The sequence below is a fragment of the Chelon labrosus genome, assembly GCF_963514085.1.
Source record: "Chelon labrosus genome assembly, chromosome: 13".
Taxonomy (NCBI): domain Eukaryota; kingdom Metazoa; phylum Chordata; class Actinopteri; order Mugiliformes; family Mugilidae; genus Chelon; species Chelon labrosus.
This window is the reverse complement of record NC_140346.1, coordinates 17,428,257-17,544,576: the sequence shown is the minus strand read 5'-3', so window position 1 is coordinate 17,544,576 and position 116,320 is coordinate 17,428,257. Positions and strand designations below refer to the sequence as shown.

At 43.9% G+C, this 116,320-nt stretch overlaps 3 protein-coding genes across 3 annotated transcripts; 2 read left to right on the top strand and 1 right to left on the bottom strand.

The window, feature by feature from the left end:
• The first annotated feature begins 16,033 nt into the window (after positions 1-16,033).
• rab4b (RAB4B, member RAS oncogene family) lies at positions 16,034-25,956 on the top strand. The gene is made up of 8 exons (XM_084558973.1): positions 16,034-16,252; positions 19,272-19,352; positions 20,117-20,231; positions 20,463-20,525; positions 22,256-22,410; positions 22,497-22,592; positions 23,364-23,536; positions 23,630-25,956. The coding sequence occupies exons 1-7, from the start codon at positions 16,237-16,239 to the stop codon at positions 23,477-23,479; spliced, it is 642 nt and encodes a 213-aa protein (XP_084415099.1). The 5' UTR covers positions 16,034-16,236; the 3' UTR covers positions 23,480-23,536; positions 23,630-25,956.
• Positions 25,957-26,592: 636 nt separating this feature from the next.
• ap2s1 (adaptor related protein complex 2 subunit sigma 1) lies at positions 26,593-32,127 on the bottom strand. The gene is made up of 5 exons (XM_084559149.1): positions 31,966-32,127; positions 31,237-31,386; positions 30,730-30,843; positions 28,594-28,653; positions 26,593-28,057 (listed from the first exon to the last, which is right to left on the bottom strand). The coding sequence occupies exons 1-5, from the start codon at positions 31,966-31,968 to the stop codon at positions 27,956-27,958; spliced, it is 429 nt and encodes a 142-aa protein (XP_084415275.1). The 5' UTR covers positions 31,969-32,127; the 3' UTR covers positions 26,593-27,955.
• A 3,835-nt stretch (positions 32,128-35,962) lies between these two features.
• On the top strand, positions 35,963-96,120 carry arhgap35a (Rho GTPase activating protein 35a). Its single transcript, XM_084558972.1, has 7 exons — positions 35,963-36,724; positions 74,081-77,930; positions 82,988-83,129; positions 87,646-87,723; positions 89,014-89,145; positions 90,623-90,728; positions 91,540-96,120. The coding sequence occupies exons 2-7, from the start codon at positions 74,196-74,198 to the stop codon at positions 92,021-92,023; spliced, it is 4,677 nt and encodes a 1,558-aa protein (XP_084415098.1). The 5' UTR covers positions 35,963-36,724; positions 74,081-74,195; the 3' UTR covers positions 92,024-96,120.
• Positions 96,121-116,320: the final 20,200 nt, after the last annotated feature.

The window sequence follows — 116,320 nt, the reverse complement described above, 5'->3', positions numbered from 1 at the left end:
TGCACACTAAACTGAGGAAACCAATTAATTACGGGGCTGGGTTTGTGCTCAGGAGTGTCGTGTTGAGGCAGGATGAAGGCCTTTCCCAAACTGTTGCCACAAAGCAAGACGCAGATTGTAGTCTTAATTATTGTTGCATGAGGAGAGAAGATACCAAATAGCTTTGACGGCATTGTGAATAATATGGAAAGTATTTATTGTACAGAATGGAATTTTTGGAAAGTGTTAAGAGGAGCAGGATCATTGCTCGTATGCTAAATATGAAGCTCCAAGAAGTTAACAGTCCTGACCAAGATACAGACTCTACTTCATCCTGTGTTTTTTCTGTGGACAATGCCTGGGGCATTAATGTGGAAGCAATATTTTAATGTGACTAGTGATGGAGCTAATTTCAGCGTTTTTTGGTCTGCCGGATCCTTATATTTCTTGATATGTCTGTATAATTTGTACGGAAAATGGTAAAAGTTACAAAAGCTATCAAATACATATCGTGGAAAAAAATAAAAACACTATTTCAATAAGGAGATATCATTTGGTCCCAGATGTACTGACGTAAATAGGGACAAGATACCCCAGAGTGTAGGTGTTGGTGAAGCTGATAGGCTGATGGAGACTTCAGTTGAAACGTCCAAGACCACCAGGACGAGGTAGAGATGGGGAGGAAGAAGAAGAAGCATGGGGGATGGAACTACATTGAAATTAAAGAAAGCTGAAGGTGAAATTTAGAAAGAAGTGATTTTGACAGCGTAGGAAAGCGGAGGTGAGACCGTGAACAGATCTTCCTTGGTTGAACTTTTGGCTAAACTTCATCACAACCAAGGTCAAATAAAGAGAATTACTGTTTGCACAAGTACCATATGTCAAAACTAATGTCCAGTATTCGACTTTTTCTTCTTTCCCACTGTGGTTGTGAGGATGAAATCTTAGCTGAGCATCTTTTTGTGAGGTGGAATTGTTTCGGGGGATATAAAGTCTTGGCATATTTACACTAGCCGTTGTCATACAAGAGAGTATAACACAACTGTGGAAAGTATTGGAAACACAATATCTCTCTGCTGTCAAAATCCCCCTTGTTTTTCCAAGAAAATCCCCATCGTGCCGATTACCTTAAACAACCCCCACTCCTCCCTTTAAATTAGTAAAGCCAGACATTCTTTATTCACCATGATCATGTCTGATAAAGAACTCTACAACGCACACTGACATGATTTTCCCACGTGTGACTTTGTCTCGAAGGAGCGGAAATAACATTGTTTTAGGATTTTACCCAGACATTAAAAAAAAAAAAATCAGACGGGTAATCCAAACATTGGTATTTATTTTTGAATGCAACTGACAAAAGCCTGAAAGGTTTCCTCCACACCTTATCTTTGCTTCTATTAATCAGCGGCTCGTGTCTTTTGCGGACACACATGTAAACGCACATACACACATTCCTGAGCTGATATGAATAGCAGCCATTGATGGGACTCCCTTTGAGGCCGTGAGTGTTGTGTTGAGCAGGTAAGTGGTGGCGAGTAAACCGATCCAGCCTTGGGCTCCGCTGCACCCCACCTCCTAACCTGACCACAGACACACTCACACAGCTATTGCCTCCCCCCCCATCGGCCTTCCATGTTTTCTCATGTCTCCCTGCTTCCTGGGCCCCAGCGCTACCTGCCGGCACATTCCTCCCCCGGCCTTGTCAAACCGTTTTGTGTTCACACTCTTTGTTGCTGTTTCCACTGCCACTCTTTCTTTATTACCTTGTTTGCCCGTTCCTCTTTTCCCCTGAGTTGTTCCCCTGTTATCTGTTACGCTCTGCCCACGGCTGACCTGCAGCGCTCCACCAAACACAACATGACACACGGTCAGAATAACAAGGTAGCGCCTGTATGCAGGCTTTGATCAAACAGGACGTGTGTAGTGCATCATCATGAAGTCAGCAGTACTTAAAATAGACGTGCCTATCTACTTCATTAACGCCATTTGTAAATAATGTTTAAAATTCATAATCTTATGTTATTAAAATGAGAAGAATGGCAGAATACTTTTTTTTTCAGCTTCAACAACTCTCATTAAAAAGACCAAAGCCAGTATATGAATTGATCTTAACAACTATTGTCCGTGTATGAAAGCCTTCCTCATGCGTCATGTGTATCCATGAGTCACCACATACACCTGCTGCTCTGTATACTCACTGACCATTAAAACATGTATTAATCCACAGCTAACAATGGTTTCTAGCGAATGCATTTTTCAATGGAATTTTCTTTTCGGTCTTTAATGCCTTCATTTGACCGCCCAGTTCACTCTGATTGGGGTAGAGTTTCAAGCCAGGAGCCATTACTGGAAGAGCAGGTATAGGGTGGGGATGTTAAATTAGTGTACGCAACAAAGTGCAGGATGAGTCATCTGGAATTTTTTAATTTTCGGTCCAGGAAATAACAAACTGAAATACAATTAAGAATACCTACAAAATAACTCCTTTTTGTAAATTTTGGGTCAGACACTGGCGTATGGACAGGACGTATCATATTAAAATGCATTTGACTTAATGGCTTAGTGTTTAATTGTTGGAATATATTTTTTTAGGGAACATAAATTGCAAAAATATCTGTAAATTAGAGTGAGAAAACAGTGATGTTCAGAAAAAGACTTGATCTAATTCACATGAAATGGTTGCTGTGTTTGTAATCTAAGATGCCGAGAGTACATGTTCACAACAACATTAACAACAGCAAAAAAATAGTAGTGAGAAATTAATGACAGTGGCTACAATAATGTATTTAGTAATACCAGCGAGGCTTTAGAGTCTGATGATGTGTCGGCACAATCTGGCAGCTTTATTGTTGAGGTCCCTGTCTGAGTGAATGCCCTAACATCATTATTTGGTAGGCGATAAAGGGAGATTTACAGCCCCGGGTCTGAATCAGTCACCCCATCAGTCATGCTCACTCCTCCACTAATGTTATCACTTCACCCTCTGGCACCAACCGTAATTGACTTCAATCTGAGTGTTTCTTCATCTCTCAGATACAGAGGGGCAAAATCACTCAAATCAGGTAAGACCTCGCCCTCGGGTGCTGTGGGGGAGATACAAGCTTCAGGACGAGCATTTTCCCACATGTTAGTGTTTAGTGTTTCTCTGTCTGTCCTCTGGTCATTTAGTGAAGCACTTAGAAACCCCCTGCACCCATTCACAAAGTTTAAAGCCCCTTTCACCCCTCCCTAGTGTTTTTTTCCCCATCCTCCGCTGAACTCAAACCCCTCCACCACCAGCAAATACATGTCTCTGATCGTCTTCCCCTTCCCTGACCCACTATAATGCTGTCCCCTGAAGACTTTGCCCCACACCCCTCAGCCGTCCCATCCACAGGGGGCCCTCTAAGAGGCTGACTGGGTGGTCCCCCCTCACACCCCAATCCAACCCCCCTCTACGGGGTCAGAAGTCAGAGGTGAACCCCAACAGTGTGTGGGAAACGTGTCGTGTGCTGTACTGAGGCAGGCAGGGAGGAGAGGAAGGAGTTCAGGCTGCCCCGTTTCCTCCCTGGACCTTACTAGAGCCGGCTAATGGGGCGCTGGGGTCAGTGAGACAGAGAAACACAGGCACGGTGCTGGTGTTGGTTACAGTTTTGATTTATTGGACCAATTTCTTCTCCAAACGTGAGTTTGTTTGGGTTGAGAGGGAGGCAGAGCAGACTGGCTTAGGCTGAGGGGATCAAGAGCGACGCCGTGCAGGATGACGGGGGGAGATTGCGTGTGTACTTGTCTCTATTCATGTGCTTATGTGCATAAATGTGTCTCATGTCTGTATATGTGTGTGGCAACCTAGATCCCTGCTGAGTGTACGTTAGCATGAAGCATTTATTAGGGACTGTCTAGCCAGTGCAGTGTCAAAGGAGCTTATAGTGATTTATATGAAGGGCTAGTAGAAGCTGGTTATTTCACAGGAAAATTGCTGTGTATTTTAGAAATGATGGCCTTCACTCTGTCCAGCAAAAGATGGCAAGCCTGGTGGGCAGGCAATACCTGCGCTGTGTGGGAAAATCTGTTCAAATTTAGAAGGACACACAGAGCTCCTTTTCTGGACTTAAAAGTGTTGCACGTGTTCACACACAGAACTGTGACATAACTGAAGAATGGTGCATATAAATACAGCAGAAGCAAACATGACAGTGTTCAGGCAGATGGTGTCCTGTCTGCTGTTTATTTATGCAGTGAGTTTTGAGTACTGAATGTTTGCATTTCTGTGTTAATCCAGAAAAGGGCCATTATATACAACTGCAACTGCACTGTACACAAGTTAACATTTAAACAAATTTTAAAATCTAAATTTTTTGTAAAACTATGAGCTGTGTATTGAGCTAACAAGAAGATACAGCAAAAACTGATGTTTGTCTTGTTTTTAGCATATAGACAACATGAGATCTTTACTGTCACAATCATGTTAGGCTGACAAACAAGCAGCAAACGCCAGGTTTTTGTCACCTTTTCACCCATAAAAACTTGATATGTTGCTGTTGTATATCCTGTAAATCAAAGCGCACTATTGTATCGGTAGAAGAGTGTACTTTCTGCCCCCGAGCAGACAGTGAAACATCAGAACGCTGTCTCTTGGCGCAGCTGCGTGTCTACACAGTCTCTCATAGGTTCCACTTACAAGTACACCTATAAACATGCTTATTATTGAGAAAACACATGACACTCTTGCGAAATCCATATGTGTTGATAGATTTGTGTTTTTTGTTTCCCACCCATTTATACAAAAGGAGCATTCATGTCAGTGAGGTTCCCCTCCTGTTTCCTCGGGTTTATTGAAAGTAGCATAGCCCCTGTGGGAAGCCATTCTTTTATGCATTGTGTTTAGAAGAATGCTGTGTAATGTGGTAACGTATCAGAAGATAGTTTGCAGTGTTTTGTGGATGATTGCATGTTTCTGTAAGCATGTACATTAAAATATATACACAACAAACTAAACTGTTTGACAGGTGTGTCAGAACTTTGCATCTAACTTCTTTGCCTCAATCAACCTGCATCACAACAAAGTTTAAATGTGAAAGCACCCTGACCCCTTTTGGCATGCGTGTGCTCTGGTGAAACAAATGTAATAGATTGGGTTTGCATGACACTCCCCGGGAAATAGCATTCACTTGGCTGTAGATATCACATTAAACATAAATGATCAGCACATATGTTAGCTGCTGCCATGTGATGTAATGATGACCCGTCACTGTTTATAACATCAAATCCAACAGCAGTAAACACAGAAACAAGAAAACACAATAGATCGCTTACATAATGACCCTAATGAAAGAATGATGTTAACATGTGAACAGTATCTAGAGAGGACCGTAATTAAGTTAAATTACTTTCAGTCATAACAACCAGCAAACAACAAGCTAGAGGAAGTAACTTAAGGGAGAATATTACTTACTTTCTTCCATGAAAATACATTATGATCAGTACCTGTCTCATGGTATGAAGCACATATCTGAACGGGAAGGAAACAGACCCATAGTCCAGTAATATAAAAAATGCTTCATAGCAAGTGGTTGATGTCAACTATACATTTTAATGAACGATTCTGTTCACCAGGTTGGTAGATGTCTGGATGCAAACTACAGCCTGTAATATAAGTTGTACGGTTTGTGTGCCCTCAATCCACCCCAAGCTCCTCCCGCCAACCGTGCTGCAGTTTATAAGTGTTGTGCTGCAATCATTCACAACAAAACAATGTCTTCTAAATGAATTACATTGGGTCTAAGCTTGTGACAAGGTGTTTTAGCTTTTTGAAATAACGATTAATTACCTTTTTTTCTAACCTTTCACAAAGCCGTGCACTTCTTTGCCTTTTGTCTTTAGTTCTCGTGACCAATTGTTCTGTTGAGTTGGACAACAATGAAACGTTTGGGGTGAATACAATCCTAGGAAACCCAGAGTAAACTTCCTGAATTTCTCCTCCTATTCTCTTTTGTCTCTATTTAAACTTGCAACAACAAACACTTCAAAATAGAAAGATGTTATGGGAGACTCTTGGCAGCTCTCCTCACTCACGTGCAGCGATGAACTTTAGCCAGTCAACGTGTATTTTTCCATTATAAACTCTTTTTTTTTACATTTGAAAAGCTGTCATTGTCATTTAATCACATTCGGACACAATCTGTTTCTGAGCTTTCCTTAGGAAGTAGTATAGATTTATATGATTTTGTGTGTGTGTGAGTGGAGGAGGGGATTCTGAGAGGGGAAGTGACATCATGGAAAGTGACTGCTGTGCAAACAGAGGTTGCAGCCCCCAGGTGGGCTCTATGATTAAGAGATTACAGAGGAAATGAAAGGGCTTCAAACGACCATACACACATACATACCCATGTGCACATGGAATAAATAACCCAAGCTTCAGTGTGTGTGGATGTCTAGAAAGCACTAGGAGATGTGTGTACGCGTGAGTCAGTACGTGTCTAGAAGGTAAAGGAAGTTAGGTCACAGGGGTTGCCTGTCCCGGCCGGCAGCCGCTTGCAGCTCTGAGTCAAGAACGGAGGGAGCTGATTCAGCATGGCGACAGGCAAACAAACCCCAAATAAGCCTCCTCCTACATCCATTCATCTACACATCAAGAAAAATGCTGACTCCACCTTACTTTGCTAAGACTTTAATTTCATTCTTCACCTGGGTGCTCCAGCCACGTTTGACATTTTCCACCTGAGCAACTTTGTTCCATTGTGCGAAGACAAATTAGCTTCGCATGCCGTGTACTCCTGCTGCTTGGTACGTCTGCGGCGATCAAAGAGAAGACCTTAGATGCTTTCCACCGCAATCACAACAGAACCTGGCTTGGCATTTAATCCGTAACACATTTACACAAGAGAGCAATTGTGTTTTCATTGAAAGCCTCTGCACAAGAGGCAAAGAGGCAAGCATCTTGTGAGGTGCCCTCCACATGGTGTCCATATGCTCTTATATTGTTTACTGTAAGGTAAATTCACACTTTTAAAAAGGCTCTCATCCCTTCAGCTGCCGGACACGGGAACGCGATCAGCAGCTCTGCACCGCCGAAGTCTCCTGCTGAGAAATCCCAGCAGAGGCTATTTGTTTCTGCCCAGAGGGGGGTGCTTGGGAAAGGGGAGTGGGTGCTCTGGTGGAAGGAGGGACCCAGCGGAGAAGCAGTTGTAGCCTGAAGGTCTTCTTTAGTCCCAAGAGATGAGCAAGTTAATTAGAAACTAAGCGTGTGAAACTCTGGGAGGAAAGTGGCTAAAAGTAGTAAAATCGTAGCAGGATTGAGTGGATTATATTGTGATGCATGTTTACACTTGCCTGTGTGGGATATTGTCGTCATGGTAACTAAAGAAGGGATTGGATAATTGCCGCTTTCCCAGGTGAGCTCAAAAGAGCTATCATCAAAACGTGTCACTTCTACAATAGATAATCCTTCTGCTCCATTGTGTCGTGCTCAGCCACCATTTAGGCCCCTGGAGGCCCACCACTCACAGCGGTGTGACAACCAAATCTAATCTCAGACCTCTTAAGGACCCACTGTTGGACCAAGGTTTAACTATATTAATTGAGAGTCCTTTTAAGGCACACATGTCAGCCCTGACCCTTCAAGGAAATGAGCCAAATTATTCTAGAGAATGGCGATGTAGGGGTGGAACAGTTTAGCCAAGTTTACCCATTTTTAATTAAGCCAAGGTGACAGGTCTGTGGCTAATGTTTGCAGTGGGGGACATGAGGCTGAGAGGAGTTGATGAAAAGGTGGTTTAAAGCAAACACGCAGAGGCACACTCCTACTGGAAACGAGAGCCAGTTTTGTTTGCGCATACCCCGTGATTTGAGGTGGAAAGTAATGACAAGTGGGAGGAAGCAGGGACAGAGCTGCAGCTGGACTTCTTCAAACTCACAAGGCAAACTTGTCATCACCGCCGCGCCACAATAAGATGTTTTTATCCTTGGCTGACGGCGGAATGCTGAAATATGCAATTATGCACATCGCTCTGTTTAGACCGTCCCAGAGTGAAATCTCAATCACGGCTGCTATAGCACATCAAAACTAACTAAACTAACTAAAATCAGCAGGGCGCACTGTTATGTAGATGATTCGAATTAAGGTGTTGAGTCAAAATAAATTCTCTTACAACTCTTACTCACTATTTGCAGACCAACGCATTTCACAGCTAGCTGGTGACCTTAATGGAGTATGCAGAATCTTAAACACGGTGGAGACCAAAAACAGAGCTAAAAAGAGATGAATGTTGAAAAACACATACAGCAGCATTAATGAATGCTCGCGTCTGCCAACAAATGTGTCATTTATCATTATAAATGTCGATCATATGTAACATTTGCACTGTGATGAGTAGATAGATAGATGGATAGTACGCTGTATGAGTGATGCATTGACTTTTGCACAGTTTATAGACCCACGCTTCATTGTATTCCAACATCTGTTCACTTGAAAGGTCGTTTGAGAAGTGACTGAGTGTCCTGCAATCTATCATACGCCAGCTACACACTGACACGGTACAAATTCCCCTGCATGAAAAGAAAAGAGCAGAATAAAGAGAGCGGCAGCGCGAGGCGGGGCTAGGATTGTGTTTGGAGCTTTTTGAGGGGATGTGGGATGAGAACACAATTAGAGGAGCTTAAAAGGGAGGGCGGTGCGGTGGGGGGAGAGGATGAGGGTGAGCCACACACTCACCTGCACAAGCGGTCCGACCAAAGCGCAGGTGTTGCACACCTGGGGCTTTGGGTGTCCCCACTGGCCATAGATTAACCCACCTACTGAGGTCAATGACCCTCTCTCCTGTTACAAGTAGGGAGGGAGATTTTGTGGGGTAGAATTAGGACACATTAGCAGGTTCATGCTTCTGATGGTAGCTCTTTTAAGCAGATACATTTATTACATTCAGAGCTACTGATGATTGGTTTTATTAAATCAAGTATTGAATCTATTTATTGTTTAATCCTTAAAATGAATGGAAATATTCACCGAAAGCCCCAAGTGGAGAAAGTCATGTCTTGGAATTGCATGCTTTATCTGAACATCAGCTTAAAATCCAATTGAAAGCAGCAAATCCTCACATTTAAAAAGCTGGAATAAGCATTTGATTTCGCTTGTCCAGCCCTTGTTTCGTTTCGCTGTTGAAACTTTTCTTTGCATGTCGGGAAAGATTTAATCATTTTGAACCGTTACAAAAATAGCAGGGTGTCTGTGTTCACCATATTATCTGTGACCTGGTTCAGAATTGAAATGAAAAACATTTCTGTGGCGAGCGGTTCCAGTCAGATTATTAGGCCCTCTTGAGAGGAGGATGTGCACAGACATCTCTTTGATTTGTGGACACATGGGTGTTGCGGTCAGTGATGTCATCCATCACGGCCCCTGACATCATCCTCCTTCGGGCGACTGCTTTCTCTCAATGACACATTGCTGCGGGGCAGGCCGAGGGCATGCACGAACTTGCAAGAGCGCACAAATGAATAACTGTGACTTATGGACAGGGGGGCTCCTGTGCACATGCACACTTTTTGGATTTTCTTAGCTATAACTTCAACTGACCTAGATTGCGTTGCCCCGTTGTTCCTGGGTTTTCCATCAACTTCTGTTTGGGTTTTGTTTTAGCAACACACCACACCATTTAGATGTATAATGATTTGAATTCACTTCATAATTATGCCTCCAGGCGGGGATTTGTGCAGACATCTGTATTTTCTTTATAAATATAACAGCCAACCATAGGAGAAAATGTAATGTAGTTTGTCTTTACATATCAAAGTGTGAGATTCAAATAATTATGGGATTATATGGAAAGGATAAATTCTCAAGCTTTTTGACAGGAAAATGAAAGATAGAGAGGTATATGTTTTTGCCCGAGGGAGCTATATGAGCCTCTACGCCTCTGTGAGAACATGAGAGATAACCTTTGAGATGGATGGTTGTGGCTAAGAAAGCAAGGCAGGAAAGGAAAGGGCGACATCAAACGCACAGAATAGGCAAGTGATAATTAGTCTGTAATGTCTTTGAGTTTGTTTTGCTCTACAAAGATACTAAAAACCTATTTTGGAGGGAAAGATCTAATGAGGCTTTGTGGGTAGCAGGGATTTCCTCCCTCCACTGTGCAAACTGAGACACAATGTAAAGGAGCCTTTTTCTTCCCAGCAAGCCTCTGCCTTTTGTCTACGTGCAGTCTGGCATGTTTCGAGAAAGGCTTGATGTTTTCTGGAGGGGTCGTTTCTGCTAAGTGCGTGTTGAGAGATGGTCTGACAATCACATCTGCACAACACCCCCAAATGAAGAAATATGAGTTCTTCTTATTTGGAGTGGAAAAGCAAGTGAGCACTGACAACCAGCCTCGGCAGCGAGGAGATGTGCCACCTCTGGCTGCCCTCGCACTTTCTTACCCCGGGGGATCTGAAAGACGATCTCCACAGCAGATATGTATGAATTCCACACGTTGCGGATGACATCATGCAGAGATTCCTTAACAAGTTACATCCAGCAGGCGTGCACACTTGCGATTGTGATTGATTAGTTTGATGGGGCCAAGACCAAGAACACATCGGGACATGTCGCTAATTGGAATATCATGTGGTAATGTCTTTCCCCAGCAACTTCTTGGCTTGCGATTCCGAGCTTTGACACGACCGACTGATGCAGCACGTGCAAACAACAATTTCACGTTGAAGAGAATGCATGTTTTGAACAACAAGAAACCTGTAGCTGTGCCATGCTGAGGAAAACAGTGGTGCATTGTCTCCTCTCAGGATGCACGCTCCATTCACTCTTCTTCATTGTTCCCCTTCCCTCCCCCAGAATGAAAAGAAGAATTGTATCTCAAGATCTTCTTCTACAATGCTCATTCTTTTACATTTGGGTCGTATTTTAATAAATGCAGCTTTTCTCCAGATATGGAGTGAAGTTTTTGGAAAAATACTACATCTTAAAAAGCTAAGAAAATGTTACAGGCTGCTACAAAGAATTGATTCATTTATTTTATTGTTTAGTTGATTAACCACTAACCAACACCCATTTCCTCCAATTGAACTGAATTGAATTGATACGCACGAAGAATCCATTTAAATCTTTTAGCTAATGATATATTAAACAAAAGCATCATTCAGTGTTGACCCTATTGGTGTTGTTAACTATATTCTGTCAGTAAGTACAAGCAAAGATAGTGTTGTATGTGATTTAACGTGCTGATGCAAATTGTAACTTGAAATGCAGCTATTTATCTGCAAAAGGTTATTTACGCCCACTAAGAACGTATTGTTAATGTACATCTACGCTGTCTTGTTTTATTGATCTATCTGTGCGGGGGGAGAAGAATTATTACAAGTGCAATGCAAAGCAGCATTGCCATAATATCCATTAGCATTAGATCTCAGTGGTGATTTTCAGGCACTAAATACTCACCAACAATCAGAAAAAACTCACTGTATTAGTCCAAATACTGATGCTGCTGTCTCACATGCAACTTATTGGGTCTGATTTGGCTGGGAAATCTCAAAATGACATTTAGGAAAATTGAGTTTTTTTAACCTTCCAGCCAAATGGAGAAATCTAAAAATGTGTCTTATATCCAAAAACCCACTATTTTCGTCTCCTAAAAACAAACAGGAGACCTTCCTGCCTGCTCCAAAACACCTGACCATAAACAACACTTGGCTCCCGACCTCTTCCTCCAGGCCGTGGTTGTGACTGTGTGAAAAGCGGAAGGAGGAAAGAATTAGTGGTGTCGAGGTGAAGAGAGCTAAGGTTGCACAGTGATGGGAGAAGATGTATGGAGGACGCCGCTGGGGTTTAGATAGTGATCTGCCACTGGAGAGGTCTGCAAGATTCTTTCCCACTAACACAACCGATCCTGTCCGTGTTCTTAACCCTCGACCTCCGCTGACCACATCTCCTCTGCAACTAGCCTCACTGCAAAGCAATACTGATTTGAACCTAACCCACTGATATAAATAGAGTGGACAAATTTTAGAAACAGTTCAAGAGGCCAACAACCTCAAAATGACTGAAATCAAATAAACGACTCTTTAAACGTTTTAATGTGAACTCAACTGACTTGGTGTATTTCAGAAATGTATCAATTCATGCATTTCTTACAGCAGCATGCTCTTAAATGATTTAATTTTTTGTTATATTTCTTAACTCTGATTTTTAAAAAATGTCGTAAATCCTTAGTTTGGTCAGCCCAACCCATGTGGAATAGATTTAGTGTAGTAAGTAAACTCTGAATGTACAGAGTTGATATTTGGCATCTTAAGCCGACAAGCTCAGGAGACATTTGATGATGATTGATTAGTAAAATGGCCAAGCACACAAACACCAGCCAGCATTCAGTTAGCCCAGGTAACGAAATCTGTGCTTGCAACCAACAACAACATTTTTCTTCTTTTTATTTTTCTTTTTAAAGACTGCTTTCAGCATAAAGTGCACATTTATGCCTGACAACACAATTATACCAAAAAGGTTGAAGCAATTATAATCAAACTGCTCACTGGCGATCAAAAGACTGAAAGGACCTTTGAAAACTTAAAAAGAACCCAACAGACGTGGGTTTTCTTAAACAAGCTTTCTCCTTTTATTTTTGAACCGGTTGGCCTCGGTACCTCTTCATGACCACCTACAGGCCACTTACAATAAGTGGATTGAAGACAGACTTAGAGGACAGATGCACATTTTTTTTTCTTTCAAATCCATCTTAATACATTACAGACATGTCCAAATGTGCATTAAAACAGATGATGGCTGCTGGAGTCCTTCCTCCTGTCTATGCAGGTCATGAAAACAGAGGCTTCGGTGTAAGTGATGGGGGCAAAATCCTCCTAAAACTTCCCCTTTCAATAGCTGGGCAAAGAGGTGGTGTAAATTGCAATACGATTAAACTACGGGGTGCATTTTTACACAGAAATAGGACGTTTTGTCCAGCATCCCATACACTGAAATAGTATTTTGAGGGTACATCTCCACAGTCATTATAGACAGGAGGAATCAAATCAATGCAGCAATCAAAAACTATTTCATAATGACTTTTGAGTCTTGTTTTAAACAGGGCTTCAATAATAAAACACCCATGGAGCAACTGTAAGTAAAAATGACTGTGTTTCGCTGCCAAGTGAAAACCAAAGGATCACTGGGTCGCCGGGCAGGTTGTGCTCCAATCTATTTTAGATCACCACGGCGCTCTGTCTGCTGTGGTCTTAAAGAAGTTTAGCATGTCATATTCACATGAAACAGACTTATTATAGGCTAAGTCTTTTTATAGACTTTTTGGGATTGAATTATTCATGAAAACATGCCGAAAACCACAATAATACAAAAATACGTGTATACAGTTGATTTTGTGGCTGTCTGTCAGCATTTAGATCATTTTTAATAGTGACTGTGGACTTACAGAGGTGTTTTATTGCCACATAATGCATGTTATCAGTATGTTATGTTACACCTCACTGTTGTCTTATTTTTAAGTTAAACCGAAAAGGCCGTAGTTTATTTGTAGCTGAATGTAGGGGAGCTACTACTTTACGGTACATCCCTTTTCATAATGGGACAATGATGAGACATGGAGTATGAATAAAGGAACTTGATATGTATGACATACCCGTCTGTTTTCTTTCATGTGTAACCCACAGGATGACTTCAAGATACGCTCTCTTTTTCTTCTCGCTCATTTCAAAGACTGCAGCTTGCTTTTGTTAATGAGTCGCTCCCCTCTCCTTGCTTACAGTAACCCAAATACCCTGGGGTTTCCACTCATGTGGCCACCTACTATTGGTATACTGACTTGAGGCAGCGCAGAGAAAAACATGGTGAAGTAGGAACTGATGCGGATGCCCTGGTGTGCAAACAAATAGTTGCACAAGTGCTACTGTGTAGTATAGGTATGCACATAAATACACCCCCTCAATCTGAATCAGAGCCGTACTGTTCGTTCTCTTCTCTAACACACATGGCCGCCTGTTGTGTCTTTAACTCTTGGCTTTCAGAGCTGTGATAGCGCTGCGGCCACAGTGCCTCTATGGGTGAAGTCCGTCAGTGAATACTTTCTGCCTTCGCAGAATTCCTGTGCATGTTTCAGCTCATTATTGCACTCACACCTTTCATCTGTTTACACCACCTTGTGCCTTAATAGCCCTGACTTCATAGCCGCCATGCCTTTGATTCTGTGCATAAAACAGCAGGTCGTCACGGACCCCTCTGTTTTACTGTATAGGCCGTGACTCATGATGTGACAAACACCTATATTTACAGTGATGCCAGCCAACCACAGAGCTCACCTGTCTCAAGAAGTGCTTCACTCAAATTGTCCTCTGGAAAATGACTCATTGTTTGCTGTAAACATTGTAAATGTTGTGTGGCTTATGAGGGGGTTCCCTAATGCGCTCATCAGAAAAACATTTATTTATTTATTTTTTGATCTTGGATTGAAACTGTTTTTCTGTCTTCCAGCTCCCCTCATGGTCCTCTTTGCTGTTAATCTATATTGTTAGTGACTGAAGAGTCCAAGGTCAAAACTGTCCAAACAACCCACACGCAGACACTGTTTGCCCTGCAGTCCAAACAAATACCTAATGACAAGACCTGCAACGGACAAGAGGACAAGAAAGAAAACAAGACAAACAGACACAACGAGCGCCACAAAGAAAAGCAGAGCACCTAACGGAAGCAAAACCCTCCCTCTTTGCTTTCAGCCTGCTGCACACCTTTGAGCCTTTCTTGTAGCCCACCTTAGGAAAACATCCGTGCCCCCACACGACGCTGAGCCTTGTGTTTCCTTCTGTCTTTAATCTTAGTGAAAAGAGCTTTTAACAAGGCCGGGGAGGATGAGTGGATCTGCCAAGGAAGAACAAAGGCAGGGAGGAACTTGGAGAGATAGTAGCAGAGTGGAAGGCTCTGTAATTTATCACCTGTTGCCCTTGGGCGGTCCTGCACTCCGCACCCTGGGCTCTTTGTGATGTTGTCTTTGTGTATGTATATGCTAAATATGGTAAGGTGATGAATGATCGAGCAAATAACAAGAAAACGGCTATTCTTCGCCCATCCAAAACCTCAAAAGTCATTGCTTTCGGCAATTATTTCCACTGGAATGCAGTGTTCTGCTCGCCAGAGACGCCACATTTATGCATAACTCCCTTTACCACAAGCAGCTTTTGACATGACATATTTATGTACAGGTTTCTGGCCAGGGTGCTGAGGTTAGCACATGCACGGTGTGTAATGAGTTTCCAGGCATCTGAGGTGATGGCACAACATCATAAAATTTGTAAGAGAACATAATTAATGAAATATGAAGACTAAATGTACTGGAGTTAACTTCATGTTAACACTAGTCATGTCATGCTGAAGTCTCATTACTGGCTGTGCCGTTGAACCAGGTTCCATCACATTTTGCTTCCTTTAGAAAACTCAACTTGTCTCTGTCTGCCATCTTGTGGCGTGCCAATGCTCTTACAGACATATAACCCAAAATACGTTTGAATCAGTAATGCCTAGTTTTAGACGATAGAATAATCAGTCAGGTCTAATTAATATATATTGATTCACCTTTTACTTTCTGGATTAAAAAGTGGGTTTGAGAGTATATAGGTCTAAGGCTAGTATATACAGTCAATGGTCTAAGGTAGTGAGAACGGTAATCGTCATTTAATGCTGCCTTTACGTTCTCTAAAAGAAAATTAGATTTTTTATACTCAAGGCTACTTGAAGCAAATTTAAGTGAAATAATAAAAAGATTAAAGAGAAGATGAAGTACAAACAGATTATTTTTTTTTTAATATCTTCAGTTTAATTTATAAATAAACAATAGCATATTTTTGACAAATAATTAAATTAAGATATGTATACAGGAACGAACTCTCTATCTGATCTTGAAATACAATTCGTGCACTTTCCAGGCTCTCAGTAGTCGAGTGTAACAAAAAAGAGATGCCATATTTAATTACATCTTGGTTATGAAATGAAATCATGATATATCTTCAGCGCATTTGTCGAATTCATTCATATATTCTCTTTCTAAACTCCAACATGGCGAGTGACACGCGAACGCAACGCTACAAGAGTGCGCATGACGTAGCACGCAGCTGCCGTATTTGGTTGCGTCGGAGCAAAGGCAGCTAGGAAGGGATCAAGGAAACCTCTAGCATCGTAGATAAACACCCCCGAGAGGTGTGAAACCCAGCGAGCGCACAGCTGTCACAACACCAAAAAGAACAGTAAAAAGGTCCCGTTGAGTCCTTCATACAGCGAGGGTCAACATGTCTGAGACATACGGTATGTTTCGCAGGCTGCAATTTCCTGCTTGCTAGCTGTTACATATACATGCTCTGTGGTCTGATGAGACAGACTTGAGTCTTTGCTAGGCAGCTAGCTACGCGATTAGCTCAAGTTTAGCGGCTAGCGGGCTAGCTCGCCACCTCATCCTGCCTGTGGGTTGATAATTAGCATTCACTGTTGACATTTCATTCAGACGAGCCGGCGTCGTTTGAGCGCGTCGTGTGTGTGTGTTGACCTGACACCTCCGTCCTGTGATGGCGGAGCACGGGGCTCGGCTAAGCGGCCAGTTACACCAGCAAACAGATGGCGAGACAAGTTGTACAAACTTTGTAAAAAAAAACGCAGCATGTCGATACACGATGGACGAGCTTGCAGACGCCGAGGTAACCCGAGCTTGTTGGAAATTCAAGCCGAGTGTGTGGACCCTGTGTGCTAAAATGTTGTTGCATTCAATCAGACTTTTAAGTGCCGTGTGCCTTCACTTGTGAGGAGGGTGAAGTCGGCCACAAGGCCCCTAGGAGGAAGTTGGATGTATGCGGTTGATCATGAGTCTGTTACCTGTAGAGCTGCAGCTGCTAACTGTGTCACCAGTTTACCACATCTGTTCCCCTCCCGAATCAAAGCAAACCCACTTCTGCTATTCAGACAATCGAGATCACAAGTCAGAGCTGACAGGGGAAGCATGCCTGCACCTGTCTGTGTGAGCACATCACACTTTGACCACCATGGCTCCACACAGAAATGAATTGCTGAACTCTGCATGAATTCATTACCAGCTGATAGTATCAGGGGCCACAGTGGGCCTGACACCAGAGACCCGATTGTTTTGAAAGCCATCATCCTCTCCTGTTGCACTCTCAGACACACACTCGCCATCTGTTTCTGCTTGTACCCCGTCTCCCTCATTGCTCGTATGAAACATAATCCAGGAGGGCATTACATATATATGTAAAAGTGCCCGCGCTAATGGCAGCTGTAATAGCCTTTTTATTGATTTCTGACCCGGTCTCTTCTGGACGCCGGTGAGACTTGGCAAAAAAAACATATATGTGAAATGGTCACAGATGTGGTTTATATGAAAACAGTTAGGCGTGTTGTGGTGGTTTTTAAATGTGTTGGGAGCAGAATAATGTTAAATTAGACTGAAAGCAGATATTGGTGATAGTGTTAACCTATTTCTTTAGTCCAAATTGCTCCTGACAATACATACAGGAGTGCAGTTTTACTGTATTTGTCTAAAATGTTTAATCAGTTGCTTGCTCTATAAAATTTTTTTTTTTTTTTTAAAAATGCTCATCATATCATACTCTATAACTCTCCAGTTTCCATATTTTCCTTCATACCTTGAGCTGCAGTTTCCCTGTCTCCACCGCAGATGGAGAAAGACAAACATCTCTTGTAACATCAAGTCCAAAAGCCCTGTCCTACTATCTAGTTGTCAGGAAATGGGAGGACACGTCAGATATAATACCTAGGTAGATCTGGTCCTGAGTGTGTTGTCACGGTGTAAGTGAAGGCCGATAACAGTGTTGTTCAGTTCCCTCGGGGGGTTATTTAATATTGATGTGTAAAGAATACAATAGCCTGAAAGCTGCTGCTGTTGAGAGGGCAGCGCTGCGTGCCACTTCCCCCATCGCTTTGACGTATTGACAGCTTGATTGTTGTACGCAGATATCCGATGGGAATATATATATGATGCCTGGCAAGACGCTGAAAAGCTGAGGCAGGCTTTTAAAACCAACAGAGCTATTAGCCTTTGATTCTGTCGGTCCTGCTGTCAAGATCACTGACGACGTGCGGCTGAGATGCGGCGCCGACGGCTGTTGCAGAGGAGCACCGTAGACACCTTCGCTTCGCCGTTGACGCTTTGTTGCTGTGAATTTGACCTCTAGCTTGTGTTGTCTGAGGAAACACCCGCTTCAACAAACAATGGTGCACCATAAACTGAGCCGGCCGCGCCGCGCTGTGCCGTGTGTGTGTGTGTGTTTGTGTGTGTCTCGGCCGATGAAGGTGGCTCCAAGAGCACTGGCATAATGAGTTTAAATGTCACACAGGAATAAAGATCACCGTCTCGTCATACCGTCTCTCTTTTTTCTAAACTACTGTTTCTGTTGACCTTGCGTGGAGCTGAATATTCACAGGATGTTCACCTGTATCAACAGCAATCGCTAATCATTGGCCCGGCCAGCACTTCTTGCCTACAGAGCCTGCGATTAATCTTAAACCGAAAGTGCGCACCGTCTCCAAATTCCAACTGAAGCTGGCTCTCTGGAGGAAGGATTTACTTTGCAGTCCTTGTTTGCTCTCGCCGTCTCAGCAGCATCGCTTCTAAATTTATTTGTCCTCTTACTGTCCCACTCGTTGTTTATTTCCCTTTAAGCAAACAGGTAAATGTCTTTTTCTAGAGAGACCCGTCATTGCCAGTTCAACACAGCTCACTGACATGTGCCCACGGTTTTCACATCCTCAGTTATTTGTTTCATATCTCGTGCATCTAGTCTATAAAACTGGAGCACGGCATATGTGTGTAAAGTCCCACGGCACAATCTGCTTTTCATAGCACACAAAAGGCTGTCTGTCCTGTGGATGGCCTCGCACGTCGGGGGCCCTGAGTCTCCCTGGATCATATGTGTGGGTTGGGTTGTGCTCTCCTGAGCGAAGGCCCGCTCTCCACAACAACATCTGCACATCCAGCTGACTGGTCATTCAATCCCTTTGCAAAGCTGCTATGTTTAATAGCTCTAAAGCTTCAGCTTTGCTCTGATGACATGTTTTATTAAGTGCTGGTGCGTCTTCAAGGCTTTAGACACACATTAAATTAGAGTTGTAAGTGGCACGTATAGCGTGCAAGGCTTTGTGATTAGGCGGCTAATTTGGGTTTGGTGGATACTGTGAAAGTAGTAGCTCAATGGGATTAGGAGGAAATCTGAGGATTGTCTCTGAGGATGGAAGTGAAGTAGATTCTCCTTTGATGTCGCCACGGCGTTGATCTGTACCTCCTCTCCTCTGCTTCTAGACTTCCTGTTCAAGTTCCTGGTGATTGGCAGCGCTGGGGCAGGGAAATCCTGCCTCCTCCACCAGTTCATTGAGAACAAGTGTAAGTCTGAGATTTGCAGAACTCCTAATTGTATAAATACACAGACAAATCCACATGTGCATGAAATTATTGCAGTTGATGTCATTTCTGTTTGCGCTGAAATGACCCATACGTTCCTCTTGAGAAAGTTATTCATTAACTGCTGTGTGTAATCAAACTACAATCATTGCGATGAATTATGTGCCTATCCAGATTCCTGACATTTACAGTAGGTAATTATTGAGCCAGATAAATGTAACGCAACACCGCGGTTCTCTGGCTCAGACTGCCCCGCACAAACATGACCTAAAAAGAAAATACATACTCCTTGGAAAATTGTGAAGTTTTGTCATTTATTATAGTTAGAAGTGACCCGTCTCTGTATTATACAGTCCAAGAAAACACCTTGGCTAACCTAGTCTTCAAAGACAGAGTTAAATCTACGTCACTGACTCTATCAGCAAAACAAAATCAGAGCCAGGATTTATTACAGGGCTGTAGAAGTACTGTAATTTAATGTGCACTTTATAGCACATTGTTTGACCATCAAGAATCACAACTGCGAAGACCTTGATAAGTAAGCTAGTAGGTAAATAAATTAGCCAGTAAGTTCAGAGGATGGTTCATAACTAAAACCTTTATAGAAGCAGCAGCACACCAACGTCTCCATTATGTGCATACCTTTCCTCATTTTGTAAAAAATAAAAGCCTAGTCTCATTACTCCAAGAGCTGTGCCGCCGTCAGCTTCCCCTGTTTCACTTTCCTCTCTCTGTTCCCGTTGCAGTCAAACAGGACTCCAACCACACCATTGGCGTGGAGTTTGGTTCCAGGGTGGTCAACGTCGGTGGAAAGACGGTCAAACTGCAGATCTGGGACACAGCTGGGCAGGAGCGTTTCCGGTACAAGATTTCCTACCATTAAGGGTTTGGCAGTCTTTCTAGAAATGCACGCAGCGTCAAACAGTTAACCACACTGGTGCATGGAGACGTCACAGTTTCATGTTAGCTACAAGTGATGTAAAGAGTACCTGACTGATATTAGTTAAAAGCAGTCTATCACCTTCTCCAGTCAAATTTTACTGATACTGTGAACGTTACATTCTAATCAAGATTTCTGCCTTCCCTCTGCAGTTCTGTGACACGCAGCTACTACAGAGGAGCAGCTGGAGCGCTCCTCGTCTATGATATCACCAGGTAAAACACTGAAACCGCGACAGTACATTTATGTAACAGACTGAACATTTACCCATAATTCAAGTCTATAATGTTTTTGTTTTCATTAAAAGGCTAAATAATCCTTAAAAACTGTCAGAAAATATGCCACGTCATAGTCAGAGGAAGCGGTGACATTGATATCTGGCTGCACTTGAAATTGATGTTTACTGATGCGTGCAGCCTAACTGTGAATGATATTCCATTTTACTTGCTTTATTTTTTTACCTCTATGCGGTCTGTGTTGCGTAACAGCCTATAGCTGTTATATAGCTTCCATACCACCTCTGAAAATTATGCAGTTTGATGACAAAACATGTAGATAATACGAGATATGAAGACCGGAACCCTCTCGCAGACCTGTGTTTCATAAGCTCTGGTCTGTGACAGAGGGGATGTGAAATTGAGAGTGAGTGAATGCCGAAATGGAGAGAGACAGGAATTTAATACAGTTTGTGTTTGTAAGAATGTATGGGCTTTTGTGGAGGAGGCGGAGTGCAGAGTGGCAGGAGCTGTAATATAGAGGCATCCTCTGGCAGGCGGCAGCACAGGTCCATCACGGAAAGTGTCACCGCAGGTAAAAACAAGGAGAGTGCAGAGAGAAAACTACAGGGGGGAGAAAATGTAAGAGAGTGAGTGGGTGATGGAGTCATTTATCAGTTTTTAAAGGTAAAAGGGTCGGCAGAAAGATGGACATTTAAGGTGGCTGAGGGAAGGTATACACTGATCAGCCACAACATTAAAACCACTGACGGGAGAAGTGAATAACATTGAGCATCTTGTGACAATGCAGTATTCCGCTGGGAAACTTTTGGATCTGGCATTTGTGTGGATGTTACTTAGACATGTAGCACCCACCTAGACCAGACCAGGCACCCCCACCCCATAGCAATGACACTCCTTGATGGCAGCAGCCTGACACAGACACACACGCAAAAACAGTTTAGGAACAACTCAAAAAAAAACATGCACAACAGCACAAGGTGTTGACCTGGCCTCCAAATTCACAAGATCCCAAACTGATCTGTGGGATGCACTGGAACAAGCCTAATCTACACAGCCCCCTCCGCTCAACCCATAGGACCCAAAGGCCCCCACTAACAGGATTCTGTTGCCAGACACTGTGATGAGTCAGAACTGTTTTGTAGGCACAAGGGAGACCTTCACAATATTGGAAAGGTAGTCATAATGTTATGCCTGATCCATGGGGGTTATGTGCAGCATGCTGCGCCCGAGTCCATCAGCGTCCACATGAGGAGTTACTTAGGTCATTCTGTGGCTGTTTGTAAAAGGCAGCTGTTTAACATCACCGCGCAGACCTACACCCTTCTGCTCAGCTCGCCGGGCTCATGTTACCACGGACACCACAGCCCCGTCTCCTTGGTAACCAGCGGCTTCAATGCAAAATAAGTTTTCCATGAAAGTTCTTTGACTCCTTTGTCAGTGTCCAGCAGACTGCTGCATATTCTAGCAAGACTATTGTTGTGCACTGAATAGTGAAGCTTGTACTCTCTGTTTCAGAAGGCATACTTGTTCTGAATAGTGTGTAATTAAATGTAAAGATATTATTTACCATAAAAAGTAGTGAGTACTCCAGACACTAGCTTTGGCTGAGCGTGCAATTCTCTTTGTGCTACTTTATCGGCGGGTCAATTGAGCTCAGCGTGTTAAAGTTAAGGGCGAACACTAAACTGTCCCGTCTTGTGTTACAGTCGAGAGACGTACAATGCTCTGACCAACTGGCTGACAGACGCACGGACACTGGCGAGCCCCAACATTGTTATAATCCTGTGCGGCAACAAGAAGGACCTGGACGCGGACAGGGAGGTGACCTTCCTGGAGGCCTCGCGCTTCGCTCAGGAGAACGGTGACCGACGTTAAATTGATAGCCGCTGCACATTTCGAGTCTGAATTCGTCTCTTAATGTTCCTCTCTTTCTAATCGCCTGCGCAGAGCTGATGTTTCTAGAGACGAGCGCCCTCACGGGTGAAAATGTCGAGGAGGGCTTCCTGAAATGCGCTCGCACCATCCTCAACAAGATAGAGTCAGGTACGCTTTGTTTTTGGTTTGTTAAAGAGGTGTGTCTGAGTCGGGTGTTTGAGTTAGAGCGTGCAGACGTTTGAATGTTTTTATAAGAGCTGTGCTGCTTGATTGCATAAAGATCTACAGGAGTGATCTAATGTCGTTAGAAAGCTTGAATGTAATTTAAAAATAGGTTTAGCAAGATAAGGTTTGAAGCCTTGAAGGCACTGGCACAGCTGTCTGCTAGTCCAGCCTAATCCAGCAAATACAACTTTAACAAATAGTAACTAGTAGATTAATGCAAATGTCTCCGCCTCCAGGATCTCGGCTTTGTCTGTTTTTTTTTTTTTTTCCAGACCTTCAGCTCTGGTTGAGTTTCAAACCAGGGCTCTAAAGTCTAAAAGTCATCTCTGAAGCAGCAGTGCAATGCGAGTGCAAATGTGTATCTGCTTAACTTTTGCCCTTTCAAAACTCAAGTTCCAAAAGTGTTTTAAAATCAAATGCACAGCAGTTTATCCTGTACAAGCTTTCAAACTCCTACAACAGGAGTGACAAATTAGACACTCCGATTTGACTTTCAAAACACTATGCAAACACGGAGCATGGCCACTTGGGTTAGAGGTGAAATATCTCAAACAAGTTCAACCGGATGATCTGGATGACTGAGAATTTTCACATACGCCGAGTTTCAACTTTTCCAAACATTTTGAATTATGTCACGATTATAAAGCCGTAAGGTCCTGCCTGTAATAGAGCTCATATGAACTCAGAGGTGACATTTCTCTCTTCTCTTTGAAGGCGAGTTGGACCCAGAGAGGATGGGTTCAGGTATCCAGTATGGAGATGCTTCCCTGAGGCAGCTGCGACAGCCGAGAGGCACCACAACGCAAAATAAGCAGCAGTGTAATTGCTAGGGGGCCCCGACCCTCACCTTAGCCCACAGGCCCACACAGACAGGGCGCCCCCTACAGGTCAGTACCAAACTCGAGCTGAAACTGAGACGCTGTTAAATAAATGACTTAATAATTAAATTGCTAACGTCCCCGTCTTTGCTTTCTTCTCAGCTCCAGGTGTTTTTTGGTGTGTGCGACCCTCCTCCCCGCACTCTCACACACCCTGGATCACCTCGATGAGTAGTCGTGGAGATCACTGCGACCCCTGACCTCCGGTAAGAGTCCACTTCTGAACCTGAGGGGTCCGTTTTGTCCCCGCATCTGGACAGAACAACCCCGCAGTGTGAACATTATGGGATCATGAAGAAGAGAAACCTACGTCTCAGTTACTTACCAGACAAGGAGAAGTCGGGGGGGGGGGGGGGTTTGTGTGGGCCGCCCCGCTGTTGTTTTATTTCTGAGCTTTGTTTTTATCATTCTGGTTTTAATGACCCCAAAAAAGGCTTTCTGCGTTTGCACATCATTGTTTGTAAATTATTATTCTCGTGATATTATTATTTTTAAATATATCTGCGCGCGTTTTTCACCCACCCTTGCCCAAAATTATTCATCGTTTGAGTTTGAGCCTTGATAAAGACACTCCTTGATCGTTTGGTCATAAATTCATCCTGTCTTTGATAGTGAAGTGGCAAACCGTCTTTAAGTGTGTCCTCTTATAAGAAATTTTGCATTGAACCTACTGTTATTGAGATTTATACCAGATGCAGTGCTAATCCTTCCAAAGTTATTGTCAAGTAGTACTTCTAATTTGATTTAAAAAGGAAAATCGCTAATCAGAGGATTTACTTTGGCCCATTTGTAAAGACCAGGACTTTTAATCACTCCTAAAGGTATTATATTGAGTCCTACATTGAGCATCGGCCTTAGTAAATATAAAGAGCCGCCATGTGTCCAAGCTGTCAAAGGGAATCACTCTACCACCACATAGGAAAGCCTGTGGGTCCCGATTAAAGCACAAAGAAGAGAAGTGTTTCTCTTTATTTCATCCAAAGGTCCTGTAGATTAAGCTTTATCAGATTTACACCATGTTTACGCCCATGTGTCTCTGGTCCTATTTACGGCGAAAGATTAGAAAAGAGTCATCAATCCCACACTGTTTTCAACTCCTCCTGCCTGGCTTGTTTTTTTGTTTTCCTCTGACCTCGTTTTTGAGTCACGCTGCCCTAGATGCACATACTGTACAAGGGACGTCACAGAAAACCACAGCTGGTTATGCCTCGGCGTTGTGTTTAGGAAACATTCGATCCTCCCACTCAGTTCCTTTTTGACATCCTTCCAGGTTGTAAGAGCATCTTTAGCAAAAGTCAGGATTGTCTTTGTTAGGCACCAAAAAAATAAAAATAAAAAACGTGCTCTGCTGTAATGCCGCAGAGTTTTTTCAGAGCCGAACCCAGATGTTTTAGAGCAGACCCTGTATTCCCCCCAGAGTGAAAGAGGGAATTTCCACTAAGACGTGGTTTCCTCTTTGCTCGTAACACTGACGGCATGTTTTGCGGTGCTCCGAGGAGGAAAAATTCGGCTTCCCGCCCTGCTGGTGAGTCGACGGCGCAGTTCGTGCCTGAATCACTGAGAGAGCAGGTCGCACCGACCCAGCTGAGGAGAGGAGATGAAAACGAACAGCCGGGCAAACTTATTTCCCAAAGTCGCCGTCATCAGACGTTAGCATATGTCCTCCCGAGACGAACCATATGTGTTTAAGCCTAACGAGCCAGCGCAGCGAAGGGAGAAAGATGGAAGAGCTGGTATAGGATCTCAAGAGACAGATGGTCAAAACATGCTGCTTTCATAAAATATTTGCATTGTGATAATTCGTCCTCCTTCTGCAAGTGCACTTTTACGTTAGACTTATTTTAATTGTTTTTTTTGTTTATATACGCTGTAACTATAGAATTGTACATTTTGTTTTACTTGAACTGTATACTGTAATAAAGATTTCAACTGTAGATGTTAATCATTTCTTACTAAATAACAACTGAGACGACTTAAGCTGACTTCCTTGTTTCTGCTGTGTCTTTGCACGGATGCAGCGGTGATGCGAAACTCCTGCTGACAGATTTGTTTGTTGCTCGCTGTAACAGGATGTTGACGTCGCCGTTCAGCGGCAGCTCTGATCACGCATATTTACAGGTCGCCATCTGGGCCCTGGTGAATCCCTTTCGCTTGCACCCATCTGTAAAGTATTTACTGTACAGTTCATTGATAAGCAATCATCAGAATAGCCATATGATCATCACTCTCACTTATTCAGTCGTGATGAGCGCAATCCAACTCAGTTGTTGCTTAGTAACCAATGTTATATACCCATCCTAAATACTACTGTACATCTCAAGTAACCCATCCTTGTAAATAAGATTTGTCTATTGTCTATTGAGGGTGAGTGTTGCTCATTGATTGTAATGATTATGCAATTCCCAGTAAACTGCTTGTTTTTCAGTTAATACCTTTGTCTCCTGGATGTTAATGTTCATATCATTAGGCCTCTGTAAAAAAGACTCAATTTGAGTCTGTTAAAGTGCATCATCTAATAGTAAATCTCACGCTGTCCTGCGAGAGGCATTTACGCAGCAGGTTTATAGCCAGCCGACGTATTGGACCTTGAAATTTAACAATGGAATCTAGCGTACGTCCGTGATTCATTTGCCTCGTCCGCCATCCTTCAGTCGGGTCATTTCTCCCAAAGGTAGTCGGGTTGAGGTTAGGATATCGGAGGACTCGTATGATGAAGAGTAAATGCCCTCCGTGTCCAATTGTCTGGATTTATGCTCTCGGGTCGATGGGGCAACAGCTAGAGTGGTTTAATGTAGCTGGAGTGGATATATTGACTGATTTATTGATCCTAGACAGGCTGTCAGAATGACCTCATAACCATGCTGAATAATTTACTGCGGGACAGCGGGTTGTCCTGCCACTAGATGGTGCTAAAACACTGGACAGAAAAAGCTTAGGGTCGTGTATTTTTCCTTTATAGCGTAATTCCCTTCATATCGTTTTATAATTACATGGTTATAAAGATTGAGAAATCAGTGGATAGTTAAATAAAAATTGGATTTTGACTGAGTGAAAGGCAGAAATGGTTGTATCATGTAATCTGTTTATTATTTACACAAAATGGGACTTTATGATGTAGGAAGTTGAACTGGAGACATCAATACACACATCTTCCATCAACAAACTCACATGTGGACCAGAAGGGGAGCGGTACATATTTCACCATTGGTTAATCATTTAAAAAAGAAAAAAATGAAATACAAAAGTTCAACGACATGTGAAACCACCTTTGTGACTGGATATTATTCAAATCAAAGAGCAGGACAATCTCAAACATTTAAATCCAGTAAAAGGGACATGAAATAGGTGTGTTTGTCAGACTTCATGAGCTTGTAACGAATGTGTTAATTTCACAATATTCAACACAGGATTCACTGTATGTACACACCATAGCATACAAAGCAAACGTCACATCACTGCTTTATGTTAAACACACTTTCCGCGTCCGGGTCTGGTTCCATCTGAGCTGTTTGAGTGTTTTAAGAGTGACCGACGAGCACCACTTGACGTAACGAGCCGCCTCAAATGATCTGGATGATTTTAGATGCAATGAAAATCATTACAGCTCCAGAAGAGCAAGCAAACGATCTAATGTAAACCACACTGTTTATCATCATCAGCCGTGAGGATGTCTGACACAGTACAGGTTGGCGTAGCACCACCGTCAAAATGGCACTCAATCTGAGTACTCTCCATTTAATTATGAACGGGTCAATTGTTCTAAAGGGCTTTTGACTTGTGGTTTGCTTGTACTGTGATCCGTAGATAAATCACAATGGTCCTGATGAATACCATAACTCCTCCAGGGCCGGTCTTTATGTGGATTTACAGAAATTCTCGCTGCACATGAATCACTGTCGGCGGCCTCTTTCTTCTGTGGTGCTCGTTAGTTAAATTAGTGCCATTAAATACATGTTTAGGTAAATGAGAGGAGGAGGAGGAGGAGGAGGGCAGGACAGAGCAGTGTCACACTGCATAGATATAATCACTAACAGGTTACTATATGAAATAACTTCTAATTTCTGCAGCCTCTGGCTTTGGGAAATAAAGATATAAAGTTGACCGTAGCTTAGTCAACGTATGAAATGTTAACATGTGGAATGTACTGTATAGCCTTTATACGAGATGACACCCTCAGCAGGAGGAGGGCTACAGACTATTGCAACATATATGATAAACAGGTTAGTTGAACTTGCGCGTAAACAACATTGTGTTATTTATCTTCTAAACCAGCCCCCACATCCTGAAGTTCTCCTAAAGTGGTGGCTCTGTAGAAGCAGGAAAACGATAGGGGGGGATTCTTTCCAGAGTGATGTTAAAAACAAGGAGGAGGTTGCGAGCCAGGGCGGCAGACAAAGTGGACAGGCTGGACAGATGGTTGCTCATTATCTACTCAAGCGACTGGAGCATGAGGAGCTGTTTGAGGACCTTGGTCTGACTGGTCTCCCTGATTTCTCCTGCCAGGAACATCTCATCCACCACCGTGTACACCTTGAAACACAGACGCACAGACGGTGAATCAGACGAGAGGCGGTCCAACAGTGTGATGAAAGGAAACCGAGAGGATTAGGACAATGCAGGACAAATAGCACTAGCCTGTAATCAGTGTTGCAAAACTCCCCTTCTTTGTTACTTAACTGTAAACATAACTGGTGGATGACTAAAAGCCTAAAAGCAAGCAGGATTTAACTTGACAGATGTGACAGGATAAATCAGTTTTCTTTCAGCACGCCTGAATAAAGCAGGTAACTGAGCTCAAGATATACTTTTGGTTTTTCCTCCAGTGTGTCAGTTTCTGGTTATGAGTTGTCAGACGTGAGCAAAAGGACTACCAGCAGATTCGTATTATGATAAGTATAACACCCACTAGAATTATTTAATTTATTTTCACTGAATAACTGTTCTAGCAGTGAATATTATACCAGTTGCCATGGCACGTTGATAACATTTTATCATCTGACTTTTGTCCTCCTTTGTTGAAGTTAATTATAAAATCACTTAAAAATAATCTCTTTATAAGTCCTTACCTTGTAGAAGTTGAACACAAGGTCCAGTTCACACACGTTGTGAAAATACTCATTCAGCACCTTTGAGGAAGAGTACAAAACGCGAGGGTTTAATTCGATCACATAGCAGACATGAAATAATTAAATAATCTACTTAAACAACACAAAGATACACGGCAATTATAAAGCTTTATGTGAGGAATTTGTGACAAAATGCGCAATGCACAGAATGACACCGTGGTAGCGAATGCATCCATTTAACAGCCATGTAATAAGATGATTTCTACTCCAAGGACATCTGTCAGAAATACGCCAGATTGAAGTTAATGCGATTCTGGTCACATCTTGTTTCCGCAAGGGACCGTTTTAAACACAGTGTCATTTACAAAGTACAGCACAGTATTACTGACCCTTTGTTAACAATTTGCTACCGTGAATGTTAAAACCAGACGCTGAGCAAATCCAACTGTGAGCTGATGAGCAGTTCAGCTCGGTTTATCCCAACGTGAGAGCTGGGACTGTAACAGCCATTTAAAAAAAACTAAAAAAAACAAACATCTGCTGTTTTGTGGACAATAACAAGCTTACAAGATAGAAATTAGGACGGTGAAGCACATTTTATAAATGCACTTACATGAATTCCTTCATAGTCAAACATTAGATGAAGTGACCTTCACTCCTGAGCGCCCTGGACCGAAAATGGTCTACTGTTTGTCTAAGCCTAAACCAAACACCAGATTGTACCTTAAGCTCGCTATTTCAGTTGCTACTATTTGATTTAAGAACTGAATATAATTGGCCACACTGCAGCTGTTTAATGTGTCCACATAAAATCCATCGTATGCTAATTAAGTCCCTGGTTAAATCAGCTAATACGATAACTTACTAACCACCCATATGCAATCATTTTAGTCTACAAGTCTACAGCATATTTTTTGTAACACTGTGCATTCAGCTACTTATTCCAAAATGTAGGTTATAATTCAAAGAGCAGCAAAGCACTTCAACATCTAATCAGATTATTAACTTCTTTAGAAAAAAACTTGTACAAGTGTGACTTTTTTTTATTCAAGGATGTATGTTGTTACTTTGTCAGAGACACAAACGACAACAGCGCGTACTACTGTGTCAGGCAATGACACACTGCCGTTATGCCAAGGACAAATTAAGACAAGAGAAAAGATCAATGCAGGTTGACGTGTCCCGGTGTTCCAGGTCACATTGCACCTCCTAAAGCGCTCGTTTTATTTTTTTTTGTTTTTTGTTTTTATCAAGAACACACCGTCACATGCACGTCTGTCGTTACCTCAGCAAACTGAGTCATAACTCTGTTCACACTTTTAAAAATGGATCAAAATATGAACCACAACCTCCATCACATATCATCCTGAGTTCGTTTGTTTCTTATGAATGTTTATTTCAGCAATAAAGCCTCAATAAAGTAATCATAACTAACTACTCACTTACTTGAGCCAGCTGTTTGGCTGCAGAAGCACCTAATGGGGCAACATGGACACTGGCAAGAGGTAAGTATGCTAACGCTACTACTGTGTAACAACTGTTATCATTATATGTTATACAAGTAGCAGGCTGTTGCTGGCCAATGCAGTGTTCCAGTATCTGCGCAGTCAGTCACTATCAAACCCTGTTTGTAATAAGCGATCAATTTATTTTATTGCTGAGGGCTTATTTCCAGCATCACTTGACCTTGCATGAGCTAACACTGACTCCTGTCACCACTGACACACCCAGGCCTGTAAAATAAGAGTGACGGCATGGGAAGCGTGTTTTGTCATTTATTCTGAAACAAGAATGTCATGCTAAATGTTTACACTGTCGCTCATTTGTTGTCCTCGCAAATAACAAAGTAATAATCCATATATTTTGCTCAGGACAGAACTTGACATTTATTACGGTGATTTAGATAACACTGCGGCATCACACGGTTAACGTGGATACTCCTTTATATGTCGCCCATAAACTTGAATAATTTTACTCGAGTCCTTGCTTCCCACGAGAATGCTGCTGGTTTGATATTTAGGCAAGACAGAGGGTAAATTCTGAAGAGACATTCCTGAAAACAGTCAGACCATGAGAACTAAATCATCATAGTTCACTTACTGCGTCTATATGTCATGTGTTGTGCGTTCTAATTACCTCTACAAAGTTGTGGATTCCCTCGAGGTATGCCAGGTTATTATCAGTCACGTCCACACAAATACAGAAGTACAGGCCAGCGTAACGCCGGTAGATGATCTTGAAGTTCCTGAACTGTGAGAACACAAATAAATCCCTTTTAACGACTAGTCTCACATATTATGACAACAGCAGAAGCATAAACAGGGCTGAAGCTCCCAGGCACACCCAGAACATTTCTAATAACTCTGAAGCAAAATACATAGTAAAGCTACTCAGTAGACAATGTTTTTTTTTTACTTCTTTGGGGTTATACTTTTTCCAAATTACTTTTGATTTTTATGTGCTCGTTGAAAATGCTTGTAATGTGTACAGTGAACTAGACATGACATTGATTTTAAACAGTGTGACTTCAATCATTATACAAAGTTTAAGTAGGGGCATGTCACAGAACCACATGTAAAAAAAAAAAAAAACGACAACCATATAAACCACGCATGCATACATATGATACCAATAATCCCATACCTCCACGAAGTTGGTGTGCTTGGCATCCCTGACAGTAACCACAGCATGCACTTCCTCGATCAACTTCTGCTTTTCATCATCGTCAAACTGCATATACCATTTGGCCAATCGTGTCTTCCCTGCTCGGTTCTGGATGAGGATAAAGCGGATCTTTGGGATACACAAAAAAATAAAAAGATTAGCGTTGCAGCAGCAATACTATAGTCTACAAAGACACATGTCCTTGATGTCTACATTCAAATAATTTCAGACAGACCAACATTTTGAGACACACAGGATTCACAGATTAACTACTTACTAGTATCTCTCATTACTTTAATGGCTACTCCTGTCTCCAGTTTATAATCTAACCACCAGTTCTTAATGTTAACCCATAGTAATTGTATATTGTAACTGTCTACAGTTATAACTAGATAAATACTAGTAGCATTAGCTTAGCTCACGTAAAAGAGCTTACGCTAAACCACACCCATTTATTTTCACGACATAATTGTGCAGGTTCTCGACAAAGTCAGAATTATTGTCATGCGAATTATTTCAGCTGAGATGTACTTAATATATGTGGGGAAAATATCGTGACTTCACATCTTTGGCCTAACAGCTAGCTAACGTTTGCTACTGACTGAATGAAGAGGTTATCTGGCTAACTCTCAAATGCTAGCCTACCGGAGGTAGTATGCTACTAGCATGAGAAGAAAACAGAACAATGTTAATTTGTGACATATTTACCATTTTCGTCTCCTAAATATGGACCTTAGATGCTCCAGAATAGCACGTTCCTGAGCAAATATACACTGACTTTACATTAATACATCGGTACTTTCTCGACCGCTCGTCCGCTATCTTCCCCAGGCTAACCGGAAGCGTAAAACTACGCCAAGTTACGTTGCATGATAGGGAATGTAGTTTTTGCTGCCATATTTCGAACCTATGGAATACGATACAGAACTACAATGACCAGCGTCTCACGGCAACGTCAGTTGTTAAGTCGCGCTTTGGGTCACATGAGAAGCCGTTAGTGTTATTTATTTATTTATTTATTATTATTTTTTTATTTTTTTGCAGGTTTTGGGGTCTTTTTCAGCTTGTCTTTCTTTTTTGTGTGTAGTTACAATGTTAACAAACATTTAAAAAAAAAAAAAAAAACGTGCCACTGAAAATGTCCACCAATTTAATAATAATATAGTCTCTATTTAAGTATTGTAAAAAAAAATCTAAAACTCAAGTATGTTTACCATACAAATAGATGCCATCTTGGTTTTTAAATAAACCACATCTTAATAATTTACTGTGTGTGGTTGTGTAATCTGTGTGTCACACAGATTATTTTAATATTTTTTGCAGAATGAAAAGGTGGCAATATATATTTAGATTACTTGTGGTTGTTTTCTGCAGAGTCAGGGCTCAGAGTTTGTTTACTGGTCTGGCAGGGCAGCCAGTTCACCGCAGAACATTGCCCAGACAGTTTGGACAGCTTGCCTCTGAGTGTTCTGGGCGTTTAGGGAGTCAGAGGGGGATGGGGGAACTGTGATTGTCAGGGATTGCACAACTGTGAGTGGAGGAATGTGCTTGCCCTTGGGACCCAGAAATATTTCAGCTGCAAATGCAGAGACGGTCGAGGTGGGTTAGAGAAAAAAAAATAAAAATAACATGAAAGGGAAAACCAAACAGTGAGTAAACATAAAGTGTGGAGTTTTTCTTGCTTTCAGATGTGTATTGATACTGGTCTGCAGCTACTGTGGTGATATACAGTATAAAGACTGAATAGCTTTGTGTGTCATAATTGAATAGCTAAAGAAACAACAGTTTTGTGATAGGGCCTGGGTCATGCTGAAAAAAAACAGAGGTAGAAGAAAGGGGCGTAAAACAGAAGCAGATTATTCAACCAAAACTTTGACCCTTGTTAATCTTGCTCCGTGTTATTGGGGTCATGCAAATATTGCTGAGAACACAGTGACTAATGTGATTGGACAGAAGCTTGTGGACTTATTCAAACGGAGGACACTGCACCTTGAACCCTGCTTGACTGTGTATTTAATGGTGGGTCACATTTCAAGCGGTCAAAGCACACAGTGCACTTAATACATTACAACTTTACATCTCACATAGGAGCAACAGAGCTGCTTTCTCTTTACAGATGATTATTTCTCAGGTTTCAGTTTCGCTATTCAACACCCCAGGAGTTTAAAGTCTACCAACATTTACAGTGACTGTAACTTAAAAGACAAGGTCCAGACACAATGTCTCTATTGTTTACAGGGTGCAGTGTTTCAGTCTTGAATGTCTCCTAAAATTGCCAAATTCCATTTCAAAACAATAAACCGAGTTTTACAGCCACATGAACTATTTGTTTTCATATCACACTGAGTTTAGATTACCAGATTGAAACTGCATGTTTTCGGAAGTTCAAGGAAGGACTGACAGGCAGCGAGAGAATTTCAAGAGAGGGTCCCACTGCAAGATACTAAACATCTGTTTGAGCTGTTAGGCTGTTGTCTTGTATATTTCACTCCAGATATTTCCACACGGTGGAAATAGCTTCACTTTCTTCCTCGGAAGCTTCAATTTATTCCTCATTCAGAGGCTGCAATAATCAGTACAATGAGGGTAAACCAATTCACAGTTACTCTTCTGATGGCTCCCTGAACAACAAATATAATTAAGACTAACCTTTGAGATGATTGATTTTCTTAGGAAAGGTATTAAATGTTTCCACTCTCTGCTGCTCAATAAGGTTTAAGGCAGGAGTCTTGGGGTGAATGCACAACAAATCCATTATACGTGATGCAGCCATGGAACATTAAAATCTGCTGGGGGGAAAACTAATGTCTGATTTTGTACAGGGAAATTGGGACCGGTTGTGGAAGGAAGTGGTGTGTGAGAGGGCAGGAGGGCAAAAGGACCAAAATAAAGTCCGTTAATTACAACCATGATAACATGCTCCTTTTTTTCCATTACACACATGGTGTTGAAGTAGAGCAAGCTGGAATAAATCAGATAAGAAATTATAAATAAACTGTGATCTATCATAAAGCCATATATGCCAATATCAGATTTAGAGAAAAGAAAAACTCACATCAAGCCTTACTTAGGCCACACTGAAAGGTTTAAAGTGTATTTTTGCTTAAAGTAGCCACATGTAATCATCCACAGTGAAACATGTAACACCATAATAAGAATACTCCATTAAAGAAGGGTTCATAATTTAACTCAATTAAAAGAAAAAGAAATGACTGCATAAGAAGCTAAATATACTTAAATATCAAGAGTTAGAGTACTATTTATAGAACGCAGGCCTTCTCAGAGTGTGATATTATTACTAAGGATTTAATGTTGTAGCTGGTCAAGGTGAAACTTTATACACTGTTAGGTAGTTTGATGCCTTGCAGAGCATCGTGATGAGAAAAAATGAAAATGCTGTCTTTATCTTTATCTACTCCATTAATAATGTTGTTGTATGAGTCACTCTTGACAATTGAGCGCATTCTTTGGTTTTAAGATAATACTTATCAACCACTGAAACCATAGAAAAATGCACTGTATTGCCAACACTATAAGCGTACACTCACGTGCCAGTTCATTAGGTACACTAGTGAAAACAAGTTCATTGTAATGCAGCTGTCCTACATTAAATGGTAAATGGCCTTGTTTTTATATAGCACTTTTTCTACCTATTGGTACTCAAAGCGCTTTACAGTCACAGACGCATCTACCCATTCGCTCACACAAACACACACACATTCACACACCAGTGCCACGCAACTGGGGGTTCAGTGTCTTGCTCAAGGACACTTCGGCATGTTGCCTATTCCCGGGATCGAACTGCCAACCCTCATGGTTCACGGACAATGGAGGGTTAATGGAGTATTCTTATTATGGTGTTACATGTCACAGCATCTTAGCTTCATGTAGATTTATAGTATTGAATTGTATTGTGTTGCACCTACACGTGTCTCTATTATTTTGACAACCCCGTAGAAGTCAGCGGGTTGGGCTAAATAACAGAAACATCTTTGTGTTTAATTCAGTCCAGTTTAACAGCATCCTCCAGAATTGCCAGTTGAATTGCCACCTTGCTTATGCGTGGCAACATAAAATGTCCATTATAACAGTCATGAAGGAGGATTTAGTGCAGGACTGCTATTGTATCAAGCACTCTCTTTCACCAGTATACCTACTGTTTTGGCGAGTGACTTTAAATCATATCTCATATTTCATATCAGATTTACAACACCAAGATGGGGCTAAATAACAATAAATAAATAAATAAAGTGAAACATTTCTATGTGAAATGTGATGAAAGTATAAAATAACAGAAATTCCCCCAGAAAAAGCAGCAGCACCGAAAATTGTAGTTCATTTCAATACGTTGTATTTCGTTGTTTTACCGGACAAAGGCAATAAAAACTTCTTTCTTGTTCTTATATATCTGTCATTGTTACGAATGCATTTAAAAAATCTCAGATATTATTTATTATTTATTTATATCTACGGGATATTTTAGTTACTTGTTTTGCTGATTAAAATTTTAATTATGTGCATTATTTTTTTTATTTTTATTTTTTTATTAATGTAGCTAGTCCCTATTTAATGTGTAGTGATGAACAGCGTATCACAGTGTGCGTTGTGTTGTAATTGTGTCCATGAACCGCTGGGCGAGACTCTCTCCCTCTCTCTCCCTCTCCCTCTCCCTCTCTCTCTCTCTCTCTCTGCTCTCAGTGAATAGGAGGGGAGATGATTCAGGAGAAGGTCCGCCATTATTGGGAAGCTGAAAAAAAATAGACTTATACTCAACGTCACACATTTATCCTGCAAGGGGCTCAACATCAGAAAGGAAAATACAGCGGTTCACTACGAGCTGCTGTCCGCCCGAAAAAAAAACAGCGCTTTTTGGTGAATGAAGGCAGAGCTCGCGGTCGCGTTTCCTACGGACTCTTTTTATTTTTTTTTATTTTTCTTGACACAACAAAGGAAATAATAATTGGTCAAAACAACGTGGTGGTGAACCAAGAAGGGAAAACACGCCGAAAACAGCTCTCTCTCCCCCCTCTCTCTCTCTCTCTCTCTCTCTCTCTATAACGCCTCCCCTCCTTTTCTCCTCACAAGACGTTTCCAGCCGCGGTGAAAAAAGAAAGAAAGAAAGAAAGGACTGAGGAGTTTGAGCAAGCGTTTTTCTTTCCCTCAACAGAATTTAGTTTTTTTTTTTTTTTCTCAAACAGAGAGAAAGAAACACATTCGCATCTCGTGTCTGGAAAAACTTCAGACTGCTGTAAAACGAGCACTTAACGCTGGAAGCTACGGACACAGAGGCTGTTTAGTTTAAAAAAAAAAAGAAAAGAAAAGAAGCGGAAAATAATCGATGTGAGTGTTTGTAGGGAGTGTTTTTTTTTTTCTTTCGTCTGGTTTTTTTTAAAGTCTTTCCCCGGCTGTGGGTCGCGCAGAGAGGAAGAAAGGAGTGGACAAGCTGGAGGGAGACAGGAATGATATGGTACGTAGACCACACTGCATATACTCTTCTATTATACTGCGTGGGGATGGACAATTTAGAAGAAAACACGTTTTAAAGGCGTTTACTTGTCCCTACATTGCAGCGGTGTGTTGCATTCAAGTGCTGCGAATAACAAGAAACTGGGAGTCAACCCCAGTCCCCCTGAGGGGTTTGAAACCCTTGCTAGTAGTAGTAGTAGTAGTAGTGATAATAATGTTTATTCTAATAATGCTGGATTGGTTTATAAAGAAAAAAAAAAAGCAGCAGTATTGAAGCAGGTTAACCCGTGTTCAATGTGTTTACACAGGAGAAAGGAGGTCATAAAAATGGGTCCTGTCCAAACCTTTAAATTGTTTGTACAACAACACCTGGAATGCATTGGTCTTGTCAGGCCTGGAGAAACTCCACGATATGCCTTGGATACAAGGAGAGAGAAAAAAAAATGGACTTTAAATAGGATATTTGGGTTTGACCGTTGATTATTTATTATCTGGTTTAAATTATTATACAAAAACGACATGCTAAGTTGTTAAGTGCTTTCATTTATGAATCACACAACCCCACAAACGCTGACCCTCACACAGCACACGCTCTTAAAGGAAAGACTTTACTTCCATGAGAAATTATAATCTTTCCAATGAGTCTGTTTGCAGATTGAGCTGCGTGTTGACACACTTAGGCAAATGCCGGGAGGTAACTCCTCTGATGAGTTCTGCGTTTCGTTGAACTGTACCTGTCACACAGACCGCTCCAGTTTTCCTCGACAGCGTTTTTATAAAGTGCACCTATGCTACACCGGTTTAGCATCTCAAGTGTGTTCATTCACCACGTCTCTCTCTGAATATTTCACGTCCTCAACTCTTATGCTTTGGTTGAGACACAGATGGGCAGAATGAGTTGACCTGTTAATGATAACAGTTAACATCGGCGTTAGTCTATTTTTGTGGCAGTGCTAGTCACCGGTGTGTCACTGTTTATAATCTGAGTGCCACTGCAAAGTGGTCATTGCCCTGGCAGCCACTCCCTTTTTGACGTAGTCCCTCCACCGGACTTCACCGCTTTCATCTCAGGAGTGATTCTTCTCGCATGCCTCTTGACACTGATCACGGACGGACGGTGAAAGATTCGAGAGCCCCGAGAGAACTGGGTGAATGCGTAGGTTTGTGTGATGTGAGCTTAACCCGGAGGTGCACAGCAAAGGGATTTGGTCTGTACTGCTGTGTCACTGCCAGATAAACAGTGCATTTTCAAAACAGGAACTTTGTCATTTGATAAAGGGCATACTGTTTGCGGTGATGTTGTGGCTTGCACATCCTTTTCAAGCAAATAAGTTGACTCATAACCCCCTCATTTGTTAGTAATGCTCTGACTGAGTGCTTTTTGATGAGTATGATCTTAATCAACCTTGTTGGGAAGGCCATGCTAAGGGAGGACGTTAACACACACGGACACACAAACTTTCCCCTGTAAGGCAGTCTCTTTGCTCTCAGGTAAATGCATTAGCAGCTGTCAGCACTTCTGTTCTCTGCTTGATTGGGCCCTTTGCAGTGCAGTCACACCTCTCCAGGAAGCCTCTTCTTCCCCTAATAGCCCTGCCATTTGCCCAGGCAGCAGGCTAGCTTCCAGCATACCCGCTCACCCCTGTCCGTCCGCCTGCCTGCCTGCCTCTGGGCTGCGGGTTGTGTTTGCGAGTCCCTCGGCCTGAGTGTGTTGCGTAGATTAGAGGATTCAGGCTTTGCTCATCATGATGTAAGCCAGCGATGGCGTACGTGCTCTGATGAGGACACTGGATTTGAGATTTTGATGTGAGCAGATAAACACAGGGGCTGGCATGCTTTGTATCGACGACTCATATCGAATCCTCATTTCCAACACAGGAACTTTTAAGCGGGACTAGGAACCTTTTGCCGGTGCTTTGCGACCAGTGTAAACTAAATGCTTTTAATGTGTACAGGAACTTTAGGATGTGGCGTGTGATGCTAAACATTTCTGATTCGGTGAGTACTATATGATTACATCCACCGTCTTTAAAAGTCCGTAGCTGTTTTACAGTTTTTAAATAAGTAAGCTCACTTTAAGAATTTCAGGCATTTTGAATCCACTACTATTGCTGGCCCATGTTGAATGACGACCCAATTTACAGAGCGGTAAATCATGATCAAGCAGAATCTTTCTCTTAGCTTCCTGCTGCAGCACAAATAATGATGGCTGTCCATTTCTTTATATGGCATTTTTTGTCGTTGTTGTATAGCAGTCTTCTGCTTTACTGCCACCTACTGGTCCGGAGCAGGTTGTCGTAACGTTGCGCACAGGAAATGTGAATTCTGCCGCCTATTTTTCATACATCGGTGAACTAATTTCCCTTATCTTTGTGGTCCTTGAGCCTGTGTTGGAATTGTAAGCAACAAAGTTTTTTAGTTCCTTGAAAAAAGTTTCTAGGACTAAAAGTTCTGGGTACTTCAAGTCACCAACTCATTTGATTCACTCATACACTCATTGGAAATTACTTGTATTGTGAAACATGACTTACATCAGTTACCCTAACTGTGAGCTGTTTTTAATCAGGAATAAAGTGTTGTGGGCTTGTAGCGCATTTCAATTTGAATACTCACACTATAGCGTATTATTTCCACATCAGCCCAGGCTCTTTTTTTTTGTTTGTGTGCCGCTGAATGAAACGGTCACCCTCTCGCCTGCTCATTTGCTGATTTCGCAGCTAGCATACCTGTCAGTGCGAGGTGACTCCGTACGACGAGGGTGGAACGTTTCCCCACTCATCTGAAAATGTGCCGTTCGCTAATCTCCTCTCCCTTGTATCACAGGAGTGGTTTGCTTGTGAGTCAGTGTAAGTCTGTGTTTGATGGAGAAAGGAGCTAATTATAGCGGGCAGCTTTGGAGTTCGGTGGACCAGATTACAGTCACTCTCCTCTCAATGGCTGCCTTGTTCTAGTGGCCGATTATTAGGCAGAGAGAAGTGCATTCTGGGATGATTGTATCTGAATTTCCATTAGAAAGTGTGCCTGCCTCAGTTGAACTGAGGTTCTCTTCTCTCCCCACTGTTTCAGCTCCCTTGCTCATTACAGATTTGCAGATGGGGACAGGCTGATATAAAGGCCTCTGTGCCGTGCCCCTATTCTGATCTAGAGCCAGTTTAACTCTGGAGTCTGAATGGCCAGTTTATGTATGAGGGAAGTGACTGTAAACCAGTTATGCCGGCTGTGCTCGGTGTACCTTAAAAACTATTAGCCCTTTACAGGAAATGGTTCATTAAGAACTTTGAAAATAATTCCCAATAAAGCAATGAATAAAGACGTTAGCTCTACAGCCCAATCCCATGTTAATGTGGTATTTCTTTTAAAAAAGAAATGCGTTATTAATGGATAATTCTAGTGGAAAATAAGGGCTTTGGATATGATAAATGAGTTGAATGGTGGTCGTAGGGCTCAGTTGTGATCGTCTTAACTAGCTTTGATGTTCCTTTGACCAAAAAAAAAAAAAGAAAAAAAAAAGATGGCGATTCTGTTTGGAAATAGGGTGACCATGGAGATGAAGGACCAGGATGTAAGCCGCAGAGGAATGGTGACCTCTGGACGTCAACGGCCCCGTTTTGCTCTTTCAGATACAATTACACAACAGAGGGACTAGGATAATGGGGCTGTGGTAATTTGGAAGAGCTGCGGAGAAGCAGCGGGCATGAAGGGGAGATCTGGGAGGAACCAGGAAAAGTGAAAGAGTGACACAACAAAGTAGATTGTCAGCTAGGGGGGGAAAAAAAACCCACAACAGCTACAAGAATGTGAGAGTAAAGTAAAGCTCCAGTCACACCGCTGCCAGTTTCTGCTTCAGGCTGTGTTCCTGGTATGTGCCCTTTCAGCTTTGTGCTCCCGGGATCAACCAATCAATGACAGCCATAAGTAACCCTGCTGCTTGGTTATTGGCCACAGCTGAATTCCATGACTCAGCATGTCCATAGATAAGATGTTATGATTGAGTCTCTGCCAGCGAAATGAGGCCACTGCCCCGAGTTCAATAGGTTGGGCTTCTTTTGCTGTAATGACACGGGGAAAGTTTGTACCACCTACATAGAGTTTCAGATATACTGTGGACTGGGCAGACGAAAAAAGGCAAAGCCTGTCATACGTAAGTGCGCGCTCCATTACATTATCATGTTAAGGGTATATTAGCCTCTGTTTGTTTTTAGATGAGTCAGTGTTTATGCTGACTGCAGTTGGCATATTAGGAGTCTGTAGAAACTGGAAACCTCTCACCCTCAGAAACAAAGAGAGCCTGCCATGAAATCCACCTACACGAGTATTAAAGGATAACGCTGAGCATGTTTGTAATCTGTGGACACACACTCGCGCTCATTTCCCACACTAACCCGGCACTTAGTTTTCATTTCTGTCTTAACCTGTCGTGCTGACCTGCCCTCATCTCATGCGCGAGTCCCCACGCTTCATTGCCTGAATTCGGTTGGAGCGAGAGGGGGTGGGGGGTGGGGGTGGGTAAGAGATGTCGCCGTGTGTCATTGTTTGACTTTCTCTCTGGAGATTCTCCCCGGTGGCGCCCCCGGGTTTCCTGTAGGAAGTCCACCTACGATGCCTAGTGGTGCAGGAGGGGATAGGGTAGAGAAAAGGAGAACCGAGGGTCAAAGGTGAGGGGAAGAGTTAGAGAGGGGGCAACAATGGAGCCTATTCTAGTTGAAATGAGAATAATGGCAAAAACAAAAAAAAGGACTTCCTCTGTGTGAGAACAAACGAACCAGATTAGAACTGGAGAGTATAAATCTATTTTGTGCTTCTGCACAGTTTGCCAGCCGTCTTGTGGACGGCCTAATTTACATGGACGCTTGCATTTCACCAATAAGCAGAATAAATATGCCTCAATCAGGACAGACTGGCTGGATCTGAAGGAACTTGCAGTTAGATAGAAAGAGGTGATGCAACCCTGTGACACTCGGTTGGATAATAAAATATCAGAGCCTAATAACCACGAAAAAAAAAAACCTCGATCTGATTGCTCTCTCTCTGAACACAGAAACATGGTGTTGGCAAATTAGCGATAGCAAAACAATGAGCTGTTCAAACAAGATTAACAAAGTCACAATCGATGCGGGCAGCGCTGTTAAAAATGCGAGTCCGTCACGGTCATCTTTCTCTATCGATCAAATCCACTGCTGTCAATAAAGTTCGGGGAAATAAAAAAAAAACAAAAAAACAACAACTTCATCTGACATTCATTTGACATTAAACAGCGGGTAGAACCACTCTCTGCATGTGTCACTCAGTTCAGCTGGGGTTGATGTTTTTGGGGGCATGTAAACACATGTATCTTGTTGGATTTTTGTTTGTTTTTAGCGTTAATGTGACAGTCACGTTGCGAAAATGTGATCACAGTGATTTCAGTCCCGTTGAGGTGATAGTTCTCATGTAAATGTGGCCGGAAATCCACAGAAATCGGTTAGAGCCAAACTCCTCTTCATCCGACATCAGAAAGGTGTAGAGAGAGACGGGTTTAAAAAGAAAGCAGATAATAAAACGGCTGATGTAACCTGACCTTGATTAGAATGTGAAAAAGCAAGTTCCAGTTGAAATGTTTCTTCCATGCAGGTGATAGTGCGTCATGTAAATACTCTTAGTTATTATTACTTTTCTGCGCATACCCACTGGTCTGAATAATGACAGGTGCCCTCTTCTAATAGGTGCGGCAGTATGTATTTTCATGCAACTTGTTGCTTCGGCAGGAAACTCGTCAATCAAACCACAATGGCGGTAAACGCTGCATGCACGTAATTCCTTTTTTAAAAGCCGAGAGATACGGAGCGCCGGATTTTGTATTTTGCTTGTGATAGCGCGCGTCTCGTTGACTGTATTACACCTTGTGCAGCCATTTTATTTAGAGGTAGAGTTCCACCTCCTTGGGCACCTTCAGTTGGATTAACTTCATAAGGAAAGGGCTGGGCGTCGAGAACACTTTGAGGTTCGGTGCGTTATCTGGGAGGACCTGCTGTAAGTCGTTTCTGTCAGGTGTTATGTTACAACCGAAAAGTCGAAACTAAAAATCCTCAAACGAGCTCTTCCTCTCCACTCAAAGCGTTCTGTAAACATTGTGACTGAAAGCAGTCGGGTGCGTGACTAACTGCAGCTGTTTGCCCCTTTTATTAAATTTTTACGCGTTAAAATCTGCAACAAAATGGTGAACTGAATGAAAATTATTATTATTATTTTTTTTTTTTTTTTTTAAAGCTGTGCACAAATGGCATACTGTGTGGAGAGGCAGCAATTGAGATGGCGGTGGTAGTTGAATGCGGTCTCTGGCTCTGTGCCATCCCCATTTTGTGTCTGTCTCTTTGGGTTTAGATGTTGGCCTTGTCAAAATTGAGCCGCTTTGGGTATGTGTTTGTTTGACACTGCTGGAACGGGATATTTAGCTGTTTATCGCTGCATCTCTCACATGCTGCTTCTGCCCGGAGCTCTGACAGCTTCATTGGAACGGCCTTCGTACACCTGCAGCACCTCAGACCGAGTGGAGAGAGAGGTGGCGAGTGGGAGGCTGAGAGGTGTTCTCAAAAATATTCTAATTAATGTTGGCAGCTTTAATCACAGACTGATAAGCGTCGGAATAGGGACGGGAGCGGGGGAGGGATGAAAGGGCCCGCGGACCCAGACAACCAGAGGCCTTTGAAAGAATCTCACTTGGCCTCAAGTTTTTCTAACTGTATTGATCCCTCATTTTTTTCCCTTTCTTGTCTTTTATCACCGTTTTTCTTTTCTGTTACCATGACACCCTCCTCTTCTCCATTTTCAAGGAGAGCTGAGCGGTGTTATTGTGAGCTGTGGTTAAGGACACAGGAAGGGCATTTTCTTGTCACTAGATGTTTGCCTCAGATGCCACTTCAGGGGGATCTGGTCGCCAGTGCGGTGTCCTCTGGCGTCTCCCCAGTGAACATGTGCTGACACGGCCTCTCTCCTGCGCACAAACAGACAAACAAAACCACTGTGTTTGGATTAGGGACATGTTTTACAATGTTGTGATTTGGTATTCTTAGGTTGTAGCTTGCCCCGGGCATTTTAAGACGTGCGAATTATTACCTGGCTGTTAGTGTTTAGTATTCATGTTTGATGCAACTCAACTTTTGTGTTCGGCCGTGAGGGCATTAAAGCCGTCTGAAACGCTACCCTGAACACTCGCACAGTGGCTGACCCTTCCTCGCCCTCATAACGCGACCGTCAGAGTGGTTCTGGCCACGCGGCGGCTGCGTGACAGTGGACATCATATCCTCTTTAAGGTGAGAAGATAAGGTGGCCGTTCATAGCCATTTGTTATCGCAGGCAGCAGGGCCCTGACACCTCCACATCCCTTATCTGGCTTCGTCCCAGTTTCTGGCCCAGGCTGGGGCGCATGCGAGCCCAGGGCTGATGAGTAAGCACTGCTCAGCCCCGCGGATGGCTTGGCCTGCCGTTATCGATCGCAGCGCCACCGCCTGTCATCCAGCCACCACTTAGCTAATGATGTCCATAGTATTGTCTCACGGCTTGGAAAACGGCCATAAAACAGAGAAGGGCGGCTGTCTGCGGAGTCACAGGAAAAGATGGATTTTAATGATAGGAGGCGCACCTAAAGAAACTCGGGCCAACTGATACCGAGTTTTGCTATGTTAGCGTCGTCATCTTCATTACCACTCTCTCTCCGTCCCTCTCTCGCCCCTCCTTTTTTCTTTCTGTTGTTGGCTGTCTTCATTGTGAAGCCGGACGGTCCATCTGCATGAAAGGATGACAGATCACGGTTTCTGCCAGCCTGCCAGTCTCTGCGTTGGCCTGCCGTTGACCTTGTTACTCAGATTGTCTCTGTTGTTGGGCAAACACAGCATTTGTTTGTGTTTAAATAAATGCCCTCATACGTGAATCACCTGGAACGCTTCAAGCTGGAGACAATTCTGTCTGAATTCTGTCATTATTTCTAGTAGCGTGTGTCATGCATACAATACTATTATCAGGGAGGCGTCTCATTAAGACCACATTTATTGTGCAGACATTGACACAAGCCGCGCAGCCACAAACGGCGAACTATTTTCAACGACGAGAAGTGGTAGGACTCCTGAAGCAGATGGCGTAGCCCTCCTTGATTCTTGATCTCAGCATCATGGAGTCAGTCCGAGATTACTTGAAGAGACAGAAGCAACTGAGCCTAATCCGCAGAAGAACTGGCAAGTTCTCCAAGATGCTTGGAACGATCTACTTGCCAAGTACCTAGAAAGCTGTGCACAAGTCTCCAATGCAGAACTGGTGCTGTTTTTTTCGAAGGCAATTTGATAAGTGGAAACCTTTCATTTCTGAAAGCACCTGCATTTATATTTCTGATGCCTGAAGCGCTTGTGCTGTACTGTAAACCGTATATTCGCCGTGCCATTTCAGAGGATTGTGAATGGATTTTCCTCTGGAGTTGGGTTTTCACGGGGGTGACATGGGTCATTTCTCTTCTCAGTGCCATAATTTCCCAGGATGCAGTGGGGGCCCCAAGGTCCATAGCTCTTATGTCAGAGTTCATTTCCTGTTGCAGTGCTCCAGCAGCTCCTGAGGATCCACCATTTTGTAACATTCCTGATGAGGGCTGCAGGACTGTGTCTCAGATTCCCAGCCATTGTTTGCACACGTGGACTTTAAAACTCTAAAAATGAATTTCACAGATAAGAGTCATTTTGGAATCAGCTGACTTAACCAGGAAGTTACAGCGAATACATAGTTTCACTATGATAAGTGTACTTGAGGTCATGCTTGATACAGTGGCAGTATCAGCCATGGATCAAGTTAGTTTGAGATTAACCAACCAAAGTTATTGTTAGTTAAATGTTTTAGAAAGAAGAACAGATTCACAATAATCCTGCTGATGTTTCTGTTTCTAATAATACTTTGAACTCATCGTCGCTGGTGGTGCATCACCACAAATCTGAATCTGCAGAAGCCTCGCCTCTTCCTTTGTTGCTACGCCGACTTCCACGCACGTCCCAAGTCGTGAAGATAAAAGTAAGGGAAACATGGGCGAAGAATGTAAACATCTCTCGAGGTTGTTTTTGGTTCGAAGGTTGTTCAGTAAGAGGACGGCCTCGCGACACCACGGCTCAAATTAGTCACAGTGGTTGGAGAACGGAGCATGCAGACCTTTTTTTTTTTTTTTTTTTTTTTGCCCAATGAGGGAAAAGGTCGCTGGTAATGCTGTTTGTCAGGTCGGGACGAGCGGGGATCTGCTGTAGCTTAACTCCATGTGACTGAAAGAGAGAAAAGGAGATGGAGAGAGATGAACCTCAGCCGAGCAACTTCGCGAACATACAGTTTAGACAGACAGTTTATGTGTGCAGCGCGTGTGCAGGAACGACAATTACTTGGGTCTATTTTGAAACGATGGGAGGCAGCATTTACATTTGGATTAACATTTGAATTGTGCTATTTGTGCAGGATGGATGTGATCTTTTAAAAATGAAGTTTAAACTGTCTAATTAACCTTTTCAAACAATGGGGGGAATGAAATGAGGGAGAGAGATTTTAAAAAGAATTCTCGTCGGACAACGGAGGCGCTGACCTCTTTCGAGTAGCACCGGCAAAACAAGATCCTGCATTTCCCATGGTGCATTTCAGCATTCGCCCATGCCCAGCTGAGTCATCCTCTCGGACTTGACAAAGCTCCGCCAGAGTCACAGAAGACATTACACAGCCGTTTGCCACACACAATGTAATCCTCTCAATGTTCATTCTCCTGCTAGGTTTAAGAACAATAAGTGGTACAGATATGGATAATTATTATATAAGAGTGTGGTATTATTATTATATTGTTGATTGTCAGTGAACTTGACCTCCATTCTTACCAATGCTGCTCTAAAGCCTAATGGTACTCCTGCATGTGATAAGAACAAGTTTCATATTGTCCGTGCATTCACTTCATGAGGTGCTGACATCTCTGAATGACTAATAGGGTATTCCTCCCTGGTTTATTGTGGTAAATGCTGTAAAACTCAATTGCTGATCATATCTGATCATTAAGAAGTCATTAATTCACTTGTGTCTTTGAACAATCGGGGACAAAACGTTCAAGAAGCTCGCAGACATCATGTTATCGCGACTGGAATTCCTCTGCGTCTGCACTGTAGATTATTAACGCTTGGCTTCAGTCCTGACATGAAATGTAAGACATATATATGTATATATATATATATATATATATATAATGCAGGAATTTCATAAGGAAAATGTGACACTTGAACCCTCAGGCCTGTAGTATCGCAGGTCAGGCCGCCGCTTTCTGCATTCACATGAAGTTTTAAAACACTGCGACTACAAGTGTGCGCAATGGAAAACTAGTGATTTAAGATGCGTAAGAAGAAGAGTCTGTTTTAGCCGATAAGTGAAAAATCAATGCGACTTTTCTTGTGAGGCATTGAGCCTGCCAATTGTAATGCTTTATTCTCCCCACAAAGTAACATTAGTGGTATGTCCGTTAAAGACCTAAACCACTGAAAAGCAGCTTCTGCACGATTATACATTTTGCATTGTGTGCTCGATTTGAACCTTTTTTTTTGTTTGTTTTTTGCTCATAGTTGCCAAGTCCAGTTCTGCTTTCACAGCATGGTTCCGGCGTGACTTGAACTTTTGTTTTTTTGAGGGCATTTTTATTGTAATCAAGGCTCATTCTTCACTTTTAGTTCTCATTTTTGAGGAGGCAGTGCACACGCGGTGTGAGGTGGCAAAATCATAATGAGAAATGAATTGCGCAGGCATGATTCTGGCCTTGTGGTTGAAAAGATGTAAAAAGAAAATGGAAATAAAACTAAAGAGGCACAGCGATGGCAGAAATTGACAATCACTTTGCCTTTATGAGCGTCCCGCGAAAAAGTCGTCGTTATAGGGACATTGCTGCTTCCTTTGTTTTCACCTAAAAACTTGTCTTTATATTGTGAAAATGTGTATCAGAAAGATCAATAGTCACAAAGAAGTGGCTGAGAATACCAAGACTTTATGATATAATGACTGGAGAGAAAGAACAAAAGGTACATTAAATCCGTCAGCTTAGGCGTTGACACAACTATGTCAAATCATTTCAGGCTTGCTGTTTTGATTGAACTTCTTGTTTGTCTGCTTTTTAGTAGGACGAACCAAACAAGTGCCCGAGACCAGTCTAACCTGCCCTTGAACCAGAAGTCATGAGTATTACACATGTGCGCTTAAGCAACTGTGTTTCAACACACTCGTACATTACACAGACTCCAGTGCACAATATTTCATTTTTTGCTTTGCAAGTATGTAAATATATCCCCTCACTGTCCCTGGTCTCTTGACCATAGTGGATCAGGTTCTAGGAAATTGTGCAACTCTGAGAGTATTCATGCACAGCTTTTAGACCACAGAGCACAGCCTCCATCTAAGGCCTCGCCTTTTTCCTCTCTCCCTCTCCTTCTGCTCGCGCTTCCAGAGGTCATAGTTGACAGGAGACATGGGTGGGTGATGTCAGTCTCTCCTTTGGGGATTTCACGGATTCTCAGGGGTCCCGTGAGGTTGGGCAGCAGCTCCAGATTGGAAGACGGGAAACAGCGGTGGCAGAGAGAGGGAAGGAACAGCTTGCTGTTGTTCTACTGTTGTTTGTTTTTACACGTCAGTGCTAAAGAGGGAGACACAGGATGTCGATGGTTAGGGCTCTGTTGCCAAGAAGCTTATTCATAAGCGTGTGTGTGTATATGTACATTGGTACGCTGCTGGAACCGTTTGGCACGCCACAAAGTTGATGGATTAGAATTTAATTTGCGATTCAGTTGCGTTTTCCTTGTTTCAGCCACATAGTCCTCAAGAATACGTTCAAATCAGCATTTTTTTTATGTCGGAGTTTGACACTTTTCAAACAAAGGTTGTTTTAGCGCACGCTGGGTCATTGACATGTTTGGAGGGTCCGTAATGTTCAACATCATGCGCTAAACACTGTGTTGCTCCTGGTGCTCCCCTGATGATGTACCACGGCAAACATATCCCACTGCTTGCACAGCTGGGGCACACTTGACGGGGCTCTGCGGTGCACGTAGAGAGGGATGGCGAGGAGGCGGACAGAAAGAGAGCATGGTTACGGGGTGGGCGGAGAGTGACCGGACCGATACAGCAGAGGAATGCTGTGAGGGCCTTTGGGGCAGGATACAAACTGCAAAAAAGGACTAGCGAGCGCAGGGTAAAACAAGAGCAGAAAACTGATTATAAATGACAAATCCCCGGCTACTGCAACCAGCGTTAGCTGCCATGTCCTGAGGGTGGGAAAATGCAACAGCAGTAGCTCTGACGCCGATGCAGCCTCCTGTATGTGTTAGGTGGACTTGTGTGCGAGCACCTTTGTGTATGTGGCCTCTCGAAATTCAACAGACAGGAAATTTTGCCCCTCCTCTCCCCTCCCCTCCGCTGTCCTCCCTTCATCCTCTACCCCACGCTGATTGGCTAGTGGGAAAGCGAGGGACGAGGTTTTGTCGTCTAATCTGCCAGCAGATCGCCACTGATGGGCCTCTGTAGAATGGCTTTAGTAAATTACTGTTCCAGGGAAGGGCAAATCCCCTCTATCAGCAGCTCTCACTTCATCTCTCCCTCCTTTCCAAGTCCCACGCTCTCTTTCCCTTCACTACATCAGCCAGGCTCCGACTTTATCTTTTTGTCGCCTCCATACTCCCGTCTTCCTCTCCTCTCTGTTCTTTGATTCGTGCTGTCCGTAATTTAAATACTTCACGGTGTGCACCTACGTGTTATGTCCGCACAGTACACCTGATTGCCTCTGCCTCAGGGCCTCGCACCTGAAGTGAATTAGATGAGCCGGTGTCACGGCGAGAGACGCTCTGTGGATTTTCCTCTAAGGCTACTCATTGACATCAGCGCCTTACAGCGTCTATGTGAACTGTTTGCCCAATTCCCTGGTGTGTTTATGCATGTTAACAAGATGGACCAGTTCTGAGGGGCGGCTATGTTGCCTTGTGCGGGTTGAAATCGCACAAGAGATAATACAGTACGTCCTGCCTTAATACCTGGAAGAGGGTGTTTGTGGATTACGGGGAATTGTCTCATGCGTACGGCTTTACTTTTGCATACCGGTGCGACAAAAAGATATAAAAGGAATGAAGAAGATTAGGGAGGGAGATATATACTGGAAAAACAAGGGAGTGTTTTTGTCAACCTGTGTGCTCTTGCCCGAGGTTGGGAATGTCGCTTGGCATGGAAAACCGAGTGGCGCCAACTCCAAGTGACCTCCTGCGTCTTGTTACAGCTCCCCCTGACTCCTCCTCAGCTGTGTAATGCCGCCAACACCGTCGCTCCGCGCTGACATATGGCCACCAGGCACGTCTGACGTCACGCGGTGCCGTCCTTTGCTGTGACGAGGCTCCAGTTAGATAATTAACAGGTGGCGCACACAGAGAGAGGTGGAGAGGCCACACACATGCACACATTCTTTCATTTCAAGTGTTTTTTGTTTTGTTTTTTTACTGGCCGTGCTGCTGTGATGAGGTGTTTCGCTGAACGGGATTTACAACAACCAAACCCATCATAAAGATGTGTTTGGTAACAGTTGCTCCTGTGACAGTTTAATAACGGCTATGTTTGCATGCAATGGATTCCAGCTTCGAGTCAGGTGCTGGTTTTTGATTGTGTGCGAGATAAGACAAGGGACATGAGGCAGATTGTTATTCATGCTCAGCTCTGACGTAGTCTGGATAATCGAAAGTGTCTAGTTTATAGAGAAATTTAAAGATATTTTTTGATTGTCTTTACAAACTAGTAGTCTACTTAAAAGTGTGGATAATATCAGTAAACAGTAAGGAAGCATATAGACAGATCAGGCATAACATTATGACCTTTGTACATAATATTGTGTAGGTCTCCCTTGCGCCTCCAAAACAGTTCTGACTCATCAGAGAATGGACATGGATCTTCTGAGGGTGTCCTGTGGTGTCTGGCTACACAATGTTGTTAGTGGGGGCCTTTGGGTTGAGGGGAGGGCTCTCTGTGGATCAGGCTTGTTCCAGTGCATCCCACAGATGATTGATCAGTTTGGGATCTAGTGAATTTGGACGCCAGGTCAACACCTTGTGCTGTTTTTCATATTTTTTGAGTTGTTTCTAAACCGGTTTTTGTGTGCGTGCCTGTGTCTGTGTCTACATCCTGCTGGGGATGGCTGCTGCCATCAAGGAGTGTCATTGCTATGGAGTGTGGGTGTCTGGTCTGGTCTAGATGGGTGGTACATGTCTAAGTAGCATCCACACGAATGCCAGGTCCAAAAGTTTCCCAGCAGAACATTGTATCGTCACAAGATGGTCAACTTTGGTGTCAGTTTTGGCTAAAAATCGAAAAGCTGAATCAAACATCATGCTAGCTTGTGTGATTTGTGTTTGTGTGCGAGCTGCAAGGACTCAGCTTCTCCCAGAAACAAGTAAAGGGAGATTAACGGAATCATCTGCTTATAGTACGAGTAGCAAAGTCACAGTTGGGGCTGCAAATAATGATTTAATTATGTGTGTGTAACAGTGAGTCGATTTCTGTTCGTGTACTGCAGCGGACACGGCCACGTTTCCAAAAGATTTTATAAACCAGGACACGGTGCTACATTCATTCATTCATTCATTTTCTGTAACCGCATGTCCTTTGGAGGGTCGCGGGGATGCTGGAGCCTATTCCAGCTGTCATTGGGCGAGAGGCGGGGTACACCCTGGACAGGTCGCCAGTCCATTGCAGGGCTAACACAAAAAGACAGACTAGTGCTACATGCACAAAAAAAACAAAAACAAAATAATCCCACAATCAATTTCATACAGAATATTACTTATTTTCGTCCTGACCCAGCTGTTAGGCAACACGTCACATGTAATTTTAGAGCGTTACCTGGACTACTGTGGACCAGAGGTAATGCAGCTACCTGGTTGGTGATGTTTCAGTCTCTGATGATGGTCAGACTGGTGTATTAACACTTACTAAAATGACAGAATTCGGGAGGACTTCTCTTTGGTGAGCCCCACCCTACTTTATCGACTTTCTCCCCCTGCAGTCTGTAAGGAAGCATCTGCCTGCCCCTCTGCCTCCCCACTGCTCGCCGAACATGCTTTCTCTCCTCTCTCTCTCTCTCTCATCTGCCCACACGGCTATCGCTGCGGCTGCTAGCTATCCGGCTCGCACCGATGTCAGAGCCTCTAATCTCCCTAGCATAAAGGCCGTGCAAAGGGAATTTATGTTAGCCTGCCACGGGAATGAAAGGAGCAGCGGAGAATCGTTTGAGCAGGTTGACAGATAAGGCTCTTGTGCTTTCTGTGTGGTGCGTTTTAAGCCATGTTAAGCTGCTTAATTAGACATAATCTACAGACCCCAGACTGAGGCGGAACTAATGAAGTTAAAAGACTCAAATCCCATCCTACCATCACACTCTCCTCTCCTTCACACCATCACTCGCGCTTCCCCCGTCTCCTCGCTGCGCTGTCCTCTCTGCTGCTCTCCACCTCCTCGCAGCACGCTCGGCCCCGTCTACCTCCTTAACCGTCCCACTCTTTCCTTTTAACGCCGCTAATGTCAGACACCACGCCGAAACCGTCTGTCCTGCCTACGTGGCGGCCTCGGCCACAAATATGCCAAATTATACCGTGATCAGTATGTCCCCGCGTGTCTGATGAGAGCATTCTCTGATGCATTAGAGCACCTCTTCCAGCATGTGGAAATGTAGCATACTGAATCCCACAAAAAGTACCACTATACATGTATTTATCTATACCTGTATGCATGAGTATGAGTAAGTAAAGATGTTTCTTTGCTAGCTTTCTATTTTGAGTTGCGGCAGGGCGTTTGCTAAGCTTAGCATATGGACAGGAATCGGGAAGAAACGGCTAACCTGGCTTAAATAGAAACTCAATCTATCTGCATCCCTGAAGGTGTCAAGCTCAAGCGAATGAACAAAGGTTAATCCGTACAAAAACTGAACTCTCCGAGCTGTAAAAACAACATTTTGTTCATTTACAGGGGTTAAAGACGACGCCTTTTCTCACTCTTAATTGCCTTCCTCACGTCTCTGCAGGTTGCCGTGCAACCTCACGCTGATGAAAATATTAAATAGTCCAGCTCACAAACCACTCTTAAGGCAGCTACTTGTAACGTTGGACATATTTTTCTTATATGTGCGATCCTGGCTCCTGTTAGCCTCTTTTTGTGCGCAGGTTCCTCATCAGGTTGCATCGTCTGGGAGAGTTTAACCAATCTTACTCAGTGCCCACGAAGTGTCCACGTGTCATCAGCCCAGAAAAAGACTCCTACACCTCCACACCAACAGTCCATTGATAGAGTTCATCAGGAGCAAGGCATTTAATTGCTGCTATGACCAAAATTAAAAGCCAGACGGAGACGGCGGAGAATGCTTTAACAATTGACTTGGCAGAGTAGACATGTCTTTCAGCACATTTGAATCTCTGCGGCGCTTCCTCTCTCTTCCCTGCCCCTGTTCTTAAGCTTTCCCTCTTCCTTCCAGTAACAGAGGAGATTGTTTTTCATGTCAGTGGCCACACTTCCACCCCTTTATCCCACTATGGAGCTAACCTCTGCAAAAGAGTATTTATCCACAGGTGGCTGAGTGATCCCAACGTACAACGTGCAGCCTTGTTGTCGCTCTGGCGTGTTTACATAGCTCTCCTGTCTCTTCATCTTGCAGTACCAGCGTCTTTGTCATGTTTTATGTTATTCCCTGAAGCCGAACAAAAGTTAATTTTCTTCACAAAAGAGCGGCTCGCGTGCTAGCTTGTTAACGCACCGTCTCCTGTCCAGCAGGAGATTGCAACTGACCATTGTTGGGTTTCATCATCGTCATGAATGCTTTGCCTCGCTGTTGATGGCCTGTCAGAGAATTCTCTCCACCCCATTATCTCTCTCTGCTTATGGTCTTTTGTACTGTCAAACGTATTCTCTTCACTCTCTCTCCTTACACGTGCTTGAGTATATTTACATTCGTTCGGATGGGGCATATGCAAACACGGCCTCAACCTTTGGAATGGAAATGACTTTAAACCCTTATCAGCTGCAGAAATTTAACAGATTCTCCTGTGCATATTTATTCTCCTCCTCCGTCCTCACATCCCACCTCCTCTGTCTCCTGCTGCCTCTCCCCGCGACGAGACAAACCCCTCCCCGCATTCACCCCGCCGGGGTCCCGTTGCAGCCCAGTATCATGCCGCTGTCGAGTGGATCTGAGAGCTGCTGCATTCTGGTTTTGCTTGATTAGCCAGTATGTGATGCTGTAGGCAGCTTTGTTTTGTTGCTGAATGGGCCGTTCCACCGAGAGCCTGGGAGACGACGAGCGGCGGAGGAAGGAGGGGACGGGGAAGGAGAAGGGTGGAGTGGAAAGGGAAAAGAGTGAGAGAATGCCGAATGAAAAGATAAAAGCTGAGGGGAGCGATATAGAAAAGAGAGGTGGGGGAGTAAATAAATGAGACGGCAGAGGAGGCTGGAGCAGAAGGGAAGAGCAGAAGTGAGGAAAGGACGGCGCTGCAGAGGAGAAAAGAAGAAAGAAATGACCTCTCCTCCTGTGGAGAGGGAAGATAACTGCGAGTGTTTAGAAATGCTGAGGTGGACAGAAGCCATATCTTCCACCAACACAGCACCTGCTAGTCTGCCTGCCCCCTCCCTTTCACTGACCGACTTTCCATTGTGGGTATTTGTGTGTGTGTGTGTCTTTCCAGCCAGTGAAAGTGTGCGTGTCTATCTGTGTATACAGTTAAGTGTACCATTTTTGTTTCAGCCCATAAGAAGTTTTTTGGATTGGGAACATGTTAATACTCGGGCCACGGCAAATCCCTGAGTCCCTGCACTGCGCCAGTTTAATACATGCATGGTGGGCTTTAATAGCTTTTATTTTTTTGTAAAATATGGAAGCAGGTCTGAGCAGCGGTTTGCCTTCAAAGTCTACACACACACACACACACACGTACACCGGCTGGAGTCTGTCTGGAAACCTGTCAGAGCAGGAGTTCTTCTAGAAATGAGATTGAAAGGTCTGATAGTTGCACCGCTGGTCCACTTGGTCATGGGCGTGGTCGCTGAGGACTCTAAGTAACAAAGAGGAGTGAACATATTGTGTTCCTTACTAATTTACAATACAAATAAACATGGCCTCACCCATTCTGTTTTTAGATTTCATGACCTGGATAGTTGAGCACCTTCACATACTTTTATTTTCTGTTTCAGCTCATAACGTTATATGTTACGAGGTCATGTTACGGATGCATCCTCTGGCTCGGGACGGCCTCCACGCATGCATAGACACACAGCTGAGAGAAGCAGCACAGTCATTCAGTTTAAGGTTTGCCAGCTCTCCCCTCTATTTCAGGGTGAGTCATACGCCTTCGGTCTGCGTCTCACACTCTCATGCCGCCCAAATAAAATCGGATGCCAGATAAAAAAAAAAAAAAAAAAAAAAAAGACTCATGAAGAAACAAATATAGGTTAAAAAGGCTTTCTCCACTCGAGACGACGCACCCTAATTTCAGCGTTAACATTTGTGCACAACAGAGAGCTCAAAAGTTCACAGTGTGTCTTGAATTAACGTGTTTTGTGAGAACAAGCGTTGAAAATGGAGAATTTGGAGAACGTCGGAGGTTTCAGAATCTCCAAAATCACATTATGCATGCCGAGTTTTGCTTAATTCTTTATGCTGAATGCGGTTTTGACAAGTTTAGTTTGTAGCTTTCAGCTGTTTCCTCTGAATTTATTAAACACCTGCAGCATCAGACAGAAGCAGCATCCAATACGAACAGCTACTCTTGTGGCACAACATCATCAACTACCCAACTACCCCCTGTCAAATGTGTGAAATGTAAATTTGTACATTTCTGTGTTATAATCGGTGGCGCGTCTTCTTCTAAACAGCCTCTGTCGTGGGATAGTGCAGACGCAGAAACGATAAATAACTCTCTATTAGCCGCCACAGTTGGATTAATTAGCCGTAGCTCCGTGAATTAGCCAAGAATGTTTTTATTTATAAACGGAGAAAACAGCAGTTGTTGGCTTAATGTTTTATTTAATTATGTATTTTACGATTCAGATTGACCATTTTAACATTAAATTAATTAATAATTGAGCCCTTAGATGAAACCCTTGCCTGCTCTTAACGCCAATCCCCACCTGCTCTTCTACACCGCCTCGTCCCATTCTCTGCCTTCTGCCCAGCTCATGACTAGACTGGTGTTTATGTGGGTGGAGATAGATGGAGGATAGATTGGAGAACCCAGAACATTTGGGCTATTTCTTTTTCATTTCAAAAAAAGAATGATTTATTTTTTTTTGTGCTTTCCAGGCCTTCCTTTCTTTCTTTCTGACTCAGTTTTGTATGAGTGTGTAATTCTGTGCGCCGGTGCCAGCATGGATGTTTTGTTTTGTGGAAGCAGACTGCGTCGTAGATGGAATAAAGCCCACTGTGAGTGTTGACAGTATTGGCTTGTTAGCGCTGATGGGGTGGATGAATGCTGAGCTCTGTTGGCTGGAATCGGAAAAGGCAGATCTACAGTGTTGTCTTGTGCTGCGTGCATCCTGAATGCTGCAAATCTCCCCGGATAAATTCAAAGTTGCGTACTCTGAAATGAAAATACGACAACGTTAAGCCCCCTTGAGCTGCTGCTTCGCCATCTCCGAACATCACATCGCCTCTTTTTTTTTTTTTTTTCCCTCACTTTCTCTCATTCCTCCTCTTTGGAAACCCTTCTGCTTGCTTCCTTCCTTGTATGTTTCCGCTCCTCCCTTTTTTTTTTTTTTTTTACAAAATGGTCTGTTTAATAGATGATTGGAAGAACACACACACACACATGCGCGCATTCATTCGGGCACAAGCGAAAGGCTGAAATAAAGAAGCCCCTTATCTCCCCCACCAGAGACACTTTCATGTGCACGCATGCAGATGAATAATATATGTGGATACAAGCACACGCGCGTGCAGCACACAAGTAACCCTATTCGATTGGCTGTGATGCTGACATGGGCCGTTGTGTGCCGTCCGCTTGCACTCTTTGTGACACAACTGCATGTGTGTGCGCGCGCGCCGACTGCTGTCACTGTGAAGGGATGTGGAGTCTCCAGGGCCACGGTGATGAATGGGAGTGTTGTCACTAGTCAGGTCCAGCTGCCTTTGTGCTGTCTTTATGCTCCATGTTCTCCTATTATACCACGAGCCCTGCATAGTTTGGCGTGTCTGCTGCGCTAAGAGGGAGCGTGGGTGGGTTTTGTGTTAACGTGGCTTCAATGAAACGATTCTTATGAGCGCGTTAGGATGTTCACGTGCCGCACGCGTGAGAACAAGGTGTTAACACACGACACACATGCACCTGTGTGTGTGCAAGCGTGTTCATCACACTGCAGCCCCCCCCCCCCCGCCCATCCTCCCCAACATCAGATAAAATAGCTCTCTTCATTTGCATGGTTAATTATGTGTATGTGTATGTGTCTTTGACTCGGCAAGAGAGGGTGTCTCCTGTGCCGGCGTGTAGATATTTCAGAGTGTGAGTAGTGGGATCTGGGAAAATGCTGTCAAAGCAGAAGCTGAATAATTTGCCCACAGATGCATTCACGATACGGTGACGTGTGTGAATAAATTTCCCTTCCACTAGACTGGCTGTATGGTTTGCAGATAGTGTGTGATATAAGAAAACCCATCGCTCAGTGTTGGAGCTCTTTTTTTCTTTCTTTTTTTTTTTTTTCTGGTCTACACCGCGGATATTGGTCCCGCGGGGATCCCTCTCAGAAGACAAGGAGAGTATTAGCACTACACAAACTTGAACGTGGAGAGTTTTGGATAATTTATTCCTCCTTCAGAAGAATCCGGTCGTGGTTTGTGATCTTGTGTTCAGAGGGTGTGGAAGCAGGTAGTTAAGCAATTCAAGGATTTACCCTAGAGCTTTTCTAGTAACTTCTGGCAAGTGTTGTGGCTAGATTTCAACGGTATTATTATTATTATTATTATTATTATTATTATTATTATTATGTCAAGCATTTACTTGATCACACCCATAGGGGTACCAAGGAACTGTTTTGAAGTTCAGTGTGGCGGCTCTGGCTGATGCACCACGCCAAAATGGTCGAAGTGGTTGAGCGTGAGAGGAGTCAGGCGGTTTAAGTTGAGGCATACAGCTAGTAACCAGTAACTGCACCCACCTGTTACTCATGGCAGCCTCGCCCTGCGTTATGCATAACTTTAAAGCCGTGATATAATTTTAACAGGTGACTCACGTTCTTGAGTAACCGCAGTTTCATTGGCGATTCTGCTCTGGCCTCGTTTTCCGCCCTGGATGTTGCGGCTTGATTTGCAGACGTTCAGACCTCATACTAATTGTTAATTACTGAAGCTGCTGACTATGGATTATGGAATATGTAATGCCCGAGTCTAAATGTACGTAAGTCTTATTTTCTAAATTAAAAGACTAATTTTGAAAAATTTGTGATTGAACAATGTTCGCTTCGTCGGCCACCACTTGGACAACTGCCAGATAAATGTAGGGCAGCACCGTGTTAGCCAATCATTTGTTTGCTTTAAGATAGTTTAGTCAGAGCTGTTGTATTCAGGACGTTAAGAAATGAATACAACTGACAGTGTCCTCTGCATATCCGTCAGCCAACGGTGCTGTAGGAGACCGTTGTTCTGCTGAGAGCGTAGCATGAATGTGCGTAAATGGTTTTTGGTCTGGAGAGCGTCATTTACAGTGTCTAGTGGTAGGTATATTGTTGCTCTGAAGGTTTGCTCTCTCATCCAGTTCAGCGAGGCTCCTTATCAGGGTAGATTCATGCCCCGTGCCTTTGGATTAAAGTATCCCATCCCCATACGAGCGCAACGATGCAAACCCTCCCGGAGCGAATTAATTCCCACGGTTTGAATGCCTACCCGACACGTTGCGTACGCTCAGTTAAAGCGCCAGTTGTTTTTATTATCTCGTTCGTTTCAGCTTATTTTATTTTCCGTGATAATATTCCGCCGCAACGCCGGAGTCGAACTAAGCCAACTCACTTCGCTGTTTATTTTTGAAAAGCATTTAGCGGTTCAGGTGATGATAACAAAATTACACCGAGGCTTTATGTTATTGTTAGACGCACACACATGCACGCACCACACACACACACACACACAACACACACACTCTGGGATCTAAATAGGAATCTCACCGGGGGTAAACATGTCATTGTGTAGAGCAGCCCAGCAAACAGGCAGCCTGACAGACCAGTTAATGGGAAGATGAAGGGATAGGCTTTAATAAGCATTGGAGAATGAATAGCAGTTTTATTTAAACAGGGTAATATTTACCAATCTGCACGATGTCAGATTGTGTTTAAATTGGCCGAGCCGTTCCTCGCCGTGACATTTGTCTCGAAATTCTTCTTATTTAATTCCGCTCGTTCATTATCATACTCCCCTGATTGTGCCAAGGGTTTGATTTAGCTTCTATCACGGATTGTTTCTACTGAAGCAAGAGCCTCACTTAAAAACCCAAACATCAGAGTGGAGTGTGGGATTGGTGCCAGGAGCAGGCTGCTGCTACTGCCACAGCCACTGAAGGATTTTAAAGGTTGTCGGACGTTGGGAGCTTTTAATAGTGGTAGTAGTAGTTGCGCTGGGCGTAAATCTGAGTAGTTCATAAACCGAAACGTTTAGGAACGATACTGGCTGTTGTGTCGACATATCTGAAATCGTGAAGGGGCTGACAGGTTTCGGTATGTGACCCGGTTCTCTGCTTTCCCTTTTCTTTTACCTCCAGTGACGATCTAAAGCTTTCTCTTTTTTTTTTTTTCTTCTGCTGGGGCAGTAAGTCTCCAGAGTGCAATAGAAACAAGGCTTTATCTGGCTTAATTCGTTTATTCCTTTCTTTCCGGCCTTTTTTTTTTTTTTCCCTCCCCCCTCTCTCCCAGTAGATTTTATCGCTTTTGGATGTTTGGTTTTTACTCCCGTGCCATGTAGGCTGGCTTTATGAATGAGCCCACTGAAGGTCACTTGGTCAGGGCGCCTGTCAAGGATTTGCACTCTCGCAGCTCACACATATTTCTTTTATCTCTCGACAAGAAGAAGAAGAAAAATAAAAGAAACTTGTCGACTGGCTAACACCTTCTCCCCTCCTGCCTTACCCCCTCCCCCACTCTGACTCTCTGTCTGCTCGAATCCCCATGGAGACAAGAAAAAGAAGCAAAGTGAGCTGGAGCGATTGTAAGAGATAAAGACAAAAAAAAGAGAGAGAACTTTAAGTCCCCTGATGTGTTTTTTCTTTTTTTTGAGTGGGCAGTGGCAAAATAATCCCTCCTTACCTTGACACGAGGATCAGACTAATGACCTTAGCCTGGGCTCATCAATAGGCAGACTTGCATCTTCGGGGGGGAGATAGGTGGAGCGATGTGTGAGTGAGCGGTCTCATCCTCGCAGACAAAGGAGGAGGCCACTCACACATCGAGGATTAGAAAAGCTTAAGAAAGATGCAACACGGAAACCGGGTGTGTGCGCTTATTAGTGTGTCTTTGCGAGTTGAGTTTTGCCTGGGATGACGTCAGCACTAAAAGAGAGCCGTGTTGCATTTGAAACGCTGTCAAGTGAGCGCAGAGGCCGCGGTTGACACCGGCCCCCGTCTCCTAAAAACATTCCCTGAACGGAATGTTTTTAGAGACGGGGAGCACTTCGGTCTTTGGTTTCATTTTTGTAAGTCGCGACAGTGTCGTGTCAGGTCATCACAGCTTGCAGCGCAGGATTGGATTTAGAAAAAGAAACTGTGACGCAGAGAAGAAACTCAAGATGAATTTTTTGCACCAAGTAATTCTGGGAAGCCCCAGACTTATCTACGTTTTTAATCATTTTTCTTTTTCTATTCATGTCACTTGTAGGAATGCCCAAATTTTGTAATAGCTGGCCTGTGGTTTGCATAGGAAGACCTACGATTGTCCATAAGGCCTGGACTTCACCTTTAGTCCATTTTTTTTTTTTAAAGCTAACCTCATTGTTTGCACAGCTAACATTTTACCAATATTTACACAGCTTTTTTCAAAATGCCGACTAATCCCAGTTTGACCAATATCCAAACAAGGAAGTCACATAAAGTTCCTCTCGTGCTGGGAAAGTACCAACCCTGAGTTAGGGGTTTAAAAAGACCCTAAAAATTGTGTCCTGAGAACTACAATCGTCCTCAATTCCTGGAAAGGGGGTACTTCCTCTAACGGATCATTAGGACTTCGCAAAAATCCCTTTAGTCCAAAATGCTAAGGTCCATTTGTCAGATTTGACAGTGGATGAAGTATGCTCAGTTGTCATGGAGAGCGTAGAAGTATTTGTTGTTAAAATTAAGTGTTAACAGAAAGTCCAGGTTTAATCTACAGTATGTGTTTTTAAGAGGAGTATGGATATCAGAACAAAACACAGCATGAAGGACTGCACACTTTTTCATCCCAAGGCAGGAATCCAGCCTGAATCTGGAACCGTATCAGCTTCTGGGATTGGCCAGCGGGTTAATACGAGAACCCTGGGATATGAGGTAGTGCGAAGCAGCAGTGCCAATCAGGGGGAAGAGACGGGATGGGCGGAGAGAGGAGGGGATAGCGAAAAGCAGTCTTGGCATCGTGGCTAAGAACAGGAATTTTATGGTGTGTGTGTGTGTGTTCGTGAAGTGGGAGGTAGGGGGTTAACACTCGGCTCGGTGCCGGGAGAACTGCTGTAAAAACCAACCTGGTTCTTTTCCTGTTTCAGCACAGAGAATGGTCTAATTCTCACCCCCCTGTCTTTTCCTGAGATCTTTTTCTTCCTCTAGGCCTGGAGACGGAACAACAGGCACGGCACAGAAAGTACAAGAATAAATAATATGTTGGAAATATAACTTTCAGAAATGAGGAGGAGGAGGACGAGGTCAACGGAGATCACGATTGATTATTTATGGCTGCAGCTGTGTTTCTGGTCTGCCATGCTATTTAGCAATTGTACAGCATTGTACAATATGTTTGTCCTTCAGACATTAACGTGCTCTTCAGGCTGTCTTAACAGAGCAAGACTTCTCGTCCACATTACCGTTGCTGATGACCGCTCGCTGCCACTCTTAATACGGGCAAAAGCTTGAGGGAGGCAACAAACCATGTCTAGCGAGGGAAGGAATAACCGCTGAGTTAAGGCTGCACGGATCATGAAGCGTCTTTGTGTAAGCCAGATTTACAGCTCTGTGTTGGCTTTACCCATAGATACCCATAGATATGACTTAGCTCTTCACCCTACACTGTAGCTTACAGCTGACTAGCCACCAGCTATCACTTTAGCAGTATAAATGCTTATGCCTATGGTGAAGGCTCGGCCCAGATTTGTTGTGGTCTTAGTCCTATATAAAATGATTATAGTAAAAGTATATTGTTCGAAATAACAGATCGGCCATAAAAGTAAAATATATGAATGATAAAAGGGTTTCTGCATGCCAATAACCACTTAACAAGATGCTGTGCATGGGCTATACTACAACATGTCATACACATTGTTTTTTGGTTGTGTTAACAGAGTTCCTGTGTATGCACGAGTTACACAGTGCACAAATATCCTGTTCGAGGCCAGTCTGCGGTAAAAGCTGACCCTTGGAAAGTTTAATTTACTCTAGGCTATGTGACGGTGCTGTAGGCAGGACCAGCTGGACAGGGAACACAGCTAAGCGCGCCCCGGGAGGCAGAGCTCGGCTTTGGACCATAATACTGCTACAGCTGCAGACAGATCAGTGCGGAGTAGCGAAGTCTCGAGCTGTAATGGCGCACCGATGTCTGTCTTGTAGACTGATTTAAAATGGATGACCGAGCACAACCCCCCTGTAACCTCTGGACCGGCTGCCCCAGAGCCTGCCAGCTCCCTCCGCTCAGACGGCAGAAGGAGATCAGAGGTGGCACTCCCACACGTGCGCGCAGCGGCACTGCCGGAACACTTCGGAAAGGTGATGCATTTACATATGCACACTCCGGCGGAGATTGCGGGCTGCATTAGACCGCGGGATGTGGATGTATGTGTACTGTAGCCAGACACGCTCGCCGCTCTCCCAGTCGGGTCAGTTCCTGTCATAGAAGAGATGAAGCAGAGGCTATTTCAGCTACGGGGTATTACAGCACGCAACTGGTTTATTTGTGTGGTTTATTTTTTATTTTTTTATATTATCTAGAGGAAGAGAGCGAAGGGATGGAGGGGAAGAATGTTTGGGAGGGGGGAGGAAAAAAAAAAAAAACCTCTGCAACCATCTGCCTTTGTGCCAACAGTTGGTTACTGTGGCAACCAGTAAAAAGTCATTATCTTTAATTGACACTGTGGCAGGTTCAGGTGTTTTCAATTGTATCATTAGCTTTTTTTTTTTCCCCTTCCTCTCTTCAGTGACTCACCCACCCGTCTTTGGCAGCGGTCCTCCACTTCATTCTGGGTCTCTGTAAATTTTTTTTCTTCTCCCATGTCATCCTTTCTTTCAGAGTGTTGTTTTAGCCTTTATTTTAGCCGTCTCAGCGGGCGAATTGAGGTGAGCACCGCGGGCAGTTGTCTCTAAGACACGCGGCGCAATGCTAGTTTTAGAGGGCGAGACGTATAAATGGATGCATGTCGGAGCAAATATGCTATGCGGGGAAGATGGGAGACAAAGAAGTATAGAAAGGGGATGTTATTTTTAATTTTTTCCCCCTCGTGTCGAGGCTTGTCAGGGCCCCCAACAGCAAGAAGTACAGATGAGCGATTGTAAAGTAGCCCTGTGTCTGTGTACCATTACCCAACCACAATTGCTAAGTACTTACCAGAAGCTCCTTGTGTTAACTTCCTCTCCTCCTCCTTCAAAGCTAACTCTCCCTTTCTTCCCCTTCCTTCTCCATTTTTCTGGAAACTACTTCTCGTTCGCCCCTTAATATTTTTTCATCGCCTCATTTGAGATTTCACACACCCCTTACCCCGTCCACTTTCAAGCAAACATCCATTCTTTTCTTTGGCCCACCTCTCCCTTTATATAACGTGAGACACCCAAGTTCTTGGCGCACTGATGGAAAATAATTTATTTCTCTTTTGAACCGCTCGATATGAAAAACACGATTTATTCTTTATTTTTTTTTGCGACGGCATCGATAGAGGCTTTCAGAAAAGCATTTGTCGTTTTCAAATCCATCTCTTCACAATGAGCGGCTTCGCGCTATCATCAGCAGCTCCGTCAATCGGTTTGTAGGTACAAAAAAAACAATTCGGGGGGGAGAAAATAATTACACAAACAAAGCCATTATTGGGATGTTCTGTCTCCAGCTTTTGTTTGAATCTGGGTTGTGGCTTTAATTATTGGAGCGCCTGTCAGAAGCAGTTGGCAGCGCATTGTCCAGGCGTACCTTTTTTTTTTATTACTGCCTTCTGCTTTATTAGCCGTCCGCAGAGCAGGGGAGGATCGACTGCTGACGTGAGTGGAGGTGACACCTATTGACTAGTTTGTCTTCCTTCGCTACTGGCGAGGACGCCGCCGCCGCCCAGGCTAGCCCATTAGCACCTAGACCCCGCGCATGAGAACGCGACGAGCGCGGACCACATGCGGAGAGGCATTCACAGTCTCAGCTGCTGGCAAACGGCGTTATCACAGCCAGCACTTTTGTTTTCTGAGCTTACGCCATCCAGCATTCTGCAGAAAATTGGTTTACATCTTCCTCTGCTTTTTCCTCTCGGCACATCCTTGTTCTTCATTTCTGCCATTTTCAGTTTTAATTGGTCTCAGGATTCAGCAGCGCGTGAACATTTCTCTTGGCGGAGAAAAGAAGAAGAAGAGAAAACACATTTTATTTAAACTTTTCCAGTTTAAGCGAGTTAGAGGTCGTGCGTGTACTGTGAGATGCGAACGTGCCGTATCTATGTAGGAGCATATGGTGTAGGTGTTAGGTGGCTGCGTGTGTGTGTGTGAAGACCATCTGTCACCTAGTAACAGTTGGGGTGATCTCTGGTTGATGTAAAATCTGTCTGTAGGGATCATAGCACATAATTATATACAAAGCCTGCAGGTTACGAGTCCTGATGGAAAGAGTTTAGCTGCATTGTGTTTATATTCTCAGAGCTGAGCAGAGGAAAAATTATGATGTTGCGATTACTTCTCTATGAAAAATGTTACTGTCTTGGCATTTACTGTAATGTGTCTTGGCTCGTATATAATGCGCCTAGCTTAATTGCGCTTAATTAAGTATTTGGAGTGTAGTTAAAGGGGAAACCTTTCTGTTACCACATCGTAATGTATTCAAAGTGAAATGTGATTGTTCATAATGCAGCAACTTGTTTTTTTAAAAACAAAAATAAAGCCACCAGCAGCAGCAGCAGCAGCAGCAGCAGCAGCCATTATGGCCCAGTCCATTCTCTTTCCTCTAACAATCCAAAGCAGGAAACGAGCAAACAAATGGCACACAGGTGCGCAGAGCCTCTACGCTGCGCGGCCCGTCCACAGTAAGACGAAACAATGGACGCTCCTCGGCTGCAATCAAGCAGCGCTTGCAATCAAGACCGGGCTCCGAGTTTAGTCTGGCCGTCACAGTCGTCACAGCGGCAGATAAAGTGATAAAAATTAAACTCTGGTGGCAGCAGCATCGCTCTGTGAGTGCTCGCAGCTTTCCTGTCTTGTTCGCCATCTGGAGAGCACACCCAGCACATCTATTAGGCACTCACTCTAGCTAAGGATGAGCGCTCTGCTGGGGGAAAAAAATAAAAAGGGTTAATAATGACTATTAAATTGAAGGTAATGTCAGCAGTTGATTTGCAGGTTGCAAATCACAAGGTTTTATTCGTACGAGTTTCCCCTGCCTGCAAGAGGGATTGTGTGTTTTTTTTTCGAATAAGTGCGAATCAAGTTATTGAAAAATGTTATTTGTTTTATCAAGACATTCTCTCACTGCATAAAGACTCTCCGCCTAGAGGTGAGGGGGCGTAGAGTCGTCTTTTATTGAGGAAATAAATGAGTGAAAGTTCTTTCAGCTGTACGAGAGCTCAACTTCTTGACTGGTTTACAGGCTGCTTTTTTTTTTTTTTTTATTGAGGAAATCTATTATACACGGTCTGATTTTATTTGTTAACCGAGGATGTGCTTGAAGCAACTCTCAGTTTACACCAACGCGCCAAGACGCGAACATGTCTATTAACGTTGTAGAATTTTAGTTTTGTTTGCAATACCCGTTCGTCTCCGGGAAACGTATACTTAAAGATGGAGGGTGTCCCCGGTGCTGAAATGAGAACCACACGCACACACCGCTGCTGTCAAACCAATTACACTAGCAATTACAACCGGAGGCTCATTCAGGTGGAAGATTACCAGCTGAGTTCGACTAACCACCTGCCAATGCCCCCTATGTGAAACGCTGTCACGTTTGCCCACGAAACTGCCGTGTTTGTGTGCGCAGTATGCGAGCGTGCCCCTTGTCTACATTTAATACCCTCTCCTGTTGAGCGCATTGAGCATATTTGCATCTGGTCTCTGTCTGTCTGTGTCGTAGCTTGTTTGTTTGTGCTGTTGCGTCGAGTTTGGCTGGGAGGACAGGACAGCTGTATTGAGTGTCTGAGTGTGTGTATACAGTTGTGCTGATGCCGACAAGCCTTCCAGCAGGGGAGCAGGGATCAGATGTATGCTAATATCACCCGCAGACTGTCTGCTATAGTCTGACAGGGGCTGGGCCGCAAGGTTAGGTACTACTGCGGGAGGCAGAGAGAGGAAGCACAACAGAGATATGCAAAGACAGAGGAAGAGGGAATTTAAGAAGGGCCAGGGGCTTTGAAACAAATGAGAAGTCCATGCCTGGCAGAGGGAATTAAGAGGCAGGGAGAGAGAAGGTCCACAGATGAGCTTTTGTGCCAAAAGGAAAACACAGCCCTGCCTGTCTCTGACCTTGCATGCAAAGCAACAGTTGTTGTTGTTTATGTTGTTTAGCCTGCTGTCGAACAGGGAAACTCTGGAGCAAATGCTTCGCTGTAGCACAGCGCGTCTCGAAAGTGCACGGCTTTCAGCGTGTGCCCCTGAAAATCCCACTTTGTTAAGCTGCGTTTTGTAACAGCGAGGCTGTGGCGACGGATTTCATGTCATATTTTCTTTCACAGACTAATCTGTTAATTGTTTTAATGTATTTTTTCTTTTAATCTTTTAACCACGCTGCTATGATAAAACGTTGCTAAAAAAAAAAAAAAGGTTCGCCAACCTCCGAGGTGAGATTTTGAAATCGCTTCTCTTGTCTAAAGATCTCTTATAACGGTGAAATAAAAATGTTTAGCCCTACTTCTCAACAAGTTTATTGAGTGATTAATCAGCGGGGTTGTCAAAGTCAGAGAGCGGGTGTCACAGTTGAGTTGTAGCTGCAGAAAGACCGTAGCCTCTCACTTGTCACTTGGCTTGGCTGTCAGCTCGGAGAGAAATGACCTTATCAAAAGAAAGTACCATCCTGTGAGCGATTCTGCTGCATATATGCGCGCGCGTTTGCCTGTAAGAGCGGATTTATGTGGCAATAGCTCACATTTTTTTATCTGTCATTGCCCATGTTTCCAGCACTTTATATTTAGCTCTGCTATCAGAGAGGCCTTCCCGAGCGGTTGAAGAGGTTAAACCGCAGTGCCTTCCTTGTCCTTCCTCGCTCTCTCTCTTCTTCTGCCCTGTGAATCGACTGTCCAGTCTTTCCGGATCCATTCTCTATCAGACTTCAACCTTGCCCTTTCCTCTGTCTTCGCTCCTTCAGGTGTTCAGCCGTAGTCTAGAGTTTCAGATTAGATCGTGGGTACTGTCTGCTCTCGACCTTATGGCTAGATATCTTGCACTCTCTGTAGCTGAGTTTTTCTTTGAGGACTTTGTTCCTCTGTTAATTTTTTTTCCCCCTGCTCGTATCCTGCATCCTTCCTCCCTCTGTCTGCGTGTCTACCTCTCTACTCGGGGGGTCGATCAGTAACTGGCCCTCTAGCTCTGCAGTGCCAAGCAGAGCGAGTAAGTGGGAGTGAACATGTACAGTAGCTTAGAGGTTGGTGTAGCAGCAGAGGCTTAGTGGCAACAATAAGACATTAGCAGCAATTATTGTGGAGTAAATAAGGTGTAGGTGTTCCTCATCATTTGTTTCCTATTATCTTCCCATGAATGTGTCTGTCCACATGTGTCGGGATGCAAGAGTGCGGTGAGATGTAGCAGCGGTCGGGGGATTTGTTATCTGCGTCTGTGGAGTTATTATTTTTTTTATTTATTATTATTTATTTATGCGGTTATATCATCATGCCATCGGATCATGCTAATGCTCCAACAGCACCACATCCTGCAAATGGAAAGATGCAAATAGGCGTAGCTAATCCACACAGTGTCCATAATCCCAGTCACAAGTGACCAGCTCTTCTGGATCAGGATCTGGATATGTGACGGCTGTGTGGCGGCTGCTGCTGCTGCTGCAAAGAGTGTTTGTGTGCAGATGCGCGTTTTGTGTTTTAGATTTATTTATTTTTAAACATCGCATGCTTTACGTAAGACGTACATCGATTGACTCAGGCCGTGCTGAGCTTTTGTGGTTAGTCCTAAGTGTTTTCTCCTTTTAGGAATAATTTATTACCGTAGGAAATGTGCTCGTGTGGTTTGGTTGGCGTGTTTTGTTTGCCCGGCCGCATGTGAGACGCATTAGCAGCGGTATGACTAGTGTTTACGTCTTCTGTTGATGCATGCGCGCAGTAGATGGAAAGAATAAGGGAAATTTGTATTTCCTGTTTGGTGAGCGATAGATGGATGCGTGCAGTTTGTGGAAAAGACAGATGACTTCTGTTTTAGTGGATGCTCCGAATACAGTGCACCACAAAGCGCTTCATGTAAAGGGCACTGGATGTGTTGTGTGGAGGCATTTACACGTAAATGTATATCTGTTTATCTGTTTAACTTATTGTGTAACTTTGGACCTCTCTCCGTCAGCATTTATAGGATGTTTATTTCGCACGTCTTCATTTTATGCAGTCATCTTTTGTATTAATACTGTTATCCAATCCAGCTAGAGTAAGAAGTGACCCCACCCAACCAACCAAACGCCCACCCACCGCCCCAAAGCTTTGGCCACGACTCTAGTGTCTTACTAATGGACAACAAGTCTCCAGAGAGGGGGGGAGAAAAAGGGTTTGATAGAGAATAAAAAAAAAATAACTTGACAGATGGGGATGGGAAATCCATAAAATGATGGTAATGTTGTGGGTGAGACGAGAAACAGAAAAATGAGAGGAGAGCGGAAGCACAACCCGCTGCAGACTTACATCATGCACAAGGAGGAGGGGAAAAAAAAAAAGAAGAAGAAGAGGGAAAACATATTTTTGGACTGAAACAAAGGGGAGGGCCGTCCACTCTTGTTTCTTAGAGAGTTAGGGAGAGAGAGGGAGAGAGTTTTTCCCCTCTTGCCCCTCTGTCATCATCATCACCATCGCACTGCTTCATAACTATTTCATGACCTTTGTTCCTGTCAGCTCCCAGCCTTCCTGAGTGTATAGTACTTTTCAACCAAAAAGGCTTGCTGGGAAGCCGGGCTTCCTCGCTTGTCCCTGTTTAGCGGTTTTCACTGTGAAACATGTGCCAGTCGGTAAGAATTATCTGTTACTTTTGGCACCGAGTTGTGGAAAGCCACGAAGGGCATTTATGAAGCGCGCCTTCTTATATCACTAGACTCTCTAGCAGAAAGGCCTTTTTTTTGGAATATCAAATTTCATATATTCTTCTATTCATGTAGTGTCCCAAACAAGTCATTCAATCCTGTTTTTGATTACGGTATCAAACTCTCCAAAACTCCTGGGCAATGCTCCCTTAATGCTAACTCTTCTAACTCTTTAATGAAAGGAATGCAGCCACCCCATGAAGGCTACGTGGTCTCTCCTCATGGGCAGTGAACACAGCCTCTCCCCTGCTGCCCTTTGTAGCTCGTGTTATGGTGAACTTCACGCCCTGCCGCCCCAGCATTAGCTTCAGGGCAGGCTGCACTCCACTACCCTTACAGATGCATTCTATCTTCCTCTGCTTCTCTTGTCCTTGAGACAGTCGGTGACCTAGAAAGGGGGCTAGTTCAGCCAGAGTGAGGTTACTGTGTTATTTATTTATTTATTTTTTAACGGTTTCAAACTAACAGATAAATGCTCCTGAGAGAAAGAGGAGAGTGAAGTCAACATGGAAACGGAGATGTATGTCCTGCTTGTAAATGCTGTTTGTGATCAGACAGGAGGGGGTGAGTGATGTGACGGGTCAGACCCCGACCCTTAACTCGTACAGGCCTCACCACGCCCTGCCCCTCTTTCCCTGGGGGGATTCCAATGTGCGGCTCACATGACCCAGGCCGCTGACCTCGCTCCCCTTCCTCTCGTATCCATTCTTCTCCATACCCCCATCCTCTCCATGTGCACTAACATCCCACCCTCTGTTGCCTCCTCCAGTGCCTTCCATTCCTTCCTGCACCACCACCTCCTCCCCCACCACCACCACCTCCTCCTCCTCCTCCTCTCCTCTCTCCCTCTCCTTTTTCTGCTTGCCGTCATGTTTCAGGGTCGGAGGCAGATTCTAACGCAGGCCCTAACCTATCTCTGCCTCAGCCCCATAACAGCCCAGGGCCTCGGCACACTGGTATGTGGACGGACATGCGCACCAGACACAAGGCCCCGGGGTGAACTGGGAGACTGTTTGCCTGACTGTAACTGGGCTGCTGCATTGAGCCTAGCTGAGTACAGGCAGTGGCTTCTTTAAGCGAAAGAGGAAATGTATTCGCCAAATGACTTGATCTATTGTGTATGAAATGCTGCACTTAGCCTGCCAGTAGACATGCCGTTGAAACCGGCTGAGTTGTGCAGTTGTAGTGTCATATATATTCAGTGTTTCTGTCAGTTTGACTTGGGCTCAGCAGTCAGTCAGAGAGACATCTCATTTTTTTCCTGCATTTCTTTACCGCTGTTGTGTTCTGAACCGGTGCATCCTTGCGTCACTGAAGACTGCCTTGAAAGCTTGTCCGTTTGGTTCTCGATTTGACATGGCGCTCGGACAGACCGGGAAATGAAAAGAAAACTGCATCAGGTCTCTCTTGTTGGCCATTCCCTTTGAGGATTAGCAAAATGCCACAGCACTTTGTCGCACACATACATACAGTGACTTGTGCCCTGCTGCAGTGATTACGCCAGACGACTGTCACAAAATCTCTATGAACATTCACATACACACAAACATTATTAGAAGCGATGGGTGCAGATGTGAGAGCGTTAAGCCTGGCAAAACTCCAGGTATATATAGATTTTCAGGGTGTTTGAGTGTATTTAATCCAGACACACTCACAGCTGGTCACAAACATGACCTATTTCACACTCGACACGATCATCACCAGGATGTGGATGGCTTAAGATAAAACGTGGGCAGCCTGTGTGTGCGCACACGGATGTGTGCAACTTTAATGCATGATCTCGCGTGGGGCATTTGTACTAATGTGGTTCTGCGTCAGGGCTCCCTCACTTTTCTGCTAAGGTAATGCCCTCTGTCAGCTCAGCAGACAGCTACTTCAAGCATGTCAAAGCAGTTTACTCTGCAGAGATACAGTTCACAGCAACCTTTGCTGTAGCAGAGCTCACACACTGACATGAAATCCCTTTTGGTTGACTCTGAAATAAAAAATAATCTTGATTAAATGACATTAGCCCCACATAATTGTAATGGCACTAAAGTAAAACGATGCAGATTGGGAAGGACCCGCTGACAAGTGGGCAGCTCCAGACATCAGAGGTATTTATTGGTGGACTTCAGATTAAACTGATTTAATTTACATTTCTATGAAGATGGTCGGTGTAGAAGAAGAAGAACAGCTAATATATTAAAAAGATGATTAGCAGGCAGAATGCGTGCTCTGTTAAGCCGGTGAACCATATCCAGGGCAGGGAGGTCATGTTTTTTTTGTGGCTGATTGCAGTTAAGACGGTCTGCTCTGTAATGTGAACACGACTAGGTCAGGACACAGGTGCAGCTTTAAATTGCTGTCTCTATAGACACCACACTGCAGTACTTCTCATCTAGTCAAGGCTGAGTAGTGCGGTATTTTTCTAACTGGATGTGTTTGTTGATCGCAGACTTAATACAGATGTGGGTGAAAATGATAGAAAAATAATTTGCAGTGTACTGTATGCTCTAAACTCACATATAAGTAAGTTTAGAGTGATTTAAAAGAAAAAAATTAACCATAATTCCCAGGCCATACATATATACATAGATCAGGCATAATATTATGACCACCTTCCTAACATTGTTTAGGTCTCCCTTGTTCTGTCTCATCAGAGAATGGACATGGGCCTTCTAAGGGGGTCCTGTGGTGTCTGGCAACATAATGCTGTTAGTGGGGGCCTTTGGGTCCTATGGTTTGAGGGGAGGGGCCTCTGTGGATCGCGCTTGTTCCAGTGCATCCCACAGATACTTGATCAGTTTGGGATCTAGTGAATTTGGAGGCCAGGTCAACACCTTGTGCTGTTCTTCATGTTTTTCTGAGTTGTTCCTAAACCGTTTTTGTGTGTGTGCCTGTGTCAGTCCGCATCCTGCTGGGGATGGCTGCTGCCATCAAGGAGTGTCATATCTATGGGGTGGGGGTGCCTGGTTTGGTCCAAAAGTTTCCCAGCAGAACATTGCATTGTCACAAGATGGTCAATATTATTTACTTCACCTGTCAGTGATTGTAATATTGTGGCTGAATGGTGTATAGAAATATATTTTAACTGACCAAGTCTGGTTGAGCACAATGTGTGTTAATATTACAGGATGTGGTCTAGCTCTCTGTGCCTTGATATTCCTTAAAAATATCAGAACACAGGACATTCTTTTTGATATCAATTCTCTTTTCTGCAGGCAACTGGGTTATACACCTGGTGAAGGACAGAGGAGGCCTTGCCTCTGTAATGATAATCCAACACTTGATTGGAATTTGCTTCATCGAAACCCGTGATTTTAATGCTTTGCCTTAACTGTCAATTCGATTGGTGGTTCTCAGCTTTTGAAATAAGAGTCAGAGTTGCAGTAAGAAACAACGTGTTCGGAATATCCAGTAGTCGATACATGGCAGGTGTGGGGCTGCTTTTTTTTCTCCTTTTTTTTTTTTTTAAATCCGCTGTGTGTTCAACTGTCGTGAGTTTCTTACTCCTCCTGCCGTTTCCTTTTCACTGTCTCCCCCTCCGGTGTAGAAGTGTTGGACTTTGAAGTTCATCTTTGCAAATCCGCAGTCCGCTGTCGTCTGACAAACTCAATTCAGCGGCAACGAAGGCTTTGTCTGCTTTTGTGCTCCCTGTCAAAAGACGTATTCATGATTAATGGTGGTTTTAATGTCTGTTTTACTACGTTACTGCCTCAGTTGTGACATGCAGGGGGTGGTCTCGTTCTCGTCTGTCGTGCAGCTTTGGAAGATACTTGGTGCTTACAAAAGGGCCATCCTGTAAAGAGCAACCCACATTCAACATCCTCCCTGTCTCATTAATTTATTATTTATTCAGATTTACCAGCGAAATAAATCATATTGAGAATGACCAGTCAGTTTGACGTCCATGTATATCCTTATGTGCATGGGTCTTTTCCTAGCTAGCTCTGCTCCGATTTACTCTATCTGCTTTAGGTAAATATGTATGACATTAGTGATGGTACATCAGCCAACTCTGTTCTGTTTGGTGAGAAACATTGGAAAACATGTTTTTGATGGAGACTAGTCAGCCAACAGGCACCGCAGCCTTTTAAAATGCAGATGGCTTTCCCTAGTTGGCCAATTAGTAACTTTAGCTCTGGAACACTTATCTGCTTTCATCTTCTTGTGTGTGTGTGTCTTTCATTTGGGGTGCAGGGAGCTTAGTGTGTGTGTTTCCACAAGTGTGTGGTGGTGCTTGTGTGCACAGTTATATGTCTGTCTGCCGCGATGGTGAAAAACCCACATAACTTTATTCTAATGTTGCTGGCAGTGAGACAAGCTACCATACTCTTAGATGTCAGAAAAGAAAAAAAAAAGCCAAAACACATATCAAGTTTCAGTGAACATGAGCATAAAATGTGGAAGGCACCACTGTTAGCACTGCAATCCTGGAGGCATTAACATTAAATGAGGTAAACTGGGGAAAATTTGCCTTTAACTGAACTACAGCTGGGTTAAGTAATGTGCAGCATTCCAGCAGCTTTACCACTGACCTCAATCTTTTCAGGAAACATTCAGTCGAGAAATAGGATCACAGATTAAACATTATTAACAGAACATGGGCAAGTAGTAGGAATTTAGATAAAAGACACAATAGCTCTTTAATAAATAAAGCCTATCATTGGAATTTTTAGGATTTCTCGGTATTAATTATATCTCCCTATTCTCTCTCTTTCTCCCTTTGTCTCTCTGTATTATGCAGGTCCCGACTCCAGCCCAGTGAGCTCCCCTTGCATGGAAACCCTGCTTCTTTGGCAGCCTCCTCCACTCCCTAGAGCTTGTGGCCAGCATGGCAGGATGAGCCTCTGCCAGCAACGATGATGGCCAAAAAGCAAGATGTCCGGGCACCCATCTACAACCTGGTCGTTGTTGGGCTGTCCGGCACGGAGAAGGAGAAAGGACAGTGTGGTGTGGGCAAGTCCTGTCTGTGTAATCGCTTTGTACGACAAAGTGCAGATGACTTCTACCTAGACCACACCTCCGTTCTCAGCACCAGTGACTTTGGAGGCCGTGTGGTGAACAATGATCACTTCCTGTTCTGGGGTGAAGCTGGCAGGACAATGGAGGAGGGGCCAGAGTGCCGTATGAATGTGGTGGAGCAGACAGAGTTCATCGATGATCAGACGTTCCAGCCACACCGTAGCACGGCACTCCAGCCTTACATCAAGAGGGCAGCTTCCACCAAGCTGGCTTCGGCTGAAAAGCTGATGTACTTTTGCACAGATCAGCTAGGGCTAGAGCAGGACTTTGAGCAGAAACAGATGCCTGAAGGCAAGCTTATGGTGGATGGCTTCTTGCTCTGCGTGGATGTCAGCAGGGGTATGAACCGTAGCTTTGAGGACCAGATGAAGTTTGTCACTAACCTCTACAACCAGCTAGCCAAAACGAAGAAGCCTGTGGTAGTGGTTCTCACTAAATGTGATGAAGGAGTTGAGCGCTATATTAAAGACTCGCACACCTTTGCCCTAACCAAGAAAAACCTACAGGTGGTAGAAACATCAGCACGCTCTAATGTCAATGTTGACCTAGCCTTTCTTACACTGGTTCAACTAATAGACAAGAGTAGGGGGAAGCCCAAGATTATCCCTTACTTTGAGGCACTGAAACAGCAGAGTCAACAGATTGCCTCAGCCAAAGACCACTATGAGTGGTTGGTCAACAGAATTGTGAAGAACCACAATGAAACATGGCCCACTGTCAGTCGCCGCATGCACTCATCCCCTGAGTACAAGGAATATGTTTTTCTTGAGGGGACAGCTAAAGCCAAGAAGCTGTTTCAGCAGCATGTGCATAGACTGAAACAAGAGCATATAGAGAGACGCAGGAAGGCCTATTTAGGTACTCTACCACAGGCCCTGTCTGTATTGTTACCAGAGTTGGATGAGATAGACCACCTGAGCTGGTCTGGAGTTCAGAAAGTCCTGGAGACAAAGAGGGATTTCTCTCAGTGGTTTGTAGTGCTAGATGACACCCCTTGGGAGACCACACTACACATCGATAACATGGAGGATGATCGTATCCCCCAGGACCTCCTGGAGACCCCACCAGCTGAAACTATCTATGAGACCCACCTGGAGCAGCTAAGGAATGAGCGCAAGCGAGCTGAGATGAGATGGGAGTTCAAGGAGAAGCTGATTGTCTCCCCTTTCATCACACCAGGGAAACCATGGGAAGAGGCCCGAAGCTTTATTATGAATGAAGATTTCTACCAATGGCTTGATGAAGCTGAATATCTGGATATCTACAACAAACATCAGAAGGAAATCATTGACCGGGCCAAAGAGGACTTTCAGGAACTGCTTCTTGAATACTCTGAGCTCTTTTATGAGCTAGAGGTGGATGCAAAGCCAAGTAAAGAGAAAATGGGAGCCATTCAGGAGGTGTTGGGTGAGGAGCAAAGATTTAAAGCCCTGCAGAAGCTACAGGCAGAAAGGGATGCTCTAGTGTTGAAACACATCCACTTTGTATACCATCCCACAAAGGACACCTGTCCCAACAGCCCCTACTGTGTGGACAGTAAGATAGAGCAGATACTTGCCTCCCGATTCCCCACCCGCTACCCATCATCAGACAGTGCACGGCTGGATGGAGGGAGGGCTGAGCGGATAAATCTTGTCATCCTAGGGAAAGATGGGCTAGCCAGAGAGATGGCAAATGAGATAAGAGCCATGTGCACCAGTGATGACCGGTACGTTTTAGATGGCAGGATGTATGAGTTGACCCTCCGTCCTATTGAGGGAAATGTACGTCTGCCAGTCAATTCCTTCCACACACCAACTTTTACACCCCATGGTTGTCTATGTTTGTACAATTCAAAGGAATCCCTCTCCTATGTTGTTGAGAGTATAGAGAAGCTTAGAGAAGCAACTATTAGCAGAAGGGAAAGGGAAAACAGCTTAGCTCAACTCCCGCTGTCCCTCCTTCTGGTCACCAAGCGGGGGGTGGGGTCCATCGGGGATATTGGGGGGGAGACGGCTCAAACTCTTATACAACAAGGGCAGCAGGTGGCCGGAAAGCTACAGTGTGCCTATCTAGACCCTGCCTCTCCAGGCATGGGTTATGCCCGAAATGTCAATGAGAAGCAGATCAATCAGATGTTGAAGGGCCTCTTAGAAACACGAAGGAACACAGGGAGCAGCTCCCCTCCGTTACCTGCTCCATCCTCTGCCTTCAGAGACTCTCAGTCCCAGTCAACACTCGAGGCAGACCTGAGGATAGTCATGTGCCTGATGTGTGGAGACACGTATGACCTAGACCAACTACTTGCGCCCTTCCTTTTGCCACAGCATTGTCGCCCTGCGTCAAGCCTCAGCAGTGGCACCTCTGTTCTGCTGGAACTCAGTATAGGCGGTCAGAGGCAAACCGTAGAGCTGTCACTGCTCTCCTTCCATTCCTCATTCTCCCTCCGCAAGACAGCGCTGGTCCACGGCTACATCACAGTATACTCTGCTCGCCGCAAGGCCTCTATGGAGACATTATGTGCTTTTCTCTGTGAGGTCCAAGACATCATCCCAGTCCAGTTGCTAGCGGTAGGGGAGACCCAGATGGAGCTGTCAGACTCAGAATCAGCTAAGGAGCAAGTCAATCAGGGAGAGGAACTGGCCCATGAAATAGAGGCCAGGTTTAACACAGTAATATGTGGACATGGTGGGGTTGTTGGGGGACTGCATAAGATTGACCTTTTCCAGCCCTTCTTTAAAGAGGTGGTAGAGAAGCGCACAATTGTTGAGGCCACGCACACGTATGACAATGTGGCTGAGGCATGCACGAATGAGAGCATCAGCCCTCGCTGTGGATCTCCCAGTCCTGTGAACATTCTTATGGATTCAGAAGATGATATTGACCCATCACCACCTTACCACACCCTGAGAGATGACAGCAGTCTCAGCTCGCAACTGGCAGGCTTAAAGTTGTCAGATCTAGATTCAAGTGATACGTTCTCTGTAATTTCTGAGCTCAGCACATTTGAGAGCAAGCTGAACAACAAGGTCCCTCCACAGGTGAAGCCCAAGCCTGTCCGAAAGGTTAACCTCGGCCCCTATGTGGATTCGCAGGGAGGCGCCAACCGGCGCTCCTTGCCTCAAGCTGTCACCTGGGCTCCTGGTAGCGATGGTGGCTATGACCCCTCCGACTACGCTGAGCCAATGGATGCTGTGAGCAAACCTCGACACACAGAAGAGGAGAATATTTACTCTGTCCCTCATGACAGCACACAGGGCAAGATTATCACCATACGCAATGCCAACAAAGGTCACTCCAATGGGAGTGCTGGCGGGAATGGATCAGACAGTGAGGCTGACAGCAGCTCGCTGGAGCGCAGGAGAAAGCTGTCTGCCATTGGGGTAAAGCCTAGGCTTTACAGAGACAGAGCCAAACGGCTCGGGAAGTTCAGCAGTTTTAGGACAAGCTTCTCGATTGGCAGTGATGACGAGATGGGAGGTCCACCCAAGACTAGCCAGGACGAGGGAGGAGCCCAAAAGGACAACTTGATTGAGGAGATTGAGGATCCTAAAAGGAGAAATATTCTCAAGAGCCTGCGCAGAAATACAAAGGTTAGTGTTTGAGCTAAGTATGAGTGACCTATGGACTGAGTGACATAAAAATGGTAACTCTGAAACTGAGAGAATTTTAATATAATGAGTCAGTGTACCTAATCCAAAACACAGCCGACAACAGTTGTTACTACTAAAACTATTTAAGACATCGAGTTTTCTCATACCCTGTGGATTAAAAGCTATCATGTTCGAACAACGTTTTTGCTTGGAAGCAAATAGCAAAACACTATCTAATGGCTAACTCAGCAGTACAGGATTTGCCGCATGTATACGATTTTGTCTGCATGTATGTGAATGGATTTGTGTGTGGTTGCATAAAATGTCCATAATCATAATTAGTATATTTAGTTATTGGCTGAGATTGGACACATATTTGCTTTGGTGCATTGCCGTATTTATTATTTTAAGAATCAAGAATAACTAATGAGTTCAGTAAAAATGTTTATTCTCTCTGAAGCTAAGCCCAGTGAAAACATGACACACAGTACGGGTTTCCTCTCAAAGCATGTCTGCCATATTTTCCCCCTGACCACTCTGTGGGAGCTCTCTAAACTAGCCAGATCATCAGATGAAAAAGAGACAAACTCCAGTCATTAAACTCCTATACCAGAAAACAGAAACTCTTAATGAATAGGCACAGAGCCACAGTATACACAGTACCATTTTATCTGTTGGTGCGCATGTGTGTTTCTGGTTGCGTCAAGTTTCTCATTTTATGAGAGCTTGCACATTAATGTTGGATAGCGGTCTCATGCAAGACCCTGAAAACATCAGCCGCCATCTTACAGCACTTTCTGTACATGAAAGGAAAGAAGCAAATGTTATGTCCAAAATTAAAACCGTTTATTGTACAGTCACCTTGTTTCACTTGTAGTAATTAAACACTGCATGTGCCCTAGTGATTGACTTTAACTTAAGCCAGCGTTGTTAACTGTTTCCCATTGTACTACTGCAGCGAAGTTTGAAGCTGGTCAACATGCTCCTCCCAATTCTTCCCTGTCAGTTTGCTTCCTTCCTTTCATTCTCTTGTATTCAGTGTTTTTCTCCTCTACTTGCTGATTCATACTTTTTCTCCTCACATTCCTGTCACACTCCTTTTTCCCCCCATAACCCTCTCCACATCATGTTGTCCTCGTCTGCAAGAGCTTTTGTTTCTCTCTCCCTCCACTCCTGTCCTTTTCCATTATGTGATTTTGTCTCTCAGCCGTGCGGCGGTGATACTTTTGACCTTACACCGTTAGGCTTATCAGCCTGGTATGCTGTTCATTCGCACACGTGCTGTGGTGCAAAAATGCCAGCTGAACAGCAGTTACAGCTGTGTATGTTGTGCTTGTGCTTCTGTGATAATTACCGTGGCTGTCAGTTGGGTGGAACAGGAGGTGTATGATTAATGTTTTCACACACTCAGCTGGGATGTCCAAGTACCTGCATGGAGGCTGTCTCCTCACATAGTTCAACTGTCTACATTACATTATCTTGTACTTAAAGCGGGACGTGTTTAAGGGCGGTTCAAACAGTAGTGTGGTGTTTTGTTGGTCAGGCAGACTACAAGTGAAATGGGCAGCCCAGTTCAAGACCTTGTGCTCCAACCCTGTCCTTGTTGAGGAGGAGGGGGGGCGGGCAAGATTAACGGGGGATCAATACGTATCACGTGACACATTATAAACCTGCGCATTTCAAAAAAACAAATCCCCAAGAACATTGAAACGAGCAGAGTGTAGATCAGTGTCGTCACCATTAGTCTAATTAGTGCCTCTGATTTGTGCCCTACAGCAGGTCTGCGATCTGGATATCCACATTACAGGCCATTATGGCTTAATTGTGGTTGTAACAAAGCGATCAAGTTCCATCACCTATATTCTAAGCAGCTGCCTCAAAGATAAGAGTTCATTTTCTATCTGCCGCAGCCTGAAATCCCCCCCGGATGCCATTGTATTGACTTATTCGTTCATCTCAGGCAGATGTTAGTAAAACCAGCCATTCCTGTTCGTGACTTGTCAGGCCTGACACCAAGCCTGAATTTCAGTTGTGTTTAAGGTAAAGGTTCAGGTTTATGCAATGTAAACATTTTCTTCGACGCAGCCTTAGGGTACTGTCCACCGAGTAGGAACAAATAATTGAAACTAGGACTCTGAGCCCATTTTAAAATCCCCCTTCGCCTCTGGCAGTGACCAACTGTGTCTGTTCTGGTCACCCTCCCTCAGTGAGAGGCCGGAAACGTTTCCTCTCTCTCCCCTGCAGCTTTTTTTTTTTTTTCTTTTTTCCAAACCTCCTCAGCCAGCAAGAGGAATGTTTTAAATTCCTGAGTTACCTATTTTGCCTAGTGTGCTCATGCAAGAAACAACAGGGAGACAGTCGGAGAAAAGGCGAAAAACACAGTCATGGAAAACGGAGATTGAGAGAAATAACTATTATGACAGAGCTCTGTAACGGCTTTGTGTTTCAGCGTCCTACAGCGTGCCGTATATGCAAACGCTCACCACGGTGTCTGTATGTTATTATTAAGGATGTGTTCTGTTTTTCTTTTGTGGTAGAGGTCTGTTTTGTCTTCTCAGCGCTGGCAACATATCCTGTCTCAGTCAGCAACTGAGAGGAGTGGCCAGAAGGCAAAACTGCAGGGGGAGAAGACAGTGAGAGAGAAAAGTGGGTGCAGGAGAGGAGAAGGAGGAGGAGGAGGAGGGGGGATAGAGTATAGAGACAGTCTGCTACACTGAGATAGGCCACAGATATACAACACACTCAGTGTGATAGGACACAAATAAATTATGAGCTGCTACTTGGAGTTATAACCGCTCCACTCTTGTAGCGTCACATCTATTATTATTACCCCGTTAATTCAAATAAACCCTCATGCGGGTGTTTTGTGCACTTGTGAAAACACGGATACACACTCAGTACGTACGGTAAGGATGTTTGAATGCCGAGAAAGGGAGTGACAGAGAGGGATCGGACTTGGCAGACTGAGGTTTAACCGCGAAGTGAAGGAATTCCAGTTTCGGTCCATGTGGGGTTATGACGGTAACTGGGCAGCAGTAAGTCACAGGCTGGGAAAGTCCGCAATTATTTAACCTATGTGATTCAGCACTGATCCCGGTTCCATCATCATTGTTAAATGAAGTGCAGACTCCTCCAGTAAGCCAGCGAGTGTAGCGCTCTTATCTCTTGACATTTTGGTTTTTTTGGTCACTCGACGAGTGAAGTAATGACTGTGTCCTTTTCCTGCGGTTAATTATAGAAAAGCATCCTCGACAGATCACCATGAATGATGCTGGATCTTTGAGGCCAATATCAGTACATTTAAAAACAATATAGTGAGATATGTATATATTTTATTTTGTGAATAATACACTTAGAGGTAAAGATATTTAACGGTTAATGTGATTTCAGTATAAAAAGCCACATAATAATAGTTATTTTCGATTTTACAACAGTAAATTTAAGCAGCATACACAGGAATGGCCAAATACACCGATCTGGCATAACATTAAGACCACCTTCCTAACATTGCGTAGATCTCCCTTGTGCCTCCAAAACAGTTGTGACTCATCAGAGAATGGACATGGGCCTTCTGAGGGTGTCCTGTAGTGTCTGGCAACAGGATGTTGTTAGTGGGGGGCCTTTGGGTCCTATGGATTGAGGGGAGGAGCCTTTGTGGATCATCCCACAGATACTTTATCAGTTTGGGATCTAGAAGATTTGGAGGCCAGGTCAACACCTTGTGCTGTTCTTCATGTTTTCTGAGTTGATGGCTGCATCCTGCTGGCGTTGGCTGCTGCCATCAAGGACTGTCATTGCTATGGGGTGAGGGTGTCCGGTCTGGTGTGGTACATGTCTAAGTAACATCCACACGAATGCCGGGTCCAAAAGTTTCCCAGCGGAACAATGTATTGTCACAAGATGATCAGTGTTATTTACTGCTCCTGTCAGTGGTTTTAATGTTATTCCTGATGGGTATATCTATAATATTTGCATATCAGTCAGTAATACTGGCCTTCAGATGTATCGCTCAGGCTCCCACAGGTTGGAGTTTAACAAAGAACGTGGTACTGCAGATGAAGAAGAGTAAAGCCACTAAATGTTCAAACAACGGGCAGTGCAGAAAAGGTGCGGGTGAGGTGTTGTTGATCTGGCCGGCCTTAATGAATGTTCCTCTGCGCGTTTCCTTGAGTACCACTGTGAGCGAGTGTGTGCAAACGTGCTATCGAAAATGTTGTGGAGTGCAGTGAGGCCAGTATCTGGAGCAGAGGGCACGCCGGGTTTCTTCTCTATAATGAGCACTCCTCTGCTCCTTTCCTGTGTCTGTCTGTCGGGCCTGAACTACACCCACAGTCTACGTGTCCAGCCAACCATGCACCCCTGCCTCGCCACCCAGCCAGCCAGGGCAGGACCTCCGGGGTTGGGGGGGCCGCTGACAGACTTACTAGAGATCCAGGCCTCAGGGGCCTTCAAAACATTCCCTCTGAACGCCATTAAAGCGCAATACAATTACCGCTTATCCCTCAGCCACACGGAGAGGCAGGCTGAGAGTGTTGCACGAGTGTATTTGAGGTCTCTTAACAGGAGAATAACACGAGCTTGAAAGTAATTAAACAATGAATAAGAGAGTGTGATTATGCGAGAGCTGCAGTGCAGTAAAGAGAGGGCAAGAGAAACACGGAACAGGAAGACAGGAACACAAAGAAAGAAAGAAGATGAAAACAGCGCGATGAAGGTGCTGATGTATATCTCACCGATGCACAGAACAGGGCTCGAGACAGGAATGTATGATTACTTATCAGATCAACGTTGAAAAGAATGTGCGGGATGGGTGTGTGCATGTGCGTGTTTGTGTTTTTGCTCAAGTAGCTGGTAACATGAAAACGGTCTCTTTTAAGTAAGGTCTTCTACAGTTAAATTATTTCCAGAGCAATGCTTCAGGGTTCAGTCTTGAAAAACGTGTGTCCCCTTTGTGTGCAGTGTCACTGTCAATCAGTCTGAAATAACGTTGATGTTTCCTCTCTGGTCGCTCCCACCAATCTGGATGTTCTTCCATTTTTTTTTCTTCTCCCCCTCAGAAACCGCGAGCCAAGCCCCGCTATTCCATCTCGAAACCCATTGAAAGCAACTACTTCGGCATGCCGCTGGTCAGCGTGGTCACTCCTGAGAGGCCGATCCCAGTCTTCATTGAGAAGTGCATCCGTTTCATTGAAACAACAGGTAAGGATCTGTGGCGTCTTGGCGAGGAGTGCACGTGCTTAATTGGCAGACTGTTGTTTTCAGTCATTTAGGTAAAATGATATCTAAGAGCCCAGTCTGTCTCTGCGTGTGCTTTACCTGCCGCCTTTTCATTTCTTCTTATCTTATTCCTCTGTTCTGGTGGGATCGTTGCCTACTGTCAATAGACCGCATGTCTCTGTTTCTTTAAGGCTTGCTGAATAGCTGAACTGTAGACTTTAGAGGTGGTCACCTAAGTGGACATAAACCAAGGATGTGCTATTTGATAAATGCAAGAAATCAATTTACATATAACATATATATCATTAATTGTTAACTGTGAGAGATTCATTGAAGCTACATTCAAACCACTCCTCCTCCTCCTCTTCCTCTTCCTCTTCCACGTTCTCTCTGGGAGCACAGATGTGGTTAGATAGCCTCCTCTAACCTTGCTACCCTGTTGCCCAGATGCCAAACCCCCTGCCAGACTGTTCTGGTGCCCTGCCGCCCTGGGACTGCCAGCTTGCCTCTCACTCTGTCACCAGCTGTTAGACTGAGCCCGAGGCGACTTAGCGCAGGGTCGGCGCTTGCGTTAAGACATTTGCACGCGTCTCCGTGTTCTCGGCTGGGTCATAACTAGGATTTTAGACAGTGAAATCATGAGCCGTGAGCGAATTTCCATAAAAAAACAAAAACAAAGACACCAGTGAAACCAACTGAATGTTTGTCCTCGTGCTAAAGTAATAATGTTTATGAAACTTTATGATACTGTACATCTAAGGAATGTCTAATAAAGATAGTGCACGCTGCTTCCTCAACGTGAGTCGCATTCGGGCAGGGGAGCTTGTCAAAACATCGCTGCTGCTTACCGACAAGCCAGTGCATTCCTCTGTAATCTCTGTCCTGATTAAAGACTCTGTATTTGTGGATTAACCGTGGCCTTATAAAACATCCACCTCCTTCCTCAGCGTAGGAGCGCACGGGCAAAGCTCTAGATAACAAGGCATCACGTTAGATTTCACCTCACCCTGTTCAGACGTTAACTGGAGCAGTCACAGCAGTTACTTCGGGATAATGGAGGAAAAACAGGTCGAATGTGCGTTTACATACACACCCGACTCCTCTGGAGGTATTTTCCACCTCTTATCCTCACTCGCTGCTTTTAGTATATTTCCTAATCCTCTGTTTCCTCTCCCCTCCTCTCTTGCCGTGCCCTTGTTTCACTGCTTCGTCTTCCTCCTGATCCACTCTTCGCTCTCTAGTTCTTCATCCCTCCTGTCCTACTGTCACCTCTCTCAATTCGCTGTATATGTTTCTCCGCTGTTCCCCTTATCTCTTCATTCCCCCTTTCACAGCCTCCCGTGCGTTTTTCAGCCCCGGTGGGTTGCCAGGTAGTGTTTCGCCCCGTAGCTCCCCGAGTTCGATCAATATCGCGAAGTAGGAAATTGGAAGAATGTTTGGTCTCAGCTGTTTTCCATGTGCTCGCTCCAGTGTTATTTGTATGCACGGGTAAGGAGCGCCGTCTCACATTTACCGATATAGCATCTGAACACATGTCGTACAGAAATGCACACCCACAAACAGAATATCTGGGACTGGAAGGGGGGAAATGAGGCACAATGTACTATTTAGTTTTGATTGTGGCCGCTGTAAGTCAGACTTTACTTATCCCCTATCTGTGTCTATGATCTCTGGGTATAATGGCACACGGAGGAAATTACTTTACAGCGCTGACACCATGTTTGTCACTGCAGTGTGAGCTGATAATGACTGACGTTTTCAAGCTGACCTTGGTCTCGCCGCTTTGACCTACATCCTTCCCCTTTCCCGCTTACCTCAAACAAAAATACTCGTAGCTAACTTAAACCCAAACCCCATCTTCCTGCCTTTATTCTCAGTTGTGTAAATGTCACGGATAATCCTCCAGTCACGTGCATTTTAAATGTTTACTTGTATTTTTTTATGTTCAGAGCTTTTGTTGGCGTATTTTTGTTAGTACTCAAGACGTAGTGAATACAATGTCTTACTTATCTGTTTTTATACACTCTATTATAAAGTCTCCTCTCTTTGTTGCGTCCCTTATCCGTGCTTCATAACTCGCTCCCTTTGTCCTTGAGAATAATAGGAATGGAGGTGGTATTTTTCTGTTATTTTCATGCATTTTGAGCTCGTAGAAAAGCAGCCGTATAAAATCAATCCATAGTGACGGCTGTTATCTCTTCCCGGCTCCGACTTTCTCTCAGCGCGGTGAGTTCTGCTCATGGGTACCGAGGTGACGAATGCGTGTTAGCGTGTGCAGGCATATCTGCTGGCCGTGGGAGCCTCCATAGCGACGAAAAGGGCAGCACCCAGCGACTGCCTGTCTCCATGGTGAACTATGAAATCAGCCTCTGGGCTGCTGAATCCAGAGCGGGGCTGAGATCTGGGCTGATGTGGGATCAGCTGGAGTGGTGTCAGACAGTAACGCGCTGCAGAAACGCCGCGGCTAACTGCAGGAGTCGTTTGTCGCACTGTCTGAGCTTGTGTGATTGCAGGTCCACAGGCACTTAAGTGCAGTTGGAGGCTGAGATGTCACCAAAGATGGGTGTATTATTAGGTTCTTATACTATTTCTATGTGTATGTAGTGCATAAGGATATAGGCCCAACAAGGTAACATGAGTAATGATTTGTTTGTCCTAATATGCCGTTATCATAGAGGCTTAAAGAACAGATGCAGACATTTGCTTGCTACAGGAAGTGTTTTTTTACCAACAATGATCTCAAGAAGTGCTCAGTTTGACAACAGAACAACAGGATACTGTTCAGTTTTAGAGAGCTCCCCTTTCTAAGCTTTTTCTATGAATTATTTTATTCACCTTCTCAGAACTGACTTTTCTGCCCCCTACCCCCTGCTTTTCTTTTTGTTCCCGTTTCTTTTATTTTCTTGTAACCTCCATCTTTGATGTGTTTTGCAGTTCCCCCTCTATATATCCCTCCTTATCTTAATCCCTTTATTTTTTCTCATTCTCTCTTTCATCAGTGTGACTCCCACTCCTGCGCGTCCTCACACTACCCCCCACCCCCCCACTATCGTTCTCATCCTCGGGTGCTCGTCCTATTTTGCCCCCTATCTCTCACTCCCTCACCCCACCTCTGCAACGCTCCTCGCTCTCCCTATCTCCCTGTTTTCCTAGTGTCTGGCTAGAAAAGCTTTTGTGGATAATTGATTGGTAGAAGGAGGAGATCGATGTTGTATGCCTTGACTGAGAGCTCTCTCATTTCCTCCCGGCCTCTCCCTATCTCGTCCTCTTTTTCTGCCACTCCCTATCTCCCTCACTCCCTGTGGATTGCTCTTTGTCTCCCTGAATCACCAGCAAAGTGTGAACGAATGGAGAATTTCAAGGTTGGAAGGTGGAACGTTATCGTTTTGTAAATTGAAAAAGGAAATATTAATGAACCAAAATGAAGTGCGCTGTAGTTTACAGCAGTTATGTGTCCGACTTGTTTCCTAGTGTTTGTGATGGATGAGTACATGAAATACAGAACCTACAGTCAATTTTAATGGTGCAAAATTGAGTAAAAACTCTTGTCTTAATCTGCGAGGTAGTTCTTTTTTAATTTGGAAAGCAGTGGAGCTCAAAAACAAAGTGTTTTCTACTGCTGAACCATTTTGAAAAGGCATTTTTCCCTCATTCTGACAAAATGAGCATTCATTAGCATAGCTAGTTAGTGTCTGTCAGCTCAACCAACAGATCGCTGCAAGACTTAAAAAGTTATGAAGTATTCAGTACAGTTATTTAAAACTTCCAAACTGCCAATTAGATTAAGATAGACGGTTACTGCTCTAAACAGATAATGAAATCCAACTTGCCTCCTTAATAAGTATTTAATTGGAGTCCTCAGTCATATTGCAGCAGACTGCACCTGCTGTGAGCCATTAAAAATCTATTTGCAAAAGTACAAAATCGTACGGGAAGCAGACAGGTAGAAGTGTGTGTGAAAAATAGCGGGTTGTTGTATCCGTGCTCGTTTGTCTTGTTAAGTCATCTCGCATGCATCTTTGTCGCAGCCTTATTTATTGGTGTTTGACCACATCCTCAGTCTGCGTGCGTGCATTTTTCATCCGTGTGGACACACATTTAATTTGCCCCTCTAAACTCTTAAGTAAAACAAAATCTTTTACAAGAGCTGGAAGCTTTCTCCTTTTTTTCCCAGCACAAACAGACGCTATCTAATATATCCAGTGTCTGAGTTGAACATCCAAGTTACGCACCCGGCATCCGCACTTCCTCAAGTCCTTTTCTAATTTTGTGGCACTAAGGTAGCCTCACGTCGTCACAGTGCACCAGTGGGCTCTTAGCAGACCTGCAGGAGTGCTTTATGGGTTTAATAAATAGTGCTAATGGTGTGTTTAGATGGGGAAAGGCCATAAGCACATCCTGCAGTAGCCTTGCCCCTCTGAGTGCACCTACACAGACGTATATGAAAAGAACACTGACCTTGTAACATTTCGCTGTTTCTCTTGCCTCTTTTCGCCAGGGCTGAGCACAGAGGGCATCTACAGGGTCAGCGGGAACAAGGCGGAGATGGAGAGCATGCAGCGGCAGTTCGACCAAGGTTTGTAACTTTCCCTCTTACAGTACTCACATGTGTGTGAAGACAAGACCACAGAGATATGTGCGTGTCTGCTTCCATCTATACCGATCCCGAATCCCCGTAATTAACCAAGGGGCATTAATTCTAGTGAGGGAATTGGCCTTCACTTCCTTTTAGACTGCAGAGCTGCCTCCTCAATCGTCTACCTGCCCTCTGTGCGCCTCCTCACACGTGTACATGCTCTCTCAATGTGTGTCTCCATGCGTGTGCCTGTCTGCTGTGGGCAGTTAATTGCCTCCAGATTGGTTTGGTTAATGAAGCATGTAGCTGCAGAGATAGATAGCAGAGGAAGACGGGTGTGCGTACGCGCGCGGCGTCCACGCCTGGTTGGGGTGAAATCCAGCTCAGGTAATCGGAGTTGAAATCCTGCATTGAATCATTCGGAGTCTCCGGCCAGTGGGACAAGACAATTACAGGTGACACTACAGCGCAGGTGTCTCATAGCCGCACTGAAGATGGCACTTCATCAGGCCCCCTGAAGATTCAGATAACTCATTACAGGAGGAAGCAATGCACTTGGAAACTCGCAAAACAGTAGCCCTCCTCAGACTGATCAAGAAGAACTCTCAGCCCGTAGCTGTAGTACTTTTCTCTGGCCTCTCTTCTGTCTACACGCGCTACCTTTGTAAACTAAAAAGTTATCAGAAAATGGCTTTTTTTAATTAAGCCTCCCGCTCCCCCACACATGCTGTCTCTGCTAGAGTGGCGCTCTCTAGGCTTTCTCTTCGCTCAGATTAACTTTATAATTGTCGTTCATTCTCCATTTATTAAAAAAAAAAAGAATTACCAGAGACTGTATTTGTTATTTAGTTATAACCAATAGATTTTGAATGGGGAAGTCATGCACGCTTGTCTCCAAGTTGTGTGCACAACTGGAAACATCTACCAAAAAAAAAAGGGTATTATAGTATATGGATGCAAACCTCAAAGACTATCAGCCTAACTTCACTCTGTGGTATCTTTGTATGGTTTGATTTAGTACATGTCCTGGATTATTAGATTGTTTCTCATCACAAAAGGGTAACACTGTGAGTTTTGATTCTTTCAGCCTTTATAGTTTAATCAAAATTAGCTTCTAAACATTAGTATTATTGTTTGCACGGCTATTGTTTCAGATGTAGTTAGGTTTTAATACTGTTATCTTGGCCACCTCTCTTATATACTCCATGTCCATGTGTGCTGTGCAGTTTATTTAACATACAAGTGATCTGTGCTTGAAATCTCCTTTTTATATTTCTTTTTTTTTTCTAGATCACAGCCTGGACCTAGTGGAGAAAGACTTCACCATGAACACAGTAGCAGGAGCCATGAAGGCCTTCTTCTCCGAGCTGCCCGAGCCCCTGGTGCCCTACAGCATGCAGGGAGACCTGGTGGACGCCTTCAGTAAGTCCTGGGGTTTGGTTTGGCTCTGGTTTGAGGGGACGGGGAAGTAGAGGGCTGTGTGGGGGGCAGAGCTCTTCACTAAAAACCCGAGGTGTATGGGATTCTGCCTCAAATCCTTTTCCCTTCATTGTAACTTTTCTTTAACCTAACAAGCAAAACTCCTGCAATCCAAATCCATCCATGGGGAGAATTGGATTTGCCACTTGGTAAGGAGCTGAGGAAGGAAGGAGAAAGGGATGGAGGAGAGAATATTTAGCGCTTTGGGAAGGAGGACGCGGGGATGATTGCGCTTGGTGATGGAAGGATGCGGGGGCGCAAGGGTCTGGATGAAGTCATGAGAAAATGGTCATATGTTAGATAAACGAGGGCGCCCCTGCACTTCTCCACAGCCTCTCTTTTTCTTTTTGTGTCCTGTAATCTGTCAGAATGGAGATTTAAAGCGTAGCTTAGTCTTGCATCGTGCCAGAGAGATTTACCCCCCTCCCGGCCGTGAGGCTGCTGTCACTCATCGAGCTCTGCATCTGTGTGTGTGTGTGTGTGTGTGTTTTTAACGGCCCTGGCGAGACCTTTCAGCCGTGACAGAGACCTGATAAAGCTCCTGCAGTCTGTGCCACAATAGAGGAGAAGAAATGTGGGAAAAGGAATCTGAGGTAGAGTCGGATGCAAGGCAAGGAAGCCCTCGTTTTGTAGAAAACAGCAAATTGGTCTTGACATTTTCAGAATTAGAGCTTAATTGTTGTTACCAGACAGAGAGGTGGGGGGGGGAGGGACATTCAGTAAGAGCCGGTGAGTGGATTTGGTGGATATTGTCATGGTGACGTTACTCTGAATAAGCTCTAGGAAGTTACGTTTTGATTACTGATGATGGATGTGGGGCAGGTGGAACTCTGTAAAGTCACTCTTCCTCAAATCTGTTTTTGATCCACTCTGACCTGATTGTAGGAACCGAGACTCTCTGAGTGTAAATCATGTTTGGGATGTGGAGGAGAACATCTGCTGATCTCACTGCCGCCTCGCTTACATACACACAGGATGGACTGTGTTAGCCGGTGACGTCAGTTTTTGTGACTCACTCCTTGCAGCCATCAGGCTTAACACACCCTGTATGTGTATGTGAGTTGCTGTAATCTGTAGGACACTGTAAAGGGTGTATGCATGGCGTGTTCCTCCTCTAGAATGTGTGTGGTCTTTGTCTGGAGTCTTTTTGAATCATGTGTGTTTTCGTCTCTGAGATTTGTGAATTTTTGTACCGTTGTAGGGTGAAATCACTGTGTCCTGGCACAGATTTAGCTGAGAGCCGAAACCAATTGCTGTCGCTATGCTCTTCAAACTCATCTTTTCAGCTGAACTCTTTCCATCCCTCCTCATCTCCACTCTCGCTGCCCTGACATCTCGTCGCCGGATTCCTCTAATCTGCTCTTTCAGCCACTTTTTCCTCCCTCGTCTAACCTCCCTCTCTCTCTCTGCCGCCATTCAGAGATCAGCGATAGGGAGCAGCGCTTCCAGACGATGAAGGATGTTCTGCGTCGCTTCCCCAAGGAGAATTACGACGTCTTCAAATATGTCATCAGCCACTTGAACAAGTGAGTGAGTGACGCGGTCAGAAATGGCCCGTGGCAGCTGTGCCGGTCACCCGGTCAAGTGACCCAGGGGTGATATCACCGACAGAGATAGACCGGAGGTGCTCTGCTTGTGTCATGAGTCATGCTGTGTTATTTTTTATCCCTGCTTGTGACTTAGTTGTGCATTAATTTTTTCCATCTTTGCAAACTTGGAAGTCTAAATTCAAGCTATAGCAGGGAACAATGGTTTACAACCAGAGGGGTCAAGATAAATCTCAGTAGTCACAAGATGATAAAAGGAATGAAAAAGAAACAGCACGTCTTTGATGCAAAATAGTGTTTATTATTCAAAATGTTTTGCTGTATTTTATTTTTAAAAGAGACGCTTTCCATGCTTGTTAAAATTTGAGATTTAAAGAAGGATCATTCTTGACTGAACTGCACAAAATAAGTTTTTACAGAGGCCAAAGCTTTTCTTGAGAGGTGACTAGTTGATTAAACTTAAAGCATGAAAGCCGAACGAGATGGGAAGCTATGATGGGATTACTTTTATAGTACATTTCACAGTGTAGTTTTGAGGATGGAAGTATAAATTAGGAATGTTCAGACTGCAGGGGTAAAAACAACGCTTCATATTTTGGTGATCAGTTATTTCATCACTTCAAACCATCAGGGTGTTGGACTGCCATAGTTTGCCGCATATATTTATGATTAAAGGCCATTAAACCTACTGACTACTTGTTTTTGGTCACCAGCTGATCATCTGATGAATAATTTTTCTGAAGATTTCTCAGGAGAATTAATTTTACTTACTGGTTTCTTTGTTTCTCAGGGTGAGTCAGAACAGCAAGTCCAACCTGATGACCAGTGAGAACCTGTCCATCTGTTTCTGGCCCACGCTCATGAGACCAGACTTCCAGACCATGGACGCCCTGACTGCCACCCGCACCTACCAGACAATCATCGAGAGCTTCATCCACCAGTGCGCGTACTTCTTCTACAATCAGCCGCTGACCGACGGCCTGCCTGGCTCTCCCACCTCCACGCTCTCTGGCGGAGGAACCTCGGCCTACTCCTGCATGGCCGGAGGCTACTCCTCCTCACCGACTCCGTCCCCAGCTCCCTACGTCCTCCCCGCCACCCCTCCTGTCATCCCCCACTACGGCCCTCCTATCCACCACCACCACCATCACCAACACCACCACCACCAGTCCCCACCCCATTCCCCACCTCCTACTCCCCAGTCCCCGATGCCAGCCCTGCTGCCGCCCTCCCTGCACCCCCATCTCCCCCCAACGGAACAACACACGCTGTGAATCAGGGATCAAGGGAAAGAGAGAGAGGAAAAAAAAGCAGACAGATAACAGAGTGATTCAAGAGTTAAGAATAAGAGATTTTGAAGTTTTGGGAAGGAACTGGAGAAGATAAATTGAAACAGGAAGTTGGGAGAAATTGAGTGAGATGCAGTATGTACAGGGAGAAACCTACATGTTTGGGAGAAGAAGGAGGACGAGGCCTCTTTGAGCCTCGGTCGCTTTTAGAAAAAAATGGACGCACACACAAGTCAGGAAAGAGGAACACTGAGGAGGATCCTCTGGACTGGCAGTATGATCTTTCTCCCTCCCTGCCACTTTATCCCTTTGTCTCTCAGTCTCCCTTCATCTAGAACTGTCCTCCTTGCCTTATAGCGAATCTACACACAGAAACACACTAATGAAGACTGAGATGTTGCCAGTAATTGTTAAAGGGACTCAGGGAGGGATTAAACTGCAAGGGGGAATGTGAACTCCGTTATGTTGGGATTGCTTCAGCAAACACGCAATCACACACTCACACACACTTGACACAACCACCCAGTCGTCCGGTGTGCCTCCAACAGCCATTCTCCTCAATCTCTTTGCTTCTCACTGTGCTGGGGAATTCGGTGGCCGGCACGTTTTTTTTTTTTTGTTTTGTTTTGTTGTTGTTTTTCTCTGTGCAGAGCAACACACACCTGCTGTATCTACCTGGAGGCTGTAGCTGGGACAAGAGTTGAGCAGAAAGTCCTGAACACATGTTTGTTTATTTCACCACTGTACAGAGAACTTGAGCAAGAAACACGTGTTACTACTCACCCGACAGGATGTTCTGTCCGACTCACAAATTCCTATCTGTCAACACACACACACACACAAACACAGACAAAATCGGTTTTAGTCCGGGCACTATGCCAAGCACAGGAAAAAAAATAAAATACTCAACCGACTGGATCTGCTGGGCAGCAAATTGGAGCAAAGGATTATGGGTGCTGTGACACCCTTGGCATTCTGGGAAGGCTCCTCCCAGTCCTCCTGTCACTTTGAACTTCAGCCTCATGCTCTGTCCTTGTAAAAGAAAGAAAAAAAAAAACAAAACAGCTCCTTAAAATTGGTCTAAACCTTAATTCTGCATTTACATTTCCGCTGACTTGATGCTTTTTTATGACGTCGTTCATTTGAGAAAACCCGGGCCTATCAGTGAGCGTGTGGCTGGCTGTCTATCTGTCTGTGTGCACCTGTATCCATGCCTTTTAGTTGTACCTGACTTTCCCTGTATTAGACAGATAGTGGGAATAATTCCAGTGTTGGACCTTCACCTGTCATGTTGCTTCTTTCACGCCGTGGTGGTTTTACAAGTGAGCTGGTGCTGCCGTTTTCATAGTAAGGACCTTGTTCAAAAAAAAAAAAGCACTTTTCTGAGCACTTTGAAGGCACATTTTAAATTGGAGCTGCCATGACATGACAGCCACCGTTCACTTTATTGTCAGTCCACCCTACTCCTCTTTCTCTTTCTCTCTCTCTCTCTCTCTCTCTCTCTGGGAGCACACCACTGACATCTAGAGGAAGAAATGGGTACTGCAGCCGTAACCTCACTACTGCATGGGCGTAGCACCCTTATTATCCCACTGTGTGTTTCTCTTCTCTCATCGGTGCAATTGTCAGGATTAATCTTCACTGTACATTAGTTGGAATTAACTTAAGTGTAATATTATAAATGAAATGGCTACAGCAGTTTTAAATCTGGTACAACATCAAGTGAGATTATGCGAATCCACACTAAGGAGCCACAAAGCATGTGGCCACATTGCAGTTGATTAGACATGCAGTGAATGGAATTGCCTCTCTGTCTTTTGTTGTTAGTTTCCACTTCCCTGTGGACAGCAGCTCAGTACTCAGATCTTTGTAAAGGAGTTCATTCCAGTTCCTAGACATTATGATATAGTGGAAGGAAATAACGACGTAGAGGCACAATGTAGCATTACAAGGCAGAAATAAGAGACAGGTGGGAGGCTTTTTATCCTTGGAAATAATTGGTAACCACTGCTCCAGGCCACAGCATGCTGTCCTCTTAGGACACAGTGCCCTATCTCATTGGGAAGGAGACTCAAACCTGATCTTGGTGGACTCGAAATGTAATTTGCTAAAGTGTAACCACTACGCCAGACTGCCCCCGCTGTCACTGTTATGCCACCACATCCCCTAGTCATTCCCTGTCCAAGAGAGACAGTTGGGTCTGGGAGAGACAGCAGACAGAACAGACAGTCCATTCATCCATCTGCATGACTGGAATGGAGCATCACAAAATTCCTCGGCCCAGCTTGCTGTTACCGTAGAAACCAGCAAGATGGGGCTCGAGGAGCGTTGCTGAGCCCCGATCGAAGCCGGTTTTGTGTGTGTTCACACACACACACACACACACACACACACGTGTCTCTGTGTTTTGTGAGCTCGAGTGAGAGTGTGCACATGTGAACTTATGCGTGTCAATGTTAAGCAGATGCTCACCAAGGTCACTCAGTTTGATGTTGAATTGCAGCTCTGCACGTCTCTCTCTGCCCCCAAAAAATATAATTCAACCAATCACTGAACTCTTGGAGGAGCTTTTATCAGTCCACGCTACCTATTTACCTTGTGTGTGGGTGTATGTGTGTGTGATAGAGGACTTTAGAGTGTGTGTTTGGGCGATTTTGAGCTAACACACTAGCAAGCTGTGCTTGGCAGACGGCCAGACACCAGCGTGATCCAAACAAACGTGAAGGAGAGGAATGCAGCTCTCCTTGCGGTCATTACCCCACTGTGTAACCCTGTTAGCTCGTCCAGATTACACACACTGATCCTCAGAGAAAGTGTGAGAGAGATGGGGGTGAGAGTGAGAGGGGGGGAGGGAAGACGGACAGCAAACGGGTGAATGGGATCATTATTTGGGAGACGGAGGGAGGAAGGAGGGGTGACCACTGGTACTTGTGTGTGAACGCCGGCCAGTGGCGTTCCCTGTGTATATCAATGTGTTAATACTGAACTGACTGTGAGGCAGCCAAAGACTGTGGAAAAAAGGGTCGAGGGAGAGATGGGAAGCAAAGTGTCAATTTAGAAGAACAGTTGAATAAAAAATGTGACTTTGGTTCAGCGATAATATGTGGCTGCATTGCTTTTCTTTAGTTTGTTTTTTTCCTTTTTTTGCAACAATGGTGACAGATGTCTGTTAAGTTAAATTGAGAAACAAGCAAAACTATATTCAAATGGTTGTTTATTGGTATGTTAGGGGGTCTAACACTTTGCCCTTTAGTCAGTGGTGATAGAAAAAAAAAGTTTCTTTTTATGTTTTATTTTAATAATTAAAAAAAAAATACAAAGCATTTTTTAACAATTTCTTTGTGAACGATTGAGAGGCAAGCCCAGTATAGTGCATGATTTCTTCCTGACCGAGGAAGAGGGCTCCACCACTCTCACTATTTAAGAGATGATGAAAAATATTAAGAAATAATAGGGGGTGGGGGCCAGGGATGAAAAAAAAATAAATAAATAAATAAATGAAGTACTGTAAACTGAAAAGATAACATCAAACAAAAAAAACTGTCATTATTTGCTAAGTATGGTAATTTGTCTCAATGGGAATGGTGTATACAGCAAGGCCTTATGTGATCTGTATCATAGTTAATAAATCAAATCTTGTAAATCTCCCGTTTCTTGTGTCTTTCTAGCATATTAATTGCTTACACACACACACACACACACACACAAATCCAGATCAAGGGAAAATTAATAAAGAAAAGTTGTCAAATTTGGAAGTTCATTCAGAATTAATCCCCAGTAAGAGCCGACTGCTGACTAATTACAACGTCAAGGAAGAATTTAAAATTGCTTGCTGTCCACTGCATAAAGAGTGGTGAAAAGGCAGCACATACGCAGCGGCATCAACAGCCACCATCATGACGTTGGGGGAGTCTAGTTATTACTCTCTCAGGTGGTCATTTTTCATTATGTGAGAGAGAATTAAAATAATATTTTTAACATTGTCACAAATATGGCCCAAATAGTACCTATTGGTTGTTTTTATTGGCCAATATTGGCTGATAGCCTATGTACGTACTGACAAATGTGTTATTGGTGTATACACTGCAGAAAAATGCTTGGTCAGTTTAGAAAGAGTCACATAGTTGATCCAGAAGGACCCTGAAGATGGTCTTATGGGGTCAAGTGATGTCTTAAAAGGTAAGTTGCTGAGACTTGTTTATGGAATACAATTTAAGTTAATCAACCTTGAGTGCATAATTTTTCTTTTAAACTAACATGAACATGTCCCTATCCCATGTCACTCAAGCTCATCACATCTGTTTGCTATGTTAGCAAGGTAGCTAGTCAGGTGCATCCAATTTTGCTCAGACTCTCGTTATAAATCTGTCTCCTGACACACCTATTTTGCCAGCTTTAGAATAAAGCATATGAAAAGATAAATACAACTATCTGGAGTAAACAGGCCTATTTCAAAGAAGCCATTTTGGCATTTCAAAGCAGTTTCAGCACAGGAAGTAAGCGACTGGTGAAAATGGTTCCATTTAGTTTGTCCCACTCATTTTTCACCCATAACTAGCCAGTTAGCTCAACACCAGGCCCTGGTCAACCTAAATGGAACAGGGCCATAATTAGTGTTAGCAGTTTACACGTGTGTTAACTAAGGTTTGGCCTGTCAAAAACAGCTTCTATGAAAAGGGGCCCGGCAGAATTTATTCTGTCACGTCTGATATTTGGAGGACAGCAACAGTTTACTAGCAGTGAGTAACATTTTAAAAACATTACCTATATATTGAGGCTCAACGACGTTTTTATGTGCTGCGATATCAAAAAGCTTAGCCAACTTTGCTAACTACGGTTAGCTAGCTTAGATTAGCTAGTTATCATCGTCTTGGTAACGTCAGTCACCCATTCGGGTCTATTACAGAAAGATATTTGCTCAAAAGTTGGAAGAAGCCTACTGAAAGGCTTCCAAATGTCTTGAAATATGCCCGCAATATAGTGAGATAATATTTTTTGGATTATATGGTCGTTTCATATTGACCTGCTAGGTATTATTTTAGAATCTTTATTGCTATCATTTACATTTGTGCTGCAAACATCTGTATCCCCACCACGACTAATCTGAGGATGCCTACTTATTTTATGTCTCCCAAACAAATCAGATCTTACAATTTTCAGATCTTACAATTTTATAATAGTTTGGGGAGTCTGGAAAAGGCCCGTTATTTATTTTATATGCTTAGCTATTCATGTTTTAGAAAATTGTGACAGTAAACTTTCAGTTAAAACCAGCAATTCATGGGCTTCTGGAAAAATTTGCCCCAAATAATGTAATATCTCTAATTAATGTACAGTTTTTGTCTATAATTACCCGTTGTTTGTTCAGGGTACACCAGACAGGGCTGTAACCATCACAGAAAACTGGTTTGGTGAGCTGAGGCCCAATATGTAGCAATTTATCCAGATATGTCGGTAAAGACATATTTCTAAGATTTCTTGGCAGTTGCAGGGCAGTCTTTATAACCTTCTTGTTAGAAACCCTTTAAAACAGAATTACTTACACTCACAGGAAGATCGTAAACATTGAATTCCATCACACCATGCTGTAAAAAGTTTCACACATGTGATCATCTTCGTACCACAGTTTGCTGTCCTGCTGTTTCTGCACATCGCTGAGGGACACTGAAGCCACAGGGGGACAGAGCGAGGTCACAGCAGCCCACTGGAGCCCGCAGGAGCCTCCTGGTTCCTGTGAGAGCGCCCTTAGAGGGGCTCAGTCTGTGCCATTTCAGGGCGATGTAAGGACTTTGGTCCCTGTGAGGGCAACGTGAAGGCCTCACTGCCATTTCATGGTGCCCTCATCTGACCTTTTCATTGAGTCAAACCAAAGGAAATCCATGTCCATGACCTTTGTGGTGCATCTCGCCATTCTGGCACAGGAAGAAAAAAATAAAAAGAGCGAGAGAGAGCGGTTGATTGGGAGTGAAAAGGGCAGGCCTGTGTGCACACAGGACGCACGACCCTTGAACTCTAACCTTTAAGAAGTATCATGAGGGGAAGAGAGGCCGGGGATTTGATTGGAAGTCAAATACGGGGATCGTCGACATCGCTTGACGGGCCAATGTGGGGATGAAACCACTGGTGGTTGGCTGGGATTCTTGGATCAGTCACAAGTATGGGGAGGATTTTAAAAGTTTGGAAAAGTGAAACTTAATACAGCTATTAGACTCACACTGTGCTGCTCATTAAGCAAATTAACTAAACCACACTGATCTACTGTGTAAACGTTCCTTTGATATAAATGTGACTTTTCCTGCCTTCTCCTTGCGCATACACAAACGCGCCACTAGGAGGCTGACTTGTCTCACGCTACCCGTCAACCTCAGCTGTATCTGGGTGAAGGAGGCAAACACAGAGCATGGACCTTAATTGATTCGGTCAAGATTTGGATGTCAGCAGTGAGACGACGCTTTAATCCCGCGCTCACAGTGAGATGAATGCGAGAAACGAGCATCTGAAGACTTTTCTCACTGATGTCGAGCTCCACTTCCAGTCTCACAGTTTGAAGTTGGTGGAGGAAATGGGTTTGACTAAACTCCAGAGATTTTGTGGGGTGTTGGGGGGGTGGGGGTGGCTTACTCTGCAAAGTAAGCCGCGGAATAAAGACAAAGAACTTAATTAGAAGTCATTGTTGCTCTGTATTAGAGACGTGGTGCTTCACTGCGAGGCACGGCCTAAAAGTTCTGAGCTAGACAGAAAAGAGGAGGAAAGGGACATATAGGGAGGAAAAAAGAGACTGGTCTTATGATGAGTCGAGGCACGTATCTCCGCTCAACCGTGTCTTTCTGGGCTTCGAGCTCGCAGCTGCGGCGGCGGGTATTGAATTCAGATGTGCCCTGTCTCTCCGCTCCGGCCGCTACAGGTGGAAATGCTCTTATCAATACGGACTGTCCGAGCCTGACTGCGGGCCGATCCGTCTCATTGATGATTTTAGGTGCCCCTGCCCTCCCTCACCTCCCCGAGGAGCCCGATTGATTAATGTCTGGGTCACACTGGTATTTCCATATTGATACCTCGATTGATGACGGCGCTTCAGGAACAAGCCATATTGACCAGCTGGAAAGTGATACGTTTCAAAGCGTTTGGCGGATGTATTAATGGGTAATGGGCACAATGAGCGTTAGATGCATGTATGGAAGCCAGGACAGCCATGATGTGCAAATATATCCCATAAATATACAGGTTGAAATCAGCAATCTCAGATAGCCTGTAAAAAAAATCAATATCAATAGCAAGGATACATGACTACTAATGTTCTCATTACTAATAATAACTGGGCAAAATATAGTTTTTGAAAGACATTATTGTGCCTTATGTAGTTCCCTTATTATAGTAATAAAACGTAACTGATCAGATGGAAGTATACCGGACTTGGAGTAGTAGAAAACATTCAATAACATTATTTAATCAAAGTTATAAAGCTGTGTACATAATGTGCACAAATGTATTATTTAACAGCCTGGGTTTCTTACATTTATGCGAGTTGCATACCTTGAAAAATATCACAGCAAAACTGACCACAGGGACGACATATTAAACTATATTTATATAAGGACCTGTTATCTTGACTACTAATCAGCAGCATTTGATGGTAATAAAACAAGGCTGTACAAAACGGATCAGTAGTGGGTTTTTAACACAAGATGAGACAGAGCTTCAGATGAGCCAAATGCGCTGTGCCAACCTTGCAGGTGCATCTTTAAGAAAGCGAAACTGCAAAGATGTTTAGAGAGAATGCAGAAAAACTAAATTTGATAAGTGTATTAACGATACCATATGTCTGACAAATTGTTAGGGGTTATTGGTTTAGTAAGTGCTGCTAATATCCATACAACCTGAAATGACTTTGTGGCAATGTTTGCAGTTATGCTTTCAATATAAAGTTGTTTTTTTTGTCAGGTGTTTACACGGATAGTCGGCTCGTTGCTGCTATGTGATCCACTTCTGTGATATTTGCACGGTGTCTTTCTAAAGGTGGCTAGATTTTCTTTATCGGGTCAAGTGCACACGCTGCATAATGCAGAACAACTCCGCAGAGAGCTCACAGTTGTGAACCCAATTTTGCAGACACCCTAATTTAAAGGACAGGCAGACAACGACATGATTCAGTGGGACTTGTTCTGCTTGTTGTTGAGATTACTTTGGAGGCAGAGGGCATTGTGTGGAGATGATAGTCGGTGAGGAAAAAATAAAGCACTGAGCAGAACTGATCACACTTCGAGGGTCAGTGGTCGAAGTGGGCGCTCGGCCTTCAGGTCTTTGTGACAAGGATCAAGGGCCCCAATGTATATCTGCTGATTACATCTCCTGAAGTGGAAAAAATGCAAATAATAAATGTATGAGCAACGTGCTTGTTTTTTTGCTTGATTAATTATGCCGTTTAATTCCAGATCCACCACGCCGCTCCACCGTATAATTTCCCAGTGGTCTTGGCTGTTTCTTCTCTCACATGCGCTCTCTCCTTTTTCTCCTCATTGCAAAATGAATCATGGATCCAACCGTCTGCACCCGGGGGAGAGCGGCGAGCTGGCGAACGGGCTGACCAATCATGAGCATCAGAGGCAGACACACAGACGGAAGGAGCCTTTTGTTGTGCACTGCGCTCATCAAGTTAGAAAACAACTACTGATTTGCCCTGAAGAAAATTAAAAGATGGAGTGTAAGGAGACAAAATAACAAACTTCATTCCTGTTTGTCAATCTGTTTTCTCTCTCATGTTGAATTAAATCTCCTCTTTCCTCCTCTCTGCTCTCCAACTTATCCATTCAGACTGGCCAGTGTGTGTTTATCTGAGTGGGTGGCAGAATTTCAGCGCCATTCATAATGTCAACTGGGATCCTGACTGCTCTTCTATTCCCAGGCTGGCCAACCCTCTCTCAGCCTCCTGACAGTTCCAGGTTAGCCTTCTTTCCTCTATCCCCTGGCCCTCCTCTTCTGTTCCCTCCAGCTTTCCTCTCTAGCTCTCCCAGGGGCCCCACTGAGAATACTGCTCAGATCCAGGCCTCTGAGCCCCAAAGCCGATCCTAATCCTCTGCATCGATCGTCCTGAGAATTTCCTCCCCAGCACAGCAGGCCCCGCTCCCCGACACTCACACTCCTCGACCCTGAACAAGCAGCACTTCTCAGTTAGAGAGACACAGAAAATAGGGCCAGGCGCATTACCTGTGTCTTTTCAGCAGATGGGTCTTGTTGATGTGATGTGTGTTATTAGATAGTTATGGCAGGCTGCACGTTGCTCCTGAGAGCACTGGTGTTGCCGCCTCTCCAAATTCAGTTAGATTTCTCTCTGATCTGCTCTATGAACTCTCAGTATTTCAAACTGAGCGTTCTGCGCTGCCTTTATCTAGCACACATTGCAGTCAGAAAACTTGTTTAGATCTTTTTGCCACTGTATTTCTCTACTACTGTGATGTTCATCTAGAGATACTTGTAAGTCAGAAGGTACTTCTGCAGTTTCCAGGAGTTAGTTGGAAAGAATGCAGAATAGTTTAATTAAGATGAGTGAGTCTATACACCTAGGAATTGACCAATGGTTGAACTGGCTAAGATCAATGAAAAAATGATTACAACACATGGGTAAATGAAATGGATAAATAAATGTTTTAAGTAATGGTTTAATGCTGAAAATAGTAATGGACCAATAGTTCTTCAAGCTTCTGCCACTTTACATAGAAATATAAGAAAACCATCAAAACACAGACAACTAAAGGAGGGATTTATGGGGATCTGTGAGCAGAAAGGGACTATAGTATTCTGAATTATGTTTTTATTCATCTATTATCATGTGAGCTTAGAATATCTACATAGGGAGCTGGTTCTCTTCCACTGAGACCGACATGTTGTGTCGTCATGCTTCTACACTGGACTAGAATGGACAAACCAAACACTGGTTGCACTCGTTTTTACACTGAAGTGGTGCCAACTGTAGTTTTCTGCTTCACGCTTTGACAGGGAGGGGAATTCAGTTAGTTGCAATCTGTAACCTCACCACTGGATAGTAACTTAGTGTTACATGCTGGACCTTTAAAGTGTAAATACTGTAAATACATCCAAAAACGTTAAAGAACGGCAACTGGATTTTTGCCGCTCATCCAAGTAGCTTATTCAGTTTTAAAGGACTGTTGAGGAGTTTGGTAACAGGCACCAGTCAAGCAAGTTTCTGACGGGTGTTGACAGATGTGCCTATTTAAACCCCAACTCCCCAACAGTGCCTTAAAACTGAAGAAGCTACTTGAGTGAGTGGCGAAACGTCTTTAAGAAACTCTGCAAGTCGAGTTGCCTTAAATGTTTTTGGTTGTACCATGACCTGACTGACTGAGGACCTTCCCAGACACACTGGTGTATGCTGGTTTCACATCTCATCGGCAAGGACAGTGGGGTTACAGAGACAAAAAGAAGTCTGACAACCACTGCACTAATATGTCCAATACCAGATGAGTTGGATAAATATACAATCAATTGCTGGAAGCTACTCTCTGAGAAATTCATGACGTAAGGATATTTCTATCCGTCATGCTGATGAAGATGGAGTAATGGAAGGTGGTGTTTGCTATACAACTCTGGAAGATGAGAAAGCATCATTACTAGAGTCCTCCTGGGAAAGCTCTCGACCAACAATCTATCCCATGCAACATACTTGTTCATAATTTATTTACACGGCAAGCTTCCCCTGGACTCTGCTGTGTGTCTTTTGCTGGAAGAGTGGAGATTTTTTGGAGAGGTATTTTCCTCTGTATCTGTCTCCTTGTGAACGAGAACAGCAAGGCTATGTATGCAGTGAAATAGTAGATGATTAAACCTCATTCTTTATTAACACATTTTCTGTGCGGTTGGCATGCTAACTTCATCTCAGTCATGAATGAAAGAGAGAAAATCTGGAACATTTGGACTCGTCAAAATGTGGCTCTGTGGGCCAGTTAGAGAGTCTCTGTCTATACTGGCATTTAGTAGCCAGTACAGATGGTTATGTATCAATACTCTTTTAAACAGGGCTCTGGGCCACATTTGTTAATCAGCCCCAGAGATTTATTTGGATTCTGTTTGCGGTCCTTCCTTGGTAAATAAATTTGGTGGAATTGTGGTTTGGTGAATAGCAGATGCATAATTTTATCTGCTATTTGGATTTTAACGATGGGGATGAATTAAACACCTTTTCTCCTCCTTTTTGTCTTTTTCTGCATCTCTCTACTTATCATTCATTAGCTTTTTTTTTCTACCTGAGTTGACCATGCACACTTAGCCTTCACACACACACATATACACACTCAATTTGTGTAGCGTTTCCCCCCATCTCCTCACTCTCTGCCCTCTATACTTCAGTGCGCTGCTCTTTCCTCTCATACCTTTCCTTCTCTGCCCTTTCCACACACCTGCTTCCTCCCTTCCCTCACTCTTTCTTCCCATTTTACCCTTGCTCTGTCTGCTCTCCTCTTGTCCGCTCCTTCCCCTCCTTCTCCTCCTCTCTCCCTCTTTCTCTTTATTAATTTATTGGGTTGTTATTCTCCTTGCCTGGCTCTGCTAATGAAGGCAGGATGCAGATGAGGGCGGAGGTCATCTCCGTTGCGATCGACCCCACCGCCCTGCAGCATGGCACTCTGACTGGCACAGGTCATTGGCAGCTGTCAATCAAAACACAGCCATGCACGCATACATTCACGTGCACTCACACACACTATCCCTAAAATAAAGTCACAAATAAGGGTAACAGTTGTGAAAATTAATAATTAGCCCTACAAATTCAGATTTCTTTGAGCAGGTAATTTGATACTTACTTAGAGATGTGGTTCTAATCTTTTTCAGTGGCTTATAATGAATCATGTCCTCATCATAGGCCATAGTTTTATTTAGGTTTTTTTTTTTGTTGTTGTTCTCAAACTGCTCCATTTTCACATTATCTCCTTGCCTTTCTACAATCGGGTTGTGTACAGAAATGCATGATGACCATAGGAGGAAGTTGGTGATTTTGGTGTTTCATTGAGGTTTTCTCCAGTGCCACCTCCAAGTTTTGTGTGTTTGTGTGAAAAGTCTTGACAGCTCCGGATGAAAATCTGGTTAAGCTGTTCATGTTCTCTCCAGGATAAAATGTAATCACTGTGGTTACCTCCATACTTTTATGAAGTCAAAATATTAATTTGTTCATTAATTAGGTTTATGAATAAATACCAGCAAAACTGACGGTCCTGTCTCTTTCTGCTGTTATTAGTGGATGTTAGTAAGTGAACTAAAAGTGCTGACCTTTATTTCACTAAAACTCAACTTGCATCATTTTATATTTGTGTCTTCCCTATATCCATGTGGCAGACATAGATTGACCACATTGTTGGCCTTAGTTTAACTCTTTATACTGTCTATGTTCGGACTAGAGTTAACTGTTGGCTGTTGTGTTCAAGTGCAATTCTTTGATATTGTTTTGGTGTGTCTGTTTCCCTAAGTGTGCATGGTGGAAAAAGTTTGAGAAGTGCTGCCTTACAGAACGTCAGTGTCCAAAAGACTGCAACGGCAACTTTTATACACACACAAATGTACTGACAGACATTGGCACATATACTACATTTGCATGTCCACAGGTTAAAATGTTAGACCTGTGTTTTGTTTAATCGCTGCCCTGTCGTAACTTGGCCTTGATATGGTGAAGACCTTTGGACAGCTCCTTCCATATCTCAGCACTTGTAGTGTTCACAGCCCTGCTCTTCACCCAGCATGTTAAGAGATTGTGTGTGTTTGTTGATGCAGTGTGCGTTCAGACATCTTGTATGCATGTCGATTTTGTTCATTGTTATTGTTGTGAGTATATTTGTGTGCTCAACCATGTTCTTGAGTGTGTTCACCTGGATCTGGGCGTGGATGTGCAGGAGCGCGCAGCAATCACACACACCCATAAACACACACACATATCTCTATTAGCAGTATAGTAGTGTTAACAGTGTTATGCCATGCGTGAACCTCCCCACCTTTCCCTCATATCTATGCAAAGCTGGGGTCCTGTCAATCAGTCACCTTGGTGACATAGAGCCCCACCTCCCCAATTAGAGCTGACAGGGCAGGATTAGGAGGGGGGCGGGCCCCCGCCGACCTGCCTACGTGTCAATCACGCGCCGGGCATCCACACGCCTGTTTACTGTCAGATCCCATCTCCGTCTGTCAGACTGCACGGCAACCGTCGCCCAGGGAGGAGAGGAGGAGGGCGGTGGGAGACAGAGAGGGGGGAGGAGGAGATCTGATCGGAATTAACTATGCTTCTCCCCACAGACCGGCCGTGCTTTTAATTCATGAAAGGAATGAGCGGAAAGTAGGAAGAGAGGGAGTGATAGAGGGAGGAGAGCATTTAAAACCCAGAGCAGGGCCTTCTTTAGAAGTTTTCAGAGTGATGTTTCTTCTCTCCCTGACAATCACTTTTCTTCTCTCGCTAACTCTCCCTCCTGTCTTTCTCTCTCACTTAGTCTTCTTTCGAAGGTGTGCTCCGTCCTACCGTAGTGCTGCTATCATCAGCCTCCCTCTACCCTGAAGTTGTTATTTGACCCTGTTTTTTTTTTAACTTGCACAAATGTATATTTGTATTTTTGAGTTAGAGAGTTAAGGTCAGCTCATTTAGTTCTGCATATGCTCATGCAAATTTGTGTCTCTGTTTCAGTACGTGTCTGGGGTTAGGGTCCTGCCTACACATCTACAGTATGTGAATACATAATGCCGTTCTGCTCCTTAGACCGCTCAGACCGCGCGCTCTAAAGCAGTGTCATGTGTGCAGAGTTCACACAATGCTAATGGGAGTGTGTTTATGTGTCTCACTGGCTCTGTGGTCGCTGGGGCTGTGTGCATTTCTTCTTTTTCAGGGTCTCTGGTGGTGGCCAAACTTTGACCTTGGTGCCCCCACTCTAATCCTTTAGCAAATGAGGGTTGTGTGGGGCTGAAGGGGGTGTTTGGGGGTCTGTGCAAGCCTCAGTTTTAGGATTAGAGGACCAGCGAGAAGGTCTTCAGGGTTATGAGGGATGAAGAAGAGGGAAACAATAGATTGCTGGGAAAAAAAGAAAGAATAGTGTCTGTGTTGTGCTGGTCACCTGTGGTCTCATTACCTCAACAAGAGAGGTTATGTTTTTTTACTGCTCTGTGTTTGTTTGTTTTTAGTTAACTGGATCAAAATGCACTGATTTCAGCGACATTAATAAAAAGTTAGCCTAAAAAATATTTTATTAGTGTTGGTAGCTCCCGTATGTGGTTATCTGTTAGCCACTTCACTTGGTTTCAGTTTGGGCCTGCCCCATTTTCTACTGAATTTCCAAATTCTTAATTATTTCCAAGTTATTTTGTTTTACATGTATGCATATTTACTGTTTTGGTGGGATTTACATGTCTATGTAACATCCACACAAATGCCAGGTCCAAAAGTCAGTGTCAGTGGTTTTAAAAAATAACGCTCTTTATTGGCCATAACTCATTCATCATGAGTGATCTTGGCATTAATCATACTTGTACTTTTACTTACATTTTATTCAGAATATATACAGAATTGAGATAATCTGAATGTATCTGATATAGATGTGCATTGAATATCTTAAAAAATTCTGTTCACTGTGCAGCTGTGGCAGATTTTAGCTCACTGTTTTCATATTTACCTCTATTGCATGCTTCCACATTGTCTCTTAAATGCATCTTTTGCATTGCGTCTATATGATTGTCAGGTTGAATTTATAAATGTCAGCTTATTTCCACAAACTGTTTGTCAACTATGATACAGTATGGGGTTGACAGGTTTGCATGTACCATGTCATTTCTGCTGATAGCTGTATGTTTTCAGTATTTGCTGGTACCAGGCATATGTGGGTTGAACATGTTTGTGTGTGCTTGTGCCTGTGTGTGTGTGTGTGTGTGTGTGTGTTTGCATTAGAGATGCGTTGCAGGGTTGTGTCTGAGACGCAGCTCAGGTGTCTGTTGGTGTCTGTTGAACGACCTCGCTGCAGGGAACAGGCTATCAGGCTGAGAGGGAGGCTATCATGTTAATTACTTTACACACACCCTGCCAGCCAAGCGTGCAACACAACTGCTGAGCTCACACACACAAATGCACACACACACACATGCACCTGAACGCTTTCCCTATTTAAGCACAAACACTTATACACACAAAATCATCCATCTTTCTTTCATTTCTGTCGTTTCTCTGTCTCCCCACTCTCGCTGTTTGAAGGCCTTGGACATCAATTCCCTTTTGCTTTCAAGAAAGATTGTTTTATATTCTAATCAATTCAACTCCTTCCTGTGAAATTAATTGACATTCATTCAATGATTTTAAATTCCTCCGAGGCTGTTCTTTTGTTTCAGCCTGTCAGTGAGCTGCAAGTGAGATCGGGCTAAATGTTTTGTCATCTCACACTCCAGGGTAAGCCGCTCCAAAGCATGAGCCTGAGGTCAGCTTAACCTCCTCGCGGTCTCATCTCTCGCTGTCTTTACTGCTCGTGAAAAAGAGGAGGGCGGCAATACAGATTCGCGATCAGAAACTTGGGCGAAGCTCATTCTTTTGTGGCAGCCTTCATATGTCTACTCAGGACCATTTTTTTCCCCCCCGAATCACGTCAGGGGTTTGAAAGGAGGAGTCCGGCACTCTCAGTCCGGGGGAAACAGAGGCGTGGTATTGGCTGGGGCAGGTTGATGCCTTTAGTTAAATGATGCTGGCACGCAGAGGAATTGCTTTGGGAAGTTGTCATCCATCATGATTTTAGAATGACTCAAAGCAGCACTCTGCTTTTGGGGTTATGGTCTGGGATCCATGATTGATGTGAAGTGGATGTGTGTGTTGGTGGGAGCAGTGAAAAGGAGACGGTGTGCATTTGTTTGCTAAAAATAAATAATGACTCGCTTGTAGTGAAGACTTAAGGTTTTTTAATTTGTCCTCTGATAGTTTTTTTTGGTTTTGTTAATGAAGCTAATGGAGGCACTACTGATTAAAGTTACTCAAAATCAGATAATAATTAGTGTAACATTTTGTGAATCCTACTATCTCCTGAAACGTCTGTAGCTATTTATCTTCGAGGGAGTTCTGATTCCTTGGATGTATTTACCTCATTTTGTAAGTGAGCGCCTGTGCATGCGCCTGGATGCACCCCTGTGAACGTTATCGTATTTCTTTAAGCTGAGGCATTTTGTCTGTCTTTGCCTTTCTCCTACTTCCTTTTGCCAGGCTCGAGTCTCACCTAAGTTAATTCTTCAATTAGTGTGATCCCAATATTCAGGAGAGATCATGGAGAGGGCCCTCACAATCGATCTCCAATTAGAGAGGCTTCCAGAGAAGACGGGGGATGACCGCTGTAGTCATTTTAGAAAAGAGTAGGCTGGGGTGGGTTGAAGGTAGAAGTTCAGGGGAGAAGGTAGAAAAAGGAAGGAGGGGAGGAAGCATGGAAGTGAGATGAAAAGATGTTGAGAAGAAAGCATTCAAGGTCTCCTAAGTGGGTGGAGGTGAGGAGGTGGGGTGTAGATGTTAGATGCTCAATCAAGCTGTGTGAGGACAGTGTAATTAATCCATTGACGATGTCTGATTGCAGATGACTTTGGGAATACCAGAGTGGTGGCCAGGCCTGAGGGAAGGGGGAGGGCAGGAACAAGATGGATGCAGGGATGCGAGGAGAGGAAAAGCGGAAGGGCAAACAGAGGGAGAGCGTTAGATTAATTGAGACATGGGACGATACAGTACCTTTTAAATGAGAAGGATGAGTTTCAGTGACAATGTAGAATGAAAAAGGAAAGGGAGAAATAAAAAGAAAGAATTGATCATGTCAGGGTTAGGTCGCATCATCACTCACAGCACTGTGGGGATAAATACCCACACCAGAAGTCACATGTATGTAAAGAAAGAAACACGAGGCTGCTAACTCATCCCTGAGTTTCCCCTCACTGCTAAAAACACTTTCCTAAGAGACAAATGGGTGTCTATTCTGTTCTAATGCTAATATGCTTTTAAGGTAGTATTGGCTGGCAGAGGTTGCTTTTATTTAATGGACTATTAATTTGTTTGAAGGCATTTTGTCTGGGGCTACAGTACAGAGTCGGCTTGGCTTAAGCTCAGCTCCTGAATAACACGTGATTTACTTACCCACAGCTCTTTTGGAGACTAAGCCTTTATAATCTAATTAAATTTGATAAAGCTGAGTACTCATCAGAGTATTATGGCAAGTACTCATCATACTGATATGGTGATTTTGCAGCATGATTGAATGGTTTCATTAAGTGGTTTTTGTATTCATGTCGAAATATGTTTTAAGCTGCGTTCACTTTGCATCGCGGCGTGTGGGTGATAGCAAAGCAAATGTTGTCAGGAAGACAATAATAGTCAACTGTGCTGGATTTTCACAAGGTGTCAAATCTCTTGCATGCTGCTAGAAAATGCTGACAAAAGTTGGATCTTCTGAACTCCTTTCACGGCAGAGAAGACAGACTGGATCCGTCTTGTCAAGTCCGTTCAAATGGGTCCGCACACCTGTACAAATAGTGTAGACTTTAAGTAGTGGGTCAGTGATATATCTGTGCTGTTTGGGCTCTGTTCATCCTTTAAGTGTTTCTGTTTCTATTCTAATGTTGAGTATGTTGTTTTTATCCTCCACATTCATTATAAATAACCTTGTGATGCTGGTTCGAGAAAAGCGCTGCATTAAACTTCCTCAATGTAAGCATTTAAAATTTTCAATCAAACAATTACTATCTAATTAAATCTGCTTTCATCTTTAATCTGAGTGTTTTCACTCATGTCAAATGATCAACGTAGCACCTTTGACATTCTGTGGTACATACTGTATTTGCTTATTTGGGGACAGAAGCACATGAAAGCAAGTTTACGACTCATGTCTTTACGTGTTCTTTGAAAAGTCAAATTAACCACTTAAAGTAGTCCTCCTTCTCCCTCACTGAACAATCAATGAATATTGAATTGTCCATTCTCGGGCACAACCACATGTTAACAGTGTTGGATATCATTTTAAAACAAAAACCATCTCCATTCCTTCCGGTATTTTAGCATGGTTTCAAAAATCAAAAATAATCTCTGCGTCCTGCTGCGGATGGCTGCTGCCATCAAGGAGTGTCATTGCTATGGGGTGGGGGTGCCTGGTCTGGTCTAGGTGGGTAGTACATGTCTAAGTAACATGTCCAAATGTTTCCCAGCAGAACATTGCATTGTCACAAGATGGTCAATGTTATTCACTTTTCCTGTCAGTGGTTATAATGTTATGCCTAATCGGTGTATATTTTGAGTCACTGCAAAGCAAATATGGCAACATCATCAGTAGTGCATTTGGAGCAATGAGTTCGGAGGACGGTTGTCTGTGTCTCTGTGTTATCCCTGCCATAGACTGGCGACCTGTCCAGGGTGTACCCCACCTCTCGCCCGATGACAACTGGGATAGACTCCAGCCCCCTCGCAGCCCTTCTCAGGACAAGCGGTTACAGTTACGGTTCCTTTTTATTTTTTATATATATATATATATATATATATATATATATATAATTTTCATACTTAATTTCTTACATCTGTGCCTGTGTCGTCCTTTCCAAAACTCTACACAGTAAAGCACGACTCTGGAGTTGAAACAGCATCAGCAGCGTTTCCAAAATTCTGTATTTTTTCCTCTACAAGTCCAGTTGGCCTGTTACAGCTTGTCTTTTTGGATATACTATGACCTGGGTGACTGATAACCTTCACAGATGCATTTTAGGCTCCTATAAGATACAAACTATAAAATTACCGTGCAAAAGACTTAAAGGGGAACTCCGGCGCAAAATGAACCTGGGGTTAATAACACATGTGTACCGAGTTTGACCGTTCTCTGGTATTTGTTTTCATGCATTTGTTTTGTTAGTCAAATGTGACCAGTTTTCTTGCAAACCGCTAATTAGCGTATAACGCTAGCCTTCGGGGCACACTTTCACATAAAAAGAAATCGCTATTTCTATACCACTAACAAGGCTCACAATATCACCACACTTACACGGTAGCATAACTAGGGTCTCTACATGTAAACCGAAGCATTGAGAACTTTGCAAGTATACAGGCAGTTTATTAAAAAAGGAACACAGTACCGTTCATGTCTGGCTCGCATATCCAGGCGGGCGCCATCTTGGGGAAACTGAACTGTCTGTTGCCGGAAGAAAGCACTGAGAGCATAGAGAAGCACTGAACGAAGAGAGTTCAGTTTCCCCAAGATGGCGCCCGCCTGGATATGCGAGCCAGACATGAACGGTACTGTGTTCCTTTTTTAATAAACTGCCTGTATGCTTGCAAAGTTCTCAATGCTTCGGTTTACATGTAGAGACCCTAGTTATGCTACCGTGTAAGTGTGGTGATATTGTGAGCCTTGTTAGTGGTATAGAAATAGCGATTTCTTTTTATGTGTAGGTGTGCCCCGAAGGCTAGCGTTATACGCTAATTAGCGGTTTGCAAGAAAACTGGTCACATTTGACTAACAAAACAAATGCATGAAAACAAATACCAGAGAACGGTCGAACTCGGTACACATGTGTTATTAACCCCAGGTTCATTTTGCGCCGGAGTTCCCCTTTAATACCTAGAAAGTGAAGGTAAACGGAAAAAAGTGGATGCAGTACAAAAACCTCTGTACTGCATCCACTTTCATTTTATGTCTGTGTCAGGGATCGTTAGAGGACAGACTGACTTGACGGGTTAACAATCCAAGTTTGGACTATTCATCTCATACAAAAACAAATGTCCTCAAAGCCCTTGAAAGCAGGTCGAGCACTTGAACCTCGTTTAAAATCCCATTTTGAGTACAGAACCTAAACAATGTAATCACTGTCCTGCTACTTATGGACTACACAGTACATTTGTCACCTTCCGATAAAGATAAGGGAGTGAATGAATGTCTTTTTTTCTCAAGACCGTTGTACGGTCTGAGAAAAGATGAAACTTCACGTTTTGGCTGTGCTCCTCCAGTTCCCTTCCTGTATTAATTTACAGCAGGAATTACATTTAATAATTAATGGAAAAATGCAACCTTTAATGCATTCAATAAATAATTGAAAATGAACATGATACTATTTAGTGGATTGCTTTTTATGTTATTCGTGGCATTGGCCGTGGTTTATTAAAATCGCCATGGCAACCGAGATGGAGTTTGCCTTTTGACCTAACAACAACATTGACCTGTATGACAGAATTTATTCTGGAGTGACTCAGTGTTATTGTCATAGAGATTAAACAAAAAAAAATATCTTTTTTTTTTTTTTTAAAGAAGTTTTAAGAAACATTTATTATTGATGGTAATTTATTAATTGTTGAAATAGATTGGGAGACTGTGTCTTTGCAGCCATGCTCTATGTGATAACAGCAAAGAAAATGCTTTGTTTGTGCATGTGTGTATATGAATGCTCTATGTGTTATACATTATTAATAGATATATCTGTAATCTTACTTCAGAAAGTTTCAGGTGCACACAAATACCTGCTAACAGCATGATACAGTATGCTGCTGCATGAATCGCTTCTGGCCCTCGGGGCTCGAGCACCAGGGGTTTCTTAGGGGTAGTGAACAGAGCTGGGGCCACATGAGGTCGTGAATGAAAAAAAAAAAAAAAGACACAATACAAATTAGTGGAGAGAATTATAAACAGAAAGATGACAGTGTGAGATGGAGTGATTGGTAGATACAAGAAGACTGCAGGGAAAATTGTCCAGAATGGAGAAAAACAGTGACAGGCAGTGGCAGAGTGGAGGGAGAAATATAACAGACAGACTCAAGGAGAGCGAGGGAGAGAGAGACAGGCAGAGACAGACAGAGGGAGAGATAGACAGTGACAGAGGGAGAGATAGACGAGCTGTGTGAGGATGCAGAGAGTGTCCCCCTCTCTCGGCTGCTGCCAGAGGCAAACAGACAGCCTCTCTGCTGGTGGAATGCTAATGCAACAAGCTGCTCCTCTCTTGTCTTCCCGCCCTTCTTTACCTTTCTTCTTTTTTAACTCTCCTCTGTGCAGAAAGTTTAGAGACTATAGACAAAAGCATTGACTTTGATAATGGAGACCCTGACTCTTTCATATTATTTGCACTCCTGCAGATGTTGGCCTTGCAGATCAGCTGCCGTGAGTGCATTCTCACTGGGAAGTAATGGTTTCAATGGGCGGCTAGTTGTGTATGAATGCGAGCGTGTGTTGAGGAGAATCTTAGATTAGTTATTATTTGACCTTTCTCCTGCGCCTCGCAACCTCTAAGTCTTACACTGACTTCATGTTTGTCTGAAGCTCAGTAGCCATGGCTACCATGGTGTCGGCGGGGGGTCGCCATGTCAGGGGCCAATCGCAGGTCAGTCCGTCGACCTCTCTCTGTCTGTGTCACATTCGGCTGACCTCTGACCCCTAGCTCTGAGCCTCAGCCCGACCAAGAGACACAAAGCAGTTGTTTCGGGACGATAAATGTCTCCAGGCTTTGTCGTCCAGGCAGGTTGTTCTTCCATCATTTAAGACATTCACATCACATCACACGGAGAAATGCCCGCAAGTAAAGACGATGGTTATTTTTCCTCCTGAACCCTGGCACATTTTCCTTCTACGGTGACAGCCATCACTTCTCAACTTCAGGCAGGACATAACCTTGAGTGGAGCAAGCCAGTTGAGCATGCCCCCCCACCCCAATGCACACACATTTACACACACACACTCACACACTCACCCTCCCAGTCTGTGTGCCTGAGCGTCTGTCTGTCTGCATGGAGTTTCTGAGAAATGGTGGCACACTCTGAAGTGCGATCCATTTAGATAGCGGTGAGGTTCTCTACCCTGCGCACACACATGCATGCACACTTAGCTAAACACACACCGCGCGACAAACACACAAAACTGTGTGCACATGGTCACAAAGAAACAGAAACAGATCTCTCCGCACACACACACACACACACACAGCAGTCTCTTGACATGCACTTGCTTGGTTGACAAGTCATCTCAGATAAGCTTGAGTGGCAGGTGGGGAGTGTTGACTACTAGTGTGTGTAGAACACTCTCTAGATATCGCCACCTTATGATTTTTGTGTAGTATTTATTCAATCAGATTTCTATTATTTACTTTTAAAATAACAGGAATGCATTTGTAGAAGATATGGAGCAGATGAATTCCTCCTATTTCTTTTTTTGCTCTTCTAGTTGAGTTCATCTTGCGCGGCGTCTATTTTTTTTTTTTTTAAGATTCTGCTTCCCCTCTGTTTCATTTTGGTTGTTAATTTCCCTGTCACCTTTTTCTATCTCTGTTCAAACATATTGCGCTGCCTCTGTCATCTAGTGAGAATCTTGTCAGTTTTTCTGCAGCAGATGTATGTTCAAGCTATATTTTGGGGATTCAGGCCTTGTATACCCGCTCGCTTACACTCCCCCCTCTCCTCTCGCTCTACCCCCAGGCCTCCCCGTGCTCCATTCCTCTATTTTCTTATCTACTTTCTTCTCCTACTTGCTCCTCTATGTCATTGCCAAATCTCTGCTGTCTGCTCTTCTCTGTCGTCTCCTCTCCCTCCTCTTTCTCTTACCTCTCTCCATTTCTTTTACACACCCTCTTCTCTCTCTATCAGTCTCTCTATTCTGTGACTGCTCTGGCTGGTCCCCCTGTGGCACACCGTGTCGTGTCCCTAATTTATTTATAATTAGTGCTCTTTGTCGGGATGCGCAGGGAATGTTAAAGTACACGCCACCTCGCTCTGGGTACAAATGGGCTGGTGTTCCTCCATCCTTTTTGCCTGCCCCAACTGCCCGCCCGACACAACCACTGGGATGGACACAACTTACGTCCCAAAGCCCGACACAGACGCTTGAAATTACGACTTCGCTGCAAAAAAAAAAAGAACAACGCTATTCAAACAAGTAATTTCTGTCTGTACCTGAGTCCTAAAAGATTGTCAGTGGAAAACATTTTGTAATGATTTCTGTAATGATTTTCAAGAGCGTTTGTATTTTAAAGCAACAAAAGAGAGGGCAGGTTGCTGTTCTGCAATCAAGACAAATACGACTTGAACATATTTGAGACAAAGTAAAAACAAATCTTACTTTAAGTGCATATTTTTCACCCGTTCTACAAAAAATAAAGCACAAAATGACTTAATAAAAGGGAGAGTTTACACCGTGACTGACACCTGCTGAGATACAGATACACATTGTCAGTGCACTCACCTGTGCAGCGCCTGAATGCAAAACAGAATAACAAGATGGGACAACATGTAATCTGAAAGTGTAATTTATTAAACATCCTGTTGAATTTTAATGGCCATCACCTGTAAAGTTGACTTGTTTTGGGGATTGGAGCTGCAGCAAAAAAAAGATATTTTTTATCACACCACATTAATGTCAACGCCGCCGTCACACATAACGTACACGAGCAGAAATGACGGCACTGACAGGACTCACTGTGTGTGTGTGTGATCAGCCAGGAAGAGCTTTTGTCCTTGGGCTGAGAGGGCACCTGGCTCCTCTTCCTGTCCTTGTGATCTCTCTGTTCCCTCTCTCCTGTGCCGCTCTATCCTTTCTCTATCTGTCTCTTCCTCTCTTCTCCCAGCTTGGATCCCTTCATCCCCCCATCTCGCGCTCTCCCTCTCCTCTGCCCAAGGCGATGCCGTCCTGCAGGCTTTGATCAGGGGGCCAGGGAGGAGAGAGGAAGTGGGTCAGAAAGTTGTGCTGGAGACTGCAGGAGAACAAGGCTGGAATATCGAGTAGGTGAGGCTGGGAGAGAGGGAGAGATGGGGTAATCTAGTGAGAAAGTGATAGAGCGAGAGAGGGTGAGATAGTTGGGGGGCGGAGGGGTGGGTAAAGAGAGAGGGAGGAGGGGTGAAATGGGGCAACCGTGAGAGGTAGAGGGAGGGAGGGAGGAAGGGAGGGGTGCTGCCGAACTAAACGAGTAGAGGGAGATAAAAAGAAAATGAAGAAAGCAACAGGAGGAGATAGAGGAGAAGGACGTGGGAAAGAAGAGGTGTCTTCATTTACTGAGAGTAAAAAAAAAAAGACAACACATTTGTCTTGAACGTGACGCTCAGCATTTAAACAGCAGGTTGGAGGATAAGGCCCTGTTTTAACTAATCTACACAGTGCAGGACAGATAGTTCAGCTCAGCATGCACAGGCCTGTGTGTGTGTGTGTATGGGTGGATGCGTGTGTGTGGATGTGTGTGTGTGTATTCTGGCACTATAGCCCTGACTGTGGTTCTTTGTTTTTTTTATAGATCATTAAGATGCATGGTTTATTAATATTCAGATCAAACCATTAATATTCTCAGAGT

Excerpts from the sequence above, each read along its gene's own strand:
- rab4b (XM_084558973.1), top strand. Across the intron at positions 20,526-22,255 it reads CTCGTCTATGATATCACCAG|TCGAGAGACGTACAATGCTC; the intron begins GTAAAACACTGA and ends CTTGTGTTACAG. Across the intron at positions 22,593-23,363 it reads CCTCAACAAGATAGAGTCAG|GCGAGTTGGACCCAGAGAGG; the intron begins GTACGCTTTGTT and ends TTCTCTTTGAAG.
- ap2s1 (XM_084559149.1), bottom strand. Across the intron at positions 28,654-30,729 it reads GAATCCACAACTTTGTAGAG|GTGCTGAATGAGTATTTTCA; the intron begins GTAATTAGAACG and ends TCTTCCTCAAAG. Across the intron at positions 28,058-28,593 it reads TTGTGTTCAACTTCTACAAG|GTGTACACGGTGGTGGATGA; the intron begins GTAAGGACTTAT and ends CTGTGTTTCAAG.
- arhgap35a (XM_084558972.1), top strand. The coding sequence starts at position 74,196 with ATGATGGCCAAAAAGCAAGATGTCCGGGCACCCATCTACAACCTGGTC. Across the intron at positions 87,724-89,013 it reads GCAGCGGCAGTTCGACCAAG|ATCACAGCCTGGACCTAGTG; the intron begins GTTTGTAACTTT and ends TTTTTTTTCTAG. Across the intron at positions 90,729-91,539 it reads GTCATCAGCCACTTGAACAA|GGTGAGTCAGAACAGCAAGT; the intron begins GTGAGTGAGTGA and ends TTTGTTTCTCAG.